This window comes from Rattus norvegicus, chromosome 11, assembly GCF_021556685.1.
Source record: "Rattus norvegicus strain SHRSP/BbbUtx chromosome 11, alternate assembly SHRSP_T2T, whole genome shotgun sequence".
Classification (NCBI taxonomy): Eukaryota; Metazoa; Chordata; class Mammalia; order Rodentia; family Muridae; genus Rattus; species Rattus norvegicus.
Window position 1 is genome coordinate 68,048,666 of NC_141544.1, and position 144,179 is coordinate 68,192,844.

At 40.5% G+C, this 144,179-nt stretch overlaps 1 protein-coding gene across 31 annotated transcripts; it reads left to right on the plus strand.

Moving 5' to 3' along the window:
* The first annotated feature begins 13,120 nt into the window (after positions 1-13,120).
* Positions 13,121-120,783, plus strand: Nectin3 (nectin cell adhesion molecule 3). Of its 31 annotated transcripts, none has more exons than XR_015632684.1 (10): positions 15,735-16,087; positions 43,772-44,113; positions 48,683-48,979; positions 50,508-50,625; positions 53,590-53,741; positions 59,324-59,828; positions 69,926-70,064; positions 71,528-71,612; positions 111,617-111,679; positions 112,486-120,012. XR_015632684.1 is itself a non-coding variant. In NM_001105883.2 (9 exons), exons 1-9 carry the CDS (start codon positions 15,928-15,930, stop codon positions 112,657-112,659), a joined length of 1,530 nt encoding a protein of 509 aa, NP_001099353.1. In that variant the 5' UTR covers positions 15,726-15,927; the 3' UTR covers positions 112,660-120,783. The 31 variants fall into 31 exon arrangements, 10 of the variants coding, with proteins under 10 accessions (XP_087431980.1, XP_087431975.1, NP_001099353.1 ...); XR_015632680.1 differs by having other exon boundaries at positions 59,324-60,165; positions 112,486-112,694; XR_015632693.1 differs by lacking the exon at positions 15,735-16,087 and adding an exon at positions 16,179-16,426 and having other exon boundaries at positions 59,324-60,165; positions 112,486-112,694.
* Positions 120,784-144,179: the final 23,396 nt, after the last annotated feature.

The following is a 144,179-nucleotide window of genomic DNA, read 5'->3' on the forward strand; positions in this document are numbered from 1 at the left end:
TCCAGCTTTAATCCATGGAGATCTGATAAGATGCATAGGGTTATTTCAATCTTGTGTCTGTTGAAGCTTTCTTTGTGACTGATTATATGGTCAATTTTGGAAAAGGTTCTGTGAGGTGCTGAAAAGAAGGTATATTCTTTTGTGTTTGGGGGAAATGTTCTGTAGATCTCTATTAGGTCCATTTGAATCATAAGCTTTATAAGTTTTGTTATTTCTGTTTAATTTCTCAATGACCTGTACATTGGTGATAGTGGGAGGTTGAGGTCTTCTACTATTATTGTATGGGGTTCTGTGTGTGATTTAAGTGTTAGTAATGTTTCTGTTACAAATGTGGGTGCCCTTGCATTTAGGGCATAGATGTTCCAAACTGAGATGTCCCCTTCGTGGATTTTTCCTTTGATGAGTATGAAATATGCTTCTCTGTATCTCTTGATTGCTTTCAGTTGAAAGTCTATTTTATTAGATATTAGATTGGCTACTCCAACTTGTTTCTTGGTTTTGTTTGCTTGGAAAACCTTTTTTCAGGCCTTTATACAAAGATAATGACTGTCTTTATTGCTGAGATATGTTTCTTGCATGCAGCAGAATGTTGGTTCCTGTTTCCACACCCATTCTAAAAAGTCTGTGTCTTCTTATTGGGGAATTAAATCTGTTGATATTGAGATATATTAATTACCATTGATTGCTAATTCCTGTTATTTTGATGGTAGTGCTGGTTGAGTCTGTGTGTGTGTGTGTGTGTGTGTGTGTGTGTGTGTGTGTTTGTGTGTGTGTGTATACATGTGCTTCTTTTCTATTGGTTTTAATGGTGTGAAATTATGTATATCTTGTGTTTTTTTGAGTATAATTAGCTTCATTAGGTTGGAATTTTCCTTCTAGTATTCTCTAAGAGCTGGGCTAGTGGAATGGTATTGTTTTAATTGGTTTTGTCATGGAATATCTTGGTTTTTCCATCTATGATGATTGAAAGTTTTGCTGGGTATAGTTGTCTGGGCTGACATCTGTGGTCTCTTAGGGTCTGCAAATCCTCTGTCCAGGTCCTTTTAGCTTTTAGAGTCTCAGATGAGAAATCGGATATAATTCTGAAAGGTCTACCTTTATATGTTTGTTACTTGGCCTTTCCCCTTCCTGTTTCTAAAATTCTTTCTTTGTTCTGTATATATAGTGTTTTGATTGTTATGTGGTAGGAGGATTTCTTTTCTAGTCTAATCTGTTTGGTGTTCTGTAAGCTACTTGCACCTTTTTAGGCATCTCTTTCTTTAGGTTAGGGAATTTTTCTTTTATGTTTTCTGGGACTTTGAGCTGGGACTCTTCTTCTATTCATATATTATTAGGTTTGATCTTTTCATAGTGTCCCAAGTTTCCTGGATATTTTGTGTCGTGAACTTCTTAGATTTTGCATTCTCTTCAACTGATATAGTGATTTCATCTATTATATCATCTACACCTGAGGTTCTGTCTTCCATATCCATATTCTGTTGGTGATGTTTCTGGCTGTAGTTCTTGTTCTCTTTTCTGGGTTTTCCATCTCCTGATTATGTCGCATTGTGTTTTCCTTATTGCTTCCACTTTTTTCAGGTCTTGAACAGTTTTATCATTATCTTTCTCCTGTTTTGTTTTGTTTCCCTGTATTTCTTATATTTATTTGCTTTCCCTTTTAATGTCTCCACCTGTTTGAAAGTATTTTCCTATATTTCCTTAAAGGATTTATTCATGTTCTCTCCAAAGCCTTCTGTCATCTTTATAAGATTGGATTTAAGATCCTCTTCTTGTGCTTCAGTTTCATTAGGATATCCAGAGTTTGTTGTAACAGAATAGCTGGACTTTGGTGGTGCCATTGGTCATGTTGATTGTGTTCTTACACTGTCCTTTGGGCATCTGGCTGTCCCTGGTGTTGGCTAGATAATCCTGATGGCAGCAGACTTCTCAGAAAGGTGGGTCATCTGTAGACCACTCAGTGAGGGTCAGGGTACCCAATTCTGCTGGCTGGGCCTCAGGCAGACCCCATTCTGCTGTCTGTGTTCTGGGTGGACTCTATTCTGCAGGCTGTGTCCCAGTCAGACTCTGACTAGGATAGGATTGGTAGAACAGGGTTCCAAGCTTGTTAGTATTGGAGCCCCTGAAGTTTTCCACAGGGAAGCAGAACACTTTCAGGCCCTTCAAGGGCCTTGCAGACTGAAGAGTGAGCCCAGAGCTAGAAAATGGGGCTCAGGGGACCACAGACGACTCACTTTTGCAGGCTATGTCCAGGGCAGACCAACTGTGATCTCAGTATGTTATTTTGAAAAAATATTTTAATTAATTTCTGTCTCTGTGATATCATATTTGTATACATCATATTGTGGTTACATCACATACATACCATGTCTTGTCTCCTTCAGGAAACGGCAGTAGATGGCTGCTATAAGAAAGGAGGTCATTCTCTACATTGATGGAGTCACTGATGAATTTCTCATACTCTGGTTCAGAGCTTCCCATGCTTGTGCTCATAAGAGGCCCTACTTAAACCCAGCGAGTCGCAAAGCAAAAGTGAATAAGTAGAATAACAGTGACATGGGATTGGGACTTTGGGGAAGGCTGATTGGCAGGGGCAGGACAAAGATAAGAGAGCGCAAAGGGTGACCACAATGTACTAAATATGTGCGTGTAATTGTCAAAAGAAAAATCAATAGGAATACGATATGTCATTTTATGCTGGATAGTCTTTCTAGAACAAGAAAACTAATATCTGAGAACTATTTTGTCAAGTAAGATACCATCTGGGCCAGGACGCTGCTTTCCTCCTTGGACTGGTGCTCGTAGCTTTCCGTTCCCTTTCGTAGACCAGAGATGCTGCCTGCTTTGGCTCTACTAGAGCTAAGTCAGTGCCTTCTTTTCTATTGTGGATGCTAGAAACCTCTGTTGATCATGCTATGTCTTGTGCTGCTACTAAAGGCTCCCCGAGTACAGGAAAATAAATGGCTTTTTACTTTGTAATGGCCACTGCCAGTGTTGCCCAGTGCTATATATGAACAGAAAATCTGTTGACCAAAGAATCTGCAAGTTTCCGTTTATACAGTCCCAGACCCCATTGAGATGAGAACACAGTCAAGAATAGAGCTGGGAAAACAAACAAACAAACAAACAAAAAAGAATAGAGCTGGGAGGCAAATGTTCCCACTCTTAACTTAACAAATGAATCAAACGTCTGACTCTTACATCAGCCTTTTCATGATGTGCACATACACAGCAAGTTGTTGAAAAGTTAATGCCAATGTGTCATAAGAGTCTTCATGGAAATAACAGCTCATTAGTAAAGCCATTTCAGACCCACATTAATCTGGATTTCTCAGTACATATCCTCTGCCGTCCTGTGTCTTTCCTTATAAAGTTAATAAGAATGACTAAGTAATGAATTACATAATTATTCATTTAATATCTACCTCCCATGCTAACCTGAAAAGTCATTGAAGAGAAGGATCTATATGTCTTCTTATTCATGACTACCAAATGAAGCATGTGAAGTCTAGATTAAGTACTGTTGAGTACAGGAAGTGTCTCTTTTATCATAGACTTTGAAAAAGTATTTCTTTCATCCATTGCCAGTGATCCTTTTAGGGACAAAACATTTATTAGTTCAGAACAGTTACTTATCATTAGGCAAAGGGGTCAGTTCCTCAAGGGTTTCTCTCATGTTATCAATTCAGAGATAGAAAGGACATATTAGTTTTTCTGGGTAAGTCGTGTTGAAGTTAAAGTAACATGTCTCTATATTTTTTCAGGAACCTCAACTGCTTTGGAATAATTTACGTCCCTGGGAAGATGGAGACATTGCGGAGGCACATTCAAGGAGTTAGATGACAGGACTATGGAAGACCTGAAGAGAACGAGATCTGATGAAACATTTGAGGACAAAAACAGACCCTGAGATTCCCACACGGCTATTTATTGACCATAGGAATGATGCAAGTTATTCGCTTACCAAATGGTTACATACATTTCATGCCAAAGGGATGTGTTCCCACACCAAATGGCAACAGCTAACCATGAAGTTACTGTTTCATGAAACGAATCCAACGCCTCTGAGAAGGTGGCAGGTAGCTTCTCTAGTTTGTTCCATTCCTTAGGCCAGCTGCTTTTGCCTTTATGCTCCTGCAAAGAAGACCCTTGAGCAGCATTTGAACTACCATCAGTCTGTTATTTCTGAATCTGGGTTCTAGGCTCCTAGTTAGTTATAATTTAAAAACTATAAATGGCTTTAAAATTCTAATCTTCCAATGGTTTGTTTTATATATATATATATATATATATATATTTTTAAGAAGTGAGTTGCACTGATGCTCTTCTCTCCTCAGCTGCAGAGACCATAATCATCCACAGGTTGTGACTTGTGGGGGAAGTTAGGAATGATGTTCCCAGAAGTGAATGTTTAAATGACTTCAGAGAAGAAAGAGTTGCCAGTTAAATTAGAAGGTGATTGCTAGATCATCCAGAAGCATCTCGATATTTTTCCGAGGAATTCAAGGTGGGGGGAGATCTGAGGGGAGCACATGCAGGATTGAGAAGAAGAGAATAAAGAACTGCAAAGGCCTCAATTATACCAACAATAGATCGCTGCATAGCTTTGAGAAACTGAAGTGGAAGTTTGCAAAACAAAATTTCAGGAATTAAACCTGGCATGCTATTGAGATTTTTATCAAACAACTTGACCTAGGGCAGGAATGTTGAGTGCCATTAGTGAGGAATAGCAAATCACATAGGCATCGCTGAGTGCATTTTTTGAAAAATTTGCCGTGACGTCCATTCCGGATAGGGAAGCAGACAAGCTAGACTGGGAACTTGGAGATGCGTCAGAACAGAACACAAAGCCTGGGATAGAGAGCTATTTGCCATTGATAATTTAGAGGAAACAAGGAACTAAGTTAAAATGACGTCTTACATCAGACATTTTTTTCCTAAGACCAAAGGTTCATGTGGTGAGAGAGTGTTGAGCAGTAAGTAAGCTAAGTAGTTTAACTAGAGCAGAATAAGAGTGTACATAGCATTCGAGCAGCAGCAGTGTTGTTGAATGCAGGCTACAGAACTGTGGTCCAGGAGTAGATACACTCAGTCCTGTTCTAGGAAGCCTGGGTTGAACAAAGTGGAAAACCAAACCAAACCAAACCAGAAGCTTCTTTGAGGACAGGAGATACAGATCTTACATTTTGGAGACACTAGTTCATGCTTCATTTCATTTTGAAGGGGAGGGATAGTAAAGGCAGACACGAGGATGTTTGTCCCTAGCGGCATGGTGGCCCTAAAGGTATCAAAGACAAAGACTAGAAATGCAGACAGCACAGATTGCAGATAGATAGGTGTGGTTGAAATAAACTGAGCTGATATCCCTGCCTTTCTGAATGCTGCTCAAAGTAGTTAAGAGTTGAAACATGCTGGACAAAGACTACTGATCGATGACTTTCAACAATGTATTATAGTTTTGCAGGTTAGTTTAACAGGGGTTTTTATGTGGCTGAAATCAAGGTGGGAAGAGTTGTCTTGCCTTCTCCCTCTTTTAGGGAGTGTGCTATTCCTTGATGCACATTTTCTTTCTTTTCTCTATCTTCAAAACCAGGACACAGCCTCCCTCTGGTCTTTCTAATGCACCGTTTTCTGACTCTTGTCTTCTGTCTCTCTTGACTTTTAAGAACCCTTGTGATTACACAGTACCCACCTGAAAAATTCAGGGGACCCTCACCATTTTTTAACTGAGCCCGTAGCAAATCAAATTTCATTCATAGACCTTTCACCTTGGCCCTGGAACCCGATGTGTCCCTAGATTTTGAAGGTGGTCATGGGAACATATGCAAACTACCAGAAGTGAACTGATGAGGTCTGTATGTTATAAAGAAAAATGTGTACACTATTACTAATAGTGGGACAAATTTAACAGAAGAGGTTTCAAGATCTTAATGGCATCATTGAGAACCAAAACCTCATCAGAACAAGTCTCAGTTTATGTTTAAAACACCTCAGTGGTCAATAATAACTCAACCTCAATCAGAACTCTTGGGTTTTATTTCAGACCAGTTCTTAAGTGTCACATAAACTAAAGTAACCTCAATAATCTGAGGACTGAGTAATCATTTTCCTTACTTTCCATGAAGAAACGAAAGAGAATTAGTAATTTACCAAAGATCAAAAAGTAGGATGCTATGAACTGAATCCCTGGCAGAAATGGGCATTTTAACACCAATTACAATCTATGTACCCATATGTGCATATTTCTGGATTGGTGTACATGGAGTCACTGCTGAATATCATTATGGATTGCATATCAAAGGAAGACTTTAAAACAATGCTTTACCTTGGGCAGGAACTACTGGAACGCCATGGAGAGCAAGGGGGTTTTCATTACATAGTCTATATGTTATGGATCCATTGTTACAGAGGATAACAAAGGGCTGTCTTAGTTCAGTGTGATTGAAATACAACAGCAAAAGCATCTCCAGGTCTAGTCCCTTTCCATTTCCATTCCATTAAAAAAAAACCTATTGATTATTGACAGTTGAAAAGAAATTAGGCAATACACGAGCTGGCTAATTAAGACTTAAAAGTGATACAATTTACCCTGAAGTGGCCTAACAATGTATAAAACCATCAACTACATGGTGGCAGCTCTTGTAGTTTGTTTTTTCCCATGACAGGGTCCCTGGTCTTTAACCATCTCCCACCTTTACACTGATTTCCAGTGCCTCTCCTTTCCCTCTCTCTCCACATCCTTTGATCCCTTCATTGTCTCTCTCCACCATCTATAGCAGCACTTCTTAACCTGTCAGCTACAACCCTTTCACACAAGTGGCATATCAGATATCCCACATGTCAGATATTTACATGCTGACTCATAACAGTAGCAAAATTACAGTTATGAAGTAGCAATGCTAGGATTGGGGTCATCCTGACATGCTGAACTATATTAAAGGATGACAGCATTCGGAAGGCTGAGAACCAGTGTTCTATAATATTATGTCTTATCTGCTTAGATAATATTCAGCACTATATGTACAGAGAATATTTTGTTTTAAGGCACCCAAATTTTTCCCAATTATTTTTTTGAGATGGACTCTCTCTTCTCCCCTCCCCCTCCCCCTCTCCCTCCCCCTTCTCCTCCCACTCCCCTCCTCTCCTTTTCCTTCTTCCTCTCCCCATATCTACCCCAGTCACAGTGGCCTCAAATTCAAAAAGATTCACCTGTCTCTGCTTCCCAAGTGTTGGGATTAAAGGCCTAGAGTTCCGCACCTGTCTTCTTTAAACTGTTCTTTGTTTTATCATAATGACTTTCATTCACTTGCTGCTCTATGATGGTTAAACAGTTTTATGTAGAGAAACAATGTAGTCAGTCCCGCGCTAAACTCCCACTTGCAGTTTCCCCACATCAGTTCCTCCTTCACCTTCTCATTTTTCTCTCACTTCATTAGCAAACTACCTTATCATTCTCTTACTCAAAATTCTTCAGTTGTTCCCATGATCTCAGACATAATCCAATCATCTTTACAAAATTTAGAACATGGCAGATCATGCCTATACTCCCATCACTTTTGTGTAGGATTGTAATTTTATTTTCTTTCAAATCCTATTTTTAATGATGGTTCTTAAAACATCTTTAAATGCGTTAACTTCCCTTTAGCCCACTACCGAGGATGCTGGGGAAGTGGACTTGTTTAGAAAGGTTCTTTGGAGCAATTCCTGTCTGTGTTGTCTAGAAATCAGCAGTTTAGTTCACAGGTTAGCAGGCATGGCAGCTCGATCCACTCGCAAACACTTCACAGATATACCAGTTCAGTAGAGTTGGGATAGCAAACGGGAATTACTGGCAGTGGTACTACCAAGGAGAGACAGCCAGGCCTCAGTCTCAGCACAAGTCAGAAGAGGGACCTGGAGGAAAGCCAGGGGAAGTTCTCAGCTGTGCCTCTCTCAGGAAATGAAGATCAACGAAGACGTGAGACCCATGAGCATTGCACAGCTAGCTCTATAAGCAAGCCTAGCTTAGCTTCTGATACTGTCCATTGAGTTCTATGTGTACCCTACCAACATCACATGTGCTCCACGTGTCTTAACCTGAGCATGTGCTCAGGTCTGTCTCAGCTAACATCACTCTGCCAACCAGTAAGAGTCCATGGAAGCAGCAAGAAAACTATAGTATTACCACCTGAAGTTTTTTGGTGTGGTTTCTCTCTATGGAGTCCTGACAAGCGCAACTCAACTATGAAATGTAAGGTGAACCAATGCCTGCATATTGTTAGCACGTGTCCTTTCAGAAGTTCACTTTAGCAGAACATCCTTTCACCTGTGTCTGCTTCAGCTAAATGTTCCTTCAGGAATCTATCAGCCTTGGTCTTTCACCTGTGTCCACTTCAGCTTAAACGTTCTTTCATGTGTTTGCCCCAGCAAAACATTATCTAACTGGTTTTCCCAAGAACCCTTAAATTTCTAATTCATAGGATGGCCAAGACTATGCACCCAGCCTGGACTACAGGATAAGACCCATTCTCAAAAATTCCAAGCCAACCCAACCCAACAGCCCAAACAAAATATCTGTTGTCTTTGGGTTTTATTGCTGTGAAGAGACACCACGACCAAAGCAACTCTTACAAAGGCAAACATTTAATTGGGGCTGGCTTACAGTATCAGCGGTTCAGTCCATCATCATCATGGCAGGAAGTATGGCACCATGCAGGGAGACATGGTGCTGAAGAAAATCCTGAGAGCTCTACAACTTGATGTGAAGGATGCCAGGAGACTCTTCTGCACTGGGTGGAGCTTGAGCAATAGGAGACCTTAAAGCCTGCCTACAGTGGCATGCTTCCTTCAACAAGGCCAGGTCTATACCAACAAAGCCACACCTCCTAATAGTGCCAGTTCCCATAGGCCAAGCATATTCAAACCACCTCATCTGCCAACCTAAGTTCATTTTAATCTTCTATCTTATATCCTTTTTATTCTACCCTCTAGTGGCACAGAAATGCTTGTGGTTTCCAGAGCATATAGTAACATGTCATGTGTCTGTAAGTTCCAACTGTCATTCCTGTTTTTCTCTCTTTTGCTGTTGTTGCTTTCCTTTCCCCCCTCTCTCTTATCTTTATGGAAAACATCTGGCTACACGTTAAGACTGTCCAAATGTTGTTTTGACTGAGAAGCTTTCCCATTCTTCTTAAGGTAAAGCTTTGCCCTCCATCTCTGTTCCCTTTTCAGTATGCATCTTTAAATCTATGCATCTACTAGTATTAGAGTTAGTATTTGTTTTTGTTTTTTTTCCCCCCAGAGCTGAGGACTGAACCCAGGCCTTTGCACTTGCTAGGCAAGCGCTCTACCACTGAGCTAAGTCCCCAACCCTCAACTATATTTGTTAATCCAACCTACTTTATTATTTAACAACTCAGTCTTGTAGCAAAGTTCTTCTTTCTGCTTGAATATGTTTCTTTTCAAGCAATGTTCTTTGGAATGCTGTCATCACTACAGAAGGATAGGGAGGTAAACTACATTTTAGCAGTAGAGAGATGTATGACATGCGCATGCTCTCCCTGTTTGCTTGAGGAGTCCAACTCTTTTCCAAATAATCTACTAATCCCACAATGACTCATAAGTTCAGTCAACATGTATAAATGAAATAAATCACCACAGAAAATGAGAAGTTTGTATTTGGTTTTTAACATATCTGGATTAAAAAAAATGACTAAGACCTATGCATATAAGAAGTGCATGCTGACAGGAGCCTGATATAACTGTCTCCTGAGAGACTCTGCCAGAGTCTGGCAAATACAGAGGCAGATGCTCTCAGCCAACCATTGGACTGAGAACAGGGTCCCCAATGGAGGAGTTAGAGAAAAGATTGAAGGAGCTGAAGAGATTTGCAACTCCATAAGAAGAACAACAATATCAACCAACCAAACCCCCCAGAGCTCTCAGGGACTAAACCACCATCCCAAGAGTACACAAGGGTGGACCTATGGCTCCAGCTGCATATGTAGCAGAGGATGGCCTTGTTGGGCGTCAATGGGAGAGGCCCTTGGTCCTTGCTGGTCTTGGCTTGATGGACCAGTATAGGGAAATGTCTGGGCAGGGAGGCGGGAGGGAGTGCGTGGGTGGGTGGGGGAACACCTTCATGGAAGCAGGGGGAGAGGGGATGGGATAGAGGGTTTCTGGAGGGGAAACCAGGAAAGGAAATAACATTTAAAATGTAAATAAAAAATATCCAATAAAAAATGTAGAAAAAGGGTTGGGGATTTAGCTCAGTGGTAGAGTGCTTGCCTAGCAAGCACAAGGCACTGGGTTTGGTCCCCAGCTCTGAAAAAAAAATTTAAAAATGTAAAAAAAAAAATTAATAAAAAAAGGTAACAGTATCATATCCCTGCTTTCAGGATCACCTGTGCTAAATGTGTTTCGCCAAGGAAATAGAAAGTTTTGCTTTTTTGACTTGGGGCTTTTGTTTACATGTATTGGCAGATTAATGCTGGCTCTGTGCAGTTCAAACAGGTTTTTTTTTTTTTTTTTTTTTTTTTTTTTTTGGTTCTTTTTTTTTTCGGAGCTGGGGACCGAACCCAGGGCCTTGCACTTCCTAGGCAAGCGCTCTACCACTGAGCTAAATCCCCAACCCCCAGTTCAAACAGTTTTACATAGAGAAAAACGATGCCTATAAGTTAAGATGTACAGAGATAATCATAGAAAAACTGAGCATCGCTTGGGGTCTGATGGTGGAGGTCCAAACTATTTAACTGAGAGTCACAGAGGAAAGTGTTGCAAAGGGGTTGGAAGGAGTCTTGGTTAAGAAGGGGCACATGAAATCTCCTAGAGATAGAGCTTTATCTGGTAGGAGTGAAGTTATTGCCTCTAGAGTCCTGGAAACAAAGGGGGAAGTTTGGGTTATCCTTGCTCAGAAGTTCAGAGAAGACATGCTGAGCTCTCTGGAGAGCTCCTCTGAGGAATGGATGAGAAGAGCTTCGCTGGGGCAGGTCGCTCTAAAGACTGTGAAGAATTTGATATGTATGGTTTAAACTGAAAGTCTAGAAGCAAGTCCTAAAGACAAGGTAAGGTAGACTCGGGTGGGGGCGGGGTGCTGTTGGAAGCAACAAATGGGAAGAAGCAAGCCCTGGAATCCAGTGACTTATCGATGGAACCTATCAGGAAGCCAGTTAGTCGACTGCAGGATTGCAGCCCTAGCATTAGGAAAGCAGAGTGCAGAATTCTGGGAGGACACAGCTCAGAGACAATCGTTGGAAATGCAGTACCAGAGCTGGCTCAGTCGTGAAGCTGAGCATACAGGAGGAGCTGAGTTTAGATCTCTGCTGGCCTGGCCTGTTTGCCAGCTTTGTGGCATTAGTTTCCATCTTGGTCTTGCTCAGGCTCACTCTTCTCTAAGGGAGTCCTCAAGGATGCTCTCTCATTGAGAATCTTCCTGGTCCTTCTCCTAGTCCATTTTCCCCTCCCCCACCCCCTTTTTTTCTCCAGACAGGGATTGGAAGATGGGCCCTATTATTCTATTTTGCCCAGCTAATTGGCTGATCAGTTCTTTATGAACGAATCAGAGGTGATGGAAAACAATCTTTACACATCTTAGAAACCAGAGAGCTGCAAATAGCATGACAATGCCAATGTCCTGACTGCAACTACATCTCCAGCCTCAGCAATCAGCATCTGAATACATAGGGCACAAAACAATCCCCAAATGACAGTGAGCTAAGAACCTAACCTGTTTCCTAGAGGAGCAAACACAGAGGCGTCTCTAGATCTCCCAGGTTAGGAAAGTTTAGTTTATTTGATAATTCCAGTTTAGTGAGAGGCCCTGCCTCAAAGAAAGAACTATTGATGAAGATATGCAATATTGATTCCTGCCTTCATGTGCATATGCATGCAGGTAATATGCATCCCCCAAATAACACACACACACACACACACACACACACACACACACACACACACACCCCACACAAATAAATAAACAAATGTATCATTGATGGCAACTAAGTCAAACTCTTAAGCAACTGTCAGAACCAATTTCTATCTCCAACTTGCAACATGATCAATACATGCTAAAGTCTTGAAAATTTTAATGAATTTCTGTTGAATTTTTTTTAACCATTAGACAGGAATTTGAGTATGGTATGTCATGTTGGTAGAGTGGTTATTTAATCATCCAATCTGGGGTCTGAGTGCTTCCTTTTTAGTAGTAAAAAAAAAATAGGAACCTGGGGTGGTCCCTTGTAGAACTTTCACTTTACAGGGAAATGACAAGACATTGCTCATTACATGTGTGGAGATGAACTGAACTAAGTGTACAGAATGTATGGAGGTGGTTCTTGCACAGTTTATCCTTGACAATCTCAATGAAAAAGTGTTGAAAGTTGGGCAAGCAGAAGCAGTGCAAACTAATGTTTTTAATAAGATTGTGTTTGATATAAGGTTGAAACTTCTCAAAGGGGTACACACTTCTGTGAATTTGTACCTTGCTTGTAGTCATTTGCACAATTCTTTTTCGGAATCCTGTTGGCCTAAGTGGCTCACATCACCTACAGTGTCTATATGGTACCAGAGTCCAAACATTCTATAAACCATTGTTCACCTCATCCACTAGGGAAAAGGAGTGCTTCTTTAATGTGGTTACTGATGATAGGGACAATCAGTTGACATATATAATGTCTAACCTGTTTTACAAAGGACTTGTTTGGTCAAAGGATTTTACTAGCCTCAAACTTTTGAACCAATTTGAAATCACCAGCACTTTCCATAATTACTTCACTGTAAATAGAAAATCTGTTTTCTTAGGTAAGAGTTAATGAACTCTGATTGGCAAAGAGTCTTTAAAAGTGGGATCGAGCCCACCTTGATGCTTAACCTGAAATAATGAAACTCTTCTTGGCATTAGACTTGTGTTACTTTTTCTTCAGATGTTTTTCCTAACATGAAAATATGTATTTCAATATGCAATGGGATAAAAAAATCTTAATGAATTAGTTCTATTTCTCAACCATATTCTTAATGGGAATTTATCTGTAAAGTTAGACAACTGAAATTTATATGAAGCCCAATAATGTTCTCATGTTACAGGTTTTAAAAAAAATAATTCTAGTTTTTGGAGAAAAAAGTTTTATTATGAAATGGAAAATCTTTTTCTTTGGTCTGAGTAGAGTTTGGTGAGGACAATGTGCTCTCAGACTAGAGATTTGGAAAGCAGAAAATCATTTCCTAAGTAAAGTTTTTAGTTAAAAAGAAATCTCGAGATCTCAATGGTGTCCACAGGAAGGCAAGAAGGAAATTCTGGCAGGCAAAAAAAAAAAAAAAACAAAAAAAACAAAAAAAAACCACTGGACGTGGGGGTGGGGGAATTGGGGAACTGGCAGACAGGGAGGGTTGGCAGAGCACTTAACCTCTGTGCCTAGGTTCCTGCAACTGTCAAGTAGGGATAATAGTAATTGCCACCCTCCCTGTGATATGAACGTGTGCTTTGACATCTCTGGCTGAAAGTGCCATATCAATACAAATTATTATTATTAGCACATAATGCGTGTATTCGCATAAAACACCAGCGCATTGCTTTTCATTCATTATATCACCTCTCTAAGCACGTTTTCTCCATGTCTTTGCTTCGTTTATAGGAGAGAATATAAGCATAGCAAGCTACTATCCACTGTTTCCATATAGAGAGGACTGTTTAAAAGCTCCGTATCACCCTTGTGAGATAGCCTCAACCTGTTAATTCCTTATAGCTTTTGCAGCAGATGGCACAGTAGCCCCCAAATTAAGCCTTTGGCACCTTTAAAAATGTTAGCTAAATTATTTTTCCTGGAATCTGGAACCGTCAGGGGAAGACTGGGGAAATGAAATTGGCTAACAATATTAAAATTTTGGTTAACATTTAACTGAATCGCAGCAACGTGTTAAAAGTGCTATCTAAACAGATAATTAGCTGGTAGTTGCAGCAGTGGGCTCTGTCTAAATTTAGCAGTGAAATTAGATTTAGGGAATGTGAAAATAGGGGAAGAAGTGTTCTCAAGGGAAGCAGTGGTGTCAGCACAGCTGAGGGATGTCACAATAGCTACATTTTGTCAATTATGAGCATCATCGGGGGGGATCTCCCCAGCAATGCAGGGCAAGGTTTATTCATAAGTGCATCTTGAGGATAGGTGGGAAGGCGATAGAAAGCAGTGACTGCAGGAAGACTGGGGCAGGCAGATGGAGGGAGAAAGAAGGAAGGGAGTGGAGGTAAGGAATAGAAGTAGCCCCAGTGCTGGGAGCAAGATAAAGAGAGCCTGGATAGAATGCTACGGAGGTGAGTAAAACATCATAAATCAGTGTTGAGACGAGGAGATCCTAGTAATTCAAAGTCTTGAGCACAGCGTTGTCTTGGGCACCAGGCAAGCTTAACTTTAGCTGCCACAGGCTTCTCTCTGGGTGGCTGATGGTATTCTTATTGGAGCACATCTATAGCTATCTGGTGGAGATGTTAGGACCAACATAAAATTAATGGTGTCCAGCCTTAGGAGAGTGTCCTCCGCTTCCACCTCCCCCGCAGATAGCCCAAACTGTTCATCCATCTCCTTCCCACTACAGTTACTGGGGCTTCAAGGTCAAGTCACTCTGGCTGTGCCGGGCGGGTATATGAGGAGGGCAGGGCAGACAAGCTTTTGGGGGTTGAGGGAGGGTTATGGTGAATCACAGGCGCTCCTCTTTTAAGGGTAAATGTCTAATACTTCCCGAGGTCACTTTTCGGAGACTAATTCAAAGAGAAACAAGCGAGAAAATAAAATTACACGTGCGAACATGCGAACGATCAAAGAGAAAACAAGACCACACTCGAAGCCCTCGCAGTGGGAGAAATCCATGGCCTCCTGTTGCCGGTCGCCTGGCGCAGAAAGTGGACAACCAGGCAAGGCAGCCCAAGAGAAGCAAAAGCTAAAGAGCAAACCTTCCGGGGCCCTTCCTGTCCTCAGGCAGATTCGCTGACCTCTCCAACAAGCATCCCTCCCAGAGAAAAAAAGGAAGGTTAAACGCCTGGGCCAACGCGCGGCCAGGACAGCGAGGCAGGATGCCCCTGGGGAGGAAGGAGGAGTGGAGATTCTCCTTTCAGTCCCCACGCCTGGGTGAGGAGGGAGAAGGCTGGTCCAGCCCCGCGGCATCCAGCTTCCCAAATTAAGCACCTCCCGCACGGACCAGCGGAGAGTGGGTTCCGCACCTTGCCTTCCCCGAACTCCCTCCTCCCCCGTTCCCGGTTGTTCCCCGTCCCGCTGGGGAACCGCCACACTCAGGAGGAGAGAAAGGCAGGACTGGGAGTCCCGCAGCCCTCCGCCTCAGAGCGCCTCGGTGTGCCCCGGCGGCCCCGGCCCCGCGAGGGGCGGAGTGGGCGAGACCATCTCAAGCGCTGGCGAGGGGAGAGACGAGGCGGGGCCGAGGGGCGGGGCCGCCTTTCCTGGTCCAGATTGCTTAGCCTCGGGAGAAGCCCGGTTTTCCAAGTGGATGAAGTTTTTTTTCTTTCTTTTTTTTTTTTTTTGAAGTGGGAGGAGCGTGTGGGGAGAGAGGGTGGGAGGAGACTCGGCGGGGTGTCTAGGCGTCCGGGCAGCCGGGCGGCGGGGAGGGCGGGCTCGTCCGGGTAGTGAGGGTCGGCGGCTCCCCCTCCCGCAGGGCGGGGTGGTGCGTTCCGAGTTCCCAGGAGTTCGCGGCGGGCGGGGACCGCGGGGAGGGGAGTGGCGGCGGCGGCGGCGGCGGGCGGCTCCCGCTTCAGCCTCGGCAGTGGCGTCGGCGACGGCGGAGTCGAGGCAGCCGCGAGCGCTCGGCCGAGTGGCGGCGGGCGGCGACGGCGCAGGAGCCGGGGGTTGAGGACACGCGCGCTGGCCCTTCCGCGCCGCGGCCGCCGCCGCCGCCGCCACCCAGAGCCTGAGGCGCCGGGGCGCGGGCGAGCGGGTGGGCCGGGGCAAGGCGGGCATGGCGCGGACCCCGGGCCCGGCCCTGTTGTGTCCTGGAGGCGGCAAAGCACAACTTTCCTCGGCGTCTCCTCCCGCGGCCGGACTCCTGCTGCCGGCCCCGACGCCGCCGCCGCTGCTGCTGCTGCTCATTCCCCTGCTTCTCTTCTCCCGGCTCTGTGGTAGGTGAAGCGGGCGAGCGAGGGGCAGAGCGGGGCGGGCGCGGGCGGCGAGGCGAGGCGAGGCTAGGCAAGGCGGTTGTGCCGGGCGGTTGGCTGCGCGAGCGGCCACCGCGGACTTTGCCTGGAAACTTTTCGCCGCGCCCCGGGCGAGGCCCGGGAAGGGCAGGGAAAGCGAACAGGGCGCCGACCGCTGGCTTCCCGTCCCCGAGGCCGCGCGGGTCGTCGCGCTGGGCCCCCAGGGCTGGCGGTGGAGCTCGGTGCGCGGAGCCCCGCGTGCCCCGGGAACCGTTACTTCCGAGCTGATGCGCCGAAGCGGAGAGCGCGGACTTCTGGGCTGAGGTTAGGATGCCGGGATGTATGTTGCCGCCTCCTCCTTTCTCCCCGATGAAACTTGAGCTCCAAGTCCGGAAACCGTGTGGACACTAGCCCGGCGCGCTGAAGCCTTCGGGTCCACGCCTCTTGGCCTCCGGGAGAAGGCACCATCTTAAAAACCCACCCTGCGGTAGCATCCCTTCCAGCAGGATTTGTGCCCTGGCAACCTTTGGATCTTTGGGTTGATCCCAGCTGGAACCTGCACGCCTCCTTTCAGTTGTTGGACGTCCTTCACGCAGCCCCTGGTTATTTTAGAAGAAAACCTTGTTTCCAGGGACTCAACATTTACCTTTTGAATACATATTGCATCTACTGTCCCCTGGCTGTTGAAACAAGTAGCCTCAGGTTTCTCCCGTGTGCCTTTTGTATTCCAGGTTTAGGAGCTAATCTCTTTGTAAGTTCTCTTCCCGGAATCTGAGACTAGTTTAGAGACCCACTTCTTAAGGAAGATGAAAAAATTGATAAATTTGCTTTTCATGCCAGAGAAGTGGACGTGATAATCAGTGGACGGCACTGATTTGGTGAAGTAAAGCTACCATTCTTAGGAGATTGAATGTCCGGGTGATATCAGAATGCCGAGAGGTGTTGTTCATTTAAGGTTTGCCGACGGGAAATGGAGGAATAAAACTTAGGTTGTTCAGACACTGGTTCTCAGTGCATATGAAATCTTAAAGCTGTTGTTCTACCAGTATTTGTTCTAAGGGAGAGATGTGTACGGGGATTTCCTTAGTGCTATCATGCAGAGGAAAGAAAATCTGCTACTGGTAGGTGAGTCAGGGTAGTTGGTTCAGAGGGAGAGGAAATTATGTTGAGATTGAGTGCCACTTACAGACTGAGAATTTTAGTACATTTCCAGTGCTGTAAGGCAAGATTTTGATTTACACGGAGTGCTTTGTGATAAAGGACACGCTATCTAGTCCAGTTTGCGTATCCCCACTCCCCAGATGTTTGGTCCTGAGAACAGTTTTTTAGCCCTTTAAGTTGTTAACTCACTTTAAAGGTAATATTAAATTCTAGATTGAATTTGTATGTTGTTCATATGAGCCATTAAGGAGAATCGTGGATGGTGCTTAATTAGGATTTCAGATTCATGATAAGTGGAAGTGGGGGGTGGTGTAGATAGGCATTTTACTGTGGTGACTTAGTTTGTGGTAAGTACTGAAGGAGTGTTTGTAGGTCTAGAGGGCGTTTTGTCTAGACTAAACCCAACGGGAGACTGAAATGATGCAAAAGTTGTTAGAGGAAATAGTTTGCATTGGGAATTTCATCGTGGCTGTGTCAGTGAGTTGTTTATTACTTCTGGGAACAAACATTAGTTTTTCCATAGAAGAAAATACATTTTAAGGGGATCCTGTATAGTGTTCTCATAGAGAAGGATGATCAGTTATTTTAGAGCCCAGTAAACTAAGCAGTGTGGGGAAGCACACTGATTTAGTCTGTATAGGAGTTTTTAAGAGTCAACTCTACTTGGCTGTTGTAGGTACAGATAGTAGCCATGTTACTGCGTCCCACTCATTTAAAGGGCTGCCTTTTTGGGCTTGTGTTATAACACCCTAATTTGCAAGTGCTTATGACACTTTTTTTTAATCAGCCTCTATTTTAGAATGCAGTGTTTGAATAGGACACAGTTGTCTTGACTTAGTAAGTATAGAAACGATTTTCATGTGAGCTTTTTTTAAATTCCCCTTGCTAACGACCTGTTGATATATGAATGATAGTAATATTAACATCCCACAGTACTAACACGCTTTGACTCATGCCTACTGTTTGAATGACTCAGTTTGAATGATTGAATAGAGTTTTAGAGTAGGTTCGTAAACTTTAAAAAAGATGACCCTGCCTGATTGTTAATCAGAATGCTCTTCTTTATCATTTACGGTTTTAAAATTTTTAGACAAGTTGGTTTAAATTTAGCATTGCATTAGTTGGTATGTTTAACATCATCATGTTAATGTGACTGCTAAAAATACCCCTCATCTCTGGTAGACCTTATATTTTAAAAAAAATATATGTAAATGCCAGAGTTGGTAGTGCTTGGGGACTGTCCGATATCTCATTTGAACAGCTAAACTTTTCTCCTGGGGTCTTGGGGACAGGGTCTCACTGTCTAGTTGACATTGGCCTCAAATTCCTGATCCACCTATTACCCTCCTAAATTCTGGGATTATGTAAGTATGCCACCATATGTAGGCTTTGAGAGCTGAAGTTTTAAAGAGCTTCAGCGATGGAGAAATTGCCAGTTTTTTTACAGTCTAAGACATTCTAGTTACAAGGTCTAAGGGACCAAGTTTGTGACATCTGACCCAAACCCAATTTCTTTAAGTCTGAAATTCCATATTCCTTTGTAATTATAATTATTAATTGATATTGTACGTGGCTTCCTCTTTCTTCCTACATTTTTTGGGGAGGTTGAGAACATTGTTTTATCAGCAGTGTGACATTGAAGTATTAGGAAGTGGGAGTTTTGACCGTTCTATGGCCATTGGTCTTTGGGGTTCTGCCACCATGGCTCTGCCTTTTGACCAAGGCTTTGTCTTATAACGGATGTTTAGAAGGTGGTGGCAAATAAGCTACCATATAATTGCAAACCTTTAAAAACACTTTGAATAGTTTTAGGGACTTTCTAAGCACTTGGGAATGCATGGTTGTCAGTGTGTTGCCCACAACATGCTTGCAGTGTTCCCATAGAAAGGAAGGAAGGGGATTGCAGGAAAGGTTAGTGTTTCTGTAAAGAAGTGTATGAGTTTCTAAATGAGTCTGCTCTAAAGGGGATAGAAGAACAGTAGGGAAACAGACCTACGTGAGGCCAAAACTCACTTTATTGTATGTATGTATGTATGTATGTATGTATGTATGTGTGTATGTATGTGTATATATTTCTCTAGAGATGGAATCTAGGGAATTACATATTATTAGCAAGTACATTTACAACTGGACTATAGCCTGACTCTTAAAAATCACTTTAAAAAATCATTTGAGTTGGCCTTTCGTGAAGTTAGACAGGGTAGTGATATATCTGTCTGTTTCTCCTCCCTTTTCTCACCCTCTCACTGAAACTTCTGATTTAGTCACTAAAAAGTCAATCTGATTCTGAATGAAGATTGCCACTTAGTAAAGATTAATTATTTGCAGGTTACATGTAGTATCCTACTGATATGGTTCTTAGAATATTAAAAGAAAGAATTAACTAAAACACTTAGAATACATAGGTGTGCTTAGAGTACATAGTACATGCTAGCTTACTACATTGTATATTATAAACTGCCAGTCCTGGCTAGGGGACTCTTAATCCCAAATAGTCGAGTTTTCTAAATAATTGTTACTTCACACGTTTATTAGACTATATAACATAATCAGAAATGTTTATTAGATATACTTTATATAAACAAAGATCTAGCTGTTTCAGAAAACTAGAATATAGTCAAATTAAATGTGTATTAGTGTGGAAACAACTTGAATCCTCCCTCGGCCATGTTGAATGTGCTTTAAGATTTGGCAAGTTTCCATAGGGTCACTTAGAAAATCAGTGATTATATTGAACATGTGGTGTGGAGAAGGGAAGGGAGACACAATCTGGACACTACTCTGTATCTGTAACATCGGGTTAGGGTCTGTGTGAATCTTTATGAATTATTGGAATGGCATCCAAGGAGCGATAGGAGCGATAAAACCTTGCTTCTTTGTACAGAATCAGAACTAGGTATGTGTGTGCTTTTATTATGAATATTTATTGGCACACCTTACTTATGCCAGCCTTGTTGATGTCATCAGACTCTTAATTTGAAATACTTGGGATTGGGTATGTTTCAGGTTTAAGATAAAAAATAAATAGAATATTTTATTTTATGTGAAAATGATTTGTTTGTTATAAATAATCATGTGGGCCTGGTGCTTATGGAGGTCAAAAGAAGGAATCAGATCCTCTGGAACTGGAGATGAGAATTGTTGTGAACCACCATGTGGGTGCTGGGAACTGAACTTGGACCCCCTATGGGAACTGCAGATGTCCTTTACTGCTGAGCCATCTCTCTTGCCCTGAGACTTGGGTATTGGAATATACATACAGGTGATGTGATATCATGATAGGACCGATCTAAATGTGTTCAAGTTTCTCATATTCCTTGTACACTTAACTTTAAGGTAACTTCATACAATGTTTTCAGTAACTTTGTGCATAGTATGATATTTTCTACTTGTGGCAACGTGTGCAAAGGTTTTTATTTGGGAGCATCTTGAATTTGGGATTGTGGATGTTCAACTTACATATTTGCATATACATACATATGTATTAGTACCTTACAATTTTTTTTTCTTTTTTTCCGGAGCTGAGGACTGAACCCAGGGCCTTGCTTGCGCTTGCTAGGCAAGCGCTCTACCACTGAGCTAAATCCCCAACCTTTTGATAATGCATCTTGCATCTTTATAAAGAAGTAAACTTTCTAGTTATTGCTTGTCATTAAAAAGTAATTGAAGAGAAGCTAGCTTTGATAGTCTTATTAAAAATAAGACTTATTTGATAGTCTTATTAAAAATAAGCATTTTGACATTCTGTATTTTAATTTACCTATTAAAACTAGTAAGTGTATTTCTATAGTGTCCTGTTAGCTCTTAGCCTTCATAAAAATTCATAGTAAGAGCTGTATAATTTATAAAAGACATTTAATTAATAAATACTACTATATGTAAATTGGAGTAAAATAATCCTTAAGACAATAATGGAATTTTAAATATTCTGTGTGCTAAGCATTCAGAAAACACTTTGAATATCCATACATCATTAGTTTGTTGTACTTTTGTCTTTTAAATATATTTTTGCTTAAAATTGCCTTGTAATTCTTAAACACATGTACTTTACTGAATTTCATTAAGCTCATGATTTAAATTTTTAAATTTTTTTTTTTGTTTTGGACACAAAGTCTTACTATGTAGATATGTCTAGCTTGCAACTCACTATGTAGACAGGTTGACCTCGAACTTGAGCTCCAGTGTGCTTCTACCACCCAGTGCTGGGCTTAAAAGAATTTGTCACCACCCCCAACTTATGTATTTTTCATGTGTGTGCATGTCCACATGTGTGTGGGTGCACATATTTATGTAGGTGTTTGTATGTGAGTGTGCACATGAAGGCCAGAGGTAGAGATTGACGGTCTATTTTTTCTCTTTCTCTCCGTATTCACTGAGGTAAGTCTCTTGCACCCAGAGCTGGAAGGCAGGGATGGTCTGGCTGGCCTGGAGATCCCCTTGCCTGTTCCTCCCAAGGTTGCCATTACAACCTCCCAGCATTTATGTGGGTTCTAGGGATCAGTACTTTTTTGCTTACATGAAAAGCACCTTAATTATTGAGCCTTCTCCCTTCCCAGTAAGATGTTTATTTATTTATTTTTAGTAGAGTCTGACAGTTCGTTCATTTAGGTTTATTAAAAACATTGTTAAGGGTGGACTTGAGTTTTTTTTTTTTTTCCCTAAATGGCTCTTTTATAGGTTATCAACTTAAAATTTCAGTGAGGATTGCCTCACATTTGTCTTCATAATTCTATATTGCATATTTTGTGGTTACCTTACAAAGGATATTTATGCTTATGTTATAACTTTTATACATTTGCTTTAAACTAGTGTAGGCTTATTTTCTTGTAGGCTTATTGATTGCTTTCCATTCATGTACTTAACGTACAAGCAGGGAAGAGAAGAGCTGGTGTATTGTGAGTTGGAGGGCATGGAGTTCCGAGGTGTTTTGAGAGACACTTTTAGAATCTTCCCCCAGATGATTCTACTTGTTGCAACCTTTCATTTACAGTCTGACAGGATGAGCAGGCTCTGAAACAGATGCACTGCACCATCTTCTTCACCTTTCTGTATTTGCATGTGCTTGTCATGAGGGGGGCACTCAAGTTTCTTAAAGAGTTTAACAACAAAATCAAGCTTAGTCTTAAGTGCACATGCGTATAATATGGTGTAATAAAACCTACATAATTTTGTTTTCCTAACATTACATTTAAAGGTTTAAAAAGTAAACATGACATGAGGTAACCAAATACCATTTCAGCATTTAATTGATAATAAAATTGTAGATATTTATTTTTTATGTTAGTTTTTCAGTCTTGTTGGCATTTTACACTTAAAGTTGGTTTCAATTTAGATAAGCCACACTGAAGGCACTAAGTTGTGAGATGAATTGTAGATGATGTCTACCCTTTCAGACACTGAAGTAGTAAACTGTAAATTGTCTCTGAAGTATGTTATCCTCTTTGGGCCTAAAGTCACATTGTTCTACCAACTTATACCCTAAAGTACTTGCTGTAAGAATGGCCTTCCTCACAAAGGCATCCTTCACAACTGCTTACATATAGTGAGAATGTCAATCCATTTTCCTGTGGTTTTATGTTCAGAATAGTGTTGGTAGGAGTTTTTCATGGAACATTCATCTTGGGAAGAAAATACCATGATTAATGTATTTGGGGATTGAAAAAGGTATATACTATATATTCAATACCTCTCACAAGTTCATGGTGTGCATTACATTATTAGTGGGCTAAGAACTTGCTTTATGAAGCAATCTATTATAACTATTCTTTTTACGAAAAATTATGTTGTAAAAGCTATACTATATAAAATATGTTTAGGCAGATATGAGCTGTTGAGATGTATTTTAAATTTGAGGTTCAAACTGGGGAAGATTGATAGGCCCGGCTTCTTTCCCGGCTTTCTTACTTTCCCATTGTAGTTTGTTTTGTTTTATCTGTTGGTTTCTCATTGCTATACCCATTTTGGATTTGAAGAAGTTAAAAATTGCCCTTTTGGAGGAATGTAACTTTTCTTCAGTGGTATTGTAAAATCAGCTGTTATTTAAGTAGTGTGGGTGTAGTTTAAATAGCTTCCAGTGGGGGCATATCTTTATAATGTGCATGAAGTGGGTAAACTTAGGATTGGTAGCATGTTATCTTACAATGTAAATATTCCAGACCTTCTGTTGTGGAAGACATAAAAGTACCAAGGAAAAAACCTAAAAACAGGTTGTTCCTAGAGCTAGCCCTTCAGGGCAGTAACTGAGAGTATTACAATTAAGAATGTGGTACACACTTCAGAGAACAAAAGTATACAGTACTGGAAAACTGTGACAAGATTAGCTTTAAACAAATTATTCTGTGAATTGGGCATGATAGTAATGATTGTCTTTAAAAATATTTTGGACCATCGTTTTTGAAGACTTAGAATAAAATTTCTTAAATATAGCTACATTGAGTTAGGTTAAAATTAATTTCAGAATGGTCTTGTCATTGTGGATTCAATTTGATTTAAATTAGAGATAATTGTTTATGGCTCTAAGTTCAACTTAATGCTAAGGTAGTCGGTAAAATGATTTTAACTGGTTTAGAAATTGGTTAGGTCCTTAGGAAAAAAAATGTCTTTTTTAATGCCTTTTACTTAATCGTTTTTGAAGAGATTATGACTGAGAGTGGATGGGGTAGTGCACACAGAGAACACTTGAACCTTGGTTTAAGGGTGCAAGCACACCGCAGAAGCATTTCTCACTAACTCGGAAGTCTGCTTCACGTTAGTTAATAGCCGACATAGCCTCTCTGAATGCTTGCAATTCTTGTAAAACTTGAGAGAGATAAACAAATAACTAGCATAAGACTCTAAAAACATGCCAGTAAGATACTCATGTGAATATCGATTTTTATACTAGCGTCTTCATTCACAAGCAGCGTTTAAATAGAATGAAATTTAGCATAAAATGTCGTAAAGAGTTGCAGTTTTCTTTCGTTTATTGTTTACTAATGTAATGTCAAAAGACTTTGTTTTTAAGTTGCTGTAGACCCTATACCTGGCTGGTTTTTAAATGAAAAAAGAGGGTATATAAAGTCTAGGATTGGCAGTAGTGATGAACATGTATGTCTTAGAAAAATATGGCTGCCTGGTTAAAGTATGGCATTTTATTTCTGTATCTAAGAAGATCGTTCAAAAGTAAAAATAGATTATTTTCATGGTTTTAGTGAGAAAACCTTTTCAATTTAAGACTGGAAGTAATTAATGATTATAGTGCCTATTTTGAAGCCATGCATTGTTATTAAACTTATTTGTTTATAGATACACAGATTTGGATGTACGTGAAAATGTTTGTATATGTGTGTATCTGCATGTATATACATTCATACATATATACAAAAATTTTCATAACATTCCAAAAACCTCTTGCCTCCAAAGCTTTAATTTTGATGATGTATTTTGAGATTGAAGTTTTCTCTGAGGATACTTGTGTTGCTTTGCTGCCCTCTACAGTCGTCTGGAGTAGCGGCTCTGTTTGTATTAATAGCTTCTTTTCCTATCAGATGGTTAGAGTACTTGTTGATTTGTGAAGTTTAAGTCTAAAGAGTGGGTTGAATAATATTTATAGTTAAGTTAAATGTGCTGAGGTTTAGGTAATTATAACAGTTGATCTTGTTATATAGAAATTAAAGGATTTAGAAACTGGATCCAGAGAGAGGTGCTGGTCATTGACTATTACTCAACATGATACCAGACTATATGTCATGGTACTTTCAGGAATGATGATCAAGAAAGCCTAAAAGAGACGCAAATAGAGTTCAGCTGAGTGAAATTGTTATTTCAGATAGGAAGGAGACTTCCCCACCTTTTATTAAACGAAGAACGCCCCTTTGGAATACTGGATCTTAAGATATGTACAGTTTATTTCTTTTTACAGCACCAGGGATCAAATGTCAGGCCTTGAACATGCTAGGCAAACACTTTCCCATTGAGCTATATGGCTTGCACCTAAGAAATATTAAGCTCAGTGTCAGGAGATCCTCATCGAAGGTGTGTGTGTGTGTGTGTGTGTGTGTGTGTGTGTGTGTGTGTAAGAAGAGAGAGACATATAGACAGAAACAGAGACTTAATTACTTTCTTCCTCTAAATGATACTGCATTCACACAGTTGTTGTTGAAATTAAGTTGTACTCTAGATGTACAACAAAACAAGTGTAAAGTGTTGTGGAGTAGGACCTGGTGCTGCCAGTCTGCAGTCTCAGCTACTCACAGGGTTGAGACAGGAGGATTTCAGTCAAATATTCAAGAACGTGAGCCTACCAGCATAGTGAGACCTTGTCTTAAAGAGATTTGAGCATATAGCTCAGTGGTAGTGCACAAGTCTAGCTTGCATTAGACTTTGTCTTCTGTCTCCAGTACTATAAAAATAAATGAAAGTTGTTTGTAGGATTATATGAAGAATATCTTTTACTGTTGATAAAGGCTTGAGGAATCTAACATTCATAGCTGAGTCGTGAACGAATCGCTTATATTTACATTTACCATTATGTGGGAATCTAGTGAAGCAGGAGATAGTACATTGAAAAGACCATTGGGGTAAGGATTCTAGAAGGAATTTCTATTTCTGTGTCATTCAAGTAGGAACTTTTGGAGGCAAATGATTATTTTTCTTAGCTAAGATTGGACTGGTTAACAGGTGCTATGGTAGTTTGAATGAGAACTCTGTGGGGTTTACTTGAACACGTGGTCTCAGTAGATGTGAGTTGGGGAAGTCATGGCGATGCTGGGAGTTGGGGCCTTACTGGAGGAGGTGCATCAGTTACTGCTCCCTCTCTCTACCCTTTGTGTGTGGATGGGAATCACATACTCAGTTCCTACTCTGGCTTCCATGCCGTTTCTTCTCTGCCTTTATGAACTTTCCTCTGGAGCCACACGCCCAAATAAACTAATGTCTTTCTTAAGTTGCTTTTTAACAGCAAAAGAAAAGTGATTAGTAAGAGAAAATGGAAGGGTGCTGTGAAGAATGTGGGCCCATTAGTTTTGAAGGAATATGGAGTGCTTTGGAAGTTTGGACTAGCAAAGCTGTTAAATGCTGTAACAGAGCTCACCAAGGCATCGTCATAGGAATCCCCGAGACAGAAGTTCTCGGAGTAATGTGTACACGGGAGACCTGGCTCGGGGAGTTCAAAGGTAGAATAAAGAGGTAGCAGTTGGACTACAGCCATTTGTATGATATTTTGTCATATCTGATTGCATTATGCCCTTGTCCCAAGAACTTACCTGAAGCTAAATTAAATAAGTCCTTTAGTAGAAAAGATTTGATGATAGTTGATTGATATTGAGTCTGTTGGCATGATTCTTTTTTTTTTCTTTTTTCTTTTTTCTTTTTTTTTTTTTCCAGAGCTGGGGACCGAACCCAGGGCCTTGCGTTTGCTAGGCAAGTGCTCTACCACTGAGCTAAATCCCCAACCCCGGCATGATTAATTCTTTGGGGGAAATTTACATTTGGAAAAGCAAGCAGGGCTAAAACAAAGGAGAAGAAAAAGTGACTAGGAAAAACTTGTGTAAATGTGGTTCAGATGGGGCAGGGTCCATCTCAAGCTGGCAGCAGGACTGTTGGCAATGTCATCCGCATTCTGCTGTTTGGAAATCAGAAAGATGAAAGACTCAGAGGGTAATGGATTCTTCCTCTGCAGTGTCAGAGAGGCATTGAGTCCAAACAATGTATGTCATGGTTGATGTTCTCAAGAGAAGGCCCTGTGAATCTATGAAGGTAAAGCCTGGGTTGTGGTGGAAACCCCAGGTTGTTGGAGATGCCAGAGCAGTGAGGGATCTGTCAAGGAGAGCTTTATACAGAGAGCAGCGCAGCCCAAGAGAAAGATGTGTGTTGCAGACAACAAAGCTGGGGGAATACTGAAGTCCCAAAAGTGGGTTTGGAGAGAGTTAATGATTGCCCTGATAGGACTCCACTCTTGTTTTGGTCCAGTAGTCTTCTCACCATGCTTCTATTTTCTCTTTTGGAATAATAATGTGTATTCTTTGCAATTGTGTGTTGAGTATGTAATTTATTTCTGATTTAATGGGGTCATGAGTAAGAGATTGCCTTAAGTCTCAAAAGAGACTTTGGATATTGGACTATTGAGTAGTGAGACTTCAAGATTATGGAGACTTTTGAAGTTTGACAAAATGCCTTTGGCATTCTATGGCCATGAGCCTGTGGGCAGGGCAGGGGCTTAATGTGGTGGTTTTGATGAGAAATGTGCCCTACCCTGACTCATGTATTTAAACAATGTCCCAAGCTAGTGTTGCTGTTAAGGGTGACTATGGGACCTTTAGGAGACGGATCCTTGCTGAAGGAAGTAAATGATCAGGTGAGCTTTGAGGGTTTGTTTACTCCTCTCCCTTCCTGTTTGTTCCCTGATTCTTGAGTATGGATGGAAATGGGATCACATCATTTCTCCCTGCTGCTGCCTTGTTGTGCATTCCTGCCGTTGTAGACTCTGAAACTGTAAGCCTGTTCTTCCTTAACTTGTTTTGGTTAGACCATTTTATCACAGTGATGGGAAAGTAACTGACTGAGAGGTTTTTGAAGGAAGGTAGCTATAGAGTCAACACTGTGGCTGAGTGTACATTAGTGGGTTCTGTTACTGCTGCATCAATGCTATGAGAGGCAAAAGTGGTCATTGGGAAGATAGGACTCCAAAATAAATGACAATATGTTAGGAAGACTTGAAAGGAGGAATGAATCTGAGAAGTAGAAGTACTTGGGTATCATTGTGACTCAGGAAGGAGTTAGATAAGAACTTGGATTTCTCCTTTAAGTGAGCAGCAAAGAGTAGTGATGGTATTGATTAATCAGTTCATTAATTATGGTGCCTATTCTTTAGATGCACTTGGAATGAAGTAGGATGCGATGTTGGGAATTGTTAGGATTAAGATACACTTGTATTTGGAGCTATTTGTGAGATTATATGACACAATAGAAGAAAGAGGGATCAGGACGAAAAGCAGAAAGGGCACTAAGAAAGGGAAGATGGAAAGATCAAAGTGTTTCGATTAGATAAGCTGTCAGAGGGAGGAGGAGAGGCAAGGGTAATTTGGAGGGCTGACAAGATAGCAGTGCCTATGGATTGGTGAAGGGAGTAGAGATAAACCACTCTGTAGACAGTTTCATAAAACAGTGTCTGCTTTATTGCATGGGAGCAACCTCTTAAATAGTGGAAGCTTTTGTACTGTGAATGGTTAACACATTACCTTGGATTGGATCACAAACACTAATATCACTAGGAAGAAGCACATTAAAGGAGATTGGGAGAATGCAGACTTATCCCCAGGCCAGCTACTGGTTTCTTATACTACATCAGAATTCAGTGCTCTGACTTCCATTATGACGTGCCATTTCTCTTATTTAGAAGTTCAGTGTGCCAGGCCATGCCTGTATTTTCTACTATAGCAGGAGATAGGTCAGCTGGTACAATGCTTTCTTACCACACATGGGCCCCAGGTCTGAGCACACAAGTCACATATTGTGACTCACACCTGGAATCCTTGAGGAGGGAAGAATCCTTGGGTCAGGAGAATCAGAAGCTCAGGGTCATTCTTTGAAACTGGTCTGGAATACATGAGACCCTGACTTGGTGCATAGAGGAAGAAAGGGGAAAAAAAGCTTTTAATAAGTAGACAAGTTGATCACTAGTCAGGAAGAAAAACACTGAAGCATTAAAGACTCAATTTTGTGTATGTATGTATGGATGTGTATGCCCATGGAGTGCTATAAGAGGCCATCAGATCCCCTTTAAATCCTGGAACAGGATTCAAAGATGGTTATAAACTGCTCAAAATATGAGTGCTAGGAACCAAATTCACAACCTTTACCTTTCTAAGAGCAGTGAGGGAGTGCTCTTAACCAAAGAACCATCTTTCCAAGTCCCAGGACTCAATAATTTTGGTGAAGAAATGGGGGAAAAGTCAAAACCCAATGAATTATCCAATGAGGTTGATGGATTATTTATTACTATATTAAAGGAAGTAGGATATAGTTCCCAGTTACCTTTCGAGTTTCATGTAATGGAATGTCTTGACAGTTTAGGATGAGAGAATAAGATAGGGAAAGTAATATGTAAAAGTTTGGGAAGAGAGAAATCATGTAAGGAGAGTAATATGATTTATAATAATAAATATGTTCTGGGTTAGAATAGTAATGGTAAAAATGAAAGGGAAAGGTTTAAAATAAGAGATTAGAAGAAAATAAGTCTTTATGATCCCAGATATTAAAAATGCAGGGAAATGAGTGGATTTGGGGTTTTGTATTGAATACATTAAGAAGAGAGTAGTGTAGCACTTGTTGAATGGAAGACTGCGGTAAGAATCAGAAATTATATAGAGGAATGTATTAGCTTTCTATGTGTGCTAGCTTTCTATGTGTGCCATATAAGCACCATATAAGTTACTTAAACCACTGATATGTGTCCTAGAAATCTTAAATTTGTTTTTAGAATATACTCTTTCTTTGCAAACAAGTTCCTGTGACTGTTGGCAGCTTTTCTTGTTGGTAGCTATGTCAGTAGCGTAACTGCCTCTGTCATGTTATTCTTTCTGTACGTATGTCATAGGGATTTTGGACAACAATCCTATTCTATTAAAGCATACCCTACTTTAGTATGACTACATCTTAAGTTACATGTTAGTTACATGTGCACATAATCCTATTTTCAAATAAGTCACATTTATAGGTATCAAGGCTTAGGTCTTCAACATATATTCTTCTGTAACACAATTGAATTCATGTCAGAAGTGTGAGGCTTTGTTTTGATGGTATGAACTACTATTTGGGGTTCGGTTCAAGTGAAAGGGCCAGGTAAATACAGCATTTGGGAGATGCTAATGTGAGCTGGCCTAGACAAAGTTCAGACAAATGAATGCAGTGTTAAACTCACATATGTAAGTGTGCTATTGAATCACTATGGAATTGATGTATGCAGGAAACCACAACTCAGGACAAGAAATAAATCATTAGCAACATGCCAGAGGTCCTTCTAACTTTCCTTTGCAATTTTAAGCCTTCAGAAATAACCGCAATTCTGTCTGTTCACACTAAATTTTTCATCTTTTCTGATACTAGTGGGTTGGACCACATTATTATACATAGCAGCTTTTTAGAGCCACTGTATAGTATTTTTCATTCTGACTCTTGCAAAATTTATTAGAGTTCTGATGTTACTTTGAATTGTCTTTATTTTTTAAGCTTTTATGAATAGTGTTGGTCTGAGCATCCATAGCAGCTGTCCTGGCAGTGGAATTTCTGGGCACACATGTCTTGCTTTGACATAGCTTAGAACACTTTATATACTCTTAACAGTAGAGTGCAAGAGTTTCCTCTATAATAGCAGATTTTTCTTGTAGTCATTCTAACTATTGAGCAGTACTAAAGCATTAGCTAAATTTGTGTTTCCCTGATGGTTTTAGGATTGTGGACCATATGAACACTTGTTTTGTGAAGTGTGTGTTCATTGTCTTGCTGTTTTAATATATTGGGATGCCTTTATTTAGATTTTGTAGGAGTCTTGTACACGTGCTAGATTTGAACTCTCGTATGTATCTTAGCTTTATATATTACAGATCTATTCTGCGCTTTTCGGTTAGTGAAGTATTTGAGTGGAAGTACTTTGCTCAGGTCATCAAAGCGAATGTTCTTCTCTGACACACTATCATCCATGCAGAATTTACTTCTACGATGATATGTACTAGGTTCTGTGTTCGTTTTCTGTTGACTCTTCGCTGTCACTGTTGCCCTGTTGTATGATCATCAGTCTAGTAGCCCTGGATATGTTTTTTTTTTTTTACTATTTGATTAGACAAGCAAGCAGTTGTGATATTTTTATTATCAACACACACACACATATATACACACACGTATATGGATTTAAATTTAGTAGAGTTTTATCTTTATGAATATTTTACCCATAAGCATACTTTAAAAAATTCTTTTGTGAATTTATATAGAGGAAAATTCAAGTTAAACAAGTTTAAGATTTTCCTGTTACTTCTTTTTCTTTACATCGTGTCTTTTTGTTACTTTTTGTCTGAACAAATCATGTTTTTTGTTTTTGGTTTTTTTTTTTATCTCAGTGCTTTAAAGAGTTTTTTGATACTTTAATTTTTTGAATACTTTCTAACTTTGGTACATTTCCCCATTCCCTTTTTTCTCTCTCACCATGTACCTTTCTCTTCAAATTCATGGTTTCTTTTTAATATTCTTTACATATATGTATATACATTTCTAAATGTGTATTATATACCTTAAATAAATGCAACCTGTTTGGCCGGTATGATGTTACTTGTGTGTGTATGTTTTCAGGCCCAGGGAAGAGCACACTAATTAATGCTTGCTTTCTTTTTTTTAACTAACTAACTAATTAACTAGTGTTGCTTCCCAGTATCAGCCTCCTTTTCTCCTAGTTACCTCTCACATATATTCTCCCCACTCCCTCCTTCCCTTCTCCTCTAAGAAGGACCTCCCCTCATTTACTTTTTCTTATCAAGTCACTGAGGGCTGGCTAGGTGCATCCTCTCCCTCTGAGGCCAGACAAGAGCCCAGTTAGGGGAACTGGATCCACAGGTAGGCAACAGATTAAGGGACAGCCAGTTGTTGGGGAACCTGCAGAAAGACCAAGTTGCTTAATGCTACATATGTGCAGAGGGCCTAGTCCAGCCCATTTTTGCTCTTTGGTGGTTCAGTCTCTGGGGTCCAAGTTAGTCGACTGTGATGGTCTTCCTGTGGAGTTCTTGTCCCCTTTGGTTCCCCTCAATTCTTCCCCCAACTCTTCCACAAGATTTCCCGAGCTCCATTTAATGTTTGGCTGTAGATCTCTGGATTTGTTTTCACTGGCTGCTGGGTAGAGCCTCTCAGAGGACAGTTATGCTAGGTTCTTGTCTGCAAGCATAACAGTATTATTAATAGTGTCAGGAACTGGTTCTTTCCCATGGGGTAGGTCTCAACTTGTGGCAGTCATTGGTCAGCCATTCTCTCCATCTCTGCTCTGTCTCTGTCCCTGCACATCTTGTAGGGAAGACATATTTTGGGTAAGAGGTTTTATGGGTAGGTTGCATGTCCTAATCCCTCCACTGGGAATCCTGCCTTGCTACAGAAAGTGGCTACTTCAGGATCTTTCAGCTAGAGTCACCCCCATAGACACCCTGGAGCTCCCCTCCCCTCTGCCCATGACCAAATGCTTGCTTTCTTAAAAGCTATGTTAGGTTTTTCAGGAAATCTTTAGGACTCAGCATATTTTCATTCTTAAGGCTGCAAGTTATTACGGCAAGACAGTATGAGCATTATTATTAGCAGGGGTGGGGGGGGGGTCGGGTCATAAGGCAATCTGGGGAAAATCAGGCACAAGCTTCCAGAGTGCCTTCCTATAGTCCCACAGGATACACTTGATTGTCACAGGAAAAGCTGTGATGGCACATATGAAATGTCACTAACCATTGAAGCTTGTTTGAGACTCAGTGCTTCCTTGCTTAATAGATGCCCACATTCCAGGCTTAGAAGGAAAGCAGGGTGGTGCACTGTAGAATCCACCTACTTTTATCTGAACCTCAAATTCACTAATTCTTGGTGCTTAGTACTCATTCTTGTGTTTGAGTGTTTTATATTTTGTTGAGGCTTTGTTAGGTGGTGACATTGATATCTTTTAAGTGGTAAGATAGACTTCTGTACCCAGTGTTAGGGATAATTTGTATGTTCGTGAATGCAATGTAGTTTGTTTTCATATTTGTTACCTACACTTTAAACATTTTATATTTATGGATGTGGGAAGAGGTGTGCATGTGTGGTATGTGCATGTGTGTACCCTTCTATAGCAGGCCTCTGTGGAAGTCAGAGACTGTGAAATTGGTTCTCCTCTCCACCATGTCATCTCTGAAGTTTGGCTCAGACCGTTAGGCTTGGTGGCAAGTAGCTTTACCCACCAGGGCTCATGTTGCCGATCCCATGCACAGTTTTATATCTGATTAGTATCTGGAAAGTATACCACTGAACTGTGAGCTCTGTGTACTTCTGTGGGGATTCTGTCCATAACACTTGGTAGGGTTCTCGATTATTCATTCATGTTAATGTGTATATACAATTGTGCATTTAATCAACACAAAAACTTGATATAAATAAAACTTAATACTAGATTATTGTCTTGAAAGCACTAGTTCTTTCTCTGGTGCTTATGAGATGGTTGTTGCTTATTTATATATCCCTGCTTCCTTTTATCTACCGCACACTTAAAATCAGAAGTACAAGACCAAAAGGAAGAAGTCAGAAGTGGGTTCCACACAAAAGTGTGGTTAAAAATTATTCATTTGATTGAAAATTGCTTGGTTGTCACTGAAATATTGTGGAATACAAATTTTGTTATGGATAAAACTTAGTTTTTAACTAATTTTATTATTTAAAAACAACAATACTGTGACAAAATATGTTGACAAGCAGCTTAAGGAAGCAAAGGCTTGCTTTGGCTCTTAAGTCCTGGGTACAGACCGCCATAGGGAAGTCATGGCAGCAGGGCCTCAGGGAAGCTTGTCACATGCAGTCAGGAAGCAGAGATGGTGCTGTTCTCAGCTACTTTCTTACACTTGGAACCATAGCCCACCCAGTGGATGGTACCACAGACATTAGTTCCCACTTGACCTCACCAAATCTAGATGACTCCTCATAGATATGCCTATAAACCTGTCTCCATGGTGAGTAAGTCTGCAGCCTGTCAAAATGACAGTACTAACCCTCTCAGGCACCGAAGGAAGTGTCTTGTAATTACCATGAACCCCTAGGCCGTTTGCCTCTGGTAGATGTAGTGCCGACTTGTGAACCATACATAGCCTTTCTCTGCCTCGGTATCTGGAAGTCTTGGGAGTCTGGAAAGACTGGGTAAATAATCCAGTTTCTCTTTCTGCTAAACTTCCAAAGCTTTCTCATGTAGAGTGTGCACAACACAACTGGGACAGGACGAATGTCCTTTCAAATCTAGGAAGTGGCTTTTTGTGCTTTTGTTATAAACTGGCCACATGGAAAGAACCCCTTGTTTTACTGTAAAATAAGTTAGATCAGATACCATGCAAAATTCCTTACTGATATTTGCAGTTTGCTTTTTTTTTTTTTTTGGAAACTGAAATTTATTTAGGCATATCATGAACTGTTCTAAGTTTTGGGACAAATTAAGAACCTATGTAGTAGGAAAATACAGAAATGATGTCAGAGGTAAATGAGGAATGTCTGTAGTTCAAAAGCATAAGGTGAAATAATTTCAATAGTTTAAAGACTTTTGGTAATTGCTTTTCAATTTTCCAGTTAGCATTTATGAAGTGGAAGCCTTAAGTGTTAGCTCATGACTAAACATTTATACTCTGAAGGATTTATAATTAAGGAATGAAAGAGTTAATGTCTAGGTTTTATACATTTATTTTCCTAATTAAATTTACCATAGTAAGGAATCTATTTCATTATTTCATAAATAAATATTATTACCACTTACTCTTTTTAAAAAAGATTTATTTACTTTATGTATATGAGTACACCATAGCTGTCTTCAGACACCAGAAAAGGGCATCAGATCCCATTATAGATGTTTATGAGCCACTGTGTGGTTGCTGGGAATTGAACTCAGTACCTCTAGCAGAGCAGTCAGTGCTCTTAACTGCATAGCCATCTCTAAAGCACCTGCAGTTTACTCTGATACAGCTCTCTTCCTCAGCCATCCTTCCCTTTCTGATTGGTTCTTTTCCTTTCTCTATCAGTCCCCTTGTCTTTCTTGTCACAAGTATCACATGACTGTCTCATTTCCTCTTTGTTTAAATCTTTTTGTCTGCAGTCTTCTTTCTACTTTCCCGGTGTGTGTGTGTGTGTGTGTGTGTGTGTGTGTGTGTGTGTGTGTGTGTGTGTGTGTGTGCGTGTGCGTGCGCGCATGCTTGGTGTAAGGTTATCACTGTGCGAGTTTGTGAGTCTCTGCTCTACCTCATTGCTCTAACTCACATGCTGTCCTGCTGCTAGTGTGTTCGTATGAGACCCTCTGATGTCAGATAGTGTGATGCCTCCAGGGTTGCTCTTGTTGTCTTATTTTTCATGGGATTTTTAGCATTGTTTCTGCAGTTGTGTACAAATACCACTTACATTTGATGGACAAAGCTTTGAAGATAGTCTTCAGTACCAGCCGTTTCATAATATTAAGTCTGCCAATCCATGAGCTTGGGAGGCCTCACAATTTAAGCACTTAAGTTTCTTTCTCACTTTGAGATTTTCATTGTAAAGGTCCTTCATTCTTTGGGTAGGACTGTTGTGGGTGTTTTATGGTTTAGGAACGTCTTTCCTGGATGATTTGCCTGTTACTGGCTTGACGTTTGGACTTTTCCACTACACTGCTGCGGGGTGGCTCTTCTGTGCCCATGTCTATTTGTGGTTCTTCTGTGTCTGTTTTATATCAACACTTCTACCCATATATTCTTGGGTCATATTCTTGGGTGTGATTTCTTGTTAGATTTGATCTTGCTTTAGTTATTGTTTGTTTGTAAATGCCTGACTACTATTGTCTGGACTTTATTACACTTTTTCTTATAATTAATCTTGGGTTGACAGGTTCACTGTGTTTATTGTTTTTTTTTTTTTTTTCTCATCATCTCATTGTCCTTGCTGGCATTTTTTCTCTATAGTGTTAAATTTCTCCTAAACATTGTTGATCTTTTCATCTAGTTTGCTAATTTTCTTGACTAGGTGGTACCTTTATTTTTTTCATCTACTTCAGGCCTCTCTGTGGTCATTTTTTTTTAATGATTGTTAATTAAAATTTTTTTTTAGCAGTTTCATTCTTATTTTCTCCCTCCCTCCCTCCTTGCCCCCCTCTTACTCTCAGGCACACGGTGCAGTCTAGTTACTCTTTTATCCCTTTCCATCCTGTCAAACCCAGGGTAGTCTCTTTCCAAGCTTCATGTCTTTTTGTTTTGTTAACCACTGAGTTTAACTAGGGCCACGTGTGTGATCATGGGCTGCTCATGCTTGGCTCTTCCCTGGCCAAGTGTGGGGAGGCCCAGACGAGATAGTCCATGTTGCTGTTGAGTTCATGACGACAGTGGCTGTGCCATGCCGTCGAGATGATGTTTTTCAGCCCTTTTCACTCCCTTTGACTCTTGCATTTTTTGCAGCTCTCTTCAGCAGTGCTGCTTAAACATTCAAGAGAAGAATACATGTTTCCTGGTTAGGGCCGAGTACTCACTCAGCTGCCGCTTCCTCTCAGCCCTTCAGGGGCCCATGAGCTGAGCATCACTGTTGTTCACTGGAGAGAGGCTGTCTGATTAACTGCCCATAGCAATTGATATGTGTCTAAACATAAGACAGTTTAATGCTATGCCAGCATAGCTAATACAATAGCAGAAAGCGCCCCCACCCACCACGGAATGTGATATTCCAGACATGAGTCTTTGAGCAGCTTATCGTGCTGTCTGTTGATTTCCATGAGGAGCAGATGTTGACTGGACTCAGTTATAGGATCTTCCCAGCCATGCCTCTGATGCATAAGTAGGCTCATCTAATCTGGATAGGCAGGATTACATTCTTAGGATTCATAAGCACATATGACCATTGGTGCCTCTTCTCTACCATCAGCCTGTATAACATCTTGCAACATTATGAAAGCCGGCCAGGAAGGAAGAAGTACTGAATGCTGATCTTTAGTTTCTCTGTATCTTACATCCAAGGTATGTTGTATCATCAGCAGTAGGACTTACCATCTAGTTCTGGTGGGCAACCAGAACTAGGGAAATGCCAGCCAACCTGTATTGTTTGGGGTACATGCAGGGCTGTCTTATGGAGGTATGCCGCATTCATCAGTATTAACCCACAGCTCCTAGGAACAGGGTTTTCAAGCTACGCAGTTTCATCTTTTAAAGTCTTTTTTTTTAAATTGTATTTTTTTAAACTGGGTTATAATGAACATGCAGGATCTGTTTTCTAAGGAAGAAATAAAGCACAGAGGTAAATGGGTGGAAGGTAGAGAGGAGCTGGGGTAGGGGAACCAGATCAGAATATACTTTTATGAAGAAAATTTTTCAGTAACTGTTGGGCCATTTATAGGAACACCTTGAAAATGTTCATATAAGAATCCAGTAAAACTTTCATGTACAAAACTCACATGCAGAAAACTACTAAAGCCCGGATAAAAGCGAAGAGCTAAACAAATGAAATGGTTTTACATTCGTGGATTGAAGGCACGATGTCTTTAGGATGTTCTTTCTTCACAGATTAGCATATATATGCAGTGCAGCTCCAATGAAGGCTTCGTCTTGTTAGATACTGACAAGTGATTTCCATGTTTGTATAGTTTTGTTTTGTAGATTGCCATTTTCGAGTTGAAGAACCTGCTTATTAATAATTAATAAAACTTCTTTCATTGTGAAGTAATATTTTACTGTGTAATGTATTGCAAGTTGTTTACATGTTGATGAGCAAGGGGGCTGTTTCCAGTTTGAGTCTGTTTGCATCAAGTTACTGTGTCCATTTAGTCAGGGGCTCGTCCAAGAGTGTCTTAAAGAGCACAACTTATTGAAGCTTACTGGATAATCTTGTGACATAGCCAAGAAATTATTATTACCTAGCCAAGATCACTTTTGCAGTTCTATTTGAATTTTACAAACATCTTGTCCATTCCTTCTAAAATCCCAATAAGATTTTTGATTGCATTAAGTGTACAAATCAATTTAGAGAGATATAATGCCTTATTTATTGTCCAGTCTGTCTCACGGATAGAGCCCATCTCTATTTAGATCTTTACATTCCTCTTAGCATTTGCTTTTAGTTTCAGTTGTGCAGAGCTTTCACATTTTTGCTCAGATTTTTCCCCATTTCTTTTGGTCCTAGCACTAGAATTTAAATACCAGGAGTATTTAAAATGTTTATTTTCGGACTTTTCATTGTTAGTGTGTAGGAATTCAGTCAGTTATGCATATTGTTCCCTATGAAATTGGCATCTCAAACATAAGACATCTAAAAGTGCATTTTGGAACTCAGTCTTCTTTCTCTGTGAAGAATTATACTTCCTAGTTCTCTTTGATAGATGGATGTCCTGTCATTCGGCATGTGCTGACCAGAAGCCATGGAGTAACTTTGCCTTATCTGCTTCTTTTACACTCTTGCTCATCTCTGCTGGAAATCCCTACCCCATGGTTTCCCTTCTCTCCCAAGACAAAAGCCAGCTGATTTGGTCCCTGCTCCCTTGTGTCTTCTCTCTCCTTCTGTCACCCCCGCACTCATTGTACCCCAGTGAGCCGGAATTGTTCTTTGAAAGTCCTTGCTACAGTCTCCTGGTAAGAAGACCTCCATTTATCACTCTTGTATCTGTCACACCTGCCTACAGTGAACCTTCTTACCATGTTTCCTTTTCCTCCGTGTCTATGCTGAATGTTATTTCCTTAATTATGTCTGAATTGGAGTAGACTCGCTAAAGTCTGGCATCTCTGCTCGAGCAGAGTTCCGACCGTCTAGAGTGTGTTGGGCATAAAGTACATGTTTCACACCTAACTGATGAATGAAAGAATGCTGGCTTCTCTCAACTTTTATGTGACAGTTTCTCCTAAGAGTATAGATTATAACCCCAGAGTTTGCCTTTTCTAGTGATGGCATGAGAAAGATTCATATTTGAAGAACATTTGAGTTTATAGCGTATAAATTGTGATTTATTTTATGTTACTATTCTAATATTTCTGTTTAAGTAGTCGAGGATCTTAAAAAGCCCCTTTTCCTTAGGTCTTTGAATATGATATGACATATTTATCATTTTAAAAGAATTCGGAGTATTTATTCAAAGTGTGTTTCTTAAAGTCTGGAGTTGATAAGGCATATCAATTTCAGAAAAGCTCTTAAAGTTATTGTAAATTACTGGAATTTGTAGTAGACTTTATTCTTTCATGATATTTAGAGTTATTTAATTTGGACAGAGACTAAAATAAGAACATTTTATTTATAGACTATTTTTAAATACTTACTTTATAAATATTGACATTTAAAAGAAATTGATACCTGAAATGTGTAAATTAGTTGTAGGTGAGAAGTTAAAAAAATAAGTTATGGTACAAGATAGTATTTAAGTAGATAGAATCGTTTATGAAAAATTCTTTTACTTGTCGAAGCAAAGGGTGAAGAAGAGAACCGCCGTCTTAGTACTTCCACCCGGCACTGTAGTGTACTCTTCAGTACATGCGTTTGAAAAACTAATCCATACTAGTCACGGTATGTGGTATTCCATTTTCTCTTCAGCTGTAGGTTCCCAGATGCCTCGTCTTCTGGGGACACGAGTACCGCCTCTGATTGGAAGGTGCGTTTGTAGTACTTTCACCGATGAAGAGGTGCTCTCGTGTCTGAGATAATGACACATTCAAGTTAGCTAGGTAGATAATGGCACACAGCTTAACGGGTAAGCACGTGGAGATGCAGAGCCGAAGTAGGTGCCTCAGCGTGGGCTTTCTGCCAGAAGCTAGCACTCTACGTAGGAACCATTGCCGACGGCTCATGGCTCCTCAGACTCCTCAGATTCTGAACTTAATGTATTGGTCCACTTTAAGCAGTTGAGGTATTTCATAATAAGCATTTGCGCATCTCAAGGACCCCTTTGTTTTTTAGTTAAACCTGGCTTCACGTGAGAAAGAAGGGACAGAAAATGGGCTTACTGTGCAGCAGGAGCAGCCCCCAGAAAACAGGGTCTTCTGATAAGGAGTTTGGCTTAAGAATTGTAACAGGGTAACAGAAAATCTGTTCCCCTACAGTTTCCAGGTTCCAAATGGGAAAAGCTTATTCAGAAGTGGTTTATAACCTGTGGGTTTATAGAAATGGAAACATGTTTAAGTCTTGTCTGGAAGGAAGCAAAAACCCTGTTCACAAAAGAAAAGAATTGTAATTTTAAACCGGTGGAGTGTGAGGACAACTGAAGCCTCGTTGCTTGATGGGCGGTGGGTGCAAAGCCTTGCATTAAGGTTTAGAAACACCACAGTTGGTCTGTTATGTGTGCACCCCTGTTCATTTCCTCACGATAGTCAAACTATGTTATCTCCTGTGCTTGTAGTCTGTAATGTGTTTGACTTCTTCTTGGCCAGTGACCCACTGACAAAACTGATACAAGTAGAAGTTTAAAATTGCATTTGCTTGAGGATTACTTTTTCTTACCAAGTCTATTACAGTATGTCAGACTTCTTGGTATCTTTTTTTTTAATCTTTATTGTCAAGCTGAGAACTATTTAAATACTCTTTTAAAAACATTTTGAACGAATGGATTAGTTGTTTTCTCTTAGCCTTCCACATTCCTCCCTCCAGGCTTACTACTGTACAAATACTCTTTCAGCAATGGTGACCCAGCAGGCTTTAGTTCTTGTGGGTCATTAGGATGTCCAGTTAGAAGTAGTTGGATCTGTCTGTGTTGGTCAGCTTCAGCTGCTGTAACATGTAAGATAGACCGAGTGGAGTGTTTCTTACCGCTGAAAGCCTGGGATGTCCCAAGACGCACGTGCCAGAACGCTGCCGTGTGTGAGTCAGTCAGGTTACCTTCCAGTACCGTGCATGCCAGCCCATGGAGGTGAGCGCACTCGCTGAGATGTGTAGCTGTGCTCCTCAGCAGTAGAGCCTTACCATCAGGCCGGTAATTGATTTATTGGATAGTAAGTCTAACTTCTCCCACAGTCAGTTTATACAAGTTGTATCAATCATAGCACATAGCTATGATTTATGTATTTCGTTATGTGAGCAGTTAAACTATTTGTTCTCTAACTCTGTTGCTTCGTCTTGATTTTTCTTTCAAGTGATCGGGTATTCACACAGTAACTCTGTGCTTTATAAATATGTTTTTGTTTTCCCTTTTCCTGACTTATTGTACTGGTTTGAATTAACATGGGGACAGTGACAGCAGCCATCTTTTTTTTTTTTTTTTTAAGATTTATTTATTTATTTATTATTATATATGAGTACACTGCAGCTGTCTTCAGACACACCAGAAGAGGGCATCAGATCCCATTACAGATGGTTGTGAGCCACCATGTGATTGCTGGACAGCAGCCATCTTTAAGGACTTCATTTCTTTGTATAATTTCAGTGTGATGATGGTGACTGTTTTGCAAAGTCTGTCTTGTTATTGAGAGACCTTGTTTCCTCATATGGCAGCCTTTGCTTTGATAAAATGCAGGTTGTAAGAGTTAATGGGATGGGGGCTTGTATCCACTTTCTCCTCAATGTTGGGACCCCACATGCAAACCCAAATCTATGCAGGCCCTGTGCATGCTGCCACAGTCTGAGTTCACATATATTTAGTCATGCTGTTTCTAGAAGGCCTTGTTTTCTTGGTGTCCTTTATCCCCTCTTCCTTAGGGTTCTCTGATCACAGAGGGGAAGGAATTAATGGAGACCCTTTTAGGAATGAATGTTCCAAGATTTCGGTATTCCCTCTCTGTGGCAGTTGTGGCTGTCTGTATCTGTTTCCATCTGTTGTTCCCTTTTCTGATGATGGCTGAGCAAGACCCTGATCCCTGAGTATAGTGGAATGTCCTTCGGAGCTATTTGATTGCTATGTTCCCTCAGCAGAGCAGTTGTATTTGGTTTTACCCAGGTCCCTGGCCTATCTCGTATCCACTTCATGGCCATCTGAGCAGTGTTGGGGATAGATTCTGTCTCAGAGTGGTCCTAAAACAGAACCAGATATTGGTTGGTGACTTCTATTACACTAGTGCATCCTGCAGGCAGGGCATCGTTGTAGATCAGAGGTTTTGTAGTAGAGTTGGTGTTTACCTTTCTCCTTTGGTAGCTCGCAGAGTACCTTCCAGCACCGTGAATGTCAGCCAGTAGAGGTGAAGGTGTTCACCAAGTTGTGTAACTGTGGTCCTCAGCACTAGAACCTTACCATCATGCTAGTAACTCCATTAGATATAACCCCTTCCCAGAGCTGGAAACTTGGCTTGGTGATGAGGAATTTCTAGTTAGGGTTCTGTTTTCTCATTATTTAGCAGTTCCACTTAGATCACCTCCAATTATGTATGTCTATATTTTAGGAAGCTTCTGCTGCATTAGATTTCCACATGACTCCTTGAGTGGTCCTTCCCTTTCTCATCCTCCTCTGCCTCCCCCTCTCCCCATCTGATCATTCTGTCCTATTTCCCAATAAAAATCATAAGACTTTTTCATGAGTTTGGCCATAATTTCTGGCTTAATGCCTGACTCCTCTTCTTGCTAAAATATCTTAGAATACTGCATATTATACAGCTTGAGTTAGTTATATCAACATTTGGAATGGATAATGGTAATAGAAGGGCTTGATAATGAACTATGGTATAAATATTCAAGGCTGTTAAATATACTGTTATAAATGATCAGTACCTTCATTTTTCCATCTAATTAATTTTTTACAATATTATCTCTACTGTTTAAAACTTTTCTCTAGGACTGTTTGAAGAATGCTATATGTGGTGGCACCAACCTATAAATCAGCACTGTGGGGCTGTGAGAGGAGAGTCAGGAGGTTGACGGCCAGCTTTTCTGTATAGCCAGACTCTGTCAAACCAACAAAAACAATGTTTGAGTAAAAGGAATGCATTTAAAAATTATTTTCATTCCTTCTGAGTGAAAGAAACTCATTTTAAAATGTTAGACATAAAGCTAAGTGTTAAAGATGTTTTTACAGGTTATGGTTATGGCTTCACAGTCTTTGTCAGGTCCCATGTGTTATGAGCACTGTAAAGGCAGTGTGTCTGTCGTACTGAACAGTGTGGTTAGTGTTGGTCTCCTTTAGGATGATCATGGTTGTCTATGGCTTTTAGGAAAGAACAATGGACAAGTTTGCTGTCGTTTCAATTTAAACTCGATTGTGGTAGTTTTCTTCACTCAGCTGAAGTAATCAATTTTATATCAATGTAACATTTTTTCATCAGTGTTTTCTGGAAGTTGGTCTATTTTGAAGATTAGGGTTTTTTTTTTTTTTTTTTGCTTTTTTGTTTTTTTTTTTAAGAGAATTGTAATATGGAAGGATTCCACAGGAAAGTACTTGGGTCATATTTGATTTCAAAGATCCTATACAAATAAGTATTAAAACTTCCTTAAAACTTGATAATTTTGAAATAACACCCACGCTCCTTAGGTTCTGTGGACCAGGGTATCTAGCCATGGTTCAAAGGTATCCTGCTTTATTTAGCTTCTCATAATGCTGCAGTCAAGGTGTCAGCTAGGTCTGAAATCTCATTGCTGGGGGAGAATCTGCTCCAAGCTTGTTAGCAGTGGAGTTCACTCACTACGAGCTCATTGCTGAATGATTTGATAGTCACTTTGGATGTGAATCTTAACTGAACTCAGATCCCATCACTTTTTCAATCTCTTATTGTTCAGGGGTGTGTGTGTGTGTGTGTGTGTGTGTGTGTGTGTGTGTGTGTGTGTGTGTGTGAGTGTGTGATGGGTGAGATATGCAAATGTGTGTAGAAAAGAGGGAGAGGTGAGTTCTAAGATAACATAAATGTCCCACGGTCACACTGTGCTCTGTGTTCCCTGCAGGTGCCTTAGCTGGATCAATTATTGTGGAGCCGCATGTCACAGCAGTGTGGGGAAAGAATGTGTCCTTGAAGTGTTTAATTGAAGTGAATGAGACTATCACACAGATCTCATGGGAGAAGATACACGGCAAGAGCACACAGACCGTTGCGGTGCATCATCCTCAGTATGGATTCTCTGTTCAGGGAGAGTATCAGGGAAGAATCTTGTTTAAAAACTATTCACTTAATGATGCAACAATTACTCTGCATAACATAGGCTTCTCAGATTCTGGAAAATACATATGCAAAGCTGTCACATTCCCACTTGGAAATGCCCAGTCCTCTACAACTGTGACTGTGCTAGGTAAGCATACATGCCTTGGGTTGGGTTAGTATGATAAATATTAAAACAAAAGATGTTTTCAAGAATATAAAGTGAGGATTTCTGTAAATTTGGTTTAAATTAAATATGCATTTTCTAATTCTGTCCTTTTTTTTTTTAGTTTGAATTTTTTTTAATCTTTATTAACTTGGGTATTTCTTATTTACATTTCGATTGTTATTCCCCTTCCCGGTTTCCGGGCCAACATCCCCCCCAATCCCTTCCCCTCCCCTTCCTTATGGGTGTTCCCCTCCCAACCCTTCCCCCATTGCCGCCCTCCCCCCCACAGTCTAGTTCACTGGGGGTTCAGTCTTAGCAGGACCCAGGGCTTCCCCTTCCACTGGTGCTCTTACTAGGATATTCATTGCTACCTATGGGGTCAGAGTCCAGGGTCAGTCCATGTATAGTCTTTAGGTAGTGGCTTAGTCCCTGGAAGCTCTGGTTGCTTGGCATTGTTGTTCATATGGGGTCTCGAGCCCCTTCAAGCTCTTCCAGTTCTTTCTCTGATTCCTTCAACAGGGGTCCCGTTCTCAGTTCAGTCTTAAAGTTACATATTTCTAGTCTCAATGTAAAAAGTCTGAGTATGCTTGTCTGAAATGTTGTGTGGAGTCTTCCCACGAGAGAGCAGCAGATGGCATTCTCAGCTGTGTATGGTGGCTCACACCTGTAATTTTGGCTCTTGAAAGGCCAAGGTGGGATCATTGCCACAAATTCCATATTACCTGGGGCTACAGAGTGAAATCCTGTTCTTCAAACAAAATCTGAACTATCTATAACATTTTTATTACTTTCTTTAAAAGCTTGAGACACAGTTTTAGTTTAAGTTTTTCCTGGTTTGTTTTGGACCTGGTGGCTTGCATTGGGCTTGTGGAGTCTTTTGTCACCTTGTGCTTGTTTTTCCCATTGATTTTTGCTCCTGCTGCTGAAGATTTGTATCCTATTTGGATCATACACTGTTTTCCACAGTAAATTACATTTATTTTCCTACCTGAATTGAGTTTGTGGTGAGAGTTTGAGTAAACCTGTTACCTTGTGGTAACTCCCTGAAGTGGACCGTAAAGCAGACTGGACCTTGTGCAGTCTGGTGCACCGGTGCAGATGAGTACTGTAGTGGTCGAGACCTAGGAGGGAGGAGCCACAGCAATGTAGCTAACAAGGAGAGTACCACTGGTCTCCTTCAGAAAGCCTCAGTGCTCAGCTCAGGAGCCCAGCCTTTCCCTAAGGCCAGTAAGAGCTCCCGAGTAAGATATAGGAATGACCTGGTGAACACAGCAGCCAAGAGGTATATTATGAAAGGAATGATTGTGAGTCCTGAAGTGATGGGAAGTGTGGGTTTGCCACATGGAAGGAAATTTAGGGACCCATTCAACTGCAACTGACAGAGAGCCAGGTCTAAGACCTTTAGAGCAAAGTTTTCTTATTTCTCAGCTGTTGAATTTAGGAGCTATAATTTTTTTTTTTTTATTGTGGACTCTGTCCTATTCATCATAGACTGCTTTGGAGATCCATGGATTCCAACCCATCAAATGCCAGTACCCTTTAGTCATTGTGATGAAAATCTGTGCCACACAGGTGTCCTGAGGAAGTACAGAATTGAGGGAATTGAAATGGTTGGAAGGGGACCATTGATAAAATAGTTTGTCAGTTGATCAAAGGATTCATATGACATATAAGAAATTTCAAGTTTGGAGCATATGAAAATAAGTTGATTGAATGGAAAATTTGATGTTTCCACTATAAACATGACCGTGTGCTGCTGCCTCATCTGCTCTCAAGCCCTTGCTGCTTAGCGTGTAGTTTATAGTCCTGCAGCCATGTTCTCACTTAGAAGTGTGTTAGACACACAGCATTGGGGCTCCTTGTGTCTTATTAGATAGTATTGCCTAGGTTAGCAAGATCATGAGGGGTCCAAAGAGGCCGATGTGGAAGATGTTTTGCAGATGGCATCTATACACAGAAACCAACTTAAATAAAGCCAGTTGGAACGACCAAGGACAATATAAATAGTATCATTCAAAGTTAACTTTAAATATGCATTTTTCCTGAAGAGGAAAAGAAAGCTTTAGTGGGCATGTAAGTTGCTCAAGCCAACGCTTCAGCTGAGGCATTTGGAGCCACTAAGAATGTCGCGAGGAATATGATTGCATAATACTAGGAGAAGATGGCCTGGCACTGGAAGCTGATCCAACCTGGAGAACTTGGATAATCAGGAAGAAATGTCATGACGCTTCCATGAGATGGGAAGCCTACAGAAGGGAAGGATTGTCCTCAGCCTGTGAGCTAAGATCAAATGAAGCAAGAAGCAAAGTCTAGTTCTGTCCATTGCGGAAATCAAACCTGATTTGCTTTGTGTCTTAAAGGTTTGCACTCTAAGCAACAGTAACCTCAAAGCAAATCGTGCTTGAATAGCGTAGACCTGTGACCCATCTACTACTGTTCAGTAGTCCTGGCCTGGTTAGGTTATAGGAGCTCAGCATTAAAAAAGAAAGACCTTTTTTGGAGGGAATGATCTTTACTCTGAAAGTATTTCTACATTAATAATTCAAATATAGGCCTGTCCTCCATTTGAGTACCACCAGTTGTAGAAGTAAGGGCAGTCTATATTCAATACCCTGTACAAAGAAAACCTGATCGAACAAATTACGGCTGCGGATTTGGCTCAGCTGGTAGAGTGTCAATCACACATGTAGGCTGTGTTGTGACTCGCCAGTGCCACAAATTTACCATAACTTGGGGGTGCATTCTTGTAATCCCTGTACCCTGGATGTTGAGTCAGGCGGAAGAGAAGCTTAGCGTCAGCAGGCTCCAGAGTAAGTTTGAGCCCAACCTTGGGAGAAGAGCAGGATTGCCTTAAAAACACCCAAATGGATCTAAACAGATATAGGAATTTTTAAAGCAGGATTGCTTGTACCATTTGGGGAAGTGCATCAATCTATAAATTTATGGAAAGAACTAGAAACAAACAAAAATCACATAATAGTTAGCCTCAATTTGGAGTAGAATATTTATTAGTATAAATAATCAGCCATCAGAATAAATGACAGATTACTCAGTAAATTTGAATTACTAATTTTCAAAATTTTCAAAAAAGACTAGGGATACAACTCAATGACAGAAGTGTCTAGCACCCACAAGACCTTGGTTCAGTTCCTGAGCATGTCAAGACAAACCAAAAAACAAAAACAAAACAAAAACTCCCACAGTACAGTAGAATGGCAAGTTTGAAACTGATAGAAAATAATCTGTCCTACATATAATTTAGAAGAAACACTTTCCATGATGCATGTATAAGCTTTACATAATAGTTAAAAAAACTATCTTTAATATACATTTGTCAGAAAACAAAGTTGAAAATAACCCTAAAACATATCTGATGGTCTCTATGCTCATTCATAACTTGAGAAATATAAATTTTAATATTGTGTCATTATATATGAGATTAGTGAATACTGAATATCCTAATAACACAGTTAGCGATATGGTTCCATATCTTGAAAATTGCAAATTAATTGGCACCTTGAGTAAGTTTAGGTGAAACTGAAAATAAACATAGAAGCAGGTCTAGTATTTGGTACAAACCAAAAAAAATTTTTTTGTTATAAATATACCATAATATGAATATGAGTGATGATTGTAGAGCTATTTAGGAAAAATAGGGAACAACCCTAGTATATACTAGCGATAAATTCTGGTATGAATAAATGACTTACTGTATAAATAAATTCTGCAGTAATTAAAATTCCACAAGGATCTAAGTCATGGGAAAATAAATAGTTGACATGAATTTAAAAACAAAGATAAATAAATAAATATAAACCTATTATATCCAAGGTTGGATAAAAGAAAACCTCACAATAATGTATAGCAGTTCTGTTATGCACTTCAAGTGCAGGTAAAGGAAGGCTGTCTGGTTTGGGTTTGTCATAATGATTTTAATGAGAAGATATTTAAAGTTCATTTACCAAGTTAGCATTAAAGAGCATAAGGTAAGATAAAGAGAGATAAGGAACTTTGGAACTGCTATTTTTAGTTTAGATGGTGGTGGATACTGGGCTATTTGCTATAAACTTACTCGTTACCTTTCTTTCCTTTCCTCTGTTTCTCAGTAGGAGGTAGGTAAGGAAACGTATGAACTAGAGGTGGAGCAGAACCAGTAACATTTCCTTAGAGTGAAGTAAGACACACACACACACACACACACACACACACACACACACACACACACCACATTCTTAAAGTATAAAAGTTCCAAAAAGTAATGGTTTTAATATCATAAAGGAAATTATGATCAAGGTCACTGATGTGTTTAATTAATTGGGATATAGTTCATTCACCTCTGAATATGAAACTTTATCAGGGACAGCTATCTTTGTGGTGATAATTTAAAATTTGTCTTCTTGTTCTAGAAATGTAGTTGATGTTGGCATTACTTAAAAAAATACTTATATTATTTTATTTGTATATGTCCCTAAGATTATGAAATATTTCTAGATCTGGCTAGAACAAATTGTAAGTTACTATCTTAATTGAAGTACCTTTTTTCTTAAACAGTTGAACCCACCGTGAGCCTGATGAAAGGGCCAGACTCTTTAATTGATGGAGGAAATGAGACCGTAGCAGCCGTTTGTATAGCGGCCACTGGAAAACCAGTTGCACGTATTGACTGGGAAGGGGATCTCGGCGAAATGGAATCTACTATAACTTCTTTTCCCAATGAAACAGCAACGATTATCAGCCAATACAAGCTGTTTCCCACAAGATTTGCTAGAGGAAGGCGAATTACTTGTGTTGTAAAACATCCAGCCTTAGAAAAGGACATTCGATACTCTTTCATACTCGACATCCAGTGTAAGTACACACCAGCACTGCTTTCAACAGTCACACAGTGTGTTGTCTTCTGTTGACAAAGGTCATGGCTTTTGGTCTGAGTATGCAGGTATTCTACAGTGGAGTTATTCCAATTATATATGTGCTTAATTTTGTTGTTTTGAGACTTTAAAGTAGGCTAGCTTTAAGGAAGCTGTGGAAACTTGTAATTCAGATGTGTACTTGACAAGCAACTCCATTGTCTCTCACTGGACTGCTAAACCAGTCCTGGGTCTTATTGTTTTCCATAAGAATCTTTTACTTAGCCAGGTAGTAGTGGAGCTCTCACTTGTAATCCTAGCACTCATGAGAAGTATTTCTGTGAATTCAAGGCCGGCGTGGTCCACAGAGCCGAGTTCCACCACAGCTGGGGCCACACAGAATCCTGTTTCAGAAAGCGAAACACAAAACAAAACAAATTCCCCTTTACTTTCTAGATACATTTTAGCAATTTGAAAGTCTGTCTTTCTCTGGTATTGTAAGCTGAACCTCCCCAAAAAAATCATATAATTTTTTACGTATTTGAAAGTATTTTAAAGTAAATATTTTGAAATAGTAAAACTACATATAAGAGTCAAAGCTGCCTGTACTTTAAAGTTAGAGGAGTTCTCTGACATGTTTTTATATTTCACGCGTATCTACATCTCACTTCAGCAGTTGCTGTTTTGATACATTATAATTTGTTTAGCATTTTCATTTTTTTGAATTAAAGGTGGTTGCTTATATTTTTTAGCAAGGGTGACTAGTGTTAGGCGGATTGGTGAGATGGTTAGCAGGTGTTGAAGTTAGGTGTGACAGTTGATGTCATCTGTATGGGGTTTTGACGTCATCTGTATGGGGTTTTGACGTTGTGTTGTTGTTACTTGTTGCCGAAATGCCAGGCTGAGGAGTTTCGATTACACTCAGTGCACTTATGTAAGTGTGCTTATGCCCTGCATGTGCTGTAGTCCCTTGGGCTGCAGTGAGCAAATGGTTTCTTTTATTACTGTAGCAGCCAGTACTAGATATACTATACTTAGAGTCTCAAAAGTGTGTGCCATGGCTTTCCATGTCAGCCAAATGGTACTTAATTTTAAGGTATAAATCTTACTTCTCTTAGATTGAACATCCTTTTCAAGACAGTTTTATAAGGTCCTTGGTACTAAAGCTAAGGCAGTACCTAAATGCCAGGTCTTAAGTACCACATTGTACTTTTTTGTTTATGTGGCTATGTCTTTCATAAATAGGGTTTATGAAGTCTTACATTCAGTGTTCATGCTAAATAGAGTCTTGGGTGACTTTTGTTTATCTGGTGTCTGAATTCCATTCATCCAGTCATCAATTTATTCATTCATTGTCTTAGTCAAGTACTGTTTACTGAATTTTACCTTCCCTAGTGATTATGTTGAAAGTAAGGAAAAATAATTTCCATTTTTCTAAAGCTTATCTATTGCATTAATGGTTTTTCATTGTACAGTGTATTTATTCCTAACAATAGATAATTGTGTCCTATGTGCATTGATTTTTATAGATGCTCCTGAAGTCTCAGTGACAGGATATGATGGAAATTGGTTTGTGGGAAGAAAAGGTGTTAACCTCAAGTGTAATGCTGACGCAAATCCTCCACCCTTCAAGTCTGTGTGGAGCAGGTAATACGTAGTTAAAGTCACAGTAACCAATCGTTTAAAAGAGAAATGTATTCTTCAATGCACTAAGGCTGATTTTAATCAGTGCATAATTAAATTAATAGCTAAAGAAATTAAACAAATGGAAAGTTTCTCAATAGTGGTATTTCTGTCTCTGGATACTGGCAGCAGTGTTAGAGATTTTAGCTTCCCCTCCTCCCCCTTTCACCTATAACTGCTGTCATGTGATGACAGCTTCCTGCAGTGAGGAAGCTTCCACTTCCCTTAGGGTGCGTGATAGTTTCAGCAGTAGACTCTTACCTAATTCTGTCGGGCAATCTTGAGAAATGACAAGAGGCTCTATTGTTGGGGTCTCCAGGGCTTAGCTAATAAAGAGGCATCTCATATCTAGTGCTATTTTTGTTTAGTAATCCATGGATTTAGGAGTGGCATTAACTGAGATACGCAGAATGGCTCTTCTAGCTCTCCCTCTTGATTTTGGCTTATATTTCAGTTAGCAAGTCTGCATATGGCCTCTTTAGGTCTACATCATTGATCTCTCTGCCTTGTAATTTCCCTGCCTCCCCTACCACAAACCTTGCACTTTGCATTTCTCCTGTCCCTTCCGTTCACTTTCCTATCACCACACCACCCATATTGTACTGCACCCCCTTTCTTACATACCCAACCCCAGGGGCCCCTTTCTGGCTTTCACAGGTACTTGAAGCTGAACACAAATCTAAAGATTCAGTGCTGAGGTCTAGATATGAGAAAGAACACGGCATGCTTTGTTTCTGGGCCTGGGTTACCCCATCATTTTTCCAGTTCCATTTACTTACAGATTCAATCTCATTTTTCTTCTCAGTTGAATAAAATTATATTATGTCTATCTACATTTTTAATCATCCATTCATCAATTGATGAACATCTAAGCTGATTTCATTTCTTAGCTGTTGTGAATAAAGCATCATTGAATATGGATGAACAAATATCTCTGTAGTAGGATGTAGAGTCCTTTGGGTTTATCCCTAGCAGTGGAGAGCTGGGTGATAGTTCTATTTCTAGTATTTTGAAGAACTGATTTTCATACTCTCACTAACAGTGACTATGTGTTCCTCTTTGTCTACAGCCTTGACAGCATTTGTTGTCAGTTGATTATTTATATTTTGTTTGATTTTATGTGTATGTGCTTGCATATGCATACCATGTTCACATAGAAGCCCATGAAGACACCACAGGGCTTTATATCTTCTGGATGTGTAGAGAGACTATTGTGAGGTGCCATATGGGTGCTAGGAACCAAGCACAGGTCTTGGTTCAATAACAATAAATGCTTTTAACTGCTGAGTCACGTCTCTAGCTCCTCACTTTTCTTCCTTGATGATAGCCATGCTAATGGATGAAATCAGCTCTCAAAGTAGTTTGATTCTTTATTCTTTCATGGCTAACGATGTCTAAATTTTTAAAAGTGGGTATTAGCCTTTTGTATCATTATCATCATCATTGAGAATTACCTGTTTAGATTATTACTTTGCTGTCTATTCATGTGGTAAAACACTCTGACAGAAAGCAACTTAGGGAAGAAATGGTTTGTGCCCATTTACAGGTCATAGTCCATTATCAGGGAAAATTAGGTCAGAAAATGAAGCAGAAACCATTGAGCAATGCTGCGTGTTGACTCCTTAACTAGCTAGCTTTTGTCCAGTTTCATTTACGTAGGAATTTGGTGTCCACAGTGGACTGTGCCTTCCTAAATCAATTAATAATCAAACATTTCCCCCAAGCATGCCCATAATACAGTCTGATGTGGGAAATCCTTCAATTGAGATTTCCATCGCATGTGACTCAAGGCAATATCAGACTGACACTTACAGCAAACTAGGACTTAACTCCATAGCCTGTTTTAAGAATTAGATGATTTTCTTGATTTTTTTTCTTGTGTGTATAGATTAACTCTGTAGATGTGTATAGCTGGTAAAGATTTTTCTTTGACTGGGCTTTTCTTTGCTGTACACAGCCATTTAATTTCACGAGATCTAGTTTGTTGATTGTTGACTTTGTTTTCTGAGTGACTCAATTCCTATTTAAAAACCCTTGCCTATGACTGTATCTTGTACACATTTCGTTCCTTTTCTTCTAATAGTTTCAGAACGTGTGGTTTTACGTTGAGGTCTTCCATCCATTTAGAGTTGATTTTTGTGCCAGGATTGATCTACAGATTTAGTTTCCCTCAACAGTGAATGGTATCGAGACTTAATGGCTGCTCGGGGTCCTGAGACTTGAGTGATGGTTGAACACTCAGTGATGAATAGGACATATATACCACTCCATCAAAGGCTAGAGAAATACTGTGAAGAGTGAGTGGGAAATAAAAGGCAGGAAGATGGAAGGAAGTTTTAGCTGCAGCAGTCTGTACTAGTCCTGGACATGACTCAACCTGTCACCAGTCAGGAAGGGACTAATAGGACCCATCTCTACTTACCAAACTATTAGCTATTCCTATATCCCCGGGGAAGGGAAGAAATAACATTGTTTTCAGTTAGGTACCAAGGATGAGCCACTAACCTCCAGTAGATAGTTCCAAATACATGATCATACCAGTAGTCTGGTTAAACTCGGTATATCATAAAAAGACATGAATAGGGTGGGTTTGGCAGAAGGGGGTATGGAGCTTCAGAGATGTGGAGGGTGATAGTTATCAGGATGCGGTATATATGTAATTGATGCAATTTAATAAAAGCTTTGAAAATCTTCCCTTTCATTATGCAGACCTATCTAACACACATGGATTAATTTTCCAAAGAAGTGTATGTATTTAATGGACTTGTATAGTTCATCTTTATTGAAATGAAAATTGTATGCTTTCATAAGTAATTATAGGTAATGGACACAAGAGTTTTACTGGTATCCTAAAAGTACAACAGTTTAATTATAGGGGTTTGCTATTTGAAGCTATTTAAAATAATGTTATGCTTTTTAAACATTTAGGTTGGATGGAGAATGGCCTGATGGTTTATTGGCGTCAGACAATACTCTTCATTTTGTTCATCCACTGACTTTCAATTATTCTGGTGTTTATGTCTGTAAAGTGACAAATTCCCTTGGTCAAAGAAGTGATCAAAAGGTCATCTACATTTCAGGTAAGCCATTGCCTTTTTCTGAGATGAGTCAAAGTAGTCATATCATAATAATCGTAAGCTAGTACTGAACAGTACTTTTCCTCATAGCAGTTCAGCTTCATTGATAGGAAATTTAAGAGACCATAAAGGGGCTATGATAGAGTAAGAGCATCTAAGATGTGTAAAGCAGTAGTCTTTAAGAGAGGTCAACATGTGTAGTCAGCCACTTCTTCATATAGCTTGACCCTAGCATGCCTTTCTAAATTGTGTTTAAACAATGAACAGTGTTTTGTTTTGTTTTCCTTCTTTATTTTCTGCTCTGCATGTAATTGTCTGATAAGTAAAATGTGCTATTAACTTTTTTATTTTGGCTTTGGAAATAACATTGCTTGCCATTGGAGATGGGACTGCCATTTTAGAGTAATGAGAAGTGAAGTAAAAATGCTACTGTGTTTTAATGATGTAAAATTTGATATTTTTTCTAAGTTTTTAAACCCTGAAAATGTATTTTTCACATACTGTTTCACTATGAAAGTTTTGTTAATTCAGTATAAATTTGAGCATTTATAAAATATAAGAACAAAACCCATATTTTTTATTAATTACCCATAAGGTACTGAAACAGGGAAAATACATTAAATTCTTTGAATAATTCTTAATGATCAGAAGGATATAGCAGTGCTCACATCTACTTCATAGAAAATGAGAATGAGAAAAAGAAGGGCCCTCAGATGAAGTTTTCTACTACGGAATGAATAGTTGTGGTTCTAAGTCTCTGCAAGTGTAAGAATGTGTTACAGATTTTAGAAAACAGTATGCTTTGCTGCCAGTTCTGTGTGACCCTGTGTGTGCCCCAGTGTCACTACAGGCAGGTGACAGTGCTTGCGTAGGTGCTCACCTGTCCTCAGGACAAGCCGTGGATCAGTGCTGGCGTACACCAGCGGTTCTGGTTTCCTGGGTGATACTCAGAGGGAACACAAAGCCCTGTGCATTCACTTACCGCTCCTTAGTAACAGCGTTTTGGTGGGAAGGGGATGAAAGTATTAGTTACTTCTTCTGTTGAAAAATAACCATAGGCAGTGTGTAGTTAAATTATTTTGGAGACTTAAATTTTAGTTTCCTGAGGAGTACTTACCTGTTGTTCCTTTTACTCCGCTTCCTATGAGGTAATGACCTTAGCTCCAATGTTACTGTTCTATCTTCTTTACATACCCAGGTTTAAGTTGGTCTCTTACATATGTGTACTGATTCCGTAGGTGACAGCCAAACTCTACTCCAGGGTTGTAATTTGTTCTGTTTTATTTTGAAGAATTCTTGGCCTTCATTTGCAGTCACCTATTTATAATCATGAATTCCATGCAGAAATTCAGTAGACATTTACAACTTACCTTGTTCAAAATCAAGATCTGGCCTGACTTTTCTCCTGCCCCTTGATGCAAACTCTATCACTTTCTCCCTTCAGTTGCTTATGACTTCTGTCACTGCATTCACTCAAGACACAGCCCTTTTAAATCAACTTTCTTATCATTCTTTCTTCTATACTCCAGTCTACCATTAAACCAGCATCAGCTTTCCTGCACCCATTATATGGAATATTAATCCACTCTTCACCTTTTCTGCTGTTACCACTTTGATCAAGAACAACCAGAACTCTTTACCTGTAAAGTTGTTAGTCTCCCTCTTTGAACCTGTCACCCTTCAGTCTGTATTCACACAAGCAGCCAGTCTTTGAAAGAGTGCATTAGATTATGTCACTCTTCTTAAAACCTTTCGTGAACTCCATTTACTGGGTTAAAGTAGATCTTGATTGTGAATAGCAAGGCCCTCTGCATGCTTGCAGTCCTAGCGTCATCTCTGTCAGTGCTCAGTGGCTCCGCCTTTCCACTGAACAGACCAGGCATGCTTCTGACTGTGTGCATTTCCTGTCTCTGAAAGTCTGCAGGCCTGGTAACTCTTTCCTTACTTCCCTTTCCAAAATATCACCATCTCCAACAGAATCTCTCTTCTGGGATTCTCTGTACCTGATTGCCACCCCTGTTCTCTGCCTTGTTTTCCTTGGTACTTGTTAGTATTTTATTCATATGTGTACCCACTTTTATCCCCACTAGAAGTTAACACTTAGAGGTCAAGGGTTTGTGTCTACTTTATTATTCATGGGTACATTGTTGCCATGTCCAATAATCTGTAACATACAGTAGGTATCCCATACACTTTTGCTGCATGAGTGAAAAAAATTAGATTTAGCAAAGAAGTAACCTTATTTTTCTTTAGGGAACTGGTTAGTTTTTTAAAAATCAAAATCTATTTAAATTGTTATAAAATGCGGAGACAACTTTGAGTAAAAATGAGACATCGGTTTAATTCCTCAGAGTACTGCTGAAGACGATAACTTTGTGTGAGGTAGTGCTTATGAAGTGATCAAGAATTAGATGTTACTTCCTAGGCAGAGTCTATGGTGCTGATGTCTCTGCCCCTGTAGTTGCCCTCTTTACTACTGTGTGTTCTTTTAAGTATCCTCGGTGTGCTGGTGCGTTTCCAAGGTGCCTTTTCTTCAACCTGCTGGGCTTTTGTCAGGATGAAAGGCTGTATATGGTACAGTAAGATGCCATCTCAGTGTTAGGTTTACTTTTAAAAATATATAATCAAGAGTTTTACTAGGAAGCTATGGATGTAGTAACTGTGAGTAAATTTGTTTTTAACATATCTGTTTTTCCGTGTTCATGGTCATTAGGTTTAGGACAGAAGGCCATGGCTCATGATTAGAGAGGATTGAATTCAGGTTGCTGCACTGTACCCGAGCTGAGTGTCACTCTGTGGCTTTTAGCCCAGGACTAGCTGACTGCTGGACATTGTGTTTTCCTGATTTGCTGTTTGCTTGCCCCCTCCTGTAACTAATTTACCACTTCTCTGAAAATAGAAAATTTTCTCTGAAAATGTGTGTCAAATCACAACATTTTACATCAGTACCCAAGCCTGATATTCCCACTCCTCTGCACAGTAGAATTTCATATTATTAATTTTGGGATCCAGGCATAAATTCAAGAATCTATAAATGGTGATTTCTAATTTTAAGATATGAAGTTTTTAAAATTTTAACAACCAATATAGAAAAAAGTTAAGGTCAATATATTTAATTTTAACATATTTATTAATAGATTGAATTGTGCCTTATAGCTACAAGGATATTCCTGAATGTACTATTTGTTCTTCTAATTGGCAGAACTAATTAAGTCATCGGCAAAACAGACTAAAAAGACCTTTCCTTTGGTAGAGATCTTAGAATCAACTGCAGTTTTTATATTTGTCTTTTTATATGTCATACAGTTAGCAAATAATACAGATGTCTGATTGAAACAATAAGGAGTGAGGATGTGATTTTCAAATCACTATAGATGGGTAGCTGTTGATGATTAAAACATTTGACTCTATGCATGAACCAAGATTCATTCTAGGTCAAAATACAATTACCATATGTCCGTTGCTTAAGATGTAAAATGAAGTGCTCACTCTTGTACTACTGACACTGGCTATGCTGTCTTTAACACTAGTTAAGGAGAATAGTTAATTGAAAAGTTGCCAGGACCACTAATAAGGCTAACTAAGTTTTAAATATTTTTGTTAAATTTTTCTGAAATCTTTCTTTTGTTAAATATGAAAAAAACCAGTAGATATCCATTTGTGTATGCATAAAGAACTTTGCAAATGGAAATAAAGTTCAAATTTTGCATCAACATATTATAACACTGTTGAGTTTTATATTTTTTAGTTGGTAGGAACTCGGGTGTATGTATTGCTCTAAGAAAACTAGGGCGTTAGGGTCGTTCTAAGCTTTGAACAGCTCCATGTATAGAGATATGTAGAGATGGATAAGTTTTAAATAATTAATGTAGGCAATTTGTATTTTTTTCAATGTGCTAGTACATTTTTCCTTTACATATTATCGTTCAGTAAATTGGCTGCCCTGTTACTCCCCTAAAATTATACATATATTGTTTCATATAAGAGCTTAGGTTTTTGTCTTCTTTTTTTCGGAGCTGGGGACCGAACCCAGGGCCTTGCGCTTGCTAGGCAAGCACTCTACCACTGAGTTAAATCCCCAACCCCGTTTTTGTCTTACTTCTTTAGCACCTTAATTTCTTGAAGTTGGATCATATGAAGCTTTACTCCTTTGATGCTAAAAGGAATCCTTCAGTTTCACATTTGCACACTTTCTTCAAAGTGAACTTGCCCATCTAGAGAAGATTGTCTCACAAAGTCTTCCTAGACTCACATACATGTAGCATTTGATAGCACCCATCAGAATTTCCCCTTATAGCAGCTTAAAACCATAGGAAAAGAGGTTACAGTATTTGGTGGCTTTTTTTAATGCTGTACTTGCTAAATTTTTACCACATTCTATACATATGGCATTCCGTGATGAATCCTGTTTCAGTAAGTACATTTCTTTAGCTTGTGACGTTAGAATAACTTACCCCATGTAGATTTAGTACTTTTCTAACAATCATTTTAAAAAGTTCTATCAGAACCACTCACATAAAAATTAATTTTAGGAGATTACCATTTGGGTTATTTATTTTTATCTACGAAAAACTCAACATTTTAAACTCATCTTTAAACTCTAGGACTGTGTATAACATGGCCTACAGATATTACTTAATGGACAATTAACCAATCTTTAATTTTTACTATTTATGTTTAGTTACTTTTCAATTTTAATGGCTACTCTAATATAATGTCAATAAATGATCCATTTGCATCTAATACTTAAATATTATTAGAATGTTCTCTCTAAAATATTAGCTATTCTCTTTTACAGTCTATCCTAAAACAATGGTATGGAATTATACAAATACAGTTGAAATTCCTTAATGTTACAAATGCTCACTATATTACCTTGATTATTAGAGGTGATTATTATATTTCTACTCTGTATATATTATACTCATTTAATAATAGTGCACTTGATTGACAGTTTACATACCTCCTTATTTTTTTTAAATTACCAAATAATGGTCTTTACTATTATATATTTTTCATAAGAACATTATAGTATTTTGTATTTAAGAAAAATATTTTTGAGAGAATTATTAAACCCACAATTTATATAGTATGTCCACTTAACAAGACTATGGTTTTTCATTCTTTTAAAAGATAACTATATAATAAGTAAACGTGCATATTAAGAAAATATTTTATTGCCAATTTTTATTTTATTTCCTTTTGATTATGGCTCACAGGCTACACATTTGAAATTTTGATTTAATTGAAATTATGTATGATAATTCTAAAGCCGGCCTTGCATAGGCCGCTTTCGACGACGAGCAGTAGCCATGCCTTTGAGCGCAGTACTCAAGTGTGAATCAGTGGCTTCCAACACACCACTGCCTTCTCTTCCTTACTTCACTGGTGACAGACTGAAGTGTCAGGATTTTTAAAAAATATCTGTTAAGTAATGCAACTTTTTAATCTTAAATTAAGAATGAAAAACTATTGTTATTTGAACATGTATTCCTTAACTGTGGTGCCTGTTCCCTGCTGCTGACTCAGCCTCATTGACATTGTCTGCCTTTCTGTGTCTTGTCTGTCTTTACTGTTTCCATTAGATCCTCCCACTACCACCACCCTTCAGCCTACAGTTCAGTGGCGTTCCTCAACTGCTGACGTCCAGGATCTAGCAACAGAACATAAAAAGTTGCCCTTCCCATTGTCAACTTTGGCAACACTTAAGGATGACACAATTGGCACCATCATTGCTAGCGTAGTGGGTGGGGCTCTCTTCGTAGTGCTTGTGAGCATTTTGGCTGGAGTATTCTGCTATAGGAGACGACGGACGTTTCGTGGAGACTACTTTGCCAAAAACTACATTCCACCATCAGACATGCAAAAAGAGTCGCAGATCGATGTTCTTCAACACGATGAGCATGATTCTTACCCAGACAGTGTGAAAAAGGAAAACAAAGCCCCAGTGAACAACCTAATACGTAAAGACTACTTAGAAGAGCCCGAGAAAACTCAGTGGAATAATGTAGAGAATCTCACTAGGTTTGAAAGACCGATGGATTATTACGAAGATCTAAAAATGGGAATGAAGTTCGTCAGTGATGAACGGTATAATGAAAATGAAGATGATTTAGTTTCCCATGTAGATGGTTCCGTAATTTCCAGGAGGGAGTGGTATGTTTAACAGCCACTGATGTGACTTCACTATGTACAGTGTTTCATTCATACTAGTTGATCATTTTCAGATTGTTCATACTTTTTCTTGAGGAAGAATAAGCTTTTTCAAGTTGATTTCGAGCTTACTTTTTATATTCTGATCTGACAAATGAAAATGTAAAACCTGGGTTCAATGTATCTGAGCTGCTTTACAGTTTTTCACTGCTATACTACTGTCTCCAGATTTAAATTCTAATGCAGAGTACTTTTATTGGTCTGAGGCACACAGGTAAGAAAGATGTCAACGTTAAATGTATGACGTTTTTGGTATAAAAATTAAAAACAGAAAAAAATGAAACTACCTTGGCATTGCGTATTAAATATTTACCTAAGACTATAATCTCAAGTATAATGATTGTGTAACATATACCTCTCAAAACTTATCACCACTAAGTATACTCCATCAAAATTGACAGTAAAACTCATTCAAGAAATGCTTCTATATTTTTAGTATACTGAAATCATTCATCCTGATGGAGTATCTTTTCCTCTGCAAACATTATTTTCTAAGTCTTGTGTAGTTAGGATCTTCACCTCTGCATTTAAGTGAGCCTTGCCGTAATTACTGTAGAGTGGCTTCTCAGTGAGATTCTGTTGCACTAAAACTGTGGCCATAAACTCAGTGAGTGTGATGTGTGCAAGAGCAGAAGTGGCTCTTCACTATTTTTGTCCAAAATACATGCAAGAGTAATAAAATATATGCCTCCTGACACAATAATTAATAATTTTTTCATCTCTGGAAGAAAATTCTTTAGTTGTTTGTGAACATGGTTTTGGTACAGGAAGCATTAACCTTATTTTAATGCTTTATTTGCTAAGCGTGTGAACAATGATGAAAACGCGGTACAGGACAGAGAGGGTACTTGAGTCTGTTTGTGTGCCAGGGTTAGACGTGAGTCGTTCCATCCAAGAACCTATACAAAGGGTTTTCTAGATCTTCTTGTTTTAGTTATTTAATGTTGGTATTGTTCAAACGGGTACATGTACAAAAACAATATTAAACTAAACTTTGAAGCTTGAGGTTTCGTTAAGAGAAAGGTGAAGTACATAACTAGTCATTGATAACACTTGCTGATGGATACTGGTGCTCCCTCCCTTTTTCCTTCATTTTCTCCTAATTGGATGTATATGTTTCAAATTTTTCCCTTTGTTTGTTTGTTTGGATTTTTTTTTTCAAATTAAAACTGGAAACATGAGATTTTTGGGGGTTTATTTTGTTCATTTGTTTCATATAGCTCATTAACTACATTCTTTCCAGTATCATGTAACTTCTGAGATGTTATATAAATCTTCAAATGTTAATATTCTTTGTATGGTAAATTACTTCTGCAGTAGAGTTCTTAAAATTGTGATAATGGAAACTGCTTTAAGGCCCGAAGAATGTTTTTCTATGGATTGATTGTGGGAAAGGATTGTGTAGAACCAGTGTCTTGCCAGGACATTGAAGATGTTATTAAATGAATCATAACATAAATTATTTTTAATAATAAAGCAAATTAGATGCCAACCACCACCAACCACCTACTCCCAATCCTCTTTCATTCATATATATGTGTGAATTATATATACATATATATAATAGATTTTTATTATATGTTTCATATAGAAGACAGAATTGTGACATATTCCTAAAATATTGTAAGTAGTGAAAGCTTTATTCTGAATGATTAGACACTATTTTTCTTTAGCAGTGTTATTAAAATTAGCTCTACCCCAACATGTATTACAAGGCAATAACAGAAGATTGAGTAGTATAGTTAGCTTGCCAATATATCACTTTTAATATTTTAATATGTTTAATCACTATGTTTAATACAGACACCTTAGTTCAAGTTGTTGGAAGTACACTTTTTAGTAATAATACACTGTGACAGAACTAACTTTATCAGTAATAATATAAGCCACAGGAAAAATAGGTCTAAAATTTCTTTCCGTGAAAGATAAGAATTTATTGCTCTTTTGATCAAAGATTTTATCTTAAGAAGTGGGGTTTTGATGTGTTGTATGAGTCCAAGCAGAGTGGTCACATGTAGGCTTCTATATAAATCTCCACTTAAATATCTAATGTAAAAGAAATGAGCAATGCTCTCTTGAGAACTGTGTCCTGAACTTCACGTACCTACAGATGATGAACCCCTTTGTGTTTTGTTTATGAACTGGCTAGTCTAGGCATTTTGTTTGATTTGTGGGCAAAGGGCAATCTCAAGACCTGTAGAGTATTTGATACAGTCTGTATCCATAATTTGGATCACTTGGCATGCTAGAGGCTTGGCAGGTTCTAGGAATCTTACACTGGTACTTAAGGCTTTTGGAAGCATTGCACTCTTGTTCATTAAAGCTTTATGTACATACACTGTATGTAGGGGGTTGTCTGTGAACACAAGTATTCATATGAATACTGATTCCGTGCACAGCTGATTGTCAGGTATATAAAAATCACAACTCCTTAAAAAATTTGAAAGATAATTTTTACTCTATTGAGACCATGTTTACTTTTGTTACTTTGATATGTTTTGAACCGTTTTTACATTTTTATATTTACTTCATGGTTTCTTTCCTACTGGTAAACATATTTCAATAATACAAATTGTTTTCTTCCAATAAAATTTTATTAAAATACACTCAACTTCCATAAGCTACAAGTTAACTATAAAATAGTACTTGATTATATTTAAACATTTGGTATTTAACCATGTGCCTGATAAGAGCTCTGTGTGTGTTTCTCCCCTGCCACTCCCCCCCATACACACAGCTGTCTATATATAAAGAAGTCATTACGTTTTTTAGTAGTAACTACTGCTTCTGATAGTCACCCATGTGTGAAAAGTTTAGGAAGAAACTATAGCTACACATTTTACACTAAGGGATTATAGGATTTAGAATAAGTGCAAAATTTGGCAAGAATGTAGCCATGTCATATGCAAAAATATTTGATGTGATTTTGATAAAGACTGTCAAAGTATATAAATATAATAGGTCATATATGGAAGTAATAACATAAAGTATGAGAGGAAAAATGGCACACATACTGAATTTTTAATCTAGAGTCTAGAATATAAACAGATTTTCTCCCCTACTTGTTTATTGGAAATGACCTGTCAGAAAGGGGGACGTATTTCTCAGATGTTTTTTGACACTGGGTTCAGTTTTCTTCCGTTTTAGTGTAACCAAGTTACTTACTAGGTGATGACCCTCATTGATTGCCATGCAGTAAATCATGAAATAGACTTTCAAACAAAGCCTTTCAGTGGTATACTTCTAAAATGAAGCTCAATTCTGTATTCTTTTCTTCATTCTCATATGAGCTTCTGTGCCTGTGTTTTATTTCATGTATGCGTAGCCCACTGTCCTTGCAATTAACCCTTAAAATGCCATTGGACTCGTAGAAATTAGAGTCTACGTCATTTGTCTTCACAAACAGCTAATATCAGGTTAACGATAGAGTTAAGTAAACTTGACAGTGCCTATAAGTAGACATGTTAGCCACATTGACATGTTAACCACATTGACATGTTAGCCATTGTGTGGTTTGGCTTTAACACGTAATCTGTAGCTATTTGTGTGTTCATCATCAATGATATTCAGAAATATTTGAAAAACTGCATCTGCATCAAACACCCAACTTGTTTATCTCACCTCTTCTTAAGCACTACGTACAACAGTTACACAGAATTTACAAATCATTAGGCATCTTAAATGATCTGAAGGTAAAAGTCTGTAGGAGGATATGTACAGGTTATATTCATTTCATAGATTGCTAGGGATTTGTACATCACTGTAATGTGACATTTTGGAATCCTGGAACCCTTGTGTGTAGAAATCAGTTGGTTTTTATTTTGAAATTAGCTCCATTTAAGAAATACTTAGCTTGCCATTTAGTGGTGTTTACTTACTGCTTATGAACTGTTTTGAATAGAAGTAACACATTATAATCAATTTCCTGTTTACTGTTCGTTATTTTTAACAATGGCATATATTTTTCCAAGCTGTTTTTGAACAAGCAGCCCTTTCAAGTGGCATACACTTTGTTTTGTTCACTTCATGGTATACACATAAGAGTTCACTCATGAGAGCACCTTCATAATAGTGTCAGCATATTCCAACTTCAAAGTTTTAAGCATGTCTCTGCTTACATATGTCTGTTTTCTTCTTTTATGGTACGTCCAGATTTTTAAAACATGATACTGAGTAGTGAGACTCAGCCTAGTTTTACAAAAGGTCGCACTGTATTATGTTATTGGCGTTTGGCAGTAGTTAATACTGGTTACAATTTGGAATAGTAAAGCTTACTTCATTATGGGAAGAAAGTAGCATTCTGCTGCTGCTGTAGCTGCACCCCATGATGACAGCAGAGACAGTGAGCTCTCTCGGTAATAGTGCCACAGAAGTCATTCATAATTCTTGACAACAATCCAAAGCCTTATTCCTTACATGCACGATACTGCTATATAATACATCGATACAGAAATTATTCCATTTCAGTTGCCAGAAGTGTCTCAGGGAAAACCTACTTGTAGATTTGTTTGTTTGTTTGTTTCAAAGCCAGCACTTTGGTTATTACCATGCCACTGCTGTTGCATTTTAAGCCCGACACTCTTCTTGACATTACCTCATTGGGAGTAAATCCTTATCCATTCTAAAAGATAAAGATTGTTCTAAACACCAGCCATAGTATCTTTTTTAAAAGTAAGTTTCCATGGTATCTTTATTATACCAAAAATGAACATTTCTCTAATTTCAAGCAGTAAGTATTCACATTTGTGTTACTTCAGCGGTTTTGATTAGGATCCAAGTATGATCTGTGCATTGTAATTTTAGAACTCCCTTTTCATGTGTTCTGGCTGACATGCCGGGAGCTTCTTCCATCTGTCTTTTCACTCTAAAAATGTCTTAATTTTCTGATAGTTTCCCTGTGTTGGTTGTTCCATTGCACCCTGAATGCATCCTCTGCATTTTTACAAGTTGTTGGTACGGTCTAGAACCTTGCTCGCATTCAAGATCCATTGTGTACACGGGGTTGCTTCCTAGGAGATGATGCGTTCTTCCACCCAGAGGCTCGTAGTACTTGCTTTCCGCTCTGACACTGGCAGCCGCTTGGCCCTCAGTGCAGACACAGGAAGAGAGGGCCTACTCATGCTAGGATGTGTTAACTGTGCTTTCCCATTGCAGCGTGCCTGATTCACGCTTCCCTCCTCACACTGGGAGCCAGTCCATAGAAGTGTGTCTCAAATGGTAGATTTATGACACTTCAACGGAATTAACAAATGGTCTTTTCTGTTACCTTGTATGTATCCCAGATTTCTATTTTATTATTTTTGTCTATCTTGTAGATCAGTGAAAACTCTTGATTGTAACATGAGCTAAAATTAGTATGTATTCCAAGTATATTTGTGCTTCTAGAGAAACTCAGTTGTATGTATTTTAAGATAGTCTGAAATGGACATTTTAAGTGATAAATAATACTTTTAAATGTCAGTGTAATTGTCACTATTTGGGATACATAATGTGCTTCATTTTAAAAGTTAACCTTTTCTCACAGAATATTTAAAAATGATTAAATGTGCTTCATTTTTAAAATCTTGGTTTTTAGACTTTTTGATTCAATAATTTACAAAGTCCCTTATTCTGTGGGTCAAATCTTTCGATACTTGGCTTAATGAAGTATTCTCAAAGGCAGCTCAGTTCACATGGAATCCATGCATCATGAAAACTCGAATGATTTAATCACAGTGGCTAGTTTGAGAGCTTGTCTTTAAGTAATAGATGTATATTTTCCTGTGTCTTGCCAATTGTGGCAAATTTACTACTCTGTGCTACTTTTAGCCCTTCATAGATTTATTATGAGTGTAATTAATATGAAGAAAATATAAGCATATTTATTTGGTCTCCTGAGACACCCGAGTTGTTTGTGATTGGTTCATTACAGCCCGCTAGGTTGTCATGGTTTTCCTTGGATATTACAACTAATCGGTGGAAGTTTGTGTTGAGTAAGAGTGGGCTGTGCTTTTATCTGCATTCTGGGATACCTTCCTTATGCTGCTGTTTTCACAGGAATGCATATGCTAGGTGTGATGCGTGCGTATCACAGACGAGTTCTGATGATCTCTCTTGGTGAGGTGCTCAGATGGTACATGGGTTACCCGTGTAAATCCGCTTTTACTGTTTTTAGTATTAAAAATGAATACTGGATCAGTCAGCTGACCTGTGAGTCCTACACGTTAATTATGCTAATAAAATAATATATACACATAAGTGAAGGGCTTGAAGTACTACAGTTCACATTTGTTTGGCAAATATCCTATTCCTTTGTCCCCATGTGATGCCCCAAGTATTGGATGAGCAACTAAAGCATGGATCATGTCAGACTGACAGTGCCAGCTCAAGTATTGTATGCAAGTTAGGGTTTGGGTCCATTTTAACCAAAGCTGCTTTCTTTGCTTTTCTTTGGAATGGGTGGGTGGTAATTTGCTAATAATGGGATGTAGCTCCTCGTTCTAGGCAAGCAGTATCACTGATTTATATCCTAGCCCTATTAAATGTGTTTGGATTATAAGTGCTGTTTTTGTACTTTATTGGACTTTGCATGCTTTATGAATTTGACAGCCTGATCTTGGGACTGTCTCTCTCGCTCGTGAAATCCTGAGAAGCAGAATTATGGTTTGCCCTTGTATTCCTAGGGGTGGTACAGTGCAACTTGGCAAATAGATGTTTGGTCATTCATTGAATGAGCAGCTTAAACTGACCTGAGCTAAATATGGTACTTAGAAAAACCAGTGAGATGCAATGGTGCGTGGGCACAAGCTTGGGTGTCATGTTGAGAACAAAAAGGAACTGTTGGAAAATGAACACTGGAAGTCTGGGAGTGTAGTTCAGAGGTGGATCATGGGCTCGACATGGACAAGGTCTGGATCCTTAGCACTGAAAACTGAAGGATTATTTATAGGAAAAATTAGTAATAACAGCTCAGTATAGTATGAGTAAGTAATGATCAATAATAAAACCAAAACTAATATTTGATATCTATGATATTTAACATATGCATATTTTTTTGAGTTCAGTATGTATTGTTGGTTGGCTTTTGAACATCTGAGAAGATGTACGCTTGATGTCTTTAATTGTTGGAGGTATATTTTTGAGGCCTGGGAGATGGTCACTTTGGGTTTTGGGTAAGGGAGTAAGTTGGCAGTGACTGTGAGATCATATACCTGCTGTCTGCTGTGAGAGCGATCTGTAGTGAGATCCCTATACCACATTTTCATGGTAAAATGGTAACTTATTCTTTGTCCCTTAGAACATTTGAGTTTTGTACACCATCTCCATTGGTGAGAAGATGTTTCTTCAGGTCACTGGCTTAGGTTTAAAAAAGCCAAGTTTCACTTTTGCACTGAACCTTTTCACAGCGCAGTGCCAACAGTCCGCATAGTGGCTGTTCGTTTATCTGAAATGGTATTTTTTAACCAAATTCTGAAATTTCTCTTAAAATGCAAAAGATGTTATATCTTTTGTATTTCACATAGAACTCAAGAACTTATATCCTTAAAATATTGGACTGTCCTTAAGAATGCTGTGCCATTTTCTTTCCCTTAATTAGTAAAATAATCAGGAAAGAAAATGTGAAACGTATTTATCATCAACTTTACCCATGTGAAGTGAATTGGTTTTGTGGGTTGAGAATCTTAGTTTTCACTCAAGAGTAACCTTAACTTTTGAAAAAGAGTTTTGGAAGTGCTATTCTTACTGACCTTTGAACATCATTATAAGAATTCATACATTTTAAATTCTGTGGCCTTACCATTTTACCCTTATCAGATGAAACAATTCTATTAAAGACATTTAAGAGAGCTAGTTTATAAAGTTTATCATAAATACCAAATTTGGCAATTGGGCCTTTTATTTCTGCCACTGCTTTTAGGTGGTTGGCCTTGTTCAAGATCCTTAAAATGGATTTTAGTTGGCCTATCACTACAGACAGACCCCATTATTGTTTGGTTGAAAATACAAGTTACATTTTGAAGGAAATATTAGGTAGAGTTATTCCAATTCTCTGTCACACTGCAAGCACTAAGTAGACTGCACTGACAAATTTTTGAATCTTCCTATCAAGTTGAGAGCTAGCAACTGGACAGGTGTGAACAGAAGTCGATAATCTCAGTTGTGTTAACAGTGAAAGTTTTAGTGTGAGCATAACCACCTGCGATTCCCACTATGTCTATATCGTATTTATTGACAGTTTATTCAAATGGATGACTTGCCCTGAATGGTAAGAGTTTCAATCTAAAATGAGGCTAATGAAATGACCCAGTAGTAAGCGGTAGTTTGCTAAAGAAAATTATAGAAAAACCTTTCAGCCGTGAAAACACCATGTGAACAAGACTGGTCTTGAACAGACATTGAACTGCCTCAGCCTCCCCAGTGCTGCGATTTAATAAATCATTTCCAACATGCTGGTGCACCAATTTCATTTCAGTTTGGTTATCTGGTCTGAAACTAGTTGCCAGGATTTAAGGCATGTGTACAAAACATGTTAATGAAAGCTTTTGGTTTTCCATAAGGAACCAAAGGGCCAACCTGTGTACTAGCTGTTGCCTCCCACCCCACCCCAAATCTGATCAAGAGTGTGGGCTGGAGACTTGTGTCTCAGGCCAGCTTTCTGTGTTGTTCTCTACTGCTCATTAACTGGAGGACCGTGGGCAGGCTTCCTTAGAACTTTGACCTTCTTTGTAAAGTGGCACTTTTGCTGTCTGCCTTATTGGGTAGAAGAAGATCAAGTTTATAGGTTGAGGGTGTAGTTGATTTGGCAAGGTATATACTTACCATGCACAAACTGGGTCGGTTCCCCAGCAGCCCATAAACTGGGCATGACAGCGGATGCCTATAATCCCCACTTACAAGGCCCCTCCCACCTTCAGGTCACAACTTCATAGTTCTCCGTGATTACACGGCAAGTGCCAGGTTAATCTGAGATACATGGTAAGCTTTCTCCAAAAAGCACGAAAGAACAGAATCTGGGCATGAAGAAACTTAAGACTCCACTGAACTGGGCAGCTGCATTGCATATGGCTAGAGTAAGCAAAGTAAAACATAATACTATTAATACAGTTGACTCCCAGTGATTCCATTGTTTCTGAGTTTATGAACGTTAGCACCTTTTTAAATGTGTGATATGCTGGTACATCAACTCCTTTACAGAATGCATGCTTTAATATGAGAAATATAGTCACAAGTTTTATACACATGTATATCTAGAGAGATGTAAATGTAGCCTTTAGCTATATAGGGAAGAACTGCCATTGTTGATGTGTGTACTATTTTGAAATATTCTACTTTAAAACGTTTTTAAAAGTTCAATACAATATCTGCTATCACGCATTGGCATTTATTTGTAATTTTTTTGTTAAGCCCTTGAATATTCTTGCTTTTTTTCTTTGAAACAGGGTTTCTCTGTGTAGTCTTGGTTCTCTTGGAACTTGTTCTGTAGACCAGGCTGGCCTCAAACCTAAGAGATTTGCCCGCCTGTGCCTCCCAAGAACTGAGATTGAAAGGCATGCATCACCACTGTGTGGTTTTATTACATTATTTTAATAGTTTTTCTTTTCCATCTTAATAGAATAAAAATGGCAACTGTGTCTACTAATAGTCAACTGCTTATTTTTATCACCGGTTAGAATGAGAACTTAAATTGTTACCGTGTTTTTATTTATGATTTTTTTTCTTTAGTCAATCTTTGATTGTAGAGGATAAATTTACTCAATAATGCCTGATTGGAGATATTTTTTACATAAATTGAGTAAAACACAGCTGGGGTACTTAAGGAAAATAGAAGGGTATCAACATAACACTTGTAAAATTGATGAATTAAGTTTGGAGTCCCCTAAACTAATTATTGGATATCAGAATCAAGTAACCATTATTGAGCACTGTAAAAATTAAAGCATGCGTCTTTAAGAGCGCTTCTGAGTTGTTTGAAAAGCTTCTTTATTACTTAACAGACATCCCGCTTAAGCAGACCTCATCCATAGCAGTGGCTGGAGCTGTGATTGGAGCTGTCCTGGCCCTCTTCATCATCGCTGTCTTTGTGACTGTGTTGCTGACACCTCGGAAAAAGAGACCATCCTATCTTGACAAAGTGTAGGTAACCGTTGTGCTTGTGTTCAACTGTGACCATTTTCCGTCGCCCCTTATGTCTGCCTTTCCATGACTTACAGCCAGTGTTCCGTACATGGAAATAAGGGTAGTGTTTGCCCTGTTCGTTGGTTGTGATTTCATCAGAGCATCCTAAGCAGCGTGCTAGCAAGCAAGAATCTTGACAGGGCTGCTGGAGACTTGTTAGGCAGCTCCTCCCCCACAGGCAGTAGGCGTCTTTCCAAATACACTGTGACGATAGTGTATGTTGTCCAGCCTGATTAGAGTTCAGGACGTTAAGTACTGCTTCCAGTGTTAAGGACATCTTTAACTTAATTGATTATATGTCTGTCTTATGAATGTATAAAATTAAACTACCAAATTATTTTTAAAGACTCCCAATTTAAAGCTTTTTCCTTAAGAAAACAGCTTTGTTTCAGTAAATTATAAAAAGCATATTTTCATGTAAGGAATAACCAGTTTTTGGCAGATTGAATTCTAAGATAAATATTGTGCCTTGTTGTAGAATAGAACATCCAATATGTCATATCTTGTCATTATCTCTCAGTTGTTTAGCTGGATGATACCTTTCATACTTCACATGGTGGTTGTATTTGGATCAGAGTAGTGGGGGTTCCTGTGTACTCTGTTGTTCCTTGAGGGCTCGAGGTTGGTATTCCAATGAGACATGCCTCTTAGTGCTGTGGAGTGATGGGTGCTGCTTGCACGCAGGAGCCAGAGGCAGATGAGTATCCTGAGTGGGAGGCCAGTCTGGAGTTCCAGGACAAGCAGAGCTACAGAGAAAACCCTGTCTCAGAGAGCAAACACCTCTGTACTCTTAGTCACTGCACTGGTCTTTCTGGATTGTAGACCCTGTTAGAATGTAGTTGGTGCTGTTTCCAGGAGCATCCCTTGGGTCCCACAAGCCCTTAGTTCCTTTGCTAAATGGTGCTATGCATTTCTTACAATTTTCATTAGCAGAAAGTTACTTTTTTATGAATAAAAGATGGTAAAATGCAGCTTTAACTTGGTAAATGTAATACTGGAGTTCTTTTATAATTGATGGTTTTATGACACATGGGTATCTGCTTACATGTGGCAGACAGAAGGTACATAAATAAAAACCTTTAAAAAAACTATCTTTAAAATAGTTGTCTGCATATCCAAAGGTAAGTAAAAATAGAGCAAATGTAAGGAGGTGGATCATGCACAAAATTACTTGTTTAATAATAATTTTCAATGCCTATCTTCAAATTGCTGCTTCAATGTGAATAAGTTAGTTTGGTGTCAAGTACTAGAGATAGTGCCGTCTTTTATTCCCTGACATATTAACTACATGACTTAAATAAACATATGGAATATAATTATATGTATTATAGCCTGAAGAAAATATCCTTCAGATTTGTGAGAACCGTGTTTTTTTTTTCTCCCCGATATTCCCCTATCCCTGTTTACTATTTTGAACACAGAATCGACCTTCCACCTACACATAAGCCACCCCCTGTATATGAAGAACGAATTCCTTCTCTCCCTCAGAAAAACCGTCTGTTCCAGGTATGTGTTCCTGAAGACACTTAAATCACCTGAACTAGCTTCTAAACGTCTGCCCAGCTGTGGCGGCGCACATCTACCTGAGAGGCTGGAGCAGGACCAGAAGCTTAAAGTCGGCCTTGGCTACACAGTGAGTTCGAGGCCTGCCTGGGCTACTGGAAACCCCACTGCAAAATTTGAAGTGAATAAATTTTTTAAAAATCCTATGCCATTTGTATTAATTTTTCAAAGCTTTGTCATCATTTGCAACAACCTAAGATTCTTAACATGTTCAAGTGTTCCTCTGAAATAAGGGATCCATCAGCCTTGTGTACAAGTAAGTGATGAAGTGATGGCTACCATGGATAAGGGGAGCAGTACTCCAGTGGCCTTTCTCTAGGAGCTCTGGTTAGAGACTGATTATGATGCAGTCATATTAACCTGGAGATTCACTGTACAAACTGGCAGTTTTTATGTGGGTAAGATGTGGAGAGCTTGAGTGTCTTTGGAATGCTGTGGACCTGGCTCTCTGAGCACCGCATTTTCCCATTGCTTCTTTCCAGTATGAAATCTGTCTATACTTCAGCACTCCTTTACTCGGTGTCAGGCGGTATATATTCCAGTAAACTCCTGAACATGAATACTGGGTCATCATGCTGCAGTTGTGGTGCCTCTTAGCTTTTATGTTGGAGTCGGTGCTCATGTGCAAGGGCAGCACTGGTGTCCACACCTGGGTACTGTTTTTGTTTGGTGTTTGAGAAGGTAAAGGCCAAGTACTTGAATTATTGTAGTCCCGGCTACAGTTTTTGTTGTTGCTGTTGTTTACTGTTTTAGTTTGTTCTGCCATTTTCTGTGTTACACATACAGTGTCTTGGGCTCTCACTGTATCTGGGACTTGCCTGTGGAATAGTCCATTTTGCTTAAAAGATATGCCTTTGATCTTCTCCCTGCATTCAGTCTGAATAAACTGGAAAGGACTGGTTCTCAGCTTCCGCTCCCTTGATGACCATATAGTCAGTCTGCTGCTAAGCAGGGATGGGGCAGGCAGGGGTGGGAAGCACCCTGCCATGTACTGCTGTCTTTTCAGAACGAAGTACATAGCCTCTGGTGAATGGATGGATGGATGGATGGATGGATGGATGGATGGATGGATGGATGGATGGATGGATAGATGGATGGACGAATGAATGAACGAACGAATGAACGAACGAATGAACGAACGAATGAAATGCCTACAGACCCCCTTGATCAGAACTGCTAAATGCTAGTGAGGATTCATGCCTTAATTTGTGGGTGACTAAACCTTTAAGAATTTTGTTCAAGATATTAATCATAGCTTCTTTAGAAGATTAACTGAATATAATTTGTCTTGTCAGGAAAACCAGTTTGTATATAATTTATCCTCTACTTTTTCAAGATGATTGTTTAGAGAAGCCTGAATTAGAAAAAGTTACTGGTTCAGGTCATATGCGTTGTTTTACAACTGTTTCATATACACTATAAAACACTGCATGCAAAGAAAAGGGAGGTGCTATTTCCTATGACTTGAGCTGCCAGTGAACAGAGCACTTTCAGGGTGGCTTAGTTCGGGAGGTAGGAGATGAATTACTCAGATAATAATTACTTTGATTGTCGCAAGCTTAGTAACAGGAGTAATCCTGGGCAGAAGTGAAGAATGGCACTGCATAGTAGTCAGAACCTTTAGTTGAAGGAAGCTTGCTGGGAAAACACCTTGGAAACATTGGTCCTTATGAAGTAAGCAACCAGTTAGCAATGTGATTTCCTTTTCCTTGTCCATGTCAAGCAGTCAAAAGCATTAGTCAGCGATGTTTTCTTCTAATTATAAAACTAAATCTTACCTAGGAGAGTCAGAACTTGTGTTGGTCATGAAATCAGACATATTCTTCATTGTTTTAAAAATGCCTTCAGAAATACTTAAAGCTTTAGAAAGATAATTTATTATGATTCATGCTAGTTGCATGAATTTTTCTTTTGAGTCTGTCTTATATCAAAATTCAAAGCTTATAACTTTCTTTTTTACTAAGTGACCTGTAAGTTTATGATGGCCATGTTCTGATTCAAAAGATAACTTATGAATTTTAGATTCATTAATTTCTACTTGAAATCCTATTTAGCTCTATGCCTAGTACCAAGGGTCTCATGTTCCCAGAAGACCAATCCGGCTTTAAGGAAGAGCCTGTTGTCAACATTAAATACCATTCTCTCCTCAAAGGTGATAAGAGATAGTTTATTCTTGAGCCAAATATTAAATGCCCACAGCTCAGAAACAAGGAAGCCTCAAATGACATGTCCCTAATATAGAAACAAGGTCTAGAGTAAACAGAAGTTTTAAATTGAGGCACATTTTCAAATGCATTGGTAGAAACATAAAGTAGGCTACAGCAGACCTTCATCCCAACTGTAGGTACCACAGGCTGTGCAGTAATGTTCACACCTTCTGAGTTGGTGGAAACTCGTGGTCTGTTACGCTAATGCTTTACCAGGGGTGGGCAGACAGACACAAGAATACCAAGTCTAGTGCAGAAGTGGCTGTGATTGGCTGTTAAGGGAACTAAAGATAGCCCATGATAATTTGACTTTAGATCAGCAATATTCCAGCAATCAAGTTCTGATCCTCAGTCAGCATTGTGGAATTGTCATGATGAGTGTGACTTTCATAGCATGTCAGTTTGTACTGAGCTTTTCACTATAGAAAGAAGCGATTCCTACGCATATATGCTTGTTGGCAGTGATGAGGAGTTACGTTGGTGGTAACCTTAATCTATGAGGAAAACAAAGCTGGGTATTGTCAAGAGACACTTTCTTGAGCAGCAAGTGTCTTCCTACAGAGATGTCTTAAGTGGTGGAAATCACAAGCGCTGTCTTGTCTGAAGGCAGAGAGCATTTAAGTCCACCCATGTGTCCTCTCTCTAGATGGACATCTGACAGGACTGATCTTCATTTATGAAACATACAAGGTTGAACACTACACTGTGTCTTATCATTTTATGATGTTTTGTTTTCCTTGTATGCTTCATACACAAGTATACTTTTCATACAAAATGTAAATTACAATCTTACAGAAACTTAAAAATAGCAAGTATGCAAATTATTTTCATTTTGCCATCCTCAAGGCTCCCACTTCCTTCCCCTAGACAGCACTGCTATTGAAGATTTAAACTTCTCTCCACACTTTCCTCCATGACTTTATTTCATATGTGTTCATATTTTATCTGCAATATTTTAAAACGGGGTAGCTATGATACCAGATTTTTCAGAGTGGCCAATGCATTTACCTTTATGAAGGTCCTCTGAGTTATTAAAGGAATATTCTTAAACACAGTTTCAATTAGCTTGAACCACAGTCTTTGGGTTTGTTAACAATTGGTATATCCCTGTTGGGCCAGGTGTGTTTTAATCATCATTCAGGTCTAAGCTCTGTTTGTGTATCTCTGTTCCACTCTTGGTGACTTTCAAAACATTCCATTACATTTATACATGAAATTCACCCAATGAGATCCTTATTTTTTTTGCATAATTGTACTGAAAAGATGTATGCATTTTGTTGTGAAATTTATGCCAGGAAGTAGAATTACTGTATCGTTTTGTGTTTTTCCATTTTAGAAGGTGTCATTACCAGCATCGTCTTACAAACAACATGCAAAAACCTGCTTTCCTTTCCATCCTGTTGTATGTGGTATTTCCCAGGATTCCTTGGGGAATTGAGCCTCATAATCAGTTACCAGTTACTGAACTACCAATTTATATCTTTTTCTCCCCAACTATTTAGTTGTGTTTTGAATTTTGATTTTTTTTTATTTAGGAATTATGGTGGAGATATAGTCCTTTGTCTTATCTCATTTCCTATTTTATAGCTTTATGTTGTCATGTATGAAAATAAAGTTTTTATGTAGTCAAGGAATATTATTTTAATCTTATAAAAGTCTAATGGTTTTATTTTTTTTATTTGAAATCTGAGATTTTGTTTGAATCATTTCAGAGAACCATTTAACCAGTTCAAATTTTTGAGATCTTAATTGTATAATTACATTTTTCTTGCATTCTCTTACTGAACCGTTAGTTGGTGATGATTTATTTACTATTTGTTGTAGTAAATTCTCGTATCTATTGTTTCTTGCCAAGATTATTATTATTATTTTTTTTACTTTAAGAGTGACTTCCACACATGAAACTCAAGAAGAATGACCAAAGTGCGAATGCTTCACTCCTTCTTGAAAAGGGGAACAAGAATACCCGTGGGAGGGAATAGGGAGGCAAAGTTTAAAACAGAGGCAGAAGGAACACCCATTCAGAGCCTGCCCCACATGTGGCCCATACATATACAGCCACCAAACTAGATAAGATGGATGAAGCAAAGAAGTGCAGGCCGACAGGAACTGGATGTAGATCTCTCCTGAGAGACACAGCCAGAATACAGCAAATACAGAGGCGAATGCCAGCAGCAAACCACTGAACTGAGAACGGGACCCTGTTGAAGGAATCAGAGAAAGAACTGGACGAGCTTGAAGGGGCTCGAGACCCCATATGTACAATAATGCCAAGCAACCAGAGCTTCCAGGGACTAAGCCACTACCTAAAGACTATACATGGACTGACCCTGGACTCTGACCTCATAGGTAGCAATGAATATCCTAGTAAGAGCACCAGTGGAAGGGGAAGCCCTGGGTCCTGCTATGACTGAACCCCCAGTGAACTAGATTGTTGTGGGGAGGGTGGCAATGGGGGGAGGATGGGGAGGGGAACACCCATAAAGAAGAGGGGGGGTTAGGGGGATGTTGGCCTGGAAACCGGGAAAGGGAATAACAATTGAAATGTAAATAAGAAATACCCAAGTTAATAAAGATGAAAAAAAAAGTGACTTCCCCAGCTTCAGAAGAGTGAGGGATCACTTTAAAGTGACTGACGGTGTGGTAGTGCCAATCCCAGAGCCACATAGCCACACAGGCACTCTGTAGTATTTGCTCATGTCCTGGGATGAAATTCCTTCTTTGTGGGCACACGTGTTGTTTTCTCTTTCGATGTATTGTACACAGCTCAAATATTGTGATGATCAGTGGATCCCCCCCCATCTCCCTGGCTTCTTCTAGGTGGTTGTTACTAACATGTAGATAGACCCTCACTAAAACCACCTAGGGCTTTTTATATTTCTCCTTGTTCATAGGTATGTAAAATTCTTATCTGGCATATAATCTTAGTAAATGTAAAACTTAACAGTATTGAAAATAATTCATGAGTAATATTTCTATTGTAAGAATATACAGAACAGGTTTCATAGTTGAAGCATGTGGGGATGTTAGGTGCACATGTATAAACGTTCTGCACTTTCAGGAAACAGACTATGGAGTTTAACTGATGAGCCTTCAATTCTGTATACAGACCTTTAAGAAACTAACACCAAGATACACTTTGGGGGTAGTACTGCACACATTTTCCACTTACACCTAAAAAGGCGATTGAAATAGGCCTCGCTTTCCCAACCTATCTGTGTGAGGCTGATTTTCTTTCATGGTCTTCAGCTAAATAGCATATTACAACAGAGTGAAAACAGTAGCTATGGGAAAATCTAGTTTCCTTTCTGATTTAGTTTTTGTTTTTTGGCTTTTACTTTTGGCATTGATATTTTATTTCATTGTTTGAGCGCACACATGTGCCTGCGTGTGTGTGTGTGTGTGTGTGTGTGTGTGTGTGTGTGTGTGTGTGTGTGTGTGTGCGTGTGTGTGTAGGTGCACATGCAGTAGAGGCCCAAGGTTAATGTGGGAATCCTCCAACACTGATGACTCTTCTACCTTATCCTTTGAGGCAGAGTTTCTTAGTCGAGCTCCGAGTTCTGTGGTTTGACTGGTTTCATTAGCCAGCTTGCTCCGGAATCCATCTCTGCCTAAGGCTGGATTACAGGTGGGCCTTCACAGCTACCTAGCATTTGTGAGGCTACTGAGTTTTGTGAGTTGATTTACCTGACATACCATGTTGTCAGCAATTGCACATGATTTGACTCCTGCTGTTTACATTCTTTACACTTCTTTCTCTTTCCCTTCACCAGCTCTGGCTGGTGTTTCTAGTGCTACACTGAAAAGAAGTGGGGATGGTGGGCAGCCTGGGCTCCTTCCTGTTGGTAATTAGGGTACTTCATTCTTTCTACCACTTAAGAATTGGGCTTGTCATAGGTCACCTTCATTTGGTTGAGGCACCGTCCCTCCCATCCAGTTTTCCCCAGGACATTTATTATGAAAGCACGCTGGATTTTGTTAAAGGCTTTTTCTGCATCTATTAAGATAATCCTGTGTGTCATATCAAAGTCCTTTGTGTGGTTTATTACATTTATTTACTTGTATATGTTGAATCAACCATCCTGGAATTTCAAAGGTAAAGCTAACTTTTTCGTAGTGGATGATCCTGGTCTGCTCCTATGTTTGGTTTGATGGTTACTGAAGAGTTCTGCATCTATATGGACAGAGGTGGCTCACACACAGAAAAGAGTCATGGGTAAGGTCCCGGGCCAGGTGTGCAGATTCCGGGAGACGAGGGGCTAAGGAGTGTTCTAATTTGACATAAATAACTTGCATTATTTATTATTTAAATGGATGGCTTGATGTATGCATGCCTTGTAAACAACTAAATCAAAGTAGTCAATCCTTGCATTACCTTATATATTTTGATAAAATATTTTGAATGAATAATTGAAAACATCAAACTCTTCTTAGAATTCTTCTTACTTCACTCATTCTGTGATAGCTAAGTGTGCATGTGCATGAATATGAATACTTCAGTATACTAATATATTGTAAATATATGTAATATACAATATAAATACATACATACATACAGTATAATGTCTGTACGGCTCATGTTGTCTATGTACTGGATATCATTATATCATGTATGAAAAGGAAATACGGAAAAGGAGACTGGAAGCATCCTTAAGTGTTAGCAGTGGCTATATTTACATTTGATGGAATTCTCAGTGGGTCTTATTTGTATGTTCTTCTTTTCTGTAAAGTTTTCTGTAGTGGCTTCTCTGTTAGTGGCTTCAGAATAGGATGACTTACACGTGTTGAGAACCTGTTGTAAAACTGCAGGCTGCAGTTTTAGGTTAACCAAGCTGACTAGTCAGGGCATCCCCAGGACTCACTTTCTGGTAAGACTGAGGGGGTTTTCTCAGTATATTCCATTCCTTACTAGATGCCCCTGAGTGTTCATGTTAGGATGTTTTCATAGGAAGACTGTCCACTTAAGTTTCAGTAATTAATACAAAACAGTATTGTGTGTACACACAAACACATATATATTTCAATACTTTGTTTCCTTGTTTTTTTTTATTGGATATTTTTAATTACATTTCAAATGTTATCCCCTTTCCTAGTTTCCCATCCATAAACCCCCTATCCCGTCTCCCCTCCCACTTCTTCTATTAGGATGTCCCCCCAACCACCCACCCTTCCTGCTTCCCCGCCTTGACATTCCCCTACTTTTGGGGATCCAGCCTTGGCAAGACCAAGAACTTCTTCTCCATTGGTGCCCAACAAGGCCATCCTCTGCTACATATGCAACTGGAGCCATGGGTCTGTCCATGTGTACTCTTTGGTTAGTGGAACTCTGGAACTCTGGTTGGTTGGTATTATTGTTCTTATGGGGTTGCAAGCCCCTTCAGCTCCTTCAATCCTTTCTCTAACTCCTCCAACTGGGACCCTGTTCTCAGTTCAATGGTTGGCTGCTGGCATCCACCTCTGTATTTGTTTCTAATGTCAGGGTGGGGATAATGTATTAAAATGTCAGTTTATTCACAAACACTCTAATAAAACATGTTGTCTGCTTAACTAATCCTAGTTTACCAGAAATGGCATATCTATATTTTGTATATTATAAATATACAGTAGAATAAAATAAAAATAATTGTAGCTTCAATATTTGTTAGTAATAGTATCAAGTGTTTCAAATGCTATTTTTCTACAGACTGTCACTTTTTCATATTCTTATTTATTTGTATAAGATTACTGTGAGCTGTGAGTGGCTTGTACTTTATCCTTGCCATGAACCTTGGTGTATACACTATTTCATATCAAACTCTGTAGTAAGCAAACATCAGGAAGATGAATGTTCTTGGAGAGATGATTCAGTGGTTACGACACGTGGTGTACTTACAAAGGGCCTGGGTCTCACTCCTAACACCTGCAGGGCAGCTCCCACCCGTCTGTAACTCAAGTTACAGGGAGTCTGATGCTGTCTTCTAACCTCTGCAAACACCAGAATTCAGGTGGGGTGTGTGTGTGTGTGTGTGTGTGTGTGTGTGTGTGTGTGTGTGTGTGTGTGCGTGTTCACACATGCCGACAAATACTCCTAGCATAAAACATAAAAATAAGTCTTTTTCAAATAGTGTTCCTCAGAGGAGATCCACAGCTCGTTACCTACTACCAAGCAGTCAGCCTTGAACCATATACGTATAAGTGGCATTCTATAGACTCAGCAAGTTGTACTTAAAGATTTAGGACTATATGTACACACACACACACCCCTCTACAATAATTAAAGGGAGCATGAATTGACAAGGGGTTATGTGGGAAAAGATGGGATGGAGAAAACGGAAGTCGGGAAATGATGTGATGATCTTTCAGTTCTGTTAACAAAAATGAATGTTCTATTACCATTGATTTATGTTATAAAGATAAGAACTGCAGAGCCTGTAGAATTGGAGCTCAGACGTTACTGGTATACACGAGTTTAGTTCACATGCAAGGGTAAGAAACATCTGTCCACCATGTCTTAGCTTCAGTTACTGACATTCAGAGTTTTAGTTACTTTGCTTGAACCTCTCCCCATCCTGCCCTTTCTGGTTTCCTTCATAGATTTCCGTCATTATCTCTTCAGGTTGATCTCCAGCACGTGGCTCTCGTCCTGTGTTTTTCAAGTAGGCTGCAGCTGTTGATAATCATTGTCTTGACATCATTGACAGTCTTGTCTTTTCTGAGACTGGAAGTTGTTAACATTTGTTAAGATGTTTCCAAAGACCACCAACAGTTAGAATCTTTGGAATTTTAGGAAAAGAAGGAAGGTGATAAAATAGGAAGCACCCCCCCCCCAAATTACAGGAAAGTATGTTACTTACTGGAGCATACATAAAAATAACTACTGAGTATTTCAGGCATGAGTTTGCTCTCATAAGAAAGGAAAAGTTCCCCCACATTGTCCCAATTTCATTTCTGTTGCTATGATAAAATACCCTGACAAAAAAACCAAACCAAACTTCAGAGAGAAAGGGATGATTTCAGCTGACAATTCCTGATTAGGTCCATCGCTGTGGGAAAATCGGCAGTGCCATGAATATGAATCTGAAACAGCTGCTCACAATACATCCAGTCAGGAGCAGAGAATATGAGCATATGAATGCTCACTTCCTTGCTATGTTCTGCTTAAACTGTCCTCTTATCACCAGTATAGGAATAGGAACCCTGTCTAAGGAGTGATGCTGCCCACAGTAGGCTGAGGCTTTCCACATCACTTAAGTTAATTGAGACAGTCCCTCACAGGCGTGGCCACAGATCAGTGTCATATAGACAGTCCTTCACTGAACCTCTCTTCCCTAATGATTCAAGGCTATAACAAGTCAGCCATTAAGCATGCATATTCTCTCTAACTAGAGGCATTGAAGCATGAGAAGGAGGAAGTTTTGTAAGTTTTAGATGATATAGTATTTACATACTGATAATGTGAGGACAGCCTTTCAAAGCAAAATCTAAGATTTGAAGGTGAAAATGGTTGTTAAGGGCACAATAAAATTGTTTGACCTGAGGTGAAACTGCTGGAACATGTGAGTTTACAAGCGCTGGCCGCCAAAGATGAGCACACAGTGAGTCCACTTCGTGATGAATGGCTGTGGGGACTTGTAATGTATGCAGCAATCCTAAAGCCCAGCCGAACGCATTATACTCCCTGCTTGCTGTTACTTCACAGTGAAAATATTAAAGACATCAAAGTACCAAAGCAACTTGAATAAGGATAGTAATGCTGCCTCTGACTCATTTAGACCAGGATATTCCTTTTAAAAACTATTTCTTGCGGGTTGGGGATTTAGCTCAGTGGTAGAGCACTTGCCTAGCAAGCGCAAGGCCCTGGGTTCGGTCCTCAGCTCCGAAAAAAAAAAAAAAACTATTTCTTTTGGAAGTTATTGCTGCATTATTGTAATTTTATCAGTGCTTGAAATTAAAATAGCATCTGTTTTATATTCCTTCTTTTTTCACTTCTTTTCAAGATTATAATTTCCTTTGTTTCTCCCCTCCCTTTCCTCCCTTTAAACTCCTTCCTTATACCACCGCCTGCTCTCTTTCAAATTCATGGCTTCCTTTTTTATATTAACCATTGCTACATGCATATAGTTGCATGTTTATACATACATGTTCCTACATATAACCTGCTTAGTCTGCATAATGTTACTTGTATGTATGTTCACGGGGCTTACCATCTGGTATTGGATGTGCTCTTCCCTGGGGAAGACTATGTCTCCTGCTCCCAGCATTCCTTAGTTGCCTGTAGTTCTCCCTGTAGGACTAAGGGCTCGTGGCTCCTCCCTGTTGACTTTAGCATGTCTGTTGTTGTTGTTGGATACCAGATTAGGGACACCCGCCTGCTTCCTGGTCCCATTTGATTGGAATATTTTCCTCTTCTACAGGACTGATAGGTTTTAGAGTAGTTTAAGCCATTATGTCCATCCAGTTCCCACTACCCTTTATCTTCCCTGCACTCCTTCCCAGAATACTTTTCCACATTCCCAGGCACCACTGAACTCTCTGCTTTCTGTCAATTTATGCAGTAATATCCCCTAATTCTTGCTAAGAAAGATCCCTCTCAAGTCATCTTGGGATGCAGTTTTTACAAAGCCTTACCTGTCTGTTTTTTATACATAGATAGCTATCTATAGTAGTTTCATTTCTAAGCTATGGTAGCATTATATGAATGCAGTCCCTCATGAAAGAGTTAACACGTTCCCAGATCACATAGGTGTGTAGTTGATCTACAGAGAATGGCACTCAGTACATTCATACAGAATGTCATCCTTTTTGTCTTCCTTCCTGAAGTTTCCATGATAGTTTTAACATTCATTTCTGATCATTGTACATCATCTCTTAGATAGTATTTCTTGTACATATACAACATTTTGTTTGTATAATTACAAACAAAAATTTTGTAAATTCTAGTTTGGGCTTATGGTAGAGCAGCATTGCAGGGAGCCTTTCAATGCATGCCTTTGTGTAAATACTGTAAATATGTGATCTCATTTCTCTTGGAATTAATCACTAAGTGATAGGGTAGGCATATTTTTAATTTTTAAGGAAATGCAAAACTGCCGTTCTGTGTTTTAATCATTTCTGTTTTTGTAGACAGTATAGGAGTTTCTTCATGTCCTTCCCAGTAATTCTTAGAGTCAGTCTGCTAAATATTTAGACGCTCTACTAGATGTGTGCTCAGATTTTGTCTTGGTTTTAATTTTCATTTTTTTCTAGTTCCTGTCTAGAGTCTTTTGCGTGTTGAAGTGCGTGTTTATCTTCTTTGGTGAATTGCATGTTCATACATGCTCAGTTTTTATTGGACTACTTTCCTTTTTATATCCCACCACCACCTATACACCCATGCTTTCTTCTCCTTTCCCTTCACTGTCTTCCTCCTCTCTCTTGGATTCATTCTCAGTGTTGAGTTTGAACATTCTTTACGAGTTTTGCCTGGAAGTACTTTCTCAACAGTTTGTAAATATTTCTTCTCATTGTCTTAATGGTAACTCTTGAGGAACAAAGTTCCCTTGTGTTGAAGGTGTGGAGAATCTTCATTAAAACCGTGGTTAATACGTTTCTATACACTGTTACTGTTAATTTTTTCTTTGTGAACATTCTCACCAGTTAGGAAATTCAAGGAATTAACTCAGAGATAAGAGGTCTGTTGAGGCACAGGGTGAAGCCAGCCCAAGTTGCAGGCAAGAGAGATGGGTGCTTATGGTTGCCTAAGCTGTTGAAGTCAAGGCCAAAGCTCCAGACACTGGATATGGAGTTGCAGAATTTAGTCTTTTCCCTAATGGATTTTTATACCTCCATTTCTCCATTTTGGAGTGAAAATATTTATTCTGTGCTATTACCTATAGACATTATGTAATTTACCTTTGTTCTTATTTTTTAAGATTAAAAAACGGATATAGAAAAAAAAGAGGTCTGTTGAATCATCAAAAGTCCTTAGTTTCTCCTATTCTCAGGAGACATTAAATATATTTCTCACCCGAGCTCCGTAGACAATAGAAAGGTTTAGTCTCCTCAGTAGTATGAAGTATGTGTCTTAAGGAACAAAAGTATACTTACATGTTACATGTTGCACTCATTTCTCTGTAAGGTCCAAAACCACCACAAGTGTAAGCTTACCAAAAATTGAGAAAAGGAGTAAGTCTGCATGACATAAAGGAGCAACACTTCTGGGTCATGATATTGTCTCTAGAATTACATAGGACCCAGGAAGCTAATCACAGTCAAGACAGTTTTATTTCAAGTTGAGAAATGTCTGGACATAGAAACGGAGCTGGCTTTGTTTGATTTATTCTTTTATTTTATGCACGTGCACGCATGCACGTTCTTAGTGTGTTCCAGTATGTATGTGGAGGCAGTGCTCTCCTTCTGCCACTGTACCCCAGAGATCCAACTCAGGTCCTCAGCCTTGGAAACAGGCACCTTTACCCACTGAGCCTTTTTGCTGGTCTGCTGTTGTTGTTGTTGTTGTTCATTTGTTTCTTTTTTAAAAAAGAAAACAGATTTCTTCTAAATGACATTTTATCCTTACATTACCAATATAATTTTATTTTGAATGTGGTCTCATGTATTTATACTTGGCTTACTGTAGACAAGTTGTTATATTGACTTTTGTTTTTTTTTTTTTAACTACAAGTTGTCTTATCTCTGCTCACATGCTATGATACTATCATGTCCCATCCCCTAAATAAATGTAAAAACCATTCCACTGATTAAAGCATAGGTCATAATTTTCAACAGAGTCATAGAGAGAAATAAGAAATAAAGATGTTAGTTAGAACCTCACTCTACAGACACTGATGTACTTGGAGTCCTTACATGAAATTTAAGCCACAGAGTTTTGCAGATCCTCCAAATACTTTAAATCGGGCACGCCCCACCTGTGACCCGCAGGCTGCATTACTACAATGGCACTAGATGCCGCTCTACATGGTCATCATGTACCTAGAGCACAGCATCACATCTGAATGTCAGCACATGAAGCCATCTCAGGCTTGCTTAGTGCAACATAAAGGCTTATAAGTTTTTAATCTGCAGTGTTTGGAACAGTAAGGAGACATCAATGTGTCCATTGAGGCATATATAAAAACCTCATATTTTAAAGTTCTTTTAGCATTTTTAGCCTTGGCAACCTGTCAAATGAGTTTCTATAACTCCTAACCTAGCATGATACAAATATCCTATTCCAAGTGATGGTGGTAGACATAGTTACCATGGTCACCAAGTCCCAGGGATATGTTTCTCACCAATGGTTACATTTGAAATTATATGAGTCCAAACTAATTTTGTTGTCTCATTGGGAAACCAAGATGTTCATCTACTCAGTTTGACACATAGTAGTTTACTTGATGTACTAGCATACTTAGAGTTTCTATCAAATTCCTTTAGCTCTACTTCTGTAACTTTCTAAGAAGGTTACAGATTGATTTAACATTTCAAAAATGGCAGAGTTGTTCATCTGTTTTTCCTATAAAGCCAAATGACAGTTGTTTTGTATTCCCGTGGTTTGTTGATCATAATTGTTATAATGGTTTGTAACATGGGGTTAAGACCTGATTGTGACGATGCGGGAAGAGAGAGCCTTGGGTACTCCCTTCCCAGCAGATTTTCTAATGATTAGGTCTGTTTGAGAAAGGGCCGATGGATCCATAAGAAGTGACTATGGTGGTGTTTGCAACCCTAACCGTAGGTAAGAAGAGCCATTTCTGGGTCAAGAATAAATTCTTCTTTATTCACTTGGTTTTTATTTATGTGTATAGAAACTTTGCCTTACTTAAGTGTATCGCATGCGTGCAGAGCCCAGAAGAGGGTGGTGGGTCCCCTGGAACTGGAGTTACAGACAGTTGTTAGCCTTCATGTGGTTGCCAGGAACCATAGGCCAGGTCCTGTGGAAAAGAAGATGGGGTATCTCCTTAGCCCTAAAGTTGTGTTTTTAGGCTCCTTCCTGACTAACCTCCAAATAGTTTCTCCCTTAAGGAAATAATACGGACTTTCTCATATACCGGAAAAACTAAGTGACAAAGACAAAAGGTTAATTTTGCCTCGCTCTTGTGCAGATTTGGTTCCTTGACTCTTGATGGCTCCCATGACACTCTCCAGAAGTGGAGAAGGCAGTAGAGAACAGCTTTTTTCATGGGCAGGAAGCAAAGGAGAAAAGAAGAGGAAGAACTCAAGGACTCATTAACAGCAGACATGCTTAGCTGACTTCCTTCCTCTACCCCAACTCTAGGGACCAGCCCTCTAACACATGGGCTCCCAGTCCTAACAGCTAGGTCCTGAGTTGCCAACAGCCCCTTAGCTGCTCTACACATGGTTGTATTCTACTTTATTTCAAGAGCTGCTGCTGATTCCAGATACTACTGGGCCATCCTATAGAGGAGTATAACACACGCTGAAGTCACACTTTGGTGACTTGGTTTTTGTTGTTATTGTTGTTGGTTTTGTTTTTGTCTTTCAATAACAAAAGAACTTCTTAAAATGCAATTTTTACACTGATTTGTGCTTGCTTACTTTTCTACTGCTGTGACAAAGCACCATGACCAGGTCAGGGTAACTGCCAAGCCATCTCTTTAGTCATAAACTTGTGTTTTAAGTCTAAAGAGTTTGTAGGGAGCTTGCTTATCAGTTAAGAAGATTAAGAGTCAGTAGCCATCTTGATATGGCATATGGTGGCTGGCAGGCAGGCAGCAGGCAGGCAGGCGGGCGGGCGGGCGGGCGGGCGGGCGGGCGGGCGGGCGGCCATGGTGCTGGAATAGTAGCTGAGAGTTTGACATCCGATCCACAAGCATGAGGCAGAGAGGAATAACTGGAATGATGGAAAGCTGAGGGGTTTTAGAATCTGAAAGTTCACCTCAGTGGCACACCTTCTCCAACAAGGCCACACCTCCTAATCCTTCCCGAAAAGTTTCACCAAAGAAGACCAAGTATTTGAACATGTGAGATACAAGGCCTGTCTCCTTCTAACCATTGCAATTTACAAATTTGATTCTGTTCATAAAGCAAAAACTGAAAATCCATATCAAATATCTTGACAGTAGCTTTAACAACAGTGAGTATTAAAGGATAACAGATTATTACTAGATGCAGATTATTACTTACAGTAGCTGTAGAAGGGTGTAGATAGGCAAAAGTCCTCTAAAGAAAATACTTGACCTTGCTAATAGTGGTTGCTTTAACTTTAGAGGCACTTTACAGAAGGCAATGATCCCATCTAAGATTTAATGGGCAATGTTCTTTTAGGCTGTCATTCTTATTAAAAGATATGCCATGTAATTGTATTTGATTGCAAGTTCTTTAGAAAAACATGATGTAAAATATTACCTTTATTTGTATGTAGAAGCTGAGCCACCATGGGCTATATTCAAGAAAAGGTAACTGTAAAGTTGAGTAACTTACTATGGCTCCTTTCTACTGAGCTGTGACTGCATGTAGTCTACTGAGCTGTGTCTGCATGGATCCTACTGAGATGTGACTGCATGTATCCTACTGAGATGTGATTGCATGTATCCTACTGAGATGTGATTGCATGTATCCTACTGAGATGTGACTGCATGTAGTCTACTGAGATGTGATTGCATGTAGTCTACTGAGCTGTGACTGCATGTAGTCTACTGAGATGTGACTGCATGGATCCTACTGAGCTGTGACTGCATGGATCCTACTGAGCTGTGACTGCATGTATCCTACTGAGCTGTGACTGCATGGATCCTACTGAGCTGTGACTGCATGGATCCTACTGAGCTGTGACTGCATGGATCCTACTGAGCTGTGACTGCAGGGATCCTACTGAGCTGTGACTGCATGTAGTCTACTGAGATGTGTCTGCATGTATCCTACTGAGATGTGACTGCATGTAAGGTGTGTGTTTGCATACACCAAACTAATGAATTGTCTTAGAACATAAAAATATGAACTATAAAATGTGAAGTTGGGCTGAATTAAAATTTAAAAAGTATTTTAAAGCACACCCTTAAGAAAACAAAAGCAAACCACAGTCTAGGAAGAAAATAATTATATAGAAATTATAAATATACCAAAAGATTTATATATAAAGTTGTATAACTCAATAAAAGAGGGTGACTCTGTTTTTTAGAAATGGACAGAAGACTTCTGTAGCTATTTTTATCAGATAAATGTGTATAATAAATGCTGATATATTCAGAATCATTCATCACCAGAGACATGTGAATTAAATCAAAATGAAAATCCAGCTGCTTGAAATGGTTGTCTGTGTCACTATATGCCAGTTAGAGTGACTAAGACTAACAGATTGGCCAGGCTAGGGGTTACTATCTCAGTAATGACTCCTGAATTACGTTTTATAAGTTTATTCTCTTATTCATTTAGTTTACAGGAAACAACTTGTACTTGATCTCTATTATTATTAACCAAGTATGTGTATTGTTTTTATTTTCTATTCTATCAGAGAATTGCACGTAACTGGAAGCCCATATGTCATTATTGATCTGAGGATCTATAGGAGCTAATCTTCCTTGTTGGCTTAACTAGATTTAGAGGAATGTAGAACTCTCCTCTGGACCAGTCTGTGAGGCACTTCCAGAAAGATTTAACTAAGTCTTCACCCCTGAATGTGAGTGGCAGCATCCAAGGGGCCATGCTTCCAGAACTAAAGGAAAGCACCAGCACTCATCTCTTCCCTGTGGTCTCAGTTCTACCTCATGGTCCTGCTTCCCTCATTGAAACCACAAGCCCGAGTATGTTCTCCTCCCTTTGGTTGCCATTGTCAGACAGTAAAGGACCTCACACAGGGTGTTCCCTCACCCCTTCTCCTGTTGAGTGAGGTTCTTATAATATAATAGTCAAGGCCTGGGACTCTGCATAGTGAGTCAGCTCTCTACCACTGAGTAACTCAGTACTTCATGGTAGTTTCATATAATTAACTAATTACTTACAAAATTTGTTGTTGTTTGTTTAGTTTTGTTTTTAATACATGTGATATAATTGTTAGCTGATTGGCCAGAGGAAAAGCTTAAAGCATATGGTATTTGTAAACCATGCTCTAGAATCAGATACCATTTGAGATCTTTTACTCTAGGTAAAAGTCTCTCTAACACTGCTCCACCTCAAAAGCTAGTCACCCTGCCTTAACTTAAAGCATTTAGACTAATAATTTACCTCCCAAGACATTCCGTTCTATTATTCATATTGAAAGCTGTGGGCTGGAGAGATGTTTCAGTGGTTGAAAGCACTGACTCTTCCTCAGAGTTCGGTTCCCAGTACCTGCATGGTGCTTCACAACTTGACTTACAAGGGATCTGACACCCTTTTCTGGCTACCATGGGCATGGGGGACCCACATGATTCACAGACACACATGTATAAACATCAGTGTGTAAAAATAAAGTTGCCAGAAATTTAGAAATCTAGCTAGCTAGCTAGCTAGCTAGCTTGCTTGCTTGCTTGCTTGCTTGCTTGCTTGCTTGCTTGCTTGCTTGCTTGCTTGCTTGCTTTCATTTGTTTTTGTGAGACAGGGACTTTTGTGGGTTTGTCCTCAGATTCTGTGAAGGTGACGGAAGACTCGATCACCTCTACCTTCCAGTCCTGGGATCATAAGCCTATACCACCACATTTAATTTTCGTGGTGTTGGGGATCAAACCCCAGGCTTCTTGCATGCGAGGCAAGCACTCAGCCAACTAAGCTACAGCCTTGGGCCCTTCTAATCGCATCTAATTGTCTGTGGTCATTTTATACGTGTTCATATTTCCTTTAGCATGAGTCTGTGGTCATTTTATACGTGTTCATATTTCCTTTAGCATGAGTCTGTGGTCACTTTGTACGTGTTCACATTTCCTTTAGCATGAGTCTGGTCACTTTGTACATGTTCACATTTCCTTTAGCATGAGTCTGGTCACTTTGTACGTGTTCATATTTAGCAGTTCGGCTACAGTCATTAAGGGTGTATAAATGCTGCTAATCCATGTGCTGTTAGCTCAGATCTTAGATGCTTACAGCAGCCCTTCAGAGACTGTTTTATACCTTTCCAAATTTTTAAAGTTCTCAGACCGCCTTTTACCATTTTTTATACCAACCTGAATGTTCCTTTTTATATTTATTTTTATATTCATTCCTTGTATAATATAACGTATCTTCCTTGTGTGGGCTCCCCATCCAAATGTGGTTAGTATTTGTCATGGTGTAATTGAGATCTTAACAAAATACTCCCAACCCTGTCTTACATGGTGGTAACAGAGAGCCAGGGGACTCCCTTAAGACCAGCTTGTGTGCTTTACACATACCCATAAGGTAACGAACGCGGCCACTTGTACAAGCATCATCTCAAGCACAGTGGTCCATACCCTTACTCAAGTTACAGAATCACAAATTAAGGGTGATTAACAAATTATTTTTCTAGAACAATATTTGGGAAATTGCCTTGTTTTTGTTACAATAAAATATGTTAAATAAGATAACTTTAAAGTCTCTTAACCTTACATACAGATAATGTATACAATATAATTAAACATACATACTTGCTTATCTTTATGTAGACTTTTAAATAATTGTTATAAAACTTTTTAAATGCTCCTCTCTTATTTACTACAAGTACCAGTACTTAGCTCTCCATAGCGAGGAGACAGTAAAATACAGATAATTGAATCTCACTGGAAATTCAGAAACTGGTAACCTGAATTCACCCTTCAGAAAAATTCTTCCCAAGCTACTGCCTGTGACAGAACATGCCTGGCTCCTTAGCACTGGGGATAAGCGTGATTATTCCAAGCAAACCAGCCATCCATGATTTCAAGAGCTTATAGAAGGCAAACGTTTATTGCTGTGCCTGGAGTCTGCTGCAATTGTTTGCAGTGACCTGAGCCAGCTTTCTCTGCTCATTGACTGGCTGAGTTGCACAACAGTACACACTTCTGCAGCCATTGGAGCCCACCCCACAGCCGGGGGAGCTTTGTCCCATGAGTCAATGTAGCTTTGGATGCATTTCTCCTTACCTGCTTGAGTAGTTCATTCCCATCACGTAACTTCAAGAGCATGAGATAATGTAATAAAACTCCTGAGAAAGAGAAAGGAACTACATGATCTCCAAACTGGACTCAGAACAAATTACCTACCCATGCCCTTTGTAGAAAAATTTAGAAGGATCTCATCTGACTTAGAATTGAACCACTGCAGCTCTTTTCCCAAAGTGGAATTAAGCAAGGAAAGCCACTTTCTGACACAATAACACCTTTGTGTGTTACTGGAGATTTCTACCTGGGTTAACGGTTATTTCCAGGTTTTCACGTCTTGTTCCAGAATCACGTATGTTATAAACTGGCAAGTAAAGTTTACTAAGCAACAGAGAGAGTACAGGTCAGACATAGCACATGAGCTAAGCACTGACAGGCACCGGTCCTTATTTGGGCTTCCTTTTAAAGAATCCACAAGGAAGAAGAGTTGGTTGCTACGGAGTGTATGTGGATGGATCTGTTTTGATTGGCAGGCTTGGATTATGAGAGGCTTTGTTTACTGACCATGATGAACCTGATTTTACTTATATGCATGCCAGATTATGCAGAAGAATAAGATGTTTAGCAGGGGCTTTTTCTTGGAAGTTCACTGGGAGGACAGTGTTGTCCCTTACTGTGAATGTACCCAACACTAGTAGGCAAAATGAGGTACCTGCCTCCGGTATCCTCATAGGTTTTGGATACATTTGAGTAGAAACTGGCGAAAGAGGGACATTATAAAGTCTGCCCAAAAGAGGTAACTTAGTCCATCAGTTGAAGTGAGATGTGCCTGGAGTTTGATGTGTTTGCTGTCTTGGTAGCTCTGTTATTTAGTTAGATGTGCACATAACCTAAACCAAGCGAAAGCCCAGTTTGCCAAGCTATGTGTGTAATTGCCTGCCTTGCTGGTTTTGGTACCTACCCAACTTTGATCCGAAGTCCTTTGGCATCCCATCTAGATCAATATCTGCCTGAAGAGGCATCATGTTCTTTATTTGGTATGAGAATGATGGGAGGTAGAGGGTTCCAGTGAAGAAGGTAGGTTGTTAGAAAGTACACAACATGTTTTATTCTTCGGCTGTACGCTTTCTGTAACCCCGACATGACTGCACTCAGGCACATACTGGCCTCACCAAATCGATTCAATACTGAAACAGAAACAAATAAAAAACCCTGCACGTAGGAGAGAATAGTACTGTCGGTGAGAAGAAAGAAATTGGAGAGGGGGTGGGGTGGATAGACCTGATCAAAGCACATTATATATTTATGTATATTCTCAAACAAAAATTTTAAAGTTAAAAGCTTTTCTCAAGTTATTTTATTGTTAGCAATTTTGTGTACTGAGTATTAATTTGATGGATGTTACTGTTTTTAGTGCTTACATACGCCATTTTACCATTGTAGTCACTCAGGTTGGAATTACTGTCTTCCTATCAGAAAGGAAGCTGAGACTCAGGATTGTTAAGCAGGCATACCATGGGAAGGTCTATGCAGACCATCAGCCTGTGCAAAGGGCCCACTACAGCAGGGCGGTGCTTAACTGTGAATACGGTAGGGCACGTGGGAATCATAGGAAAGAACAGGCTGGGGTCAGTGGATGGAAAATGATGGAGAAAACAAGGACCAAACTGACCTAAGAAGGTTCTTGCTGAGGCCAAGCCTGGGTGATAGGCCATATGCCACCTGTCAGGGAAAGTAAAGACACAGAACAGTGGTTCTCAACCTTCCCAATGCTGTGACCCTCTAATAGTTCCTAATGCTGTGGTGACCTTCAACCATAAAATTATTCAATGTTACTTCATAAATGTAGTTTTGCCACTGTTAGGAATCATAATGTGAATCATCTCATATGAAGACTATCTTCATATGCCACCCCAAAGGGGTTATGACCCACAGGTTGAGAACCACTGCATTAGCAGGTGAGGAATTCTGCCTGGCTTTCTTAGCAAGGATGAAGGAACTGGATCACATAGACCACACACAAAGGAACCTGGGATAAGGTTCAGAAAGCAGACTGAAATGTAGTCAAGCTGATCTGGGGGCTCAGTTTTCCCAAGGTTATCTCTAATAGTTCCTGAGCTTGGTCTTTTCTCTACTACCTACCAACTGAGGAAACATATGTTAATTCTAATTATAGCTTCTACTTACGTTGCTTATGTTAATTTTAAAGTGAAAGGCATTGTTCTAAGTGCTTTACTTGTATTAACTCACCAGGAGGAGTGGGAGTAGATTCCCCTCCCCCAGCTTCAGAACCCACACGGTGATCACTGGCTTGTGAGTCAAGGAATATGGGTTTAGATTCATGCTTAATTTACACACATGAATGCTGAACAAAATGCTTTTACCTCCCCGGACCTCCATTTTCATATAGAAGAAAAGAGGGCATTGCTAGGCAAGTCTTGAGGTTCTTGCACTGGCATTTTAGAATTCCTGAGACTCAAAAAAAAAAAAAACTCAAAGCAACCGTGCACCTTCTGAGTTGTCAGCTGAGGACAGCTTGAACTCTGCAGCTATGCACCCTGCACCTTCCAAGTGTGTGCCCAGAAGGCATTCAGCTGCTGCACCGTACTGCATATAGGCCCCTAGCATCTTTGGGGGACACAGTCCTGTGCTCTTCAGTGTATTAGCATTGAAAGCTGTTTGTATAAGGGTATCATATGACCCTGTTGTTCACATGAGAGGACCTTCTTTAAGTAAAAAGTTCTTAAAAGCTGCTGACGGATATGCATGTGGACATATGCATTTAGTGTATGTGTGACTGATATCTGTAACAGTAACAATACTGAAATGTAAAGACATGTATTTTTGTAGAACAGTTTACATATCCATCTACCTTGCCTTGGTGAAGGTCTGTTGAACAGACTTGTCGTGAAGTACTTTTTAAATATTTCACAAACATTCAGGCATTTTCTAATTTAGTCATTTAAATATTCTATATGCTTTCTTCCTTTGAACTGAATGCAGGTCAACTAAAATACTTTAAATAAATTGATAGGGCAAGAGAGAAGATTCAGCTATTAGGAATTTTCAGCACCCTCATTGGTACTGTTCCAAATGCTTTTGAAATTCCAGTTCCAGGGTATCTGATAACTTCTGACTTCCTCCAGGCATGTTCATACATGGTATACATACATACATATGCACACACACACACACAAACACACACACATACACACACATGCTTGAATACATATATTAAGGATTTTTATTATAGGCCTCATTCTTCTGGATACATGGCCTAGTTTAAGAGTTTCTCCATGCACTCTACAGTAGATATTCTAAATCCTGAATCTCTTCCCTTGTGTATATAGTGGCTGCTTCTTGCCATAGGCTACTTTCTTTTAACTTCCTTGCTCCCTTATTCTCACACCTCCTGCTAAGCACACACACAAACACACACACACACACACACACACACACACACACACACACACACACGTTAAACATCATGCAGGCACCTTGTAACTGTGGTGTAGAATCCTAGATGTTGCTAAGTTAAAATGCACATGAAATATTGTAAATATGTTTAAATTTTGGATGAAGAAGGTCAGAAATAAAAATAAAATCTGTTCTACCCATGTTTACATCTTAAAAGAATCTAAAGTTCTCCTGGATTTCATGCCACATAAAAGATATTTAGATTACTTAACTTAATTCTTAATAGCCCTTAATATTCATTAGCAAATTCTCTACCCGCAAATTAGCAAGTGAACACTTTTCTTTCCTCCTGTTGCATTGACCTGCTCTTCTGTGGATAAGTCGGCAGCCTGGTGTTTTCTGTGAATTCCAGAGTGAAATTCTATGCTGCTCTTTCTGAGTCCTTGTATTACTGAGTTTCTAAAACTCCCCAAAAGCATGGCTTCAGCAAACTACTCCAAGCGATTTTGAGAGAAAGGTGACAATTTTTGTAGCTTTCAAAGCCTCTCACATTGAGCACGATCTTTTCTTCCTCTACTCCACACAGCTTGCATACAAATTCCACACTGTTTGTCTCTGGGGGAGGATGCAGAGAGACTGTCCAGAGCAAACCATTATGCCCTTAGTTCTCGAGTGGAGCTCACTCTCTCTGATGTGTTACCCACTCCACTCCACGGTGCTTTTCTCCACTAAGGAGGAAAGTTGATTTCTGAACCTGAATCTGTTCCTTGTCTTCACTTTAACAGGCCCCTCATATGATAACACTTAGGCCCTCTCCTTTCCTGACATCTTGTCAGATTTCAGGCTGGAAGCAGCTCATACCTCCAGGGTCTTTCTTTCACTTGTAATCATACATGGTCTTTTAACCAGGATTTTCTGTGGGACCAGTAAAGCCTTGTTCCTTCTTTCAGAGCATTGTCTGTAACACAGGCCTAGGAGCTCACACAGTCATTTTCTCAGGAGCCAGGCCCTGCAGAACAGGTCCTCTTGCAGCTAAGCAGGCCGCCTTCCTCCTCCTTTGTACCTTTGTGTTCCCAGACAGAGTGAACTTGACCCAGCTTACTCTGAGGCTCATCTGTGGGAATGACTCTGATACTTTCACACAGATATGCACATCAGCACCACAAGCCTTTATTTAGTAGAGTGTAAAGTCCTCACATGTACTACTTTTTGGTTTAAGTCCATTGGTGGTGTTTCCTTTCTTTACTTTTCCCTTCCTTGGCCTCAGCTGTTAGTGATTAAACCCTGCATTGTGAGGGATGGTAGGAAACTAGTCATTTCTGTCGCCATCCCCACATCCATCTTCATCATCACCATCATCTTCACCATCAGTCAGACCAGTGTCTCTCAGGTCCTACCCTACTCATTGCCCCTACCTGGTATCTAGGGGATTTGGGGGCTTAGATACCTCAATCGTTCTCTGTGTGATCCCCATGTGACCTCTCTTGTCACCAGTGGGTCCTTGTTAATACTGGTCAGCATCCACCTCTGCTTAACTGTTAGCATTAAGAGAAGTAAGCCAGGAACAGAAAGACAAATGTTACAGGCATAGCAGCTCACATGTAGAACCTAAAACAGTTGATCTATTATAGTTAAAAAGAAGGTACCCAGGCGAAGTGTGTTAAGCATGAGTTCAACACAGTAGAACAGCACAGTAACCAGTTTGTAAAAATGTATTAATGTCTCAAAAGAGCTGTAAAGGTGGATAGCTTGAAGACTGTGGTACAAAGAAAGACTAATTACCTTAATTTGGTCATCACATATACATGTTTCAAATTATCATCTGGCTCTTATAGTCTCAGATGTAATGGGCCTCCAGTGTTCTGAGTACTATGATAAACAGGGAGAAAGAAAAGCAGAACGCAGGCAGAGCCCTGGCCTCCAAAGTGCCTTTCTTTGTTGCATATTGAAAAGAAGGCCCACATGAAACAGATTAATAAATTCCTGAAGAGCACAGGCCCATGAGCTCTTTCAACACCCTTAGTAGAAAGTTAAGAGATCTGAGGCTTTGTAGGCAACTGACTATGAGTTTCCTGGCTACTCCCCTTGCCTGGCTTTTTACAGATAACAGAACATTTATATCCTATTTCAAGCCAGATTTCCCAAACACGCCAACCCTGTTATCCTTTCTGCTTGGGGCTAAGAGACAGGCTTTTCTGATTCAGGGTGCCTAATGTTATCCAAGGAGGGCTCTGCTTGGGGCTAATACTAACCAGAGTCCCTTGCTGGCCAGGACTATTACAACATGTGCTGAGAGTAGGGTGCATTTAATTGCTGGATGAGTATTCCACTAAGATTGTTTGGGTTTTCTTTTCTTGTTTTTTGGTTTTTAGAGTCAGGGTTTCTCTGTGTAGCCCTGGCTGTCCTGGAACTCACTCTATAGACCAGGTTGGCCTTGAACTCACAGAGGATCTGTCTGCCTCTGCCTCCCTAGTACTGGTATTAACAGAGTGTGCTACCACTTCCGGGCTCTACTAAGCATTTTTGAATTGCTGTCCAGAGGTACATTTAATTCTGTGGTAAATAATGGAAGTGTTTATGTGCCAGCAGACTGACTGAGTCCTTTCCTCCCAAGTAATGGAATGCCATCTTTCAATGGCATTTACTAGTCTCAGACTAAGTACACGATCTTATTTGTAGTGTAAGCCTATTTTAGAAGCCAATAGTAACATACTCCACCTCTGCTTGGTCATGAATTATGCATGAAGAGAAAAGGCTTTTAGCTGTCATTTATTCTTGGCATGCAGGATTTCTTGCCTCAGCAAGAATAACATCTAATAAAGTAGTGCCATTGTGTAGCAAGTAGGAATACTTGTTATGTATATAAAGGATGAAGCGAAGACAAGAGAAGCACGTGACTCGTTCCTGGTGTTACTAGGCAGCATGTGTGCTGTGGAAGAATTTCTCTCCTTGGTATCACCTGATTCACTTTTCTCCTGAACCACCAGTGTACGGCTTCTCATTCCAGTCATTGCTACTGGCTGTTATCGCTTAACTCGAGAGCCAGCTGCCAGCACAAAGTACCTTGGAGCTCATCATCCAAGTGTCAGTGCAGCTGGGCTGTACCATACAAACCAGCGTTGCAGTGACTTCTCGGATTCAAACAAAACTGCCTTCTACCTAAGAATCTTCTGTATGATTTCCTTCAAACTTGATAGTGTTCTGCTATCTTACTTTGTACTTAAAATGTCCTGGGACTCAGATGCTAAAAGCATGGTGAAACTTAGAGGAAGTAGAACCTGGTGGAAGGAAATTAGGTGCTGTTCCCTCACAGGTAATATTGAGATGTTCTGTTTGGCCCTTCCTTTCTCTCTTTTTGCTTCCTGACTGACATGAAGTGGATGGTGTCCACTGGTCTTTATATACTGCCCTGCCACAGGCCCACATTTTCTTACTTTATTACGCCCTCAGTAATTGAGTTTATTGTTGACAAGGGACAGGACTCCTGGACCACAAAACCTTTCAGTAGGAGGAACCATGAGAAAGTGAAGTCTAGTCTAGTGTGCTGCCTACTGGCTCCCATCCATGGGTGTGCACACTTAGATAGTAGATTGGATATTAGGTTCCGTGAGGCTCATGTTAATGAGTTAATGGTCTCTAGAGAGGAATTTATGTTGGTTCTTACTTAGGCTAGAGAATTTTACCATTCTGCATAAAGCCATTTCTGGGAAAGGTTGAGGCATATATCCTCTGACAGTGCATGCTTTCACAAGGTGGTATGTGTTGATGTCAGCACTTCTGCTTGTTCTGGCATGGGATATAGCACTGTGCTTGATGCAGAAGGGGCCATTGTCATTTTTCTTGAGAGTGTTTGCGTGTGTGGATGAAATTACATGTAATAGGTAAGCCTTGGAAATGACAGTTTAGTTTGCATGAATATCTAGAAATACGTGTGCTATGTGTGTTTCATCCAGAATAAGATTAGAATGTTTGGATGAAGAACCAAGCAACCCCAAGCATAGATTCTTAGCATTCTGATATAAATTTGTAACAATATATTGATTGTGAGTACTAGTCACTAGGCATGTAAACCCTTGACTTGTTACCCGGAAATGGTTTGGATTCATAGGTGGAGGGACATTTTAGAATTTTGTGTGGGTGACTAGTTTGCTTGTAAACAATTTTTTATCTCTTTTTATCATCTGTACATCTAATTAGATACTTTGCTTTGCATACATATTGCAACTTAAGTGAACTTTTGCTATCTTGTATATTTTAATATGAGGATTGAAACTATACCCTGAGATAAGAAATTTCATTAAAATGTCTTATCAAGTTTCACTTTAAAAATTAAAATCCAGTGTGTCTACTCAGCAGAAGTCATGCATTTGTTTATCCTTGAGAAGGGAAAGCACATCCTTCCTTCCCGATGAAACATTTGCAACAACAAAGCTCCTAGAATCCTGGGACAACTTCAGAAAAGTCTCATGCTGCCAAATGTGATAATGTTTACACTCTTCAGTCTTGAGAATGAGTCTAGTGATTTAGGCCTGCATTTGAAAATATTACCAAGTGGTCATTTCTTCCTTAACTCTTTCATTACAGTCTGTAATAGCCTGAATTAGGGAATTGGATAATGAACTTTAATAACGCTCTCTCTTCAAGGCATAAGCAAACAATCCAAGAATCTGCCCTCCAAACCATTTCAAAGCAGTGGTTCTCAACCTATGGGTCACTACCCTTTCGGCAAACCTCTGTCTCTAAAAGTATTTACATTACAATTTATAACAGCAGCAAAAGTGCAGTTACAAAGTAGCAACAAAAATAGTTTTATGGTTGGGGGTCACAACAACATGAGGAAGTGCACTAGGAAGGCTGAGAAGCACCATTTTAGAGCATTATCCTGTAGCAGACAAGCATTCTGAGTTTACCCCCAGGATGAGTCTCATGTTTGCTCATGGAAAGCTGCTGTAGCCTAGGTAGGTGGTGTGATGTCACTTATGCCATCCTTCTATCTGATGAGATAAAGATAGACCTTAGATGTGGAACACTGGCAAGGACTGAGCACTGGGGTCCGTCCTTGGACACTCTGCCAGCTTACCTAGTTCACCCTTTCTTTTTCTGAGTCGAATTTGGAAGACTAGATAATCTTGAGACAGGCAGTTTCTGATTGTGTTAAAGACACAGACCAATAGTACATCAACATGAATTTAAATCTTAACTCTACAAACGTGGACATTGCCTTAATTTCTTCAAGTGTAACATGGGAACAGTTACATCGCCTAGGCTATAAAAACATGACATCTAGATTATCTTTGTCAAGGTCTGTCTGATTATAACTCTTGGTGCAGATATGTTCTCAGGAAAGTACACATTAAGTTCAGAGAGCCTCTGCCAACCTCTTACAGAACTAAGGAGAGTGCTCAAAGATGAGAACTTCCAGAGAGTGCATGGAGGACAACCTTAACTGCCACACATTAGAAAAGAAGGGCTATATGCAAAGAAATCCCAAGTATTTTGAAAGCCTAGTCCACACAGACTTTACACAGTTATTGTGTGTAATGTGGGATCAAAGTCTACAGTGAGCATGGTTCATTGCAGATACCAGAGAACCATGAATTAATTTAAAAGTATAAGGGGAATTCAGAGCCTGCCCCACAGGTGGCCCATACATATACAGCCACCCAATTAGACAAGATGGATGAAGCAAAGAAGTGCAGGCCGACAGGAACCGGATGTAGATCTCTCCTGAGAGACACAGCCAGAATACAGCAAATACAGAGGCGAATGCCAGCAGCAAACCACTGAATTGAGAATAGGACCCCCGTTGAAGGAATCAGAGAAAGAACTGGAAGAGCTTGAAGGGGCTCGAGACCCCATATGAATGAACAACAATGCCAAGCAACCAGAGCTTCCAGGGACTAAGCCACTACCTAAAGACTATACATGGACTGACCCTGGACTCTAACCTCATAGGTAGCAATGAATATCCTAGTAAGATCACCAGTGGAAGGGGAAGCCTTGGTCCCGCCAAGACTGAACCCCCAGTGAACATGATTGTTGGGGGGAGGGTGGTAATGGGAGAAGGATGGGGAGGGGAACACCCATAAAGAAGGGGAGGTGAGGGAGGGGCTAGGGGGATGTTGGCCTGGAAACCAGGAAGGGGAATAACATTCGAAATGTAAATAAGAAATACTCAAGTTAATAAAAAAAAAGTATAAGGGGAAAAGTCCAAGCTTAGTGACATGTCACCCCCCCCCAAGCAACAGCCCTATATTCCAAATACCTCCGTATTTTTATAAAAATGATATGTCAAGTTAAAAATAAAAGCTAAGGGTGGCTATTGAGTGGTCCCTGAGCTTGGTGGTTGACTAAATAATACGTTTCATCAAGAAAACCTCTCTGGTCTTGATTCCAGTTTGTCTTTAAAAGTTCACATTATCATCTGTCATGGGCCTCTTATGGTCACTCATGAGCACTGGCAGTGGATGTCACCCAATGTCTAAGATGTCAAAGGTCTGTTGGAGTGTGAGTCTGAGTAAGTTGCCATGTGGGTAATTGTCATGAGAGCATAAGGAGCACTTACCTTGCTACACAGGGACCTGAGTGCTGTGAATGCTGCTTAATTAGAACCCCGTCATCATGGGTGTTCTCCTCCCGCATGCTCTGCCTCCCACAACTCTAACATCAGTGAAAGAGAAAGTGAACTTTGTCTAGGGTCTTTGTTGGTTTGAAGCAGGGTCTCTGATGTCCAGACTGGCCTTAATTCCTCAGCTCAAGGCATTCTCCTGCCTCACTTTCCCAAGTAGCTGAGATTTAAGATATACTCTACCACACCCCAATAGGTTTTGTCTCATTTCAAAAGGTAGTTAATAGGTAGGAGGATATCATACATGTTTTGAAGACTCGGTACATTATTAATTATGTATGATAGCCATTTCTTTTACATGTTTCTATTAGCATAGAGAGACCATCTGCAAAGATTAGCAACTCTGTCATTAAAACACAAGTACACCTCTGGATACATTAACAGAAAAGTTTCTGTCAGAGACCAGGTTGTAATTGAGAATTTGCTTTATTGTGGCAGATGCCATACTACTTCAGCTCTTCAATCGAGTTCTTCCTAAATGGGACAACTGATAAAATGGAAATGTGGCCATTTAAAAGTCAACTTCATTGAAGTACAGCTTATGTAACAATGCTACGTTCTAAATGTAAACTTTGATAAAACACTGCCAGACATACGAATTTTTTAAGCCCTGCTTCACCCAAGACCATTTCAGTGACCAGAAACTTTACTCACACAGTGTTCCTCCTTCTCACTACCACTATCTTCCACACATGCACGCGCGTGCACACACACACACACACACACACACACACACATGCATACACTCGCGCACGCACACACATACACACACACAGAGAGAGAGAGAGAGAGGAGTATTTTCTAGTTTCCCTTGTTCTTCAGTCAATTATGTTTGTAATTAATAAATTATGAAAATTAGTATAAATAAAAATAATTGAAACGGAAAAATATTTTAATATTAACCTCCCATTAATTTTCTACTATTATATATATACATATCTCTAGTGAGAATTAATGCTTATAAAAATGACTATAAAATTTTAGCCCCTCCCTGTTGAGACTTTTTAAACCCCAGCACATGGTCTGTCTTACTGCACTGTTGTGTAAATGTCATTGTGCTGTGATTGGATGTAGTCTTCTACCAATGTCAAGGTGGTTCATAAGAGTTGGTGACCCATCAGATAGTTTTCTTTCAGTTGATAAGAAAGGAGTATTTGACCAACTGTTTATGTGAGTGCATCTGTGTCTTTTAGCTCTGTCAGTAAGTTTTTTATGCATTTTTGTAATTCTCCTATTGGATGGGTGCACATGGATTGAGGACTACCTTCTTGTCTCTTTATACCTTTGTCCCTTTTTAAAAATTATTATCTGACAGTTTTCTACATGTGTGTAACAATTTCAGTGCTTTTTGCCCTCTCCCCCAATACCCTCTCCTACCCCTACTCCTTTTCCTGCTGAAACTCTCCTTTTAATGTGTCTCCCCACTTCCTCTCTCCCATCTCTGTGTCTGTCTGTGACTCACTGAGTTTAAATAGGTCTGCCTGCCTGAGCATGGCTGGGGATACTTCACTGAAGCACATGTAATGCCTCAGGGACAAATGCACTGAAAGAAACGACACACCTTCTTCTGGCCACCATTACCATAGCCCCACAGGAAGCGGGACTTCAAGTCTTACTCTCACTCTTTACTGGTTTGCTTTCATCGGTCCAGAGGGTTCAGTCCCCAGGAGGGAACTCATGTCTGCCTGGTACTGTAAACCTGGCTAAGAACCTAAGCCCAAGGGAGAACCTACTCCTCCTGGAAGTGAGGCCTCATGGGTAAGGCGCTGTGGTTCCAGTACCATCTAGCCACTGGGGTGTATGAACTCTGCTCAGGCAGCCGAAACTCAGAAAACTAGGCTACATTTCACCCTACACTGCCATCAGGTGTTGGGCTTGAGGGAAGCACCATACACTGCTCAGGGAGTGGGAGAACAAGGAAATGTCCAGGAGGGGTGCTTATTGACTAAACCCTCTGGGCCCATCCAGATACCTCATTAGCATGGGAAACTCTGAGTTCTGTACCGTGTGTGACCAGTAGTCACGTTCTGTCACTTGTGGTCCTGTGTTCCAAACCAGGAGTCTGGTCAGGAGTAGGTGAAACGCCTACCGTCCTCAAGTAGGTACGAGGGCTTCTGAACCCATTGGACCTTGCCAAGTTTCCTGGCACAGGCCACTGCCCCACAAGGCAGGGCCTCTTCCTTAATGAAATGTGAAGGGGCATGATCTTGGTCTGGTAGCTGAAGCTACAGTGGAGACACTGTTTTACAGCTATGCTCCTCAGCCTCTGGTTCTTAGATCCTTTCTGCCCCTCTTTCCACAACATTCCCAAGCCTTGTTAGTAAGGGCAGGGTGGCACAGTCACAGTGCCACACTTTGAGTGGCTGTGAGTCTCTGTATTAACCACTGAGCACTCAAAAAGAAGCTTCTCTGGTGAAGCCGAGGGCTCTACCCATCTATGAATATGGAACATGTAGAAGGCAGTTTGATAGTCTGTCAGGTTAGCAAAACAGGAGTAGGTTGTCCCCCAGTTTGTGACCGCCCCAGCTCCAAGTTCTTAGCCAGGGTTACGGTACTAGATTTGTTCCCTCCTGTAGAGTAAACCATCCAACACTAAGAAAGCCAGCCAGTAAGAGTAAACTTCCAGCTTGGTTTTCCATGCTCTGTGACCAAAGTACGTAGTGTCTCCAATAACAGTGTTCCATCAAGTTCAAGTGTATAACAACAGAAATGGCAAAAAAACACATCGGCTTAGGGGCCTCTGGGACCTCTCTGACCAACAACTTGTGGGGCAGGCATCTGGTTTCTTGGTGGGCGGCGTTGGCGATATTTCTCTGATACACAGATCCTTCCACCACCTTTGAAAACGACTTTATTTTTAGTAATTTCCTTGATCTAAAGTCACTTGGCCTGGTGTAGTATAGTCACTCCAGTTTTTAAGCACTTTTAATGTTTCTCTAATGGCTTCTGTTTCCAAGGTATGGATTTTTCTTCTTGTTTTGAGGAAGGAAGGGGGTTGTTTGAATTAATGTTTTATTTTATAGCCCAGGCTAACCCTTGAATTTGTTGTAATCTTATCTCTGCTTCTCAAGTGCTGGTGGGATTGCAGGAGTGAATCATTGCACAGTGCTGCTTTTGCTTTTTTTTCTTTTTCTTTGTAGCACAAATGAATTGTAAATATATCTTGTCAGTTGGATGAGTCGTAGTCATCTAACAGTTCTTATCTTTCATTCGTATACGTACTCTATTCTTACCTCTATGGTTGGGTTTAACTTCACCATCTGATGTCTTAAGTGTGTTCTGTTGATTATTTATCTCATCCTTTCCCCATCTCCTTCCAAACTTGGTGAGTCCTTTGGTATTAGCTTCTTTGTTGAATTGTTAGTTACATACTTTTATTTTTACTATTTTCTGTGGTTTTTTCAAGCTTTCAGCAAGCTCACTTTTAACTTACTGTCCTAGTTCGGGTTTCTGTTGCTGTGATAAACACTCTCACCAATGGAACTTGGAAAGGAGAGGGTTCATTTCAGCTCTCAGTTCTCAGTCACACCCTGTCACTGAGGGAAGGTGCGGCAGAAACTCAGGACAGGAACCTGGAGACAGAAACTGAAGCACAGGCCATGGAGGGATGCTGCTTACTGGCTTGCTCCTCGTGGTTTGCTCAGCCTGCCTTCCTATAACACTGAGGGTCACTTGTATGGGTGGCTCTGCCCATGATGGACTGAGCAAGAGCTCAATACCAGGCATGAGTTCACATCAGTCACTAATGAAGGAAATACCCTACAAACTTGCCACCACACCAGTCTTATGAAGGCATTTCACCATTATGGTTCTCTCATAGATAACAATGGCCTGTGTCAAGTTGACAAAAAGGAAAACCTGTGTCCTTCTTTAACATAACATTACACAACTTCATTTATTATATAAAAACACTACTTCTGCTTCTTTACTTCCTTTAGTATTCTTAGAATAATAGAATAATTCGTTGGTTTTTCATGTGTTATACAAACTTGGTAATCCATTCTTACTGTATTATTTCTTAAACCATAATACACATTTGTGAAATGTCAAAGTTCTTGTTGGAGTCAGTTTTCTTCAACATGGAGAATCTTTCTGTAACACTTCTGTGATGCAGATGATCTGAGTAACAAAATGTCTCAGCTTTTGTTTGTGTGCGTATTTCTTCATTTCGCTCTAACATTTCTGTGGGGCCTACAATTGATATCCAGCTTAATGTTTTTCACCACTCACATTAGATTTGAATTTGCATAGTCTCTTGTCTCCCATGTTTTCCATTATTGCCGATAAAAAGCAAGGGAAAATTCTTGCATAATTTTTGCAAACATTTTATATCTCATTTTTCTTCTAGCTATATCTTTGAATATGTCTTTAATATTGATTTTTTTCAGCAACTGGATTGTGAAGTATCTTTGGGTAGTATTACATATTTTAATTCATTTTAGGCTGCGATGACCTTTAGAAATAAAGACTTGGGTTTTTTGTTTTTTTGTTTCACCAAAACTGGTGTTTGCTAACTTTCTCTTTCCACTGTGTTGTTTGCATGTATACACATATAAATCCACTGTATACCTGTATACACTCAGTGTCTAATCAACTATGAGCACATCTAGAGAGTTTTCCAATTCACGTTGTAATCCTTTGTCTTTGGATTCCCTTTCATTCTGTTTCACCTTTATTAATGTTTGCATTTTCTTGGTTGCTGTAAATGTATGAATAATAACCTTTTTGTGACCATCTTCCCTGTGTGGTCTGGCTAGCATGCAGCTAATGCTCTTCCTGCTTTGACATCTGGAATTATAGGTGTGAGCCGCCATGTCTGACCTAGGATAGACATTTTAACGTGTATATACCGTCCCAGGCTAATTTTTTTATTTACTTTTTCTACTTTTTTTCATTGTTGTTAGATATCATTTAGGCACCGGACATCATAAATGTCACATTAATTTACCTAATTTTTCCGTTACTCCTTAGTAAGAATTGTGTTATTTTCTGGCAGTATTCACTTAAAAATCAACTTCATCTTCTAGAAACTTATGTTTGTCCTAGAAGCCTATTCTTACCCCTAAGGAGGACAAATTCTTGTTGTCTCTTAAGTTTTGGGTGTGTGTTCAGTCTCTGTGAAGGCTTCATATGCTGAAATTTAATCCTCACTGTATTAAGAGGATGGAAACTCAGTGCAGCTCTACTGCTGAGAGGTGGCTTTTGAGATGTGATTGAGATTAGTTAAGGCCTTTAGCAAGGATCCCCATAACAATCCTTTTAGTGATGGCTTTATGGGAAGAGGGAAACCATGCATACACTCCCTGTCTCTTGCCATGCGATTCCCCTGTGTTGTCTCAGCTTCTATTAGCAAGAAGACCAACATTAGATGCAGCCTCTTACATATACCCACAGGACAGGGAGCCAGTGTAAACTAAACCTCTTTTCTTGAGGTAGTAACCAACATGGAGTAATTGGGTATCATGTTGAGTGCGAATTTTCTGCTTCAGCTGGTTAGAACCTAAGCATTTCTCAGCTTTAACCAGGCTCTAGCAATGGTAAGATCATAGTTCCTACCAATGTCTCCTTCTCTTTTATCCATTTTTTATCTGATCCATGTGTGCTTAGACTTGTCATGAGCCAAATGAACTCCCTCTGTGCCTGTATCTGAGCTTTTCAACCTGAACCTCATTTTCAGTTGCCTTCTCCAGATTCTAGACACTTCAGCTTACCTAAAAGTAGAACTTTCCCCAGTGAGTTCAGTAAGACATTGATCATCATGAATCATCCTCTCCTGAAGGCAACAGACAAGTCACGGGGGAGTGGGGGAGGGGAGGGAGAGAGAGAATATGCACATGTGTATGTGTGTGGTGAGTGTGTATATAGTGTGAAGTGAAGTGTGTGTGTGTGTGTGTGTGTGTGTATGCGAGCGCACACGTGTGCTGCTTCTATGTATGCTCTTATTCTCTGGGATTTCTTCTTTGTGCAACAATTGTCTAAACTCTTGTTCTGTGGACTTGATTCATGATTTATGTCATAAACCATCATAACTGAGACTCACTTGGTGGTCTATACAAAAACTACTAGGGCAAACTATTTCAATAGGATTGAAGTCCTTTTTACCGATGTGACGTACTAAAAGGAGATAGGATGCCTGCAGACATGTGGCACCAACGTGGAAAGCAACTCAGGAGAGCCCTGGAGTAAGCATCCAGCTCAGAAAAGTTAGCTCAGGTTTCTGTGCCCCCAGAATTGTCCATTTATTAGAAGTCCGTTGAAAAGTACATTTACACATTATCTTAGGTATTAACCTGAAACTGATCAGAGAAAGAGAAAGAAGCACAGTTTGTGTGGTCAGTGCTGAAATCATGAAGATAACAGAATTGCAAAGGATGATGACACGGCGGAGGACAGAAGCCATTGACCTAGGAGGCCAGGCCCCGGTCAGAAGATTAATGTGATCATAAGCCATGAGATGGCAGGCCATTCTGTGTCCTCTCAGCAAAACCAGAAACTAGGTGGTGGTGCCAGTGGCAGTGGCTATCAGAGCATGCCAGGGGAAGTCTGAAAGGACAGGAGTGCGGTTTTGAAAAGGCAGTTTTGACAGTGAAGAGATGGCTCAGTAGTGAACAGTGCTGGCTGTACTCCAGATGATGTGGGTTTGATTCCCGCCACCCACATGGTGGCTCACAGCTGTATTAAAGACAGAGAGCCCAGGGGGATTGGGACGACAAACTATTCTTCATCATTGCATGGATAAAATGACACATCCATGCCACTGGACACTTGCTAACAACCAAATATGGTGCACTGCCACAGACACCTGAAGAAAAGAGTGTGTACAAAAGTAACACTCAGATGAGCCTCAGTGTAGCTGGAAGTTGTCCTGGAGCTGAGGTTTAAACCCATATATGGAGGGAACAAGAGAGGTATATGAAAACTATATTTCCCACTCAACTTTTATAGACATGTAAAACTGAACCCTGAAAATCAATTTATTTATAAACTCAATTTCAGCATTTCAGACTCCTGGGTCCTCTGAAGTATATGATTTGCTGAATATTTCAGATATGAGATAGAGTCTAGATACTCCTATTCTAGGTCAGCTCTGTGTTGCTAAATGTTTGGTTAATTTCCTATCTCTTGCCATAGGAAAAGGTAGCAGTTCTCTGTTAGTCAGAAAGCCAGTGGTTCGTTTATGAATACAGTTTAGCCTCTGCGTTCCCTTGCTCTGGCAAGCTCAGTGGAGATGTCCTTGCATTCCTAACTTTGGCTTCCAGGGAGTCATTCCTGTGTTGACACAGGGAGAGGCTTCCTAGCATGTTGGGAAGATGGGGGTGATAACAGATCTCCTGGTCATGGGGAAGTTGGCATCTGGAATGTTGTAGAGTAAATTGGACCAGCACGTCTTCCCAACACATCTCTCTGTAAGTGGTTGCAGCCATATACATATACATATACACATACACATACACATACACATACATATACATATACATATACATATACATATACATATACATATACATATACATATACATATACATATACATATACATATATTTGTAGATTGTATCTCTTTCAGAGTTGATGGCAGCTCTTCTTTCAACAGGCATCTTGTACCCATCTCACCAGAGTCGTCTTCAAGGTCTTCTTACACTTTTTCTCTTCTCATTCTCCCACATGATTGTGTTCTTTTATACAAAAGAGGAACGGCCTCCAGACATTGGTGGCTGCCTTTGCTTTGGTAGATTGTATGCTTTCTGGAAGATAGGGCAGCTTAGTCTGTGACCAGATTACTTTTTCTTTCTCTGAGAGCATTAAATGTAGAAATTGAATCAGACTGTTACACAGGTGAGACTGCTGTAGGCAACAGTGTGGGTGGGCTGTACCTGGACTTTGTCAGAGGTTACTTGGTGCTGATAAAAGACGCCAAACATTGTGACGGCTTTTACTGACTTATTTTTCTAAAAATCAACACAAATAGCTTTAGCTTTTATTGTAACATAGAGGATATTGGAAGACAAAGAAATGAAGTTATAAATAAGATGTATTTTATACAGACATCCAGACACCTCTTCAAAAAGATGAATTGATCTAGATGATTTAGAAAATCTATGCCCCCTCTCTCTGTAGAGCTATTACCTACTGTCTTATCAAATTATATTTGTTATGAGTGACACAAAACAATTTCTTAATCATCTGTATAAAAAGTAGGAAGAAAACAGATGCAGAGATCCTCTAGAAAAGCCAAGAAGCTGAGGAAAATACTAATTTTACTTTAAAGTATTAGTTCTCAAGTCTCTATCCCTTGGACCATGAGCAAGAAAATAATTTGTGAAGATTGTGGTGATGATGCTTCTTACCCAGCTTGGGTTGAGTAGGACTCTTGCTTTTGCTGGGACGTGGCCTCAGGGGACCTGCCAAGTTGTACAGTGCTGGAAGAGCATACTTCTGACCTTGGTTTTTCCTAAGCCAGCACTGTCTCCTTTTGGGGTAGAAGCATGGCATTGCTGGATGGGATAGTAGGTGAGACCTGAGCACTAGAAGACAGTAGTGATATCCAACAGTCAACTAGAGCCAAGTACCAGAAGGCAGGGTGCCCAGGAACTCGGGTTCCTTATCTTAAGCATGCTGCTTTACCTTAAGCCAATGACAAGATCCACATTTACAGTAAAATTAAGAAATCAAATATGACAGCTACATCGTATTGAATTTCAAGGGTTCCACATGATTGGCCACAGGTCTATTAAGATGACCTGCCTGGAATTTATTACCAGTATGTATTATGTTGTTAATGTCATCTGGGCATGTGAAAATCACCCTAGTATCATGTTGCAGATGGCTTTGGGGGGAGGTAGCTTATCAGAGATAATTTATAATATGGATAATCTTGACACAGGAGACCAAGAACCAATGAGAGTTTAGCTTCTAATCATTTCATTAACCATTGACTTATTACAGAAGACAGGGTAGGATACAGGGATGAAAATAGACAGTCTTGTTTGAGCTGCTATAAAAACAAACCATAAAAGGGAGCTCACAACAAACAGAAATGTCACCTAGTTCTAGGGGTTGAGTATTCCAAAATCCAGTGCCTGGGGAAAACCCTTCTCCTGATATGGCCATCTCTCTGTAACCTCATAGTTTAGAAAATAACTCTAGTCTTATCAGTGCCTTATAAGGAGCACTAATGCCACTCATGTGAGACCCACTTCCTGGTACCATCACATTACAGATTGAGTTTCAGCAAATGGACTTGGAGGAGGACAAATATTCAGTCAGAGCAGCAGACCAGACATGACCAGTATGTCAACTGGAGTTGAAGATTATAAAAGGCAAACTATGAGGCAAGGCATAATAGACACACAGAGAACAGTGGGAAAAGCGGGTGGAAAGGCTTGACTGTGGCACAGAAAGGCTCTGAGGGAAGGGAACAGCGAGTTTAGTCAGGTCACCATATAGGGAGAGTATTTCAACCACCAGGGCATATGGGACAGCAGAGCAAAGACACGCTGGGAGATAGAGCCACACAGGGCATTCAGTCTTCCTCTTATTGTGCTTGCAGACCATCTCCCTGTAGTCATGGAGCTAGAAGCAAGGGATGTAAGCCTCAAAAACCTAGATGCTACTCAAAAACTTGAGTAGCTGTCTACTAACCATCTGAGACACCTTAGTTACAGATTTAGTCACATGCAGAATATAGCTGACAAAAAAAAGCACAGTTTGTACTTCAAAGCAAATAAGAGATGGTTTATTGTGGAGTCAAATATGAGTGACAATGGCCTGGGAACTTAGATTCAAACATGGTGGAAGCAGGAACTCGAGATTTTTGTTAGTTACGAAAGAACGTTCTAAATCCAAGTATTGCCAGATGCATGCATGGGTGCCACATGTATGTGTTTTTAGATGCTACTTGATGACCATCCTTAGCCCTTGGGTTAGGGGAGGCTTGTGGTCTGCTAAGAATGCATTTTGAAAGTTTTGATAGTTAAGTCAGATAGGGGTGAACACTGACTGGCTTTCATCATGACTAAAAGTAGGGGAAGATAATTTAGCTTTGTTCTGTAACATTTTCATCCTCACTCTTAGGAAGTGAGCAATTGGTGTAGAATCTTTACCACAAGTGCAGTGATCTCCCTGACTTCAACAACTTCAAGGGAGACCGACTTTATAGAATGACGAGTGTGCGATAGATGAATGAACACTTACGAGACTCCTTCCAGCACTCTATCTTCTTCAGGAGACTGACGAAAAAACAGCAGTGCTATTAAACGCTCCAGTGGCCACCTCCACCTGAGGCCTTAAAAATGATGTGGCACTTGAATGTATCAGGCAGAGGGGGCTGGGAAAGATCCTTTGCAGCTGAGGTGATGTTCAAAGTGATGACTCCCTTTACAACTTGTGAGGTAGGATTCAGGCCACATGGATGACCACAGATAAAGGCTTGTCATTGTCAGTTCAGCCCACTGTTACCTGATGCAAAGCACCAGACCGTTCCACTGGGGAAAGACAGAAGACCTCCGGTGCTCAAGCTCTCAAGTCATATATTCAGTTTGCCCCAACTCTTGTAGTCACATGTGGATATTTTCTCCCTGACAAAGCCAGGAGAGATGGGGTGAGGGGAGAGAATATGTAGCTGCTTTTGTCTTCCGTCCTCCTGAAGAACATTTCACTTCATTGGTAGACATTTAGCAAGTCATGATCGGCTCCTTGTTCACGGGAGTCTGCCTGGTATTGGTTGATGTGTTGGCGCTTTACAGGTGTGTGTCTTTTAATGTCTTCCAGACTGAACGCTTGCCTTTGCAGACTCAGTTCAAAGAGAAAGGAGCTGGTGGTCTTCAGCCCCCTGTAAGTAAGGCCCATGCTGTACTCACCCAGCTATCTCTTACAGTCTGTCAGATGTTCATAAACATTCATTTTATCCATTGCTCCCTATTTAAATGGCTGTTCGTGATGTGATAAAGGCTTCAAACATGCTTCCCCTTGCAGGTAATCTAAAGAACACTCCTAAGTAATCTCAAAAGCAGCTGTCCTTTGTGTGAAACCTGTACCCAGGCAGAGGGGGTCATTTTAGAAATACCGGAGATCATAACAGGGAATTCATTCTAGAGTTAAGTGTCAGCTGTGGCTCAAGGTCAATTCAGAAGGAAAGGTCAAGAGAGAGGCTATTTTGGGCAGTGTTTTAAAATCTCCCTTTGATCAGACATATGGTCAAATGCCAGTTCCTTTTGCTGTGTCCATTCCCTAATCCCCCAGTGCTGAATCTTGGTGTTTATTTTTGTTTTGTTTGACTTAACTCTTCAACTATCTCATATATTCCATCCAAGCCAGAGCCCTTTTTGAGAGGCTCCTGACATCCACAACCATGTCTTCCCCCAGCTGACCTTGGTGAGAACGAATTTCAGACCTCAAATCCTAAAATTCCTCCCAGTTTGTGGTTTACAGTTTGTAGTTCCAAGGCACCACTCCTCTTCCTCAGGTGGACTGCACCATGGTGACTTTCATGGCTGAAGTTTGCCTTGCCGTCCAGTTCCTTGTGGGGTAGGGAATCGGGTTGTGGACTTGAGCAAATTGGACTGTTGCTTGCTTTTGCCAATGTGTTAGAAGGATGTAACCAGTGTGTGTGCTAATGCAAGCAATGTTTGAATTTCTAGAATGGACCAATTAGGAGACTTGACTATGAGGATGAGAACACAGTGCAAGAAGATGGGACTCAGCAGATGTGCCCCCTTTATAACCAGATGTGCCACCAAGACCGAAGCCCTCACCAACATCGCCCACGCAACCCCGAGAGACTCTACATCAACCCAAGAGAACATTATGTGTGATTTTCCTCATTATAAAGGGTGTTCTAACCAATGCCTATTAGACCTGAGAGAGAAACTGAGGCATCTAAACGATTTTAGTCTTAAGGGTGTTGGAATGCTCAATGGATGAATCAGAGCTAAGGGGAGATTGCTTGACTTCATTAAGGGCTCCTTACCCACCAGCTGTGTGTGTGAGCTCACCTGTAGCTTCCCTTCGCTGTAACTCTGCAGCTTAGCTACTAACACTTGGCCTACCTTAGTGTGTTCCTTTGAAGGGGAGGCCCCAGCTGCTGGCAGCCACTCTGCTTGGGTCTCGGGCAGCACGCGTCTGAAATTTAAACAGGTGGACAGATGGGCTCCCAATCCAGTTTACTAATTATTAAGCCGGGATTTAGATTTCCCTAGCATCTCAGTACCATAACAATACCTGCGAACGAGGGTGAGGGGGAAGCAGCAGACTGCTGTATCTAGCCAATAACAAAGACAAGGGGAAGTGGCAAGGCTTGTGTGCTTGTGAACCAGTGTTAGTGCTGTGTGTCCTTCCTGGCCACTAGGCTTCAAGGGCTCCACGGGGCCAGCTGCCCTCTGTCCCCTAGTGACCAGCATGTCTAGTCTTGTCAACTTTGTCCCTGTTGCTGCAGCCTTGTGTTCCACTGGCCAGATTTCCCACCTCTTGAGTCCTAAAAACCCCTGCCAAGATGGGATGCCCTCCTTTTAGCCTTGTCCCTCTTTGCTTACACAGGACAAAGTCAGTGCTCACTTCTTAAAGCTTTCAAGGCCCTCTCACCACACAGGTTTTAGCTAGCTATTCTTCTGCATCCTTTCCTCCTCCACGTCTTATCTACCTCAAGAGAGAGAGAGAGAAAGATTGAAGAAAACCTATTGAAAATTACCACAAAATAACCCCCACGCTTAAATCTTACAAGCCTGGCGGAAAATTTGAAAACTAATTTTTTTAAAGCTACTTCAATATGACTAAATCTGCATGTCCTCTCTTCTCCTCCCCGTAATCACTTGGTCAGAAAGCCCGAAGAGATGCTACACAGTGGATAGCAGTAGTACTCTCTGCCAGGGTAGGCAGCCGCGGTGCTGCACTGTGATGCCCTGATGCCTGCTCCTCCTGCCTGCCTGGAGTTCTAGAACTTAACTTCCCTCTGCCAGCTGTCCATCACCGACAGTGGAGGTCACAGAGGGAAACGTAAAGGCAAAACAATCCTTGATACATCTTAAGAATAGTGTCGCTTTATTGTGTATCCTGGAAAGGGCAGAGAGTGCTCCAGTATTAAGCAATAAAACACTGTGTACTTGTTACACATTTTTTTTTAAAAAAAGAAAACAGTATAAACAGGAAAATAATTAGTATACATTTCTAGCCTGAGCCTCAAGAGGAAACGAGACCATTACCAGATTTACAGTGATACGCCAAAGGCGCCTATTCACACTGTGCTGGCCTGGGTTCTCCTTTGCTTTCTCTTTTCGTCAGGCTTTGTGGGCTAAGTCATAGAGGTGGCTCCATTCCCCGGGTGATGGGCAGCTCTAGGAGCAAACTTGCTCCAATTGCCTCTCATATCTTCAGCAGGGTTAGCGTTTTCAGAAGATGCAGCCCAAAGCACCTAGAGTTGGTCCTCTGGCCCCTCACTGCAGTACTTGATTTACTTTACTGCCTTTATAGCAAAGTTGATGGCCAGCTTCATTGCTCAGAATGCCATTGCGAAGCCAATGTAACAAATGTATAGGATTCCCTGTGAATGTTTCCCAGTAGTTGGGGTTGTACTGAGAGCTTTCTTTGACCCGGGAGCATTTCGTAATACTTGATGGTAGGGCCCAGAGTGCAGCACCCCCTCCTTCAGAAGGCTTTAAAAATACCTTAATACTGAAGACAGTTTCTAGAATCCTGCTGGGAAGTGGATTGTAGAATCCACACCACAAAAGCACATTGTGGAGGTAGGGAGAGGGGCGGGATGTCTTAGTTTGTGCCAGAGAAAAGGATTTGGAAGTCTTTTGTCCTGTCCTTAGCATCGTCCCAGGAGGAACCCACTGTCTACCTTTCTTAGTATTGTTATGAAAAAGTTATTTTAGGGTGTGGGATCTGTCTGCTGCCAGCAAGTTCACTAATGTCTGCAACTCCTGGCTATGAAAGTCCTTGGGCAAACTGCTATATTTTTTGATAGTTGTTGGCCCCAAACATGGGTCACATAGACTTCAGAATAGCTTACTCCAGCACCTCCTGTCTGTTCTCTATTTAAAAAGAAAAAGTCAGCTAAATACAGATCATCTTTAAAAGGGTTTGATTAACCAGTCCCCTCAACCAAAGAATGCCATCCAAAATTAGTCTGCTGACCTCTGAATTTGGAGCACTTGATGGTGCCATTTAAATTTGGAAGTTAGACTGTAAAGGTCAGTAAGTGAGTTTGAGGGACATATCCGCAGCTGGTCATGCTCTCCCCATTACTGTTTCATTAAAGTTCATGGAGACAGAAGTAAACCCCCAGAGCAGATTTCCCATGCGCTGCTCCCATTCTGCATTCCAAGGAGGCAGGGGTGCATGCTAAGCCTCACCACAGCCCCCATTGCCTATTTCACCTGCCAGCATTGTGGCGACAGTACTAGACCACCAGATTCATGGCATCACAATCCACTGAAGTATCATTACTGGCTAGGATCAGCCTGGCTTAATGGAATGTGCATATAAACTCGTCATGTGCTATGTCTTCCATGACAGTTCCCTCCATGCCAGACGTTTTGCATGGTCTAAATGTGAAGATATTGTCATGCTTTGGAGTATATGACATTCTTACCTGTCTTACACACACACACACACACACACACACACACACACACACACACGAGAAAGAGACTAAAGAAATACCCATTAAGTGACCTGGTTCTTGCCATTGCTATTATTTTCTATGTCCTGGTCACTGCTAAACAGAACCAAGTCCTTCACCCCAAGTTGTCTTTCATAGAAGTCTAAGTCTCCAGAATTGTGTGTGTTGTCGCTTGTCTTTTCTTATTCTCACTCTCCTCCTGGTGCTGTTCTTGCTGTACAGTAGAGCCTGCCTTGAAATTAGAGGATCTGCCATTCTCAGAATCAACAGATCTATACCCAGCATTAACCCCGAGTGTGAAATCTTAGGAGACTAACCTGAAATGTCTCAGGTATCCGCTGTCCCGGCCCATGAACCTGAGGCTTTCCCTGTCAGCTGTGCAGAACTGTGACAAGAGCTAAACTAGGGGATGGTGAGTGAGAAACTTCTCCACAACCTGACAAGTACCCATGACTCTGCTGTTTGACTTTCAGCTTCCCATACCTTTGCCAGTCTTTAGAGTACTAGAATGTTCCAGGAGAGCCTTCAACAGTGGGCAAATTCAATCTGATCAAGTCTGAATATAGCCAATTGCAAAGTGCAGACATTCCATTATTACAATAAACGTTTATTCCATAAAGTATTTCACATCTGGGCCATGGAGGTGGATCCTCTGATAAAGGCACTTGCCATGCAAGCCTGGGGTCCTGAGTCCAATCCCTGGTGATAACATAGAAGTAAAAGAGTGACAAGGGCCACAACATGACTGGCCCACTTACCCCCACTTGAGCTCATACACCTCATGCATATGCAATAATAATAATAAATATTGTTAGAAGGTTCATCTCTGGCAGGCTTTAGGTAGGATTGCAGAGACATATATTAGAATTCATGGTTGTTCCTGTTATAAATTTCACTGTTAATAAGTACCTTTACTGAGTGCAGGATAGGTTCTAGGGCCAGCATCCTACATGAATCATCTCACTAGATAGGCTCGCATCCCTGTTCTGTCCTCTTTCAAGAGCTCCCATGGGAACAGACAGGTTCCTACTCCCATACCATCCAGTTGTAGTCATGCAGATCGTCAGTCAACTGTTATCTCCAAACCTGCTTTGTTTGAAGGGGTGGGGGCATAGTCTTGGTTTTCTTTTTAGGGCAGCGTGATAGCCTGCACATAAAACTGTAAGAAATGTTAAAGCAGAAAGCAAGTGCACATACTCACCTTCGCCCTGTAAATATTCAGACACTCTTCCATCCATTAGGTTATGAGACAAAGGCCAGCCAAGCAAATCAGATAAAGAAGCCTACACCAATGGGTTTGCTTTTACAGGGCACTGACTTCTAACATTCTCTCCTAATCTTAATTCGGCACTCTTCTTGCTGTTTGCCTCTGTACAATAAAGATTCACCTCCCAGGGTGGCAACACTCATCCTGCAGACAGCTAGAAAGAAGCCAGAGAAGGGTAGAAAGGGTGAAACCTCGAAATGCTAATGTCACACCTCCTGCTCCCTGGCTTTGTGTGTCTCTGTTCTGGTGCCTGAATGACAAGTCTTCATCCTTAGGTCATTCAGAGACTAAAAGAATCCAGGACTTTTATCCATATTAAACCAAAAGCTAATGTTAGCAAACCCAGTTAACGGTAAAATGTTACTATAGTAATCTTTTCACAGCAGATGACATGTATGGATTTCTTCCACTTAGGAATAGACTCTGGTCTTCATTAGAGTGAAGGCTGGTCTGGAAGTCTTTGGTAGATGTGTAAGGGCTACCTGCCTCCAGCCCAACCTCACCAGGTGACACCTTATACCGGAATTGGTCTTTAGCCCGAGGACTACATCACGTGTGCTAATAAGCCAGGAAGCCACCAGTCTCCTATACCAGACTCTGCCCTTCCTTCCGGGCAAACCAACAACATCCCATGCCTATCTGCAAGAGCTATCAGAAATAAGTCCAGCAGTTCTTCCTGATTCAGTGAGCTGGACTGCTATTCTCTTTGGTATAAATCATGTATCTCAGTCTGTTGGGCTTCCTCACGGGAGGACTGACCCTATGTAATTTGAGTCACCAAACCATTAACACCACCAAGTTGACCACAGAATCTAGTCACTCACTGGATCAACAAAGGCTAGGGTGGAGCTTCAAGTGAAGTATGCGGTACCAGCGTCTGGAGCGAGGAGAGATTTGCTGAAGGCCCCTGGAAGATGCGCATTCCCAATATGGATGCATCAGATAATAACCAGCCATCCCTAGAGGCATACTAAAACTGATCAGCATGTTTGAAAATAATTTTAAAGATTAAGCCCAGTGCAACAGAATTCGGTAAAGATTTCTCAGGTTGTCCTGACCACAGGATGGGGGTGGGGCTGTTCACTGCTCTGAAGTCAGGAACCTGTTGAAGAGTTACTGACATTTATCTTTAGTAACGAGTGTTATCTTGGGTTGCACTGTCAGTGCTATGCAGATTTATGGGAAAGACGAAAATATCTGTGAATTGACCAACTGACAGGCATTTGCCCTCTTGGGCTACAATTCCACAGTGGATTTATCACACTTGTCACCAGGAAACACTACATAGGGGGCAGGTCACTTAGATAATGAAGAGAGCTGCACTTGGTGTTTCAAGTTCTAATGACTATCACAGTCTTCAGTAAACGAAGGGGCCTTTTGGAACTAGGTCAGTCTCCTGCCAGTCTAAGGTGGGAGGCTACACAGTTGCCCCTTCATGGGTTTACCCAAAACATTTCTAGGATCAGATCTCATGGGACCACACAATGGCTGCTTTTGTGACCTACACTGGATTGAGTGTATCTCCTGGAATTTGGCTGTAGAAGGTAATTAGAGGAGACCCCAAGGGACATCCTCCCTGGGAATCCGTAACATCAGATTTGCTACAGTGACTTAGGACTGAGCCCTGTCCCCAACCCAGATGTGTCTGACAGCCGTGAAGAGATGGATTCTTTGTCTTCCTCAGAGGTTAATTTCCCTCAATGACACGCAGTAGATCTATGAAGCCCCGAGTTAACACACAGTTTTTCAAGTGAATGGACACCATTGCTTTGGTTTTCAGCACTATTTTTAAGAACAATCAGGATATTAAATCCAGTCGAGTGTATTTATCAAGCTAAAGTAAATTCCTCTCTGAAATCTTATGACCCACCCCAGTGTTCGTTATGTTTTGAGTAGAGGCAGCAGAAGTTTATTCTGCATGTATTAGTTTACTGCAGGGTACCCCATGGCTCAGTCACACCTCTGTACTCTCACATGCTCTCACTAGACATAAGTGCAAAGAGTCTCTTCGATGGAGTACATCCCACCCAGAGTGTCCAGCGTCTTGGTTTCACGGTATACTTGAAATCCCAAATCCTCTGTAAAAAGTGTATGCTAAGTAGCAGGTATTGCTACCAGATCCCCAAATTATTCCATTTGTCTATAAAAGTTCCTATTGCTCCTCTCCCTTCCGCTTCTAGCTCTAAGCCAGCGCTACAATATACCATCCATCTCCAGCCTGTTTGCTCCCCCTCCATGTGGTCCTCACCCCTCAACCTGTCTACTTGGCAGCTTTGTCCCTTCAAGTCACTGCTCTCTGTCTCACAGGCTGCACCAGTGGTAGTGGGGAATAAGATGTGTAAGGGCTAGCTTCAAGCGAGAGCCTTCTTTCAAAGTGGTTTTTACTAAAGCCCCTGGGCTTAGAAATGAGAAACTCTCTGTCTATTATATTTTTCTATTCTTGTTTTGCTATTTTTACTTCTGGAAAGTGATCTCTGTCTGAAAAGAGGCTTTCTCCTGGTTTTAACTCTCTCCCTATTAACCCTCTCACACTGAAAGTTCCACCTTGTGTTCTCAACTTCCAACTCTGACCCAAAATTAAATCTCACAGTGGAAATCCCAACTCTTGTACTTCTACTTCAAAATAGTAATTCCTTCTGCAGAGGAAACTCTAGCTGTTGCCCTGGAAAACCAGTGAGGCCCCACACTGGCTCTGTCCAGATCTCATAGCAAGCCTTGCTTCTTGGAGTCTAAGCTGAGGCTAATGCAGTTGCTTCTCAGTACCTGGGTGTTGAATCCCAGATAATGAATGGCAGAAGTGTTTTGCACACCGCCTGTGCTTCACTAATGGACAATGGGTAATCTAGACAGCCTTCAAGTAGGAGTAAGTCTAGCTCGATTGGGAATCCCTTTATCCCCACTGTTTGCAAAGGAAGCATGCCTTGCTGTCTTTTTATAGTAGAGATCCATTGCTTGTTTTTGAAATTCTTTGCATTTTGTTTGTTGTATAGAAAGAGTTCAATACCGTGTATTTCTACTTGTGAGAAAAGACTGAAGTTATAAATTTAAGCATTAGAACAGAAACAGTAGTGTAGTTGGGTGAATAAAATTCAATCAAAGACGTTGCGAAACACAAAAATAAACACAAAGATCAGCTTAGACTTTGATATTATATTTTGAATACTAGATGTCAATCTGGGGGTTTTAGACAGTCTTTAAATTTCCAGAAATTGTCTTTTATTTTTGCATTTTGGACTATATGGCTCTAGATATTTTGAATAAAGTTTTTTTATCATCTAATTTTTTTATTTCTGTTCTCAATAACTCAATTATTAAGGTACATATGAAATCACTAACCCTAACTACCTGACCATGGAATTCACAAACTATAAACAATCTGAAATTCTTCTGTGCTCGGGGCCTCCCTAAAGACACACAAGAGTGGTGTGTGCTTCAAACAGTACAAAAAGTGGAAGGCATTGCTGTAGCTACTTATAAAAACCACATGGCACAGGGTTATTGTTCATTTGTATATGTGTGGTGTGGTTATATGCATGTGAGTGCAGGTGCCCTGGGGATAAAGTCATCAGACTGCCCTGGAGCTCTAGGCATCCTGATTCAAACTCGGGTTCTCTGCGATAGAATATGCTCCTAACCACTGGGCCATCCTTCCTGGGCCCGGTAATACTTTTAAAACGCTGTTTCCAAATTGTTCATCATTCACTTATTCCTTTAATCACTTAAAATACTTTCCTCTCAGGAAATTATGTCAGTGCTATTGTAAGTGGCCACTAAGTGTTGCTATACATCAAAAGCAAATGAAAACATGGGCAGCTATGGAAGATTCCAGAATTTTTCCTGTCAGTGCCTCTGAAGTCTCAAAATCTAGGAGCCATATTTTAAGAACATTTTATTATTGAGATAAACTCATACTCATAAACTCAAAACCATAACTTGTAAAAAGTATTAAATTTCATAGCTTTTAGTATATTTACAGGTTTTGAAGTCATTACCATAATATTTCAATTTTGTTCATTACCCCCAAAATAAACCTATGCACATTTCCTTCTACGAAGTCCCTGACTTGGTCCTGGAGAAGCCACATTCTTCTGTCTGTCAGTTGTTTGTTCTGGGCATGGTATATATTTGGCAGTACGCCATAGGTATTTGGTCCTGGGAGATTCAGTCTCTCATTTGCCCCATGCTTCCCAAGTTAACCTTATTGCTTCATGCACTTCCCTCACAACGTCAGTTCACCATAACAGGTTGTGCCCATTAGCACTGAACACTTGGGACATTTGCCTTTGGGAAGTAATTATGAATTATTAATGAAACTGCTATGAACACTGGTGGTTTGAGTAGGTATGTCCCCAAAGACTCGTGTGGCACTGTTAGGAGGTATGACCTTGTTGGAATAGCTGTGGCCTTGTGGGAGGAAGTATGTGGAGGTGGGCTTTGAGGTCTCAGATATACTCAAGCCATGCCCAGTGAGAGAGTCACACTTTGCTGTCTATAAATCAAGATGTAGAACTCTCAGCTCTTCTAGCACCATGTCTGCCTGCACACTGGCATGCTTCCTGCAGTGATAGGCGCTGGGGTCCAGGAATTACCTCACGACCACAGGAACACCAGTCTTAGTCAGACAGGGATAGTGTCCTGAGCATGTGCCCCAGGACTGACAAACCAGGGCCATGGTCCAGATTTGAAAACTGAACCATGACCCCAAGTTTAGATCCTACAGGGTTTTTAAGCCCAAATCCACAAACATCTATGCCAATTTATATTACCAATCAGGATTTAGGGATAGGAGATTTCCTCAGGAACATGTCTTCGTTGTACAGTTATCCTGCTACAATTGGTTGGGATATTCAACGGTGACAGGGGACTTATATTCATGTCTTAACTTGTCTACCAGAATGTCAGTAATCCATGTTCATGTCTCTGCCGAGGTATATATCAGTTTTCAGGGAGATCTTGGGAACTTAAACTTTACTCGCTTTGACTACTATTCAAATGGAAGTCTTATTTAAATAGTTTCTTATATTGGTGCGGGTGTCTATTATGTTGGGGGTCACACCCAGCAGCTGCTTATACCATAAAAGCTTATGCATAGGTGCAAGAATTGCTGTTGGGTGGTTGTTTTGGGTCCAAACTTATTGTGGGTCTCTATACAAAACAGTTCTACTGACTTCTATCAAAATTAGTTTCCAAGTGCACAGAACATAACAAAATGTCATCAATCTTGGCATTAATAAGTTTCCTAGCAGAAATATATGAGATTGTTTCCTTATAATGGCAGGCTAGCCAGGTCACCACTTCCTAGGCCATAAATGTCATCTAAGCCTTAATACTTTACCTAGACTTTACCATTCAATCTGGGTCTTAATGTTTTATCTAAGCCCTAACAATAATAATGGTCTGAACCTCTGAACTGTAAGCCAACCCCAATTAAATGTTTTCCTTTATAAGAGCTGCCATAGTCATGGTGTTTCTTCACAGCACTGCAAACAGGAACTAAAATATGTCCGTACAGTTTCCATGTGGAATGGCTTGGCTTTCCTTGCACTCATCTAGGAATGGACCTATAGTTTGCATGGCTACTGTGGCTTACGCTTTTGGCTTTTTCAAAGCTGCTGTACCATTCTCACCAGCATGTTCTCTTCAGTCTTGGTGATGATAGCAACCATAATATTGTGTATGTGTTGCTGGGATTTTCCTGCTTCCTCATGGTATTTACTTATTTACTCCACCTCCTTAAGGAAGACAACAATCCATCAATCACTCCTTTCTCAGGAGCAGTGTGAAAACAGACTACAGACTATATCGCACCCACAGTTAGCCGAGTTCTCACTGAGAGGATGGACTTAGGAGACAAATGCACCCAAACAAGCATTGTAAGAACAGGTGTCAGAACACGGAAGAAAGCCATGAGCCTGTAACAGACATGGGAAATTAGAGAAAAGGAATCAGACAGAGTTGACAATTTGCCCCACCACATACTAGTCATGTGCTATATGCCCATAGTTCCAGGACTTGGATGTATCAAGACTTCAGAGTATCAGGATTTCAGAGTTATCAATAGCTACATATCAGGTTCAAGGCCAGCCTTGGCTACACAAGACTTTGGGTCAAAAGAAAAAGGTTGATGGACTTAGAGGAAAAAAAAACAAACAAACAACCAATCCATGGGGTTGATTCAGTTGCTGATTCCTTCATGAGTACCAGTAACTAGGACCCATTTTGAACTTCCAAGGTGATGCCGCTGAGCCAGCATTCAGAGCTGGAGTCATCTGCCTCCTACAAATCCCTGATGTCAGCCTCCCCACCCCCACCCCTGTGCTTAACCCATGGGAGCCAGTAAATACAACTAATACCTCCATCAGGACTAGTCTAGGTGTTTTCCCCAAAGAGAAGGGGAAAGTTCGCCCCTTTCACCGTATCATTTACCTATCACAACCTTTTACTGTCAGTCCTTCTTACCTTAGGATCCTAGCCAGCTAGCCACAGGTTTGCTTGTGTTTTCCTGTTTGTTTCTTTGATTGATTGGTTGGTTCCTTGGATGGTTGGTTAGATGGTTAGTGTTGTTTAATCACCCCAATATTTGTAGTCTCCAAAACGTGAACACAAACAACAAACAAAAATCTGTCACAGAATAAAAGCAAGGAGAAACACTCTGACCACCTACACAGCCCCACCACGAAAAGTTCCCTGGCAGTACATTTAGCTGGAGGTTACACGGGTGAGAGATGGTCCTTCAAACCCAAACACAGACATACGTGTTCCGCACGGATCACTTGTGCAACAGTTTAAAGCTTGAGATTAAACAACAACAAAAATTCAAAGAACTTGTCTCAGTGGTTAGACATGCGTGCGATGCCTGATCAGATGTCTGGCCTCTCTGTTTCTTTGCTGGAGAGATGCCAAGAAATGCCTTTCCACCAAAATGCAAGGGGCAGCGGGGATTGGGGTGGGATACACTTCTATACCTTCTGAAGTTGTTGCAAAATGCTCTGGAGAAATTCGATGTGAATCACCCAGAAAATAAGCAGTTCATAACTTGGACTTAAAATAGCCCTCTGAATTCTAGTCTAATGTTTCCCACTTGCCATTGCTTTGTGTAGTGTATTTAAGTACGACCACGCCTTTTTGTCCACAGTCTCCTGGGCTCCTGTCTTCTCTAAATACTTTGCCTTCTGCTGTATTTATGGCACAGAGGTCAGTGAGGGTCTCCCTCTTTTGCCCTGGCAGATGTATGCTCCAAGCAAAGTAAAGAACAACGCAACAACTTTGCTGACCTAAATTGCTACCTTTGTATCAGTTGGCCTGGTCTTCTTCATTGCAGGGAGGCATAGGGATGCTGAGAACTCCCCATGGCCAGATCAACAACTGGAGACTTCCCACACAGGCATGAAAAGAGATTGGGCCTTGCGCATTCTGGGACTAATCGTGAGCTTTGAGAGGCAGCTCTCTGACTTCTTTTCCTGGCTAAAGGAAAGGCAGAGTCTTTTCTTACATGTAAAAGATGTACTGACACAGATGTCCCCTGCTGTGAGCCAACAGACTTCCAGGATTTTCCTGGAATAGTTCTTTATTCCAAAATAAGCTTGGTTATCCCCATAGAAACCTCTCAGATGGGATACCACTATAGTGGGTTCAGTACCCAGAGTCTGAATTCAAACATCAGATGGTATGGGTGAAAACAGGGACTATGAGATCATGGCCCTTCCTCCTCACATTTCAACCTATCCTGTGTACAGGAGTCGAGGGTGGGAAATGGTGCCACTGTCCTGTTCTCTGCTGTGAATACAAGAACCCCACTTTCTACAGCTTCCTTTTCTTTCTTTTTAAAAAAGATTTTACTTATTTATATGAGCACACTGTCCTGTCGCTGTCTTCAGACACACCAGAAAAGGACATCAGATCCCATCACAAATGAGACACTATGTGGTTGCTGGGAATTGAACTTCGAACCTTTGGAAGAACAGTCAGTGCTCTTAAATGCTGAGCCATCTCTCCAGTCCAATGTGTAGACCAGACTGTCCTCAAACTCGTGATCCTCCTGCCTCTGCATCCTTCAGCAAATCCTACCGGCTTACACCACCATAACCAGTTAGCTGCTTGTTTCTAAAGAGGCAATGTGAGGTTGTCAGGACAGCAAGGTACTGGAGAGGATTCCAGTACAGGAGAACAAGGTAGCCATCATCAAAGGACAGGTGGGGGAAACATAAGAACTGCGGCTCACCAGGATGATGGGTGGTGTGCAGTGGAGTGGTATGTGCCTGTGCATGTGCAAGTGTGTGTGTGTGTGGCTGTGTGTATTCAGGTTGTGTTCTCAGACAGCAAAACATATAAAAATTCTGGAATGTAGGATAAATATCAGGCATCTACAGCTGTGGAATGTAAGGCAGGAAGTAGGATCAGATGGGGGAAGACGCAAACTAGCCCCACCACATAGAACACTCCAGAAGGCAAAGCAGCCATTTGTAACCCTGGCAAGACTGGCAGCTGGCTTTGCAAGCCTTCCCCTGCAGGGGAGCTCTGTGGCAGTGCTTCAGATCTGCCTTGGTACACACTCTTAATGCTGACTGGTTCACTTTGGGGATCTACTCCAGGGCACCTCCTTCATGGTCTTGGTGGACCATACGTATGCACCTGGCTTTGGGGCTAAGACTGATCCACTATGTCTCCATTTTCATTCTTTATTTTAGATTTGCCTTACTCTAAATGGTCGAATAGAGGTAGTAGTTGGTCAAGGAACACAATGCTCATTATCATCCTTGAGAATTTAGAGCCCCTGAGGACCACATCTTTCTGAGGCTAAAATTACCCTCTTTATGTCAATATCAAGGGACACCAGCCAGACTCTAAGGGTACACAGATGTCTTTCCACACTGGGTTACAGCATCCTGAATCTTCTTACAGATAAGGATAATTAGCTCTGTCAAGTTGGTAGTATCACTCCAGTTGCTCTCTAGACAGACATAGCTTAGACTCCACTGGAACTCTCTCTGTTGAAAGTGTGTGTCCCCCTGGGAGATGACCCACAGAGCCCAGAACTCAGAAACAGAAGGGTATCAAATTCCTCCATGAATCAGAGCATGATGGTCTGTGGGCACACTCCTGTTCCCATATTTGATTTTGCTCCTATGTTGTCTTTCTGTCACAAACACAGTCTCATGTAAAGATCTTGAACTCAGTGTGCACATTCTTTCCTGGAGGAGAGCACCTATCCCTGTAGGTTAGAGCTTTTATGTCTAAGATAGCACACCAACCCCCCACTTCAATTAACAGTAACAGTGATTTGTGTCAATTTCTAATTGTCACTTATTATGAAATGCCCAATGAATCCCACACTGTTGGACCTACATTCACTTTCTTCACTGTAAACGAACCCCTGTATGTGAGTCAATGTTGCAACATGTATGGGACCATGTCAGAGACCCACATATTCCCTAAGTACACAAACTGCAATAAGTTGCAATGTTTGCTGAAGCCTTAGAGAAAGGAAAGGAAAATCAATATGCAGGATGCGTCCATTCATTCCCAAGACTAGCAAGGTAGTTTGTGTGTTGATTTCTTTGCCATGCTGGAGACTTTGATGCTGGCAGGTTGGCTATTGAGTGGCAGCAGTAATTTGGAAGGATTTATGAAAGTGACAGTGCATACTGCTGCCCCCATTCATAACGCCTGCCTCTGCTTGCCTTCTTGCTGTGCCAGAAGAAACCAATGTGCTCAAGAGAGCAAGAAGGGGTCAAACTCAGCATTTTATGGTAGCATCAGCCCACTTATTTCCCTTGTTAATTTTTTCCTCTTCATACTATTACACTGACTATTTGATTTCAATGTAAGATATGGAGGGAAAAGTATACATCCCATGGAACTTCCCTAAACAAAGTTTCTCTTGTAAACAATTGTGAAAAGCACCCCCATATGACCATAGTACTGATCTGAGAGAAAGACACAAGTGTAACAGTGGCAGAGATGTAGAGACTACGTGAAGCATGGATTGTGTGCCTTTGAGTCTTGCTCCTTCTTGGTCATAACGAACTTCATCTAAAAATGGCCTGCTGCCGGGCTATGAGTTGGTGGGTCCTGAGAAGACTCAGTACATGAGAAGAATGACCAGTTGCTATGCCTGGTGTCCCATGATGATATATGCCATCTCTGCCATGTTAAGAATAGCTCGGAATCTTTTTTTTAAGTCATAATTATCTGATGGAAAAGTCCTACACTTGTCCTGGCTTTTAAGGCCTCTGCTATGACTTCTAGCGTGAAACCTTCAGTAAGGTTCACAGAACTTTTTTTCCCAACACAGGCTCAATCTGGATGTGCTAGAGACCCCTCTCCTGCCAAGAGTCTCACTCGAAGGTAAAATGTGCCTTGTGCAGCCAAATATGCATCACAGCAGGTTCCCAGGTATTAAACTCCTGTCTTTAGAACATAAAGAGAAGACATCAGCCTTTTACTTTATTCCTTTATGGTAGATGATCTAGATTTAAAGAAAAAATAGTCTAGTTACTTTCAACAACTAGAATTTTAAACAATTTACTGGCGTGTTTAAAATAAACTTGTAATTCCACTTTGGTTTTTGCTTACTTGTTTTGTTTTTTTTTTTGAGACAGGGTCTCACCATGTAGATCTGACTGTCAGAGAACTCACAGAAATTTGCCTACCTGCTTCTACCTCCTAAGTGCTAGCTAGGATTGAAGGTGTGCACCACCACACTCTACTAAACTTAGAATTTCACATCTTAGAATTAATATAGAACTTATCTCTGGAATTCATGATGTTACTGGAAATGGCCTATAGCCTGCCAAACAATGTCTTGCTTGGCCAGCTCCTTACACATAATACTAGAGAAGTAGTGGGGAAATGGGATTCTCTGTGGTATATTCAGACTCTAAGCATCTCTTCCTACATTTAGACAAAAGTAGGATAATTAATATAATTCTGGTTTAAAACTATAGCTTTGGATATGTGTGGTTGTTCATACCTGTTATCCCAATGCTCAGGACATGGATACAGGACGATCATAGACAAATCTCAGATGTATAGTAACTAAGTTCAGCCCGACTATATGGAGACCCCGCCTTATCAATGATCGGCATGGCACAGTAAACCTAAGAGTACAGTAGTGGTGCACATCCCTTGATGGTAACCATCGACTCTAACGGTGGCTCAAGACCCACTCAACAAGAGGGATTTGATACCTGGTACTGGAAACAAAGATAACTACTCAGAACTAGTGAAAACATATTAATTGGAGAAGAATCGATAACCACTCATTTAGTCCAGCAGAGTCCCTAACAACAATCTATAAACATTTGCCCTTAGACCCAAACAAAGATAAGTGCAGCCTTCTTTCTCTCCTTGAGGAAACTTCTTTTTGCAACAGAGACTATTAAGACTATAAGCTATAAAAATGCAGAATTTTAGACCCCAGTCCCAATAGATGGGTTTACAAAACACTCCTGCATCCAAGGATCAGGGAATATTACACAAGAGGGGCCAGAAAGGTTTTAAAAGCCAGAGAATTAGGGAGTTTGCTATGAGATTATGTCACAAGCTCTACTCATAAAGTCTCACCAATACATGGCACATGTACCATGCCACTAAAGGAAGGTATGGGACTGGTGAGGTAGGACATGCTCAAACCCTGGAAATCTCAGAGTTCGAGAAGACAGGAGTAATACTAACTCCTTCCCTCACTCCATGTTTTTGGGCACAAAACTACCACCCCTAAGTAGGTGACTATGGACACCAGCCAATGTAGCACAGCACCTGGAATTCTTCTCCATGCAAATAGAGCATCACCAGCATCTTAGCCTCAGCCAATAGACAGTATTTACCCCCAAAATCACATCCCACTTCCCAAGGTTCATATAGTCCCTGTCCACATGGACCAAAGCACACAAGTTATTTCAGCAAGGATCCTCTGAGACTAGCTGCTCTTAACTAAGCTATAACACTTGAGGGAAGGTTCTCTCCCTGGACAAACTCATCATTGGACCTTGGACCTGCCTGGCTGGCCAGGCTCCTATGGCTCACATCAGAACACTGATTTCTGACATTGTTATCACTACTGCAGTCACTGTGGGACCAGGACCCCCGCAGGACCCAGGTCACTTGCCCTGTGCTGACTGTCTAAACCTTTATTTAAAAAAAAAACAAACATTTTTATTTATTTTCTAAGAGTGGTAAGAGAGTATTCACTGCAGGACCAGAGCCCTGTGGATCCTATTCCCAGACTCTGCTTCAGCCTCCCATGGTCTGGTGCACAGCAAGGTCTGATGCCCAAAGGGAAGGGGCAGACTGTGGACCACAGTGACTATAATTCAGACTGTTCTATGGTTGAGTGGAAATCCTATAAGCTATGGGAAATGTATGAAAACCCATGAATTACTCCCCATACAAGGTCATGACCCAAACTTATTGGACCAAGCCAAATTTGTTACTTCTGGTTCATTCCTGGCATCAGCCAGTATACCTTAGCAGGACTCACAGCTTCTTTGGTGTAGAGTTCTGTTACTCTCTTGTGCTCTGCTGGTTATTATTTAATCCTGCCTATGGATCTGGAGGCCAGGGTGAACGATGGAAGTTATGAATTACGTCTTAAAAGAGAGAGATTGGGAAACCAGAAGAGACTGCTCTCTGCACACACATCTCGGATGCCAGAGGAAAAACCCAAAGACCATCTGGAACCCTGGTGCACTGAAGCTCCCGGAAGGGGCGGCACAGGTCTTCCTGGTTGCTGCCGCTGCAGAGAGCCCGTGGGCAGCACCCCACGAGCGAACTTGAGCCTCAGGACCACAGGTAAGACCAACTTTTCTGCTGCAAGAAAGCTGCCTGGTGAACTCAAGACACAGGCCCACAGGAACAGCTGAAGACCTGTAGAGAGGAAAAACTACACGCCCGAAAGCAGAACACTCTGTCCCCATAACTGACTGAAAGAGAGGAAAACAGGTCTACAGCACTCCTGACACACAGGCTTATACGACAGTCTAGCCACTGTCAGAAATAGCAGAACAAAGTAACACTAGAGATAATCTGATGGCGAGAGGCAAGCACAGGAACCCAAGCAACAGAAACCAAGACTACATGGCACCATCGGAGCCCAATTCTCCCATCAAAACAAACATGGAATATCCAAACACACCAGAAAAGCAAGATCTAGTTTCAAAATCATTTTTGATCATGATGCTGGAGGACTTCAAGAAAGACGTGAAGAACTCCCTTAGAGAACAAGTAGAAGCCTACAGAGAGGAATCGCAAAAATGCCTGAAAGAATTCCAGGAAAACATAAATAAACAAGTAGAAGCCCATAGAGAGGAGACACAAAAATCCCTCAAAGAATTCCAAGAAAACATAAATAAACAAGCAGAAGCCCATAGAGAGGAGACACAAAAATCCCTGAAAGAATTCCAGGAAAACACAATCAAACAGTTGAAGGAATTAAAAATGGAAATAGAAGCAATCAAGAAAGAACACATGGAAACAACCCTGGATATAGAAAACCAAAAGAAGAGACAAGGAGCTGTAGATACAAGCTTCACCAACAGAATACAAGAGATGGAAGAGAGAATCTCAGGAGCAGAAGATTCCATAGAAATCATTGACTCAACTGTCAAAGATAATGTAAAGCGGAAAAAGCTACTGGTCCAAAACATACAGGAAATCCAGGACTCAATGAGAAGATCAAACCTAAGGATAATAGGTATAGAAGAGAGTGAAGACTCCCAGCTCAAAGGACCAGTAAATATCTTCAACAAAATCATAGAAGAAAACTTCCCTAACCTAAAAAGAGAGATACCCATAGACATACAAGAAGCCTACAGAACTCCAAATAGATTGGACCAGAAAAGAAACACCTCCTGTCACATAATTGTCAAAACACCAAACGCACAAAATAAAGAAAGAATATTAAAAGCAGTAAGGGAAAAAGGTCAAGTAACATATAAAGGCAGACCTATCAGAATCACACCAGACTTCTTGCCAGAAACTATGAAGGCCAGAAGATCCTGGACTGATGTCATACAGACCCTAAGAGAACACAAATGCCAGCCCAGGTTACTGTATCCAGCAAAACTCTCAATTAACATTGATGGAGAAACCAAGATATTCCATGACAAAACCAAATTTACACAATATCTTTCTACATATCCAGCACTACAAAGGATAATAAATGGTAAAGCCCAACATAAGGAGGCAAGCTATACCCTAGAAGAAGCAAGAAACTAATCATCTTGGCAACAAAACAAAGAGAATGAAAGCACACAAACATAACCTCACATCCAAATATGAATATAACGGGAAGCAATAATCACTATTCCTTAATATCTCTCAATATCAATGGCCTCAACTCCCCAATAAAAAGACATAGATTAACAAACTGGATACGCAAGGAGGACCCTGCATTCTGCTGCCTACAGGAAACACACGTCAGAGACAAAGACAGACACTACCTCAGAGTGAAAGGCTAGAAAACAACTTTCCAAGCAAATGGTCAGAAGAAGCAAGCTGGAGTAGCCATTCTAATATCAAATAAAATCAATTTCCAACTAAAAGTCATCAAAAAAGATAAGGAAGGACACTTCATATTCATCAAAGGAAAAATCCACCAAGATGAACTCTCAATCCTAAATATCTATGCCCCAAATACAAGGGCACCTACATACGTAAAAGAAACCTTACTAAAGCTCAAAACACACATTGCACCTCACACAATAATAGTGGGAGATTTCAACACCCCACTCTCATCAATGGACAGATCATGGAAACAGAAATTAAACAGTGATGTCGACAGACTAAGAGAAGTCATGAGCCAAAAAGACTTAACGGATATTTATAGAACATTCTATCCTAAAGCAAAAGGATATACCTTCTTCTCAGCTCCTCATGGTACTTTCTCCAAAATTGACCATATAATTGGTCAAAAAACGGGACTCAACAGGTACAGAAAGATAGAAATAATCCCATGCGTGCTATCGGACCATCATGGCCTAAAACTGGTCTTCAATAACAATAAGGGAAGAATGCCCACATATACGTGGAAATTGAACAATGCTCTACTCAATGATAACCTGGTCAAGGAAGAAATAAAGAAAGAAATTAAAAACTTTTTAGAATTTAATGAAAATGAAGGTACAACATACCCAAACTTATGGGACATAATGAAAGCTGTGCTAAGAGGAAAACTCATAGCGCTGAGTGCCTGCAGAAAGAAACAGGAAAGAGTATATGTCAGCAGCTTGACAGCACACCTAAAAGCTCTAGAACAAAAAGAAGCAAATACACCCAGGAGGAGTAGAAGGCAGGAAATAATCAAACTCAGAGCTGAAATCAACCAAGTAGAAACAAAAAGGACCATAGAAAGAATCAACAGAACCAAAAGTTGGTTCTTTGAGAAAATCAACAAGATAGATAAACCCTTAGCCAGACTAATGAGAGGACACAGAGAGTGCGTCCAAATTAACAAAATCAGAAATGAAAAGGGAGACATAACTACAGATTCAGAGGAAATTCAAAAAATCATCAGATCTTACTATAAAAACCTATATTCAACAAAACTTGAAAATCTTCAGGAAATGGATAATTTCCTAGACAGATACCAGGTACCGAAGTTAAATCAGGAACAGATAAACCAGTTAAACAACCCCATAACTCCTAAGGAAATAGAAGCAGTCATTAAAGGTCTCCCAACCAAAAAGAGCCCAGGTCCAGATGGGTTTAGTGCAGAATTCTATCAAACCTTCATAGAAGACTTCATACCAATATTATCCAAACTATTCCACAAAATTGAAACAGATGGAGCCCTACCGAATTCCTTCTACGAAGCCACAATTACTCTTATACCTAAACCACACAAAGACACAACAAAGAAAGAGAACTTCAGACCAATTTCCCTTATGAATATCGACGCAAAAATACTCAATAAAATTCTGGCAAACCGAATTCAAGAGCACATCAAAACAATCATCCACCATGATCAAGTAGGCTTCATCCCAGGCATGCAGGGATGGTTTAATATACGGAAAACCATCAACGTGATCCATTATATAAACAAACTGAAAGAACAGAACCACATGATCATTTCATTAGATGCTGAGAAAGCATTTGACAAAATTCAACACCCCTTCATGATAAAAGTCCTGGAAAGAATAGGAATTCAAGGCCCATACCTAAACATAGTAAAAGCCATATACAGCAAACCAGTTGCTAACATTAAACTAAATGGAGAGAAACTTGAAGCAATCCCACTAAAATCAGGGACTAGACAAGGCTGCCCACTCTCTCCCTACTTATTCAATATAGTTCTTGAAGTTCTAGCCAGAGCAATCAGACAACAAAAGGAGATCAAAGGGATACAGATTGGAAAAGAAGAGGTCAAAATATGACATGATAGTATATTTAAGTGATCCCAAAAGTTCCACCAGAGAACTACTAAAGCTGATAAACAACTTCAGCAAAGTGGCTGGGTATAAAATTAACTCAAATAAATCAGTTGCCTTCCTCTATACAAAAGAGAAACAAGCCGAGAAAGAAATTAGGGAAACGACACCCTTCATAATAGACCCAAATAATATAAAGTACCTCGGTGTGACTTTAACCAAGCAAGTAAAAGATCTGTACAATAAGAACTTCAAGACACTGAGGAAAGAAATTGAAGAAGACCTCAGAAGATGGAAAGATCTCCCATGCTCATGGATTGGCAGGATTAATATAGTAAAAATGGCCATTTTACCAAAAGCAATCTACAGATTCAATGCAATCCCCATCAAAATACCAATCCAATTCTTCAAAGAGTTAGACAGAACAATTTGCAAATTCATCTGGAATAACAAAAAACCCAGGATAGCTAAAGCTATCCTCAACAATAAAAGGACTTCAGGGGGAATCACTATCCCTGAACTCAAGCAGTATTACAGAGCAATAGTGATATTGCATGGTATTGGTACAGAGACAGACAGATAGACCAATGGAATAGAATTGAAGACCCAGAAATGAACCCACACACCTATGGTCACTTGATTTTTGACAAAGGAGCCAAAACCATCCAATGGAAAAAAGATAGCATTTTCAGCAAATGGTGCTGGTTCAACTGGAGGGCAACATGTAGAAGAATGCAGATCGATCCATCCTTATCATCCTGTACAAAGCTTAAGTCCAAGTGGATCAAGGACCTCCACATCAAACCAGACACACTCAAACTAATAGAAGAAAAACTAGGGAAGCATCGGGAACACATGGGCACTGGAAAAAATTTCCTGAACAAAACACCAATGGCTTATGCTCTAAGATCAAGAATCGACAAATGGGATCTCATAAAACTGCAAAGCTTCTGTAAGGCAAAGGACACTGTGGTTAGGACAAAACGGCAACCAACAGATTGGGAAAAGATCTTTACCAATCCTACAACAGATAGAGGCCTTATATCCAAAATATACAAAGAACTCAAGAAGTTAGACCGCAGGGAAACAAATAACCCTATTAAAAAATGGGGTTCAGAGCTAAACAAAGAATTCACAGCTGAGGAATGCCGAATGGCTGAGAAACACCTAAAGAAATGTTCAACATCTTTAGTCATAAGGGAAATGCAAATCAAAACAACCCTGAGATTTCACCTCACACCAGTGAGAATGGCTAAGATCAAAAACTCAGGTGACGGGGCTGGGGATTTAGCTCAGTGGTAGAGCACTTACCTAGGAAGCGCAAAGCCCTGGGTTCGGTCCCCAGCTCCGAAAAAAAGAACCAAAAAAAAAAAAACAAAAAAAAAACAAAAAAAAAAACTCAGGTGACAGCAGATGCTGGCGAGGATGTGGAGAAAGAGGAACACTCCTCCATTGTTGGTGGGATTGCAGACTGGTAAAACCATTCTGGAAATCAGTCTGGAGGTTCCTCAGAAAATTGGACATTGAACTGCCTGAGGATCCAGCTATACCTCTCTTGGGCATATACCCAAAAGATGCCTCAACATATAAAAGAGACACGTGCTCCACTATGTTCATCGCAGCCTTATTTATAATAGCCAGAAACTGGAAAGAACCCAGATCCCCTTCAACAGAGGAATGGATACAGAAAATGTGGTACATCTACACAATGGAATATTACTCAGCTATCAAAAACAACGAGTTTATGAAATTCATAGGCAAATGGTTGGAACTGGAAAATATCATCCTGAGTGAGCTAACCCAATCACAGAAAGACATACATGGTATGCACTCACTGATAAGTGGCTATTAGCCCAAATGCTTGAATTACCCTAGATCCCTAGAACAAACGAAACTCAAGACAGATGATCAAAATGTGAATGCTTCACTCCTTCTTTAAATGAGGAAAAAGAATACCCTTGGCAGGGAAGGGAGAGGCAAAGATTAAAACAGAGACTGAAGGAACACCCATTCAGAGCCTGCCCCACATGTGGCCCATACATATACAGCCACCCAATTAGACAAGTTGGATGAAGCAAAGAAGTGCAGACCGACAGGAGCCGGATGTAGATCGCTCCTGAGAGACACAGCCAGAATACAGCAAATACAGAGGCGAATGCCAGCAGCAAACCACTGAACTGAGAATAGGTCCCCCGTTGAAGGAATCAGAGAAAGAACTGGAAGAGCTTGAAGGGGCTCGAGACCCCAAAAGTACAACAATATCAAGCAACCAGAGCTTCCAGGGACTAAGCCACTACCTAAAGACTATACATGGACTGACCCTGGACTCTGACCCCATAGGTAGCAATGAATATCCTAGTAAGAGCACCAGTGGAAGGGGAAGCCCTGGGTCCTGCTAAGACTGAACCCCCAGTGAACTAGACTATGGGGGGAGTGCGGCAATGGGGGGATGGTTGGGAGGGGAACACCCATAAGGAAGGGGAGGGGGGAGGGGGATGTTTGCCCGGAAACCAGGAAAGGGAATAACACTTGAAATGTATATAAGAAATACTCACGTTAATAAAAAAAAAAAAAAAGAGAGAGAGAGAGAGAGAGAGAGAGAGAGAGAGAGAGAGAGAGAGAGAGAGAGAGATATTGCAGGTTTCCTGACAAGAAGCTCTAAGTGGGGAGAGATGGGTTTCTGCTGTAGGCTCTGAGGCATTGCAGTGTCCACAGTGCACCTGCTTTGTCACCAGGGCCTACGGACTGAGCTGTTTACATCCCAGGACACTTGTCAAGATACCATAATTCAGGAGACTTGGGTTTTACAGAGAGATCTTTCTACATGTTCCTTCTTTCAGGGTTCCATGTTTTTTTTACCCCAACCAGGTTTGAAGAGCAAGTCATCCCTGGACGGTCACCTCAGAAAATTAGTGATAGGTTTTGCATTGACTGAGAGTTTCAGTTTTTTTTCTGTCCTCCTGAAGGAAGATGTGAGAGCCTCTTAGTGACAGAATGGGGACATCCTCTGTCATACCTGGCTTTCAGTTGTCTAGAGACTCCACACAGTTGCCGACTGTCTTTAGATCATCAGTATTGGTTCTCAGCTGCCATTACTATTTCCCTTCCACTCAACATAGACCTCATCAGCTAGTGCATTCTTCTCAATGACTAAAACGTTTCATGTCACCTATGGGGGTTGTTGTTTGTGCCTGGTCCTATCAGACTTTTTGTGATGGAGAACTGATATTTTACTCTACTACAGGCTGGCCTGCAATTCCCTATATATCCAAAACTGTTCCTAATTTGGAACAGTTCTCTTACTCAGTCTCCCAAGTGCTGGACCTCAGGCGTGAGCTACCATGCCGAGCTCTCCATGTTCTCTATTTTTTGAGTTGAGTCCTCAACTCAAGTATCACATCAGGTATCAGGGATTTACTGCCATAATTTCATTAGATTAGCTGCCTTCTAGGACCATCCCAAAACAAACTTGCAAGGTGGGTTCTATTGCAAACATGGGTAATCACATTTAGCATGGTGTCCACCAAGAATGAATATCTGTGGGCAAAGGGAGTAAAAAAAAGCATAAAATATGTAGTCCATTTGTGCTATTCCTGTGTTGGTCTAACATGCATAGCTGGGCTTTCTTACCTCTGCTTCCCTCAGTCACTGGATACACACTACCCCAAGAAGGGCATGTCCTTGAGAGAGGAGGTCCTCTACAGTGGGTCAGCCATGGGGTTGGGAACTGGAGAAGCTGGTCCTGCCTGAGAGGAGGAATGGGAGTGTATTTTCTCATCTGCCATGATCAGAGCTGAACTGGAGGACTATGGAGTTGTTTTCATTCTGGTAAGTGGTTATCAATTGCTTTACAAGCCAAAACCATTCTGTAAATGGCAAAATAATATTTGTTTTCTTTCCGTGTTTTTCCCACTCAAGGGGTAGAGATTTCATCTATTTCTTCATACAGAGGGAAATTTACTCTGCTCCTTTCTGAACTTTTTCCTGGGCATTTAAATCTGTTGTTCTGAGAATAGTTTGAATAGGAGGAATTTTCTGTTCAAACTAAAGATGCTCCACAAGGGAGGTTCTAAAAGAAATACAGATATGCAGGAGCGGGGAGAGGGAGAGGGAGAGAGACAGAGATAGAGACAGAGACACAGAGAGACAGAGGGAAGGAGAGGGAGGAGGAAGAGGGAAGAGGGAGGAGGTAGGAAGGGTAGGCAGAGGGAGAGGAGAAAGGAGAAAGTCCTGGTGTGGTGGTTTGAATAGACCTGGCCAGGGAGCGGCACTATTTGGAGGTATGGCCTTGTTGGAATAGGATAGGTATGGCCTTGTTGGAGGGAGAATGTTACTGTAGGCATGGGCTTTAAGACCCTCATCCTAGCTGCCTGGAAGCCAATCTTCTCCAGTTTGATGTAGAACTCTCAGCTCCTCCTGCACCACGCCTGCCTGGATGCTGCCCTGCTTCCACCTTGATGATAATGGACTGAAGCTCTGAATCTGTAAGCCAGCCCCAATTAAACGTTGTCCTTTATAAGACTTGCCTTGGTCATGGTGTCTGTTCACAGCTGTAAAACCCTAAGAAACCTGGAGTCCAAGAAGGTAACTACAGAAAGTGCAAATGCCCTGTGTTTCCAGCCGTGAAGATGCTCAAGGGTGGACACACACAACTGTGGAACACTTGGCCTGGCTTGACAGGTGTCAGAGCAAGATGATAGCACCCTGGAGCTTTGTGAGCTCCCCGGGAGATGATTCGAGGTACAAGATTAGAGCTGTGCATGTCTAGGTCACCGGGAGCCAGGCAAGGCTTTAGAAGTAGCTTATGGGAAGAAGTCAGTGGCACAGAAGTGTAATATGTGTCTAAGTGTATGGGCCGATTCTAGCTGTGTCTTCCCTGTAAAGGAACCCAGTGTGCACCCCCTCCTTCCTCACTTCCTTCCCTGTCTCCGGCCATCTGGACCCCTTCTCTCCAGATGGATGCTGACAGTAGGGTAAGCATTTTCTGCGAAGCTGCCTCCCTGCACCTGCTTGTCCCTCTGAGGTCAGCAGCAGGCGTGCCCTCCCCCACACCCATCCTGTTTGCTATTTCTTACATTTCTCTGATCTCATTTCTTGTCCCAAGCAGGTTATTTATGGCATCACTTTAGGAAAAACAACCCACCCTAATACTGTTTTTGTTTTATCCTCAGAGTTTTCCTTCCCATAGTCAGTTGCTTTCCTTTCCCATTTGCTTACATTGTATCATCTACCTCCAGTTCCCACAGATCCGAGCCTCTTTGGGACTTTTAATTGTAAAGCAACATGTTGCAATATTTCTCATAGAAATTCCAAAATGCCATTTCAAAAAACAAAAAAAAAAAACCCTATGAGCTCTGGAAGGACTGTGCCATGCCAATGTTAGAGTTCTGACTAAATTAAAACAGTCCTCTTACAGTGATTACCAAACGTCATTAAAAATAGAAATTGAAAAATGCGCGTTTCTCAACCTCACTGAAAATAAATGGGAAAAGGATGTGGAGGTTTATTCATGGTGAGGGCTATTAAATGAATTTGATTTATGTTTACTTAGTTCCAAGATGCTTCTCCTTCATAACACCATGATCTCATCAGTCCCTGTTTAAGACATGCAAACTGACTGCAGGGCTTTGCTGAGAGGCCCTGGCTTTCTTCAATCTGTCCTGCTAATCATCCAAAGGCCCTGGGCCATTTAGGAATCTCTCTAAGCTTCTACCCTTTTCTCTATTCCTACAGCCATCATCCTCTTCTCATCCTTAGTTCGCATGTTTCTGTGTCAGTCACTCACTCCTGCTTCCACTGAACAAGTACAATGAACTTTCTTCAAAGCTTCATATGCGTGAGAACAGGACAAACCAAAGTTCCCACCCCATGGGGACAGCTGGAGAGAAAAGGAGAATAAAGAATTGAAAATATTGGTATTTTCATGTGAGAATAATAAGAGTGCATGAATAGCATAGGAAGAAAGGAAGCAGCAAGGGTTGGCGGGTAGAAGGCTCATGTCTTTGGAAGAGAGAGCAGAAAAAGGCAGCTATCGCTTGATTGTGAAATGTCTTCCCAAGGTTCATGGTTTGAATGCGGGGTGCTGTTATTTTGTACTTGTGGTGCTATGCTGTAGGCCGTGGAGCGAAACAGTAGTTTTCAAACTCCCTAATGCTGTGACCCTTTAATACGGTTCCTCCTGTTGCGGTGACCCCCCAACCTTAAAACTTTACGTTGCTACTTCATAGCTGCAATTTTGCTACTGTTAGGAGTCAGAGTGTAAATATCGGATATGCAGATGATCTTAGACAGCCCTGTGAAAAGGCTATTTAAACCCCCACTGATTGAGAATCACTGCTTGCAAATGTAGGGATTGGCTGAGATTGGTTGAAGTTGGCCCATAGGGGTGGTCCTTTGAAAGTTATACTAATTTTAGGTTCACTGTGCTTCTCTGCCTCCTGGTCTGTGGGAAGGATGCAAACAAACCTCTGCCTGCCACCATGAACAGAACCTTTCTGTGCTGCCTTGTTGCCCAGGCCTGTGAGGGACTGTACTGACTGAAATGCTAAGGCAAAGTAACCCCTCCTCCCTTAAGTTGCTTCCGTCAGATACTTGGTTACAATGAGATGGAAAGTGGCTACTATAGAAAATTGGATCATTCCTGCAGGATCATACCTGACCATTTAGTTCTTAGGCTTTTAGAACTGCTTTGTGTGGAGATGAAAAAGCTTGGAGCTGTAAGCTAAAGAAGCCATAAATTGTTATATAAGGAGCTTAATGGACCGTTCTGGTGGAAGCCAAAAGAACAAGCTTCAGTTGAAATCCAACCAGTAAATTTCCCAATTGAGATGTTCCACCTGGTAACAGACTCAGGTAGTAGGTCATTCCGTAGGTCATCACATTGGTCCCATATCCTGAAAATTTTAGGGATGCTGAATTCAAAATTAATTTATTGGTTTGGTAGAGAAAATTTGGGGGCTGTACAATGCTCAGGAGGTGACACAGTTGTAGCTCATTGATTTTAATGTGTTTATAATGAGAATTCAGGGCAGAATGAATGAAAAATGTATGCTTTTTTAAAACATTTATTTGCTTGTGTGTGTGTGTGTGTGTGTGTGTGTGTTTGTGTGTGTGAGAATTGGGGTGAGTGTGTACCACAGCATAAATATGGAGGTCAGAGGACAACTTAGAGGTATCAGTTTTCTCCTTCTAAAACATGAGTTCTGGATATCAAACGCAAGTCATGGGTCTTGGAAGCAAGCATCTTGATGGCTCAAAATAAGCAGTTTGGTGAGTAAAGGAACTTTTAATGCCTTTAAGATTTTAACAGGTTAAGCATTGTTGATGAAAGCTGTGAGTTATTAAAGAAATTCCACAAATTAGGTACTGTATACCTTCCAATGAGATAGCAGGAAATGTAGCTAGAAGATAAGTCCCTGACCCACTGGAAGCTCCAAGATTCAAAAGTACAAAACTACATGGAAATTTTTCTTTTGAAGGATTGCATATATAAAGCTAGAGCCATGGGAACTTTCTGCTCCAAAATAACTGCTTACGGAAATGCTTTTCTGGACCCAGCAGCCAAGGGGACCTGGTCACCGCTCAGGCAACAGGTCATCCATGCGGTGCTGATTCTGTAAGCATATAGAATGTGTTATAAACTCGTGAATGTTTGCACCTAGGTCCCAAACAAAGCCATTAAGGTCAAAAAGAGTGCATCAGGCTCCCATTCCCTGCAGAGAAGCCCTCGAAAGTCAATGCTGCGAGTGATGAGACTGAAGCTTAGGCTACAGTTGAGACAGGAGGATGGTGAAGGTAACAGGAACATGGGAATCACCAAGGAAATCTTCAGGTACCAAATGGAGCCAGTCTAAAAGAGAGGGCACGTGTGCTGCAAATGAGAAGGCCACAATACAATTACCCAACCCTGGACCTGTTGGATCTTACATCATGCTCTTTATCACATGGATGCCAGATAAGGGGCTATAGGAGTTAATATTTGTCCAGATCCAATGACCTTGTCCAATCTTTTCTTTCTATATCTTCATTCCTCCCTTTGGAATGCAAATGCTTACTATGGAATTATATATTGGAGTTATTTGACTGGCCATGTTATGATCATTGTTTTTTAATAGGCTCACATCTAAGAATTGGCCTTGAGCCTCCGAACAGAGTCTGAACTTCTGAACAGTGCTGAGTCTCTACACCCACAGAGCTTCTGAAGTTAGACTGATTGCTTTTTTCCTTATGAGCCAGCCATAAAACTTTGGGAGTCATGGACGGAATGGCATGGCTTCATTCTGAAATGTCCTCTGCAGGCTCACATTTTGAATGTTCTGTTTGTAGGTTGCTTTGTGACTTTCAGGCTTTAAGAACTTCTAGGAGGCAAGGCCTGGGTGGTTGGGGTAACCAACTAAGAGTATTCCTCCTGCCAGTTCTATTCTCTGCTTTCTGGTCTGGAGTCATCACGTAAACAAGTCACTGCATTGTGCTTTGCTGCCATGGGAATGTTCCAGGGCATGTGAGTCATACGTTGATTCAGCCAGGTATCTTGCCACAGCAATAGTAAGTCTCAAACTACGTGAGGGTTCCCAAAAGAGAGTGGTCTATAGTCTAATTACAATCTTACAGGTTCTCTCTGTCTACGGTGGAGACCTTGGACAGAGGGAGCCACATACAGTGGCAGAGCATCCAATAAGAGAAATAATCCAATCGTTTAGCTGAGGACTTGTAGAACCTTAGATCCCAAGTCGGCAGATAAAGTGGTGGTTATTTTAGAGGCACACTGTCTGTGTACTCTGATACCATAGTCTGCCTTCTTTGTAGTAGGCGAAAGCTAGTCTCGTTATGCCACTCTCTTGCTTAAGAAAGGAATCAGAGAAAGAACTAGAAGAGCTTGAAGGGGCTCGAGACCCCATATGTACAACAATGCCAAGCAACCAGAGCTTCCAGGGACTAAGCCACTACCCAAAGACTATACATGGAGTGACCCTGGACTCTGACCTCATAGGTAGCAATGAATATCCTAGTAAGAGCACCAGTGGAAGGGGAAGCCCTTGGTCCTGCCAAGGCTGGACCCCCAGTGAACGTGATTGTTGGGGGGAGGGCGGCAATGGGTGGAGGATGGGGAGGGGAACACCCATATAGAAGGGGAGGGGGAGGGGTTAGGGGGATGTTGGCCTGGAAACGGGGAAGGGGAATAACAATCAAAATGTAAATAAGAAATACCCAAGTTAATAAAGAAAAAAAAAAAGAATTCACAGTCAATCCTTTCTTGATTAACCACGTCCTGTCTGTTTTCTGACCTTTGTACCTGGTCTTCTACCCTTCATACTCTACTACATCGCTCGTATCCCCGCCAAAGCTAGCTATTCTAGCCGGTTTGTGTGACCGTCTTCCCTGCCACACACACTGAGCCCACTCTCAATTCTCCAACCAGAGTCCATGCCTCCTCCCTGTCTGTGCCTTCCCATCCTTAAACCCAATATTCACCCTCTGCCTCTCGAATGCCCTTTGTTTTCACATAATGTCCATGATAGCACTGCTAATCTCTGTGTCCCTCAATGTCCCTACCTCATGCACCGTCAGCTTAGCTTACATTAGTTTGCATTATTTCCTAACTGACGTTTTGCTGCCCAGTGTCATAAACTCCACAAAGATGGAGACTGAGTAAAGTATTTTTTTGTGAAACATGCATCCCTCCAGTACAGAAGAAGGCATTGCATGTCTATCAGACATACTGTCTATCAAATAAGCTTGGCAGGACCAACAGAGGAAGACATATGTGCTTTAAAACCAAGTTAGCTTAGGACAATAAAGGAGCTCAGAGTATAATTACACACACATACATGAAGATGCCATTATGAAACCCAGTATTTCGTATACTCACATTAAAATTAAATTAAATTAGCACATACAAGTGAATAAATTAAGTTAGCCTTTGCACGATTATCCGGTGTGCTGCCTCGACCAGGTAAAAGACACATTGGCAGACATGAAGGTGCTGACCGCCACTTGCAACTCTTCAATCCTGATTCTAGCTCTCCCTCAGAGAACATAAAACAAGCTTGTGTCTGCTTCCCAGAACTGTAATGATGGTACCTCGAATACCTCACATAAAACCTATCTTCCCCAGCATTCAAAGTTCACTCTTTCTGCCCGTCATCTTTCAACTATTCCATAATTTCTCCCCCAATCCCACCTGCCCTCCACTCCACTTCCTGCATTGTGTGGTTTGTCATTGTCACGTTTAAGGACACATCTCATTCCAAACTTGCTGAGCTGCATATTTATGTGGTGTCCAGTTTTTTGTTTTTTGTTTTTTCTTACCAGCTGTGGCTATTTTTGCAAGCTCTATCTTACCGCCTAATTGAAATGACTGCTTGGTTCCATTTCTCTTATTAAAGACAGATTAAGGAAATCACTTTAGGACCTTAGTCATTGTAAAGTCATCTTTAGTCCCATGCCCTTGATTACTAGCAGCCTTAAAAAAAAAAATGTGTCCCTACGAATCTTTCCCCTGCTTCCTAACCCCATTTGATGGTCTCAAAATATTGGAATTTGGCTGTTCACTTCCTCCTTTAGAGGATGCAATTTGTATTCATTTTCTCCTGGACCTCTTGGAATACTGGAATCCCGGGCCTTTTTCTCTTATCTGTTTGTTTTCTGCAATCTATCATTTGAAGGTTTTGGCTGACAAGGATCTTGAGTAGGAAGCAGGGAATGTGATGCTGTGGGCTTCATTTGGGGTTGGTGTCTCCCAAATCAGCTTTTGTGTCTGTTCCTATTATTTTCTTGGCTCCTTACTATGCCAGCAGTGGTCAGTGCCATTGATGAGAGGCCATACACTTATCCATGAATCGTTTCGGTGACCCATCACAAGCCTTCTCAAAAGAACATATGTCACTGGTGGAGGGGTGCGTGTATTACAGGTATTGGGTCCAGTCCAGACCCTATAAGTGAATTTTAGTAACTAGCTTCACATTTAGATGCCCTTGGCCTAAGACCTCATTTAATGAGTTGTGCTGGCCTCAGTATATTGCTGAGTGTGTTACTCTCCTGATTCGCAGCTTAGAGTTCAGATTCTTCATTCACAGACAA

Bases quoted from the DNA above. Each gene is read 5' to 3' on its own strand.
- Nectin3 (NM_001399228.1), top strand. From the start codon at position 15,928: ATGGCGCGGACCCCGGGCCCGGCCCTGTTGTGTCCTGGAGGCGGCAAA. The intron at 44,114-48,682 runs GTAAGCATACAT...TTTCTTAAACAG, and splicing joins TACAACTGTGACTGTGCTAG to TTGAACCCACCGTGAGCCTG. The intron at 48,980-50,507 runs GTAAGTACACAC...TGATTTTTATAG, and splicing joins TTTCATACTCGACATCCAGT to ATGCTCCTGAAGTCTCAGTG.